This window comes from Uranotaenia lowii, chromosome 3, assembly GCF_029784155.1.
Source record: "Uranotaenia lowii strain MFRU-FL chromosome 3, ASM2978415v1, whole genome shotgun sequence".
Taxonomy (NCBI): domain Eukaryota; kingdom Metazoa; phylum Arthropoda; class Insecta; order Diptera; family Culicidae; genus Uranotaenia; species Uranotaenia lowii.
Window position 1 is genome coordinate 297,584,066 of NC_073693.1, and position 144,179 is coordinate 297,728,244.

The following is a 144,179-nucleotide window of genomic DNA, read 5'->3' on the forward strand; positions in this document are numbered from 1 at the left end:
TGATAAAGAGTAAACACGTAAAAGATGTGTTCCACAAAACGATTCAGTAGCAGTTGATGAAAGCAACATCTATAGCAAGTGACAATAACAGAAAATCAAACCCAACAAACGTCATAGAAGGTTATGTGCAGGAAGCAGTCAAACCCGAGTAAAGTAAACATGGACTTGGATGGAGAAATAAGCCCACCGCTGCTGATCCACAGATAGAATATGGGTCAATTTCTAAATTTGTATTCCATGTTGTCCCAACCGATATCAAGAAGTGGGAGAAAGAAGTGATCAGTCAACCGATTGATATTTTACTGATTGATTGGTGAAGGAATTGACAGGCAAGTCCGAAGTTATTGCTAGATCCAATTGGAGAAAATAAAGGACCCTTTTTTAAACTTCTCAATTCTAGATTTGCGATGCCTCAGATAATTTGACAAATTTGATAGTATTGTATCGCTCTTTCTATTCTATTAAAATTTTAGAATTGATTGGATGTTTCCTCATTTCCTACCACCAATTCATAAATCTGCTGAGCTCATTCATGTAAATATTTTCTTAGTACGAAAATAATGAATGTTGTAATCAATAGAACAACTGAAGAAAGATTAAGTCCATAATAAAAACAAAATAAAAGAAGCCTTCCGAAGGGAACCCTTGCGATGCTATCTCAGACCAAGCCTCCAAACCTGTTCCGATCCCCATTAAAATGGCCATCTATTTTTTCTACCTCCTACTTTTTGTTCATCTCAATCCGGGACCCCATAGACTTTGGTTGACTCTCGGTCGAGGTTAAACCGAACCCAGGTTAGTTTCGGGTGTCTTCGAATTTTCAAAATGGGCCTATAGCAACTAGAAGAGACCTTCTCAAGATGAGGGGTCTTGGCGCATTATCTTTCTTCAGATGAAGCTGGAAGGTAAGAAATTAAATATGATAAACCCACCAAGGCAAGGGCTAAGCGAACGGGAAATGTAAATGGCGTTTATGAAGCCGACTCGTAGCCAGTAGGTACTGACTGACTGACTGACTGGAAAAAGGGGGGTCAAAAGTTACCCGGGTTAGAGTCATTGTGCTCATGATCATGATCATCTCATCATCATCTTCAGGAAGTGAAGCAGAAGGCAAAGGGCAAAGTGCTGAGTGAAAGATTATAAAAAGGAGTTCAAAAATTTAGTTTTGACAAAATTACAAAAATTTAAAAATTAAAAAAAAAAACGACAAAAATCACAAAAATAACAAAAATTACGAAAATTATAAAAATTACAAAAATAACAAAAATGACAATAATTATAAAAATCCAGAAAAATATATAAATTACAAAAATACAAAAATGAAGAAAATGACAAAAATGACAGAAATAAAAAAAAAAATAAAAAAAAAGAATTAAAAAAATGAAAAAATTACAAAAATAACAAAAATGACCAAAATGAAAAAAAAAAAAAAAAAAAATTAAAAGTATGAAAAATGACAAAAATGACAAAATTGTCGAAAATGAAAAAAATGAAAAATGACAAAACTGACAAAAATGACAAAAATGACAAAAATGACAAAAATGACAAAAATGACAAAAATGACAAAAATGACAAAAATGACAAAAATGACCAAAATGACGAAAATTACAAAAATGACAAAAATGACAAAAATGAAAAAAAAAATGACAAAAATGACAAAAATGACAAAAATGACAAAAATGACAAAAATGACAAAAATGACAAAAATGACAAAAACGACAAAAATGACAAAAATGACAAAAATGACAAAAATGACAAAAATGACAAAAATGACAAAAATGACAAAAATGACAAAAATGACAAAAATGACAAAAATGACAAAAATGACAAAAATGACAAAAATGACAAAAATGACAAAAATGACAAAAATGACAAAAATGACAAAAATGACAAAAATGACAAAAATGACAAAAATGACAAAAATGACAAAAATGACAAAAATGACAAAAATGACAAAAATGACAAAAATGACAAAAATGACAAAAATGACAAAAATGACAAAAATGACAAAAATGACAAAAATGACAAAAATGACAAAAATGACAAAAATGACAAAAATGACAAAAATGACAAAAATGACAAAAATGACAAAAATGACAAAAATGACAAAAATTGCAAAAACTACAGAAATTACAAAAATGACTAAAATTACAAAAATTTCAAAAATTTCAAAAATGACAAAAATGACAAAAATGACAAAAATGACAAAAATGACAAAAATGACAAAAATGACAAAAATTAAAAAAATTACAAAAATTACAAAAATTACAAAAATTACAAAAATTACACAATTACAAAAATTACAAAAATTACAAAAATTACAAAAATTACAAAAATTACAAAAATTACAAAAATTACAAAAATTACAAAAATTACAAAAATTACAAAAATTACAAAAATTACAAAAATTACAAAAATTACAAAAATTACAAAAATTACAAAAATTACAAAAATTACAAAAATTACAAAAATTACAAAAATTACAAAAATTACAAAAATTACAAAAATTACAAAAATTACAAAAATTACAAAAATTACAAAAATTACAAAAATTACAAAAATTACAAAAATTACAAAAATTACAAAAATTACAAAAATTACAAAAATTACAAAAATTACAAAAATTACAAAAATTACAAAAATTACAAAAATTACAAAAATTACAAAAATTACAAAAATTACAAAAATTACAAAAATTACAAAAATTACAAAAATTACAAAAATTACAAAAATTACAAAAATTACAAAAATTACAAAAATTACGAAAATTACAAAAATTACAAAAATTACAAAAATTACAAAAATTACAAAAATTACAAAAATTACAAAAATTACAAAAATTACAAAAATTACAAAAATTACAAAAATTACAAAAATTACAAAAATTACAAAAATTACAAAAATTACAAAAATTACAAAAATTACAAAAATTACAAAAATTACAAAAATTACAAAAATTACAAAAATTACAAATATTACAAAAATTACAAATATTACAAAAATTACAAAAATTACAAAAATTACAAAAATTACAAAAATTACAAAAATTACAAAAATTACAAAAATTACAAAAATGACAAAAATGACAAAAATGACCAAAATGACGAAAATTACAAAAATGACAAAAATGACAAAAATGAAAAAAAAATGACAAAAATGACAAAAATGACAAAAATGACAAAAATGACAAAAATGACAAAAATGACAAAAATGACAAAAACGACAAAAATGACAAAAATGACAAAAATGACAAAAATGACAAAAATGACAAAAATGACAAAAATGACAAAAATGACAAAAATGACAAAAATGACAAAAATGACAAAAATGACAAAAATGACAAAAATGACAAAAATGACAAAAATGACAAAAATGACAAAAATGACAAAAATGACAAAAATGACAAAAATGACAAAAATGACAAAAATGACAAAAATGACAAAAATGACAAAAATGACAAAAATGACAAAAATGACAAAAATGACAAAAATGACAAAAATGACAAAAATGACAAAAATGACAAAAATGACAAAAATGACAAAAATGACAAAAATGACAAAAATGACAAAAATGACAAAAATGACAAAAATGACAAAAATGACAAAAATGACAAAAATGACAAAAATGACAAAAATGACAAAAATGACAAAAATGACAAAAATGACAAAAATGACAAAAATGACAAAACTGACAAAAATGACAAAAATGACAAAAATGACAAAAATGACAAAAATGACAAAAATGACAAAAATGACAAAAATGACAAAAATGACAAAAATGACAAAAATGACAAAAATGACAAAACTGACAAAAATGACAAAAATGACAAAAATGACAAAAATTACAAAAACTACAGAAATTACAAAAATGACTAAAATTACAAAAATTTCAAAAATTTCAAAAATGACAAAAATGACAAAAATGACAAAAATGACAAAAATGACAAAAATGACAAAAATGACAAAAATGACAAAAATGACAAAAATGACAAAAATGACAAAAATGACAAAAATTAAAAAAATTACAAAAATTACAAAAATTACAAAAATTACAAAAATTACAAAAATTACACAATTACAAAAATTACAAAAATTACAAAAATTACAAAAATTACAAAAATTACAAAAATTACAAAAATTACAAAAATTACAAAAATTACAAAAATTACAAAAATTACAAAAATTACAAAAATTACAAAAATTACAAAAATTACAAAAATTACAAAAATTACAAAAATTACAAAAATTACAAAAATTACAAAAATTACAAAAATTACAAAAATTACAAAAATTACAAAAATTACAAAAATTACAAAAATTACAAAAATTACAAAAATTACAAAAATTACAAAAATTACAAAAATTACAAAAATTACAAAAATTACAAAAATTACAAAAATTACAAAAATTACAAAAATTACAAAAATTACAAAAATTACAAAAATTACAAAAATTACAAAAATTACAAAAATTACAAAAATTACAAAAATTACAAAAATTACAAAAATTACAAAAATTACAAAAATTACAAAAATTACAAAAATTACAAAAATTACAAAAATTACAAAAATTACAAAAATTACAAAAATTACAAAAATTACAAAAATTACAAAAATTACAAAAATTACAAAAATTACAAAAATTACAAATATTACAAAAATTACAAAAATTACAAAAATTACAAAAATTACAAAAATTACAAAAATTACAAAAATTACAAAAATTACAAAAATTACAAAAATTACAAAAATTACAAAAATTACAAAAATTACAAAAATTACAAAAATTACAAAAATTACAAAAATTACAAAAATAGCAAAAATAACAAAAATTACAAAAATAACAAAAATTACAAACATTACAAAAATTACAAAAATTACAAAAATTACAAAAATTACAAAAATTACAAAAATTACAAAAATTCCAAAAAAATTACAAAAATTACAAAAAATAACAAAAAATTACAAAAAATTACAAAAAATTACAAAAAAATACAAAAAAATTTCAAAAAATTATAAAAAATTACAAAAAATTACAAAAACTACAATAAATTACAAAAAATTACAAAAAATACAAAAAATTACAAAAAATTACAAAAATTACAAATAATTACAAAAAATTAAAAAAAATACAAAAATACAAAAAATAACAAAACATTACAAAAAATTACAAAAATACAAAAAATAAAAAAAAATCAGAAAATTACAAAAATGCCAAAACATGTCAAAAAATTCATCCTAATTCTGTGTTGGTTATTGCGAGTATTGATTTGAATATTCTTTCTGAGGTGATTTATTTGATTTAGAACTATTTAAAGAGACTTTTGGTAATTTTCTAAAAATCTGAACTCTCAACTTGTCATCAATAGAAAAAATAGGATTTTCTTCAAAACAGTTAGTCCGGAAAAAAAATCACAATCACAATTTTATTTTTGATCAACATTTTTAAAGGGTAAACTTTATTGTTTCATAATAATAATAACCTATGCCGACCGATGGATAACGAGCTATTGTCGAAGCTTCTATAAAACATTTCCACAGTTTTCATGCTTGGATTAAATTTTGACTAAACACTTGTTTGAGTTATTTTAAATATCTTTTTTGAAAGGGTTTTGAAATTTTTTTCAAGAAATGTAACATCATTGGGGCAAATAATCCAAACCCTATTTCGACTGCCCGGCAACCATCGGCTCAGAAAATAACTTAAATTACATTGACCTACGTTTTAAATCGTTTTTCACTTACAAAAGATACAGATTAGATTTTCGCTACAACACACGTCTTGCGTCTAAAGGTTTCTGAGTAATTTTGTTCCGAGTTCATTTGCTAATTTCTTCTTTAAGTCCACACTCATTCGCTTAATATTTTCGTTTTTTTTTCGTTTTCGAAAAATAATAATGGACTTAATTTTCTTCTCGATTCGCTTTACTGGCTAGCACTAACTATTTACAGGGGGGGAATACTTTGAGTGTTTTTGCACTTACACTGCTGGAAGTGAAGACAGAAAAAAAACAACAACAGAAGACTTAAGTAGATAGCTGAGGAAACAAAAATGAACAATCGGTGATAAGTAGATTTATTTTGCTTCTAGATTTTTTTTCTCACCATCTTAATCGAATAACAATAAAAGTTCTGCAGTGGCCAAACTTTTTTTTTCTTCTACTAGGTACTTTACAAGGAAGCGCTTAGCTGGGGGGAAAAATCAACATGCGTAAACTAACATACACGAGAGAAAAGAGACAAATAGACTAAATAAAGATCATTAATGTTAAAAATTGCACTTGTGTTTTCTTTCTTTCTTTAATTTTTTTTATCCATACTTTTACTTACTCTTACTGGCTAGTATTGATACAATTATTCATTGATTGTTTTTTTTTACTATTTTATAAAGTTCTTCTGGGTGCTTTGCTTTCATTTTTTTTTAAATTTATCTTCCTAAAGACTAATTTTCACTGATCAATATTCGTACGACGAATTTGGTTCCTCAATTGTTTATTTTTAACCGATTTTTGTCAGAAGAACTGGTTACAGTGATTCAAATTTTAATAAATTTGAACGTTAATCTTCCTATTTTTTTTTTTTTCTCGAAAGACTTACAATCATTTTCAAATTTTGCTTCTAACATCTTATGGCGCACGATAGGTTACAAATGGTGAATTGAGTTTACATTTCTTTTTGGTGATTGTAGAAAGTGTGGTTTACATTTTGTGTTTTGTGGTTGTGGTGGTTATCTCGTGATGATTTGAATGTGCTTAGGAATATTTTACTATTCAGAGTTTTTTTTATCTGTTTTACATTTTCGCATAATGATTGGGATAGTTTTCGATTAATCTAATAACGTCAGTGAAGCGTGATTGTTTGGAAAAATATCATTGTGAATTTTAAATCTGCAAAAAATTAAGAACTGGTCGTTTAAGTAGACCAAAATCGATTTTAGTCTTTAAATTTTTAATGTTTTAGGTTCAGGCTTGAGTTTGGAGTTTTAAGTTTTTACTTCTCAGTAGGACATTTGAATTTCGATTTGTAACTGAACTCCGAAATAGGGTAAACTGCAATAGCTAAGCTTTTTGGAAGCTTAGCTATTGGATCTGAGTCTCATGAGTGCCAAATTTTTCATTCAGCGATATATTTTTTAAAACTTTTAATTTGAATATTGTTGTTTATAAGCAATGATTTTCCTAGAACGTTTTTGAAGAATTTTATTAAGATATCTTAAGGCAATATTTTGAAGATTGAAATCAAGTTTATTGAGTGTTCCAATCTTCTTAAATCAGAATTATGATTTTCCTCTTTATTTAAAGGCATTGAAGTCTAAGTTGTGTCAATCCTGATGTGAGAACAGAGCTAAAGAATTCTGAGCTCTGCGCTTCTAGCTTTGAATGATTGTTCTTCGAGTTCTGATTGTAATATGAAAATTCTATTAATATTTCTGAATTTTGGATTCTGTCCTCAGAGTCTGGGGGTGATCGTTTAGCCTAAAGCTAGCGTGTTTGATTTGTGATCAGACGATCGATGATCGAATCCTGCCGCTTCCAACTAGGTTAAGGAAGTTTAATGAGTCCACGGCAAGGTTGCCGAAATCACAGAAAAATCTGTGGTTTCACAAAATTTTGTGCTAATCAAAATTTCATCACAGAATTTTGGGAATGTTCACAGATTTTTTAAAGTTTAATCGTGTTCCCAAAGTTTTCATTTATCATTTCAATATAAATTTCGTATTTCTAAGTTCTGGTTAGAAAACTGTGATGAGATTAGTAATGATAATTGATTTTGCTCAAGTAGAATTTTTAAAAATTTTGAATCAAACATAACAAAATAACTTCACAAAAAGCCATCACCGAATTTTTGGGTAAAATTTCAAAAATCCAGAATTTTTTTTTCGCCAAATTCAGATTTTTTTACGGCAACCTTGCTTGGAACTACCTTATCGACTAGCTCCTACAATTCTCTAGGTCCCAAAAATTACTTGATAAAGGCAAAATAAACATGCCGAAACGTCAGAGTAAATAAACATCCTTTTATGATTTTTTGTGACTGAAATCGCCGAGAAACTTTTTCCACGTTACTGGATCAGTCGATAGGAAATTTAAAAATTCTGTGAAATTACAGATTTTTTTTGTGATTTCGGAAACCTTGGAGCTAAAAATAGCATCAGCGAATCAGCGAAAGTTAAAAATGTTGAGCTCTTTGAGTTTTAAAATCTGGTTCTTGATTTTTCGTGAACTGTCTTGAGGCTTGAATCTGGAGTTTCGGAATCTGGGTTCCGTGTACTGAGAATTCAATCTAAAGAAGTTTTGAAATGAGTTCTGATTCTGATCACTAAGTTTTTTAGTGCTGTGTCTTGTATTCAAATCTTAAGCTACTGAACTACAAGCTCAGAGCAATCAGTTCTAACTTCTAGTTTCTAAGTTTTGAGTTCTGAGAGTATTTTAAGCTCAGAGCTCTGAGTTCTGAGTTCAGAGTTTAAGTTTAGAGTTTCGAATTCAGTGATTTGTTTTTTGAATATTCAGAATGCTGATTTGTAAGTTTTTAGTTCTTAGTTCAGAGTTAAGAGTTCAGTGTTTAGAACTCTGAGTTTTTAGCTCTAAATTCTATGTTCTTTTTAGAGTTTAGAGCTCTATGTTCTAAGCCCAAGTACTAAGAAGGGTTATTTTGGGATCTCAACACTGAGTGGCCCGTTTTGATTTCAGAGATCTGAATTTTGAGTTCTAAGTTCTGAATTCTGAAGAATTTGATATTTATTTTGAATTTGAGATTTAAGTTCTAAAATCTGGTTCTTGATTTTTTTGTGAACTGTCTTGAGGCTTGAATCTGGAGTTTCGGAATCTGGTTTCCGAGTACTGAGTTCTCAAAGAATTCAATCTAATGAAATTTTGGAATGAGTTCTAATTCTGATCACTAAGTTTTTTAGAACTGTGTCTTGTATTCAAATCTTCAGGTACTGAACTATAAGCTCCGAGCAATCAGTTCTAACTTCTAGTTTCTAAATTTTGAGTTCTGAATATTCTGAGCTCAGAACTCTGAGTTCTGAGTTCAGATTTTAAGTTTAGAGTTTCGAATTCAGTGATTTTTTTTTTAATATTCAGAATCCATTTGTAAGTTTTCAGTTTTTAGTTCAAAATTAAGAGTTCTGAGTTCAGAGTTCATTGTTTAAAACTCTGAGTTCCGAACTCTGAGCTCTGAGCTCTGAGTTCGGGTTATAGGGAAGTTTGGATTAAACTTTGTAGTTTTAAACTATGAGCTCTGAGTTTTAAATTCAAAGCTCAGAGTTCTGATTTTCGAGTCATGAGTTTAGAATTATGAGTTCTTTTTAGAGTTTATAGTTCCAAGCTCTAAGCTCTGAGCTCCAAGTTATAAGATCTCAGTTTTGAGCATTGTTCTTTGAGATCTTAGCACTGAGGGCTACATTTTGATTTCAGAGATCTGAGTTTTGAGTTCTAAGTTCTTAATTCTGAGTATTGAGTTCTGGGTGTGCTGAGTTCTCAGCTCTAAGTTTTCAGTTAAAAATTCACAGTTTTAGTTCTAAGTTCCGAGTTTTTTAAGAATTAAATTCAAAGCTATGGGTTCTGAATTCTAAGTTAGCTTTGAATGTTTAAGCTCCGGATTCTGAATTTCAATTCTTTTTAATTCCTGAGTAGTGTGTTTCGAAATCTGAGTGTGAGCTCTGAGTTCTGAGTATCGAAATCTCAGTTCTGAGCTTTTAACTCTTAGTTCTGAATTTAAAGTGCTTTGTTCTGAATACTTTGTTATGAATTTTGAGTTCAAAGTTATTATTTCATTTTTTTGTTCCGATTATAGTCGTTTTAACAAAGCTTGGGCTTAAACTCACGGACACTGGCTCAGCACGGAACTGACTTACCAACTGAGTTATATCACAAGCACAATCATATCTTACTTTTGGATTCTCTTAGTTCTGATTCTAGAGTTTTAGGAACAGTTCTGAGTTCTGAATGTTGCTCTATTTATGAATTTTTTATTTTTATTTTTATAGTATTCCGTCTCACGACATAGGACGCTTTCTGAGTTCTAGATTCTGAGCTAGAAGCTCTAAGTTCTGAGTTTGCAATTCAAAGCTCAGAGTTCTGAGTTCAGATTTTCGAGTTATGAGCTTAGAATTCTGAGTTCTTTTTAGAGTTAACAGCTCTAAGTTCTAAGATCCAAATTCAAGGCTCTGAGTTCTGAACACTTTCCTTTGAGATCTCATCGCTGAGTGCCAAGTTTTGAATTCAGATATCTGAGTTCTGAGTTTTGAGTTCTAAGTTCTGAATTCTTAGTTTTGAGTTCTGCGTTCTGAGTTCTTAATTCTGAGTTCTCAGTCCTAATTTCTCAGTTATATACTCTCAGTTTTGGTTCTATGTTTTAAGCTTTCTAAGAATTAAATTCCAAGCTATGAGTTCTGAGTTCTAAGCTAATTTTGAGTTTTAAAATTCCGGATTCTGAAATTGGATTTTTTTCCTGAGTTATGAATTCCGAAATCTGAGTTTTAAGCTCTGAGTTCTGAGTTTCGAAATTTAAGTTCTGAGTTTTAAGCTCTATGTTGTGATGTTAGAGTATAGTTCGAGTACTTAGTTATAAATTTTGAGCTCAGGGTTACCATTTCATTTTTTTTTGTTTCGATTATAGTCAACTGACTTGCCAACTGAGTTATATCTCAAGCCCTATTATATCTTAGTTTAAGATTCTCTTAATTCGGATTTTAGAGTTTTATGCTCCTTATTCTGAGTTTTGAGTTCTGAAAGCTGCTTTCTGAGTTCTAAATTCTGAACCCGGTTGATTGAGCTCTGAGTTCTGTGTTTTGATTTCCGAGTTATGAGTCTTTTTAATAAATTTTTGGCTCGAACTCACGGACATCGGATCAGGAGGCAACAAACTTGTCAACTGAGTTATATCACAAGCCCAATTATATCTTAAATAGTTTTGGATTCTCTTAGTTCTGATTATACAGTTTAATGTTCCTAATTCTGAGCTCTGAGTTCCGAGTTTTGAAAGCTGCTTTACGAGTTCTAAATTCTGAGCTCGGAAGATTGTGCTCTGAGTTCTGAGTTTTCAATTCAAAGCTCAGTGTTTATTAATTCTGATTTTCGAGTATGAGCTTAGAATTCTGAGTTCTTTTTAAGAGTTCAGAGCTCTAAGTTCAAAGCTCTGAGTTCTGAATATATCTTTAAGTTCTAGTTCTGAATATAGTTTTAAGTTCTAAGTTCTGAGCTATGAGTTTTGAGTTCTGCGTTCAAAGTTCTTAGTTCTGAGTTCTCAGTTATAAACTCTCAGTTTTGGATCTAAGTTCTGAGCTTTTTTTTTGGATTGAATCCCGAGCTTTGAGTTCTGAATTCTAAGTAAGATTTATGTTTTAAAGTTCCGGATTCTGTGTTAAGCTCTGAGTTCTGAGCTTCAAAATCTAAGATCTGAGTTTGAACTCTAAGTTCTGAATTCAAAGTACTGAGTCAGAATAACTTATAATAAATTTTGAGTTCAAGGTTATTATTTTTTTGGTTTTGATCATTGTCGTTGTAATAAATCTTGGGCAGGAGGCAAGTGATTTGCGAACTGAGTTATATCACAAACATTATTATGGGCCCTATTACATAAAACGAGTCGAGCAACTCGACTCGACTCCAGTCACTGACGAGTCGAGCTAAATGTCGTATTATGGTAGTCGAGTGAAACTGATCGAATTAATTTCGACTGCTCGAATGGCGACAAACTGCTCGAATGGCGACTGTCATTTTTCAAACCGTATTTGAAATATTTCCTTATGTCAAACATCAGCAGGGGTGTCAGGTGTCCCGATTTTTCAGGATTTGTCCTGATTTTCGAGAGGCCTGATTTTTCAGAAACGCTTGAATTGTCCTTATTTTTAAAAAAGCCCTCTAAAATGTCCTAATTTGTCCTGATTTTTCAAAAGATAGCTAAATTATAACTTAATTCATTATGAAATGGTGAGAAAATCAAACATTTTTATTTTTAGAATTTCCGGTCTCTCGAAAATCAGGACAAATCCTGATAAATCAGGACACCTGGCGCCTCTGATGCAGGACCATACCAAAACAAACTTGGCTCGCTTAATCGTGACAGCTGAGTCACGAACTTTCAAGCAGTCGACTCAATCGAGCTACTCGACTGAAGTTTGACTCGATTCGACTACTATAATGCCAAAATGGATCACTCGAGTAAAATGACTCGTGACTCGCCTTATGTAATAGGGCCCTCTTAGTTTTGGATTCTCTTAGTTCTGATTTTAGAGTTATATGTTTGTAATGCTGATTTTGGAGTTTTGACTTCTGGATGCGGCTTTCTAAGTTAAAAACTATGAGCTCGGAAGATTGAGCTCTGAGTTCTGAGTTTTGGATTCAAAGCTAAGAGTTTTGAGTTCTGATTTTCGAGTTATGAGCTTAAAATTTTGAGCTCTTTTTAGAGTTTACAACTCTAAGTTCAAAGTTCTAAGCTTTGAGTTCTGAAAATTTTTCTTAGAGATCTCAACACTGAGTGCCCATTTTTGATTTCAGAGATCTCAGTTCTGAGTTTTGAGTTTTGCGACTAAGTTTTTAGGTTCTGAGTTCTCAATCCTAAGTTCTAAGTTATAAATTCACAGTTTTGGTTTAAAGTTATGAGTTTTTTCAGAATTTAATTGCTAGCTATGAATTCTGAATTCTTAGTAAGCTTTGAGTCTGAAAGTTCCGGAATTTGAATTTCGATTGTTTTCAACTCCTGAGTTTTGAGTTTCGAAATCTGTACGGTGAGCTTTTTTAAGTCACAAGCCCTATTATATTTTAACTTCGGATTTTTAAGCATTAAGTTCTTAATTCTGATTTCAGAGTTTAAGGATTTGAAAACTTCTTTCTGTGTTCTAAATTCTGAGCTTGGAGCATTAAGCTCTGAGTTCTGAGTTAATAATTCAAAGCTCAAAGTTCTGAGTACTGATTTTCGTGTTATGCTCTAAGAATTCTGAGCTCTTTTAGAGTTTAGTGCTCTAAGTTCTAAGCTCTAAGTTCTAAGCTCCAAGATCTAAGCTCTGAGTTCTGAGTATTGTTATTCGAGATGTGAGTATTTCCATCTAACCCGAACTCACAGCTGAGAACTCAGAGTTCTAAACACTGAAATCTGAACTCAGAATTCGTAATCCTGAACTAAGAACATAAAACTGACAACTCAGAGCTCAAATCTCTGAGTGCCCAGTTTTGATTTCAGAGATCTGAGTTCCATGTTTTGAGTTTTAAGTTCTGAATTTCGAGTTTTGAGTTCTGTGATCCAAGTTTTTATTTCTGAGTTTTGGGTCCTGCATTTCAAGCTCTGAGGGCTGAAGTATGAGTTCTGAGTCCCGAACTATAAATTCTGAGTCAAGACCCCGTAAACATTAATCGGCAGAGATGTAACTCAAATCGTCAGAGGGATCGTTACGATCTCGCTAGCGGTTTTCCATCATCTAATTGACAGAGAGGAACACACCATACGCGTGAGTGCGACGGAATAATCTCAGACACGCCCTAGGGCAACACACGAATACAATTCGAATCGCTTATCCTTAGAAATGCTGAAAATCCGTAGATTTCGAACATCGATCCGTGGATCCGTAGAAGTGCTCAAAATCCGTAGATCTACGAAGAAATTTTGCTCGGCTACTGGGGACTGCAAAGTTTTGTATTCTCTGAGTTCTTAACTCTGAGTTTTGAGATCTTAGTTCTGAGTTCTAAGAGCTCTGAGAGCTCAACTCAGAAGTCATAATTTTAAATTATAACTTGTGAAATTCATAAGATCGGCGTGTTAACTGTTGAATTCCTAATTTTGATCACATGATTCTGAGTTTTAAAATCTGATTTCATCAGAAATCATTTTAAGTTTTGGGTTATAGATTTTGTGTTTTAAATTCTGATTTCGTTATTCTGTTGTTTATCCTAAAGAAACCCTTTGGTCAAAGCTCACACTTCTAGTTTATGAACTCACAGCTCGAAATTTTAAAATTAAGGGTTTTTGAGTTCCAAATTTTGTGTTTTGAGTTTTGGGAACTTTGTTTAAAGTCTTGCTTAATTTCAATGAATAACTTTAAAGTTTGATTTTTTATTCTACAATAGTTGATCAAGTTATTGGCCTTTGCATCAAAAGTTGGATTACAAAATTAAACTAAAAGTTATCGCGCTCATTTCGCAGTTCGTAGTTATAAAAAGCGTATTTTATGTTAGCGCATTGTCGGAATATCTGAGTTCTGATTTTGAGTTATGAATTTTGAGCAATGAGTTCGTAGGTGCGTGTTTTGATTTTAAGGCATTAAGTTCAAAGTTTTATATTGAGTATTGTGAAGTTCCAAGTATTATCAGTTGTTCCAATTCTAAAGGAGGCATGGAAAATAACGAGTTATAAGAAAATCTAAGCACTGCTGAATTAAATCAAGTTTTTAGACCTAAATTCTCAATTTCTGATTCTTGATTTATTGGTGGATTGCTCGATGTTAAACTCTCACTTAATCCATAAAGTATTTAGGAGCAGTACCATTTTTATTTAAAAAAAAAAACGGTACTTCAAAAATCCAATAAAAAAATCAAACTCAGTGACGAAATTTCGATTCACCTGAACACATATCAAGTGTTCAACGTGTTTAGTTTCCAAACGGAAATTTTTTCTATAAACCGATCATTCTTTTCCACGCGATAAGAAACGTTTTTTATAAGATTTTTCACTCCGGATTGAAGTTAAAAGTTTAACACATGAGCTATTTTCAATCCTTGAGGTAAAGGTTGGAAACGTCAGAGTTGTTTGCCAAATCATCTGTGAAAAAGGTAAAGGTTAGTCAATAAAGAGCTAGTTTGGTGATTACAAGTAATTTCAAAACCCAAGTTTTGTAATTTAAAAAAAAGGAGAGTGCATTTAGTTTGGATTGAGAAGACGCCTTTTTGAAAGCTGAATTTCTATCTAAGCATTTTTGGAAAATGTTCAGCAAGGCAATCTTTTAACACGGTCCTTCGAGCCGGATAATAGTAATATTTACTAGCTTAAATAACAAAAAAATCAAATTTCTACCCAAAATTGGTTGAGAACGTTAATTCCTCACAATTATATCTTTCCAATCAATCACAAACTTCATTTTTTGAAAAAAAAAAAAATGTATGTCATTGTTTCTCTTTTGGGGCAGCATTCTGGTTTTACGGTTGCATCCGGGTTTGTCTACACAATAAATTATTTCTCTCTTACAAACTAAGCACTGTTTTCGGTTTTCAGGTTTACTATTATTCGGATGATCCACCAGGCAGCTATCCGCAAATAAATTACTCTTGTTTTTGTTTTTCAATATAAATTTTCCACTATGTACAGAGGAGGTTAACAATAGATGTTCACCGGACGGACTCCTGCTCATACCTTCCTGAGGTACGCATTTTGTCACACAAACGGAACAAATCGAAACTTTTTACTATCGGTTAGACAGTCTCCGGCAATGTTCAGGATCTGTTGCTGTTGCTGCTGCTGCTGGGAGTTGTTATTGTTGTTATTGGTGGCGGCCATGACAGCTGCCGCCAGCGATTGATGGTGGTGTTGTTGTTGGAGGTTGGTATGGTTACTGTTATTGTTATTGTTTGAGTTTGACAGTTGGGCGCAGTAGGTGGCTGAGGATCGCTTCCGGCCGGATGCGGACGTCGAGACCACCACTGCTGCTAATGGTCAATCCCGCCCAATCCGTTTGTGTATCTGCTGATGCTTGAGCAGGTGAGCCTTCTGGCGGAAGGCCTTGGCGCAGACTTCGCATCGGAAGGGCTTTTCGCCGGTGTGCGTCCGCAGGTGAACCTTGATGTTGCTCTTGTTGAGGAACCCCCGGTTGCAGATGTTACACCGATGGACGGGTTTGTCCTTGCCGAGGAGGCCGCTGAGTTCGCTGGCCGCCGCCTGGAAGCTGAGGGCGGCTTGGGTTTGTGCGGCTACGGCAGCTGCTGCGGAGAGTTGTTGCTGCTGCTGGACCGATATGACGGCCGATTGTTGCAGCGCAGAAGACTGGTTCTGGTGGTTCTGTAGATGGCCGTGACCATTGGTTTTGTGGGTCGGTTTGCCGTGGGACCTTCGTTTATTTTTTGGTGTCGTAGGGCTCGTGGTAGTGGTATGGGGGAAGTTTCCGATGAGATCCGGGCTGCAGAGGCCGTCCGGTTTGAGGCCCATAGTCAGGGCAAAGTGAGAGTTTTGATGATTTTGCAGGTACCTTCCGTTGAGGATCAGGTTATCGGTAGTCGATACTACCGAACCTGGAGGACTAGTTGAAGTCGAGATTAGCTCGCCGCAGTAGGACGTCGAGGTGGGCGTTTCCAGTTTGATGGGTGGACCATTCTGAAGCCGGTTCTGTAGCAGCGGCATGTAGCCGTGGGTCAGTAGACTCTGCAGCGTCGATCCGGACGTGTGGACTGGAGAATGAGGTAGGATCAGTTCACTGAGGGCGTCCTGCTGGGACACTATCAGTTTACTTTCGGGGGTAGTACAGGTCCCTTCTATCCAGGCGTCCAAATCCATCCACGAGTCCCGCGTATCGTCGCCATCGTTCTTCTCTACCTTATTGTTCGGGACCGTAGTGTCCGCTATTGCTGATCCTATGATCGCCGCAATGTCTTCGATCGAACTCATGTCGTACTCAGACAGCTCTTTGGAATCTACAAATATCCGCGCTCCGGACACCGAGTCCGGGCCACTTATCACGCAGCTATCGGCACTGGCAGAGTAGATTTTCCCATCAATCGAGCTGTCCGAGAAGAGCTTCACATCCTGCAGGCAGCTATCGGCCCCATTCCCATCCGGATTGAGCACCGAATCTGGCAAGCAGGTTGACGACGACACTATGTTATTGTCCCCATTACTTCCCTGACTCGTCCCATTCTGAAACGACCCATTTTGCGTGTAGTTATTGTTCTCCTCTGGTAACCTCTGGGCAATGGCCGTGTAATGATACCCCGATATCCCATTGATCGACAGATGCCCGGTATTGAACGAGGTAAACGACGGCAATGGCTTAACATCCTCGTCGCTACTGTTACTACTGTTGATCGAACTCGAATTTAACAGCAAGTTCTCCAGCACATCCATCGAACTCTTCTGCGTCTCGGAATCGCTCGGCAGCGACTCCAGGTCCGCCTCCAGCAGCAACTTGTGCCCATCGAGCAGGTACTGATCCTGAACACCCCCGGACTGATTCCAGCACGGACTCATCAGCAAACTCTCGACCTCCGAATCATTTTGCGAACCCATTTTGCAGTTCACCATCAGGGGTTTTCAGATCGTCTCACCTGCTCCAAGATTGTAACGCGATGGCGTCGTCCCGATCGTCGTCGTACTCCTCGTCGTCACGTCAATCAACTTAAGTCTGGAGCTGAAGGTTCCGGTAGCGCATGGTTCTGCGACCTGTTTCGGGTGAGAGAAAAAAACAAGAGCATAAATTAATTCATTGTTGTTGATGGTGTGCCAGAGCTAGTGGGAAACATAAAATAACAACAAAAAATCCGGCGAAATTAGGTTAGATCGAGTGCAGTCGGAAAGTGGGGGATTCGGTCCGTGCCATGCATCGTTGATTAACTAGTTTAGCTGGTTAGTGGTTAGCAAGTGGCGAAATGATGAGAGAGAGAAAGCAAGAAAGGAGGGTCGTCGACAAGATCCCTATCACTCGATCACAAAACACACCCGGGTTTAGGCCGGGTTTGATTGAGTCCCCTTCCCATGTTTTGGTCGAGGGGAAGGCTACCTATGCTAATCAGTGACAAGAATGGTTAATTAGTTATTTAAAATATGCCATAAATTTCTTGACCGTGTAGGCCTCAAAACAGATCGGGTTGAGCATTTTGAGATTTTTCATTTTATGGGATCGGATGAGGCCTACTTTAACACTTGATCGTTGAATTGGTGGATCGATTCTTAAAATTGTCAGAATTGTCAAAATTTTCAAAATTGTCAAAACTGTCAACATTGTCAAAATTGTCGAAATTGTCAGAATTATCAAAATTTAATATTATAAAAATTGCCAAAATTTTTAAAATTGTTGAAATTGTCAAAATTGCTAAAATTATCAAAATTGTCAAAATTGTCAAAATTGTCAGAATTTCAAAACATTTAAAAATTTAAAAAATTGTTAAAAAATGGTCAAAATGGTCAAAATTGTCAAAACTGTCAAAATTGTCTAAATTGTCAAAACTGTCAAAATTGTCAATTCAGAAATAACAACTTCAAAATTATCATAATTATCATAATAATGAAGCAACAAAAGAGAACAGTACAGATGGTTAATGACATTCAAATTTGAATCGGTGCTTAACCAATTGTCATAGCTCATTTGCAAATCAAACAACCTAAGTAGGATGTGTCATATGGGCGCACCACTACAAAGTTTTGTGACACATATTTTTTCTGTTCGTGTTGAGTGGCCTACTATGATGAACCTGGAACAGAGGGGCCCCGATTCTGACTGAATCAATATTCATATTAAAAATAAACAGGTGCCGGGCCGAGGAGGATTGACAAGACCTGAATCAGGTTCGTTTAACTTTGAGTCCATCAAAGTTGTTGAGCAGAGTAGGCCGCGTGAATGGTCACACCACAACACCATCATCGGCGTATTATGGCCGTCCGTTCAACGTCGTCAGTCTGGATCGCATCAACGTCCAGCCAGACCTAAAGCCAGACAGACAGACGGACTGAGTTCGACGCTTCAATCAAAGACTGGTTTGAGCAAATGTTTACCCCGGCCATTAGAATTCCCTAAATATTTTTCAATTGTGTGCCATTTCGGTGTTGCCGTTTTTTCGGTGAAACGTCATCGCGCTGCCGGATTGCCGCCTGCTTCGTTGACGAAATTTTGATGGACTCGAATGGTGTCAGTCAGTGGCTATTTTGACACTAACATCATCAACTCCATCAGCCATTTACCACTATTTAGTGGAGTACGGGACATGCGTCGAAAGATTGCTATCATCGGCGAGGAATAACGGATTATTTGGGTTTTTGGAATTGTTTAGCATTCGTGGCAGGTTACGATAGTAGATAACTTAGGGGAACAAAATTATATTCCTGATTTAAATCATTTAGTCATTTGAGATCCACAATTTTAGAAATTTAAGTCAATCTGTACCTAGTATCTCGACAATGATCATAATCCCGCCTAGATGATATTGTTTTTTCCTTACTTGGCTGATTATATTTCACTTGGCATTTTAACATCCTTTAAAACCCTTTTAAATTTAAAAACAGAAATCGATTGATAACACTACCATTCTCATACGGTCATTAAAAGTCGATCAGGGTTTAAAAACGTCAAATAACAGTTTTTATGCAGTTGTTAAAATTATGGATGGTTTAAGAGAATAATCCCTTTTTTTGTACGATAATCCAAAAATTTTACATCCAAAAAAAACTTTGATTATCTCACTACTCACTACATTTCGGTACATAATTTTTCAAATTTATCCTGCAAATTATGCATTTTCACGCCTTTTCTCGAAAGTAGTAGCAGTCTATATGGATGACACCCTTTCCTGAACTTTAAACTTATAATTCAACATCAAAGAATGATTGGTTGTTCCTTTAAAACCCCAGAACCTCAAAACATTGATCGACTATTTAAAAAAAAAAAAACAGTAATTAGTTTTTTCCGATCTACGATTATGAACTTGATACCTTAAATTCATTCTCCGTACCTTAAAACCCCGATGTACAATTTTGCATGACGATCCGAGACATGGTAACGTAAATTTCGAAAAAAACAGTGAACTGCTAATATGGACCACACCTTTTGCCAAACCTTCACACATAAATCCAAGGCATTAACTATAATTTGCAAATTTTTGCAAATTTTCAAAACAATATTTGTGTTCTACGGGGGTGGCATCCTTCTAACAGGGTCCTCCGAAAATCTGCAAACATTTTTCATTATTCCTTCCCATAACGTAATTCCGTGCCTCATTTCCGCTCTCTAGATATTCTTCTTCTAATTCTACTCGCCAATGCTATTTTAAGCACGACTCGGAACTACCTTATCGACTAGCTCCTATAATGGTCCAGTTACAAAAACTAAATATATGACCAAAATTTTCGTTTATACCCGGTAGAGTTTTAAATTCTATTTTTGTTTCATTTTCGTGTGTTACGTTTTTGTTGCGTGAGTTCATTTTAACGTTCGTAGACTTTAAAAATTTCCAGGATTCGATCCTCGATCGTCTGTCCAAGCAATCAAAAGTTCGGATATCACTTAAGGAACGAACTCATATTTCACATAGAGCAGTACAAAAGTTCTGTGGAACTCATTTACTGTTCAAAATGCTATTTTGAAGTCCGTAGAACTTCATTCTCTGTCGAGTTAAGCTATCGTTTCTACATTTTGGTAGCTGGTAAGCTGATATGAAGATTTTCATTTTTTCAACATCAAGTAGCTATCAAAGGGTTGCATGTCTTTTTGTACAGCTCAATAGTTCGTTAAAAAATCTCTGTTATACTCTTCTGTACACTTGAAATCTACCAAGCAAGCCTCTCTAATAAAATAAATTAAATTAAATTAATGTACACTTGAAAGTTTAAAATTAGTTTCAACGGGCGTTCAAATGCAATTTCACAATATAAATAGGAACTTTGAAGTATATTTAAAATCCTTATTCTACTTGTTTCGATCTTCAACGCATATTTGCATAAACAAACACATCGTTACTTGAGAAACGAAAATGTGAAGTACACATTTAGTTTTGGAAGAACTTTTTAACGACTTGAAAGTGGGAATAAAATAAAAAATTAAGAACCGGAAAGTTGTTTTGAAGAAAATCATTAATTTTTTAAGAAAATCAAGTAAAATTGTTGCCTACTCATGAGATGTTCATATAGAGCAGCAAGTATGTAGCTCGATTATTACGTGGTGAGCTCGGGTTCGAGGCTTGGAAAGAACATGTTATTTGAATGTAAATGAGTAACAAATATGGTTGGTAAACTTGAATCGAATTAGCGGACTTGAGAAGGCATAGAAAGAGCGAAAAAGTATTTTTCGATTTTTTGTACTGCTTCTAAAAGTGTTAATGAAGCTGGTTAGAAGTTGTTTCGCTAATTGTGCGATCTTTCTGTCAACTGATAATGTCATGTAGCTACTTAAAAATGGAGCTGAAAAAAAGTTGTATTACAATACACGATTGAGCTGGTTGAACCTGATAGAAGGATGTTAACCGAACTTTTGGTTGCTTGAGTGATTACAAACCAAACAAATTTACAAATTTTTCTCCTAACAGTTTTGCTTGAACCATTCATACATAAATAGTATAAAAAATTGCTAGGTTTGGGTTGTTTTACAATAATAATTGGGTGTTTATTTTAAATCTTAAATATCGAAATTAAGTTCTAAAAATGCATTTTTTTATAAAGATTTTAATAATAAATAATGAATTTTAGGGATTTATTTAACAGAAAAACTGTTTGCAGCTACTTAAATTAGCATATAATATCCTAACTCTTTTCAATCACAAAAAAATTGTAAATAAAAGTAAGAGATTATGTTTGTGGTTAAAATCAGTTTCATTATCTACTCTTGTTAACTTGATTTAAATTAGACATTTTAGTTTAAAACAATGTTTTTGAATAACTGAGCAGTTTTAATTTTTTATGATTTATTTAGTCTGGATAGCCTACATCAGCTAAGACGGCGTATGACTTTAATTTGCAATATAAAAACCAATAAAATATGTTTACAGCTTATTTTTTGCTTCAAGGTAAAGTACAAATTCTTTGACCAATAAACATTCATCATAAATAATTGATTTTATATTTAGAGTCCTGTGATTATTTTTTGAATCCGCTCGAGACCGTTTGACACCGTGTGTGCAATGGAATTTTTTATCTTATTCCGGAACAATCATTTATTGTAAGATTGCTCGGAAAAAATATCGATATTACAATGGAAACCGCAAAGTTTAGGCAAAATGTATTGATAATCGATTTTCATGAAAATCGAACAACATAAAATTATCTTAGAGTAAAGTACTATGAGCTTAAATTTAACTTCGAGCTGAATCAGATTTCTTTTATTTGAATTTGAAAATCTAAATTCGGAATCTAACAACGATTCTTTAATCTAAGTTTCAGATAATGATTACTTTTTATTATGAATTAAAAAGAGAAATTTGTATCAAAACCCTCATCCAGAAATCTCCTATTTGTATACCAAATTTTTGGCTTTTAATGTGATTTTTTTTCAGTTATTTATTTGAAATTAAATTTGTAAATCTAAATAAAAATTACGAATGATGAAACTGTTTTATATTTTTCAATTTTTGATCATCACACAGCAGGAATCTTGTAAAATTACGCAAATGTCCTGTAACAAAAAGGAGCAGGACATTTACCGTAATTTTTCAAGTCGAAAACATGATTACGTGACATTTAATTTTTTGTGTACAACTTTTTTACAGGATATTTGCTGTAATAATAAATGAATCTTCATTAACTTTCAAGGAAAACAATTTAAAATTACAGGTTTTGTTAATTACAGGTGATTTATACTAAAGTTTGCAGTTTTCAGTGACACGTAATAGTCAAAAAATTTTCTGTGCATTATTAAACTTTCTTAAAATCCAACTCTGCCAAATAATTGAAAGTTGAAATGTTGCTATACCTTGTTGTTATTTTATTTTTTTTCACATTCCGACATCATGAGATTCGAATGTGAAAAATGCATATAGTTGAGGTTTAAAATACAAAATCTTGGATTCGAGCCAGGTTTTTTTTTCAATGGAACTACAAAATTTTTCTAACCTAAGTTTTACGGGACATTTTTCTGCCCAAATCAGGGCCGTGCAACATCGGGTTAATTTCCCCCATATCCGCCAATATCAAAATTATCGAATAACAATGATGAAGCAAAGCACTTGAAAATCTGTTCTTTATCTCAAAACACATCAGTCAACTGAATCAAAGTAATCGAAAGATTCCCTTTAGTTCAACTACGGTATAAGAAAAGTTCAGATACCGGAATTTCGATAGCAACTTACTATCTTCTTCAATGAGCGTTTTCGATTGATGAATGTGTATCGTTTCTCTCTCTTAGTGCCATTGTCTGTTTTTTGGGTCTACCTACCCTTTTTTCGGTGTTTTCTGGTAGTGCTTCATTATTTTCATTAAGTGTGACCTGGTCTGGTGTCTCCGTTTAAGAGATGTTTTTGATTGAAAAACCATATTTTAAGTTTAAAAAAATCAATTTGAATTGATCCAAAAATATATATTTGGATTAATTAAAATTTTCCTTTAATTTTGCAAATAAAGTGAACAAAACTGGATTACATCTGGGCAATCTGGCAAGCTTAGTCTTCATTGAAACTCGATGTTCTGTTCTAAACTTCTATCAACAAGTGGGACATTTTTCGAAAAACTGTGGTAGGATTGTGGACCAGAAATAAGATTTCGAGGTTTTGGCTTTAGTTTTGAGTCGGGGTTATTACATTTGAATCATTTCACTGCCCCTATTCGCATATGAGACCCATGTGTAAAAAAACGCAAATCGAGAAATGCGCTTGTATAGTTTGAAACTTGTTATCATGAAAACAATCGTACGCATCATTTGATCGTAAAACCCATCTATAGTTCGGATAGAAAACACTTGAAAGATTACTTTTGTTTAATTTAGCGCTAATAATACTTAGTATTTACGGAAAAATTACAACAAAATACTCATGTGACTCATATACGCATATTCTTAACCCTCGAGCAGAGATTATTCGCAAATGAATCTCTTGTGCTTAAGTTATCAGTGCTGGTGGAAGTGCCAAGTAGTCTTCTCACATATTTTATCATTTGTTTACCATTCTTTTTTATGATAAAAGTAAGTTTTCGAAAGATCCTGATTCAAGATGTGTTTTCCAGCGTTTTCCAAAAACTTTGTTTTCATTCTTGTGAAGTTAATGTAAGTTTAACAGTCTTTAATTTAATTTATGTTTATGTGTTACCACCTACCAATCAAACAATGTTTCGTCAAAATTATGTCATCAATCATGACCGAAGACTCATCTATTAAGCATTGTCCATCGTTTATTTTTTGAGCAAAAAACCATTTTGAGAGAGTTATCCTGTTACTTATTAATGTTTTTGTGATTAAGAAACAGATTTCTTCGTAATTATTTTGCTATTATACGTTCAATTTGTATGTAAATAATGTTTGATGCTGTAAATTAGTGATTAACTCAGTTTTCTATCTGCAGTTTCCTTCAATAATATGCTCTAGCGGTAAATTTTGATCATGGGTCTCATATGAAAATATTTTCAACATGGGTCATTTTTTTTTCTAAATTTCTAGAACAAACCTCGAACACAAACTTGTTTTATAGGTAATTTGGAAGCGTTTTCCAACGATGAAAATGCACATGGGGATCATATTCGAATAGGGCAGTTCAATAGTTCATCAAAAATTAATTAGATTTATAATTTTGAGTTTACAAAAGAACATTTCGCTTGGCAGTTTAGGATCCTTATTGGGGGAGGGAGGGGAGTATAACATCAATCCTCCCCTCCTTGTTCCTATGGCCATGATGCAGCGTATAGTAAAACACATTTTATTAAAAAAAATTCTCAACAGCCTCCTAGATAATGTAACAATCAATAAAAAATTTCTCAGAAGCTTTCATCACTGCAGAAACATACTAATTTTTTTTTAAGTTTTAAAATATTGAAGTTTATAACATGTATTGGGGATAACAATTCAATAAACCTTTGAAATTTTTCCGATTGTACGGTATAGCGCATTGAATATGTATGCGAAAATAGGAACAAGACATATCTTAAAACTATTGACAAAGCAATAAATACTTCGACAAAAAATATTGTTTTTATAATGCACTCGGGGTTTTTTTTACTATCCGACGGGTTTGCGCCGAGGTTTATCAGATAATCCCCAAAAATGAAAATTTGATTTATTTTTAAAACTTCAATACACGTGTATTTTTTCAGATGTCTATTTTTTTTTATTTCTCGAGTTAGATTCAGTTAGATTTTTTTTGAAAATAAATACAAACCATATTTCAAAGCTACATAACTCTGTTATTTTTCAACAAAAAAAGGCAAATTAAAACGCATTGAAATTTTATCATCTTTTCATAAAAATATGTTAAAATATTTTTGTCGAAATATTCGGTGATGCAGACGGTATTTTTAGACACCATTTAAAGCTTTTTTTACAATTTTTCGTGTTGAAAATCATTACCTTATTTTTTTTCATATTTTATTTAAAAAGCTGAAAAAAATTCAATGCGTTTGAGATTGCTTTTTTATGATTTCCATTACAAAATAACAGAGTTATGAAGCTTTGAAATATAGTTTTGTTTCATTTACAAAAAAGATCTAACCGAATCTAACTCGAAAATACAAAATTTTAGAAATCTGAAAAAAACATGTGTATTTAAGTCTAAAAAATAACCCAAATTTTCTATTTTGAGGAAGATCTGAAGACCCCCGGCGTAAATTGTTAAATAATAAAAAAACCGCATTAAAAATCACTTTTTTCCTTGCATAAATTAAACTGCATACTTAATTATCTGTCAACTTAGAAAAGTTTAAAATAAGTTGTTGATTAAAAGAATATATTTTTTTCCTTCTATGAGATAGATTCTAAATTTCCCATTTTTTATGTTGATATTTGTTTTTCATGACCGTGGAAATGTCACTTAACATTTGTAATATTTTTCAACTCTGTTAAACAGTGGCTAAAAAATGCACAACGAACTACAACGATACATTAAGTTTATAAAAGGTAAACCTAAAGATCTGTAACGTAACGGAGCTCATTGGAGCTCATCGACCTGTCTAGTCCCAGGCGATTAAGGATGCGATTTCTGATGTGCAGAGTCTTTCTCAAATCATCCATAGAAGGACAAAGTTGCGAAGTTCTTGAAGTACTTCGTGGCAGAGCCGCAATTCTGATTAAAGAGACCTGAGAAACGTATGCGAATGCCCTACGACCAGACTCACCAATTCGGGCAAAAATGTGCTAAAGCACAGTCCGTCTACGCGAAATCTATAGAGTGAAGCCGCGGATGTTCTTGGTGAGATAGCAAAAGTACGCGCCCCATACAAGAAACTGTGAGTCCGGGTCGAACACCTATATAGAGGAGATCAAACCCGAAGAAGAACTGTGAGAGGCATTCATTGAGTAGTGTAAGTTCTTCTTGGATCAAACGAAAATAACCATTCGTTTGTAGAGGATCAATCTTCTATCGTCCATACGGTTATAGCAAATTTGCAACCCCCAAGAGCTCCAAGGGTTACGAGAGTGACCTTCAAAAGCGTGGCCAAATCTAGTGAAAAACGATAAGTAGAAAATCTTGGTTAAAGAGCAAGAGGTTATGGCAGATGCGTACGGATGAGCATGCTAACCTGGAAGAAAGTCTTGAGAAATCACCGGAGTAATGTTAATTGAATTTATTGTTTGTCAATGCCAAAAGACATGCCTCCATTAAACACCTAATAACTTTTTTGTGTAATAAGATACGAAGTAACGGTCTTAGACAAAGTTGTTCAGCGGAAAATTTCCCTGAGAGAATTTATAAATTGGCACAAAATCCATAAGCAGGATCGGTTCCACAGAAGAAATGATGATGATTTTTCAGTACAAAATATTAATTTTTCCCATACAAACCTAAAAGTTTAAATTTACTCATGTAAACGTTAGTTAAAAATTCTGCAAAAAATCATGGATGAGTTTTAAACCAAAACAAAGCTTTTTAGACCCCAGGGTTTGAGAAATTTGAAAATGACCCCAAATCGACTCAGTCTAATGGTCAGTTAAACTTCATTAAGGTGCTTATTCTCATTGGGCACACTTGTCTGCCCTAGGGCATCCCATAATTTGACACTCCTTTATAATCAACCAGTACAAGATATATAAATTCTTTCAGCGTCTTCTGACATACGCTCAATCATCCTTTAAAACTGCAAGCCTCTCATCTCAAGATGCTTAAAATTACAAAAAAGGAGAAATTTATCGTAGGTCTTGGAGTCCAGCAATGAATTATCTTCTTTCATCCACACCGCATCCAGCAATGTCCAGCCAGAAGATGATCGTTGTCCAACCGAAGACGACAATGGTGCGGCGCTCGATGAAGTCGATTATCTCATGCTTTCTCTTTCACTCAGGCCGCCGGGAGCGGCGTGAATCCTCTTGATTCCCGAAGTAATCCTACCACAATACATCTCCCATCGTCCACCCTGGCTGCCTGGCTGGCTGGAATCCGGGCGGGAAGTTCGGATTGAAAGCGAATTTTTCCCTCCCCATTGCGTCGTCGTCATCGTCGTCATTTTGCTTTTTTTAACGAGTTTTTTTTTCTGCTCCTGTCATCCCATCAAATCGCCAGAGGAGAACTTCCCGCACACACTCCAAATGCAATTGGTACGGCGAATTGTGGATTTTTTTTCTTGCTTCGCAACATCAAAGCGGGCTGTGCAGGCGAAAAGCCGTAACAAAGCGGATGGTGGAAAATAGGTCAATCGCATTTCAGCCAGCGTTACCACATATACAGATTTTTCTGTAAACATACAGATTTTTTTGAAATTTTGAAACCAAGAATCTGTATATACAGATTACAGATAATTGGAAATTTATACAGATTTTATACAGATTTTCGGCAAATGAAAAAATTTCTATGATATTTTGATTATGCTTTGAGTTAATCGAGAATAACGTCCTGAATGTGATCCAACGTTCTAGCCATCAACTGTAATGCTCACAAATGAGGAAAATCTTCAATATTATAGTTGGGAGCAGCAACAATGCAAGGGTTTGAAAACAGTTTTCAAACCTGCGTTCGAAATTCATATACAAAGATCAGATATTGCATTACACGAAATGTAACTTTTAATGGTACTAGTTAAATATCATTGACTTACTTCAGCTGCTGTGGATATTTTTCTTGCAGTATACAGCGATTACAACTAAATACAGAAACTGACCAGAAACAATTGACACAACTTTCAAATCCCATCTGTTTGTTAAACCCCGGTTGGACAAAGATTGTTACATTTGACGAAACATATTCACATTGAAATTTGCGTGACCTCATTTTTTACACGTAGCGGATTGGATTTCGAGCAATGATTCGAAATCGCAATTATTTGTACAAAGTAAAACCAAAAAGCGGATCGCATGCAGCAAAATCACAGGATTAACACTGATTTGACAGGTCGCAGTTCGCAATAATGAAGAGGGCAACTAAATTGGCGCGCCACGCATTATAAAAAAGGTCGCCGTAGTGCAGTGTTAGTATACGGAATCAAAATTTTGGATACAGATTATAATACAGATTTTTGAGATTTTATACAGATTAAAAAGATTTTTTGCCTCGAAAATACAGATATAAATGTGGCAACGCTGATTTCAGCCCGTTTAGCGGCGAAACGACGCGAACGAACGATCCTCATCGTGGTCGTGTCATGTTGTTGTTATTGTTGGAAGCGAAAAGAAAGTAGGCGGAAAATTCGCGGAAGGGGAGCTCGGGAAAAAAACCAGCATGGCCTACTGACGACGACGACGACGACGACGACGAAAACGACGAGCTTGTTGCGGTTGCGGTTTATTTCACACACATATTCGTGGAGAGAGTCATCAAAAGGGGCGACGAAGCGAGCAGGAGGAGCAAATCTAATGTGATGTTTTCTGCTGCTGCGATTTGCTGCTCAAATGCGGAATTGTTTCACTCCTTTTCCGTTCCCATTCTTCGGGTTTCTTCGTGTGTTTTTTTTTTGGACGGCTACCATCGTCAAATCCACTCGGAAGAATTGCGACGTCGACGATAGCAAGAGTGTGTCGGATTTGCACGATTGTTATTTTTTCCATTTTTTCTCAATACCAATAGCAAACAGGCATTCATGTAACATGTAACCATGGCTCTTTTTTTCTCTTACATCCAGAATGTAAGACTGGTTGACTGCTTGCCTCGGCAAAGATTGTAATTATCTGTCGGGATCTTCCCTCCGTGTATTTTTCCTTTCTTTTGCCCTCTACCCCAGCTTTTTTATATGAGAAACAAAGAAGATTGGGAGATAATTTTCCAAGATTTTTTCTGCCGTCTTCTCCATCTGCTTCGAATGTTCCTCGGTGGATGCTCAACTCCCCTTTCGTCACAATTCCCCCGTTCCTTTAGTGGGAAATTACTTTCATGACGGTGGCGTCGGTGGCTTGAAGCAGTTACTTTGGCTTTCCCTCTCTGTTATAATGATAATCTGTTCTAGACTTCCACATCCTGCCGAGCTGAGGTCCATCAAATGAAAGCAAAAGGAAAAGTTCGACCTCATTTGTCGGAATGATCATTGAAATTGGTGAATCATAACTAAAAAATTTTCGTGGACTTAAGAATATTAAAAAAAAAAAAGTTTTGAAGTAGCCTAAGGTTATCTTTTAAGACCATTGAAGTTTAACGGATTTTAAAACATTTGATCATAATAATTTAAGGCATAAAATTTCTTATTTTATATTGTTAACTTCATATTTGAGATTTGAGATTTCAAATTTCATGTTAAAGATTTCAAATTTCAGATTTCAGATTTCAGATTTCAGATTTCAGATTTCAGATTTCAGATTTCAGATTTCAGATTTCAGATTTCAGATTTCAGATTTCAGATTTCAGATTTCAGATTTCAGATTTCAGATTTCAGATTTCAGATTTCAGATTTCAGATTTCAGATTTCAGATTTCAGATTTCAGATTTCAGATTTCAGATTTCAGATTTCAGATTTCAGATTTCAGATTTCAGATTTCAGATTTCAGATTTCAGATTTCAGATTTCAGATTTCAGATTTCAGATTTCAGATTTCAGATTTCAGATTTCAGATTTCAGATTTCAGATTTCAGATTTCAGATTTCAGATTTCAGATTTCAGATTTCAGATTTCAGATTTCAGATTTCAGATTTCAGATTTCAGATTTCAGATTTCAGATTTCAGATTTCAGATTTCAGATTTCAGATTTCAGATTTCAGATTTCAGATTTCAGATTTCAGATTTCAGATTTCAGATTTCAGATTTCAGATTTCAGATTTCAGATTTCAGATTTCAGATTTCAGATTTCAGATTTCAGATTTCAGATTTCAGATTTCAGATTTCAGATTTCAGATTTCAGATTTCAGATTTCAGATTTCAGATTTCAGATTTCAGATTTCAGATTTCAGATTTCAGATTTCAGATTTCAGATTTCAGATTTCAGATTTCAGATTTCAGATTTCAGATTTCAGATTTCAGATTTCAGATTTCAGATTTCAGATTTCAGATTTCAGATTTCAGATTTCAGATTTCAGATTTCAGATTTCAGATTTCAGATTTCAGATTTCAGATTTCAGATTTCAGATTTCAGATTTTAGATTTCAGATTTCAGATTTCAGATTTCAGATTTCAGATTTCAGATTTCAGATTTCAGATTTCAGATTTCAGATTTCAGATTTCAGATTTCAGATTTCAGATTTCAGATTTCAGATTTCAGATTTCAGATTTCAGATTTCAGATTTCAGATTTCAGATTTCAGATTTCAGATTTCAGATTTCAGATTTCAGATTTCAGATTTCAGATTTCAGGTTTCGGATTTCAGATTTCAGATTTTGGGGCTAAGATTTCAGATTTTGGGGCTAAGATTTCAGATTTTACAATTCATATTATTTTCTCCTTACTTTGTCCTTGTTTACGGGATTTTCGATGGGATGAAACGGATCAGAATTTGTTAGCCTTTAAAATACTCAAAAGTTATTTTTATTTCTCAAGTATTTTGAAAGCGTTAAGCAATAAGTTCAACAGTCTTCAACAAAGTTTTCTCTTGAGATTTAATTTTTATTTAAAAAACATTAGAAACTTCCTTCAGTGTTGCCAGAATCAGTTTATATTATTATTTTTAAAACTTGTTAAAATATTGTGGAGTGTTATTTTGGAGCTTTGTTTCTAGAATATCAAGACTAAAAAGTTGAATTCAAAGTCTTCTGGTGATAATGATGGTTTATGTATATAATAATGCGGGACTAAGTGTAGATCCTTAAGGAAGCATTAAAATTAAAAAAGTTTGGGAGTTGATCCCAAAGGAAATCGGAAAGCTTCATACATCGTACTGTTCAAATAAATGTACCCAAACTTATCTCAGATTTTAAAAACAATAAGCGACAAAAAAAAAACTAAAACAAAAATAGATAAATAATAAAAAATACATTTCCTTCGGGGCAATCTTTTTGCCAATAAATTATTCCGAAAAAGCAAATTTATTCCCACATCGTGCCCCCTTCGGCGATCATCATCAGCCAACGACCGCCGATCGCCGAACGAGCAAAAAAAAAAGTACGAAAATCCACGACCGAATCGCTCCATCCAAGTAGGCAGCGAACTGAATCGGGCTGCACGAACGAAGCTCGAAACCGAAACGAGTCGACGGCAGGCAACGAACGGACAACGGCAATTCCTGTCCGACGAAAACGGCAAACAACAGTAGAAAAAAAAATACCCAACAAAGTACCGTTATCCACGAGACCTGCTAACACACTTCCGCGAGCAGAGTGTCCGCACGAAGCGTGAGTTGAGGAAAGTGTCGGAAGATCGGCTCCCCACATTTCGGATGAAGAGGAAAACTCAAAAGGGGAGCTCACAACAACATTCCGGCAATCGGATTCTGGGTTGAGTTGAGTAAGAGAGAAAGTGACAGTCTCGCACTGTCTCTTTCACTCCAAGGCGGCTTAGCGCTCTCGCTCTCGAAGGGAGCACCTGCAGCCCCGAGTTTTTTTAGTGGTGGACACACCGTGCCGGGCGTATCTCAAGATCAAGTTTGCGGGACCGCTTCAACAACCAACCAGCCACGAGTAGTGGAGGCTTGTATTTTTGTTCGCTCTCTGCCATTCCACGGATCTTCGTATGAAGAGCTTCGAGAGAACTTCGGAAAACGCTCTTTGCTTCACGCTCACGAGCTCTCTTATTGGGGGGAGCGCTCGTTCGACCTCGATCGTGTGATTCCATCGCCGTCGTCGTGTTGTTTTCCGAGGGTTCCGTTTTGTGCGCTTTCTTCGCGTTTACTTTCGATGGCGTGGCTGACTGGCTGGCTGGCGGAATGCCGCTGCTAGTAAACAAGCAGAGCCACAGCATAAAATTATGGATTTTCTCCGCTTCAGCATAAACTAGTAGAGGCAGGCAAAGTCACGGTCGGGAGCGGGAGAAATTCCTGGCCCCCAGTCGGTCGATCGTTTCCGAAGCGAAGCGCGACGACAACGAGTCTTGTTTCGTTTCTAGGTCAACATGGTTGTTTTGCGTTGTTGTTGTTGCTTTTCCTCCTTTTGATGGTAATGCGGTGCGGCTTGCTGCGATCGAGTTCAACAGCATTATTGTTTTCACTCGATATGCGGGACAGCTTCCTCGTTCGTCCGTCCGTCCGTAGTCGTCTGCAACTAAGTAGGCTGCTTTGGAAGATGTTGTTGTACGGCTGGAAACAAAACAACAACAACTATGGTGACCTTTTAATTTTCTCTTGTTACCGATGTCTACATAGGCTATTGAAGCCGATGTAAAGAGGGTCCCTCTAATATTTAGCCCGAAACTAGCTGGTACGAACTCGGTATACAAGTTTCGGCCGCGCCTTCTGATTTGTGCAAAAGAAGAGGTTTGAGAGGTTCTCTCTCACAAAACCGGCGGCCATTAACTGGGAACATGAACCCGGTGACATTTGGCCGTTGAACTTCCTTCGTTCAATGGAATGAATCGGTATTCAAGTTCAAGATCCTAAAAGTTTAGTGAGATCATTTTTGGGGTCGAAATTTCGGTTGAAATGAGCTTGTAATCCTACAAATCATGAGAAAAAGCGTTCGTTTTCTGATTTTATTTTCCGCTCATTGAAGTCACTGTTTTGAAGCTAAAGTGACTTCAACGCCCTTCACAAGAGAATTAGACGACGAACCTTCTATGTACAGAAAAAAAAATTTGTATTGATTTCGATGTATTTTCGAATAATATTTATTTCGGATAATTTTTTTGTGTAGAAAAGTCAGTCAAGATACTGGACAAGTAATGAAGAATCGAAATAACCTTAAACATTAAATTTACGAAATTGAAAATCTCGTAGTTTTTAAGTTGGTTTTTAAATTGTTTTAATTTTCTATTGATGTGTTTACAAAACTAATCTCATTGCTTTCTATACTATCGAGATAATATGTTTTACTCAATGGCTAATTTGAACAATCTTGTTTGAGATTTGGTGTACAATATGTAGGACGATTAGTTTTGATTTTTAAAGCGAGGTATGGTATGGCCAGGATAAACAAAAAAACCTTCTATTGAAAACTGAACACAGAAAGTAAGAATTTTTTTCCACTTAAACACAGGATTTTTTTCGGTAACCTTACCAACAACAAGTTCGGAAGCGCACCCTGAAAATATATTGCAGGCATATTGCAGATCTTTTGGTCTCATTAGAGAGGTTGTGAAAAAAAATTATAGGTTTTTTGCAAAATAAAATAATAAATTTATTTGCATTTACTATTAATACTTAATTTCTTGAGGGCAAGTTACACGAATTTTTTAAAATGAAAGTCACGCCTTGTTTATCGAAACACTTATGAAAGTGCATAAAGCTAATACAATACATAACAATAATACAATATTCACACAATACATATTCAAGTTGTGTTCTAAAGTTTTAGATCAGTCTTCTAAAGAAAACATTCATATTTTCTGAATTCGGAATAATCTGATAGATTTGATATAATTTTGAATAAAGGTTATAAATTTTTACTATGCATTTTAAGATAACTTTTTAAATATTTTTCAATCAGTAAATAAAGCTTCCTATACATTCGTAAAGTACGACAAACCTATAAGCTTTCGAATAACCTTAAAAAAATGTGCAATAAATATAGTGTTCGATGACAGATTCACGAAATATAGTTGCATATTTTAAGGGGACTAATCTCGCACGTTTGACTGACACACCGTACTGCATTGTAAACGCAAACTTGTTTCCCAAAAGTGTTTATAAACGTCTATTTGAAAGAAGTCTCACAAGCAAGTGAAACGTAAATTGTTGCATAATGTTGAACATCATCAAGAAAATTAAACCAAATTCGACTTTTGAGAGTTTATGTATTTATTTTTTTGCTTAGAAGAAAATTTGTATAGCGTTTCGTGGCCCTCCGCCTGATTTAAAATATGAAAATAAGGAAAATTCAGATACAATCTGTCGAATTTTTTTAAGCTTTCAAAACATAGTAATGATTTAAAACCAAACTATCTCAAACATGTATAGTTTTCAGATAGTCATTCACAAAAGAATGGAGATGAAGACAAATTAACTTATGGTATTTTTTTATTACACATTTATTTTTTATGTGCGAGAATTTTTTATATACTCAAATATTTACAGTTTTAGAGCCGTGCAGCATTTCAATTACATTTTTCAAATAGTTTTCGTATTTATTTTTAACTATCTCTTAAATTACCTAACCTTCGTCTATTTTTGATGAACTGGCAGTGGTTACTAATTTTGCGACTTTTTTCTTAAATTTCAGATGTCATTTATAAATAAGATTTCCAGATTGCCCGGTTTTTCTCAACTCAATTTGAGGAAAGTTTGCCTGGTCCAGTTGCCTCCGGATACCTCGATAAAAACCAGATTTTTCTGAGATTTGGAGGAATTTTTCGAAAAAAATTGACAAACAAACTCAAACAAAATGTTAGTAATTTTTTCTGCTGATGTGCTTCGATAAGAAAATAGTAATATTTAAAGTGTTTGTGTATACAGAGTGTAGCAAAAACTTGAGTTTTTTTTTAAATAATAACTTATGAATTTTCACTGGACTTGCCCGGGTATTGCCTGGTTTAGAGTTGAAATAATTGAAAATAATTGCATAAATTTCCCGACCTGGATAAGGGTAGAAAAAAATCATGGATTATTCATAACCGTTTGCATATGTATGTTTCTTCATATTTCAAGACTAAATTTAAAAATAATTTGAAAAATAACTTTGAAAATGATTAGGAATTCGTGTCAACGGATCATTACCGGTGGTTTATGATTTCAGTTGAATGATTAATGGCATTTCGGTTAAGTATTAAATACAAAAAGGTAGAATCTCAAATGTAAGTTAAATTTTTTTAGACGGATAGATTGAATTAGGAAGCATGAAAGGTGTTGAAAATGAGCCAAGAACATGTTATGGGGAATAAATGGTCTTGCACGGACATAAGTTTTCTCATATCACGTTCTTCTTCTTCTTTCCTCCGTATATAATTTTAATTATATTCATTTGTAATTCTTTCTATTAGTATTTAATACTTCATTGGAATGCAATTAACCATTCAATTAAAATGAATAGAAATTTCAATAATATGTCTTGATTAAAGAACTTCGAATATCGAGGTAAATGGCTAGAAAGAAATGACTTTTTTTAACCTTGTATAATGAAACGACTTTTTTTTATTGAATTCTATAAGAATATGAATCTGCTCCGTCGTCTTTTGCCAACTTGGATAGACGTATCTTCAATTTTCATCCAAACTACTGTAGGGTTTCGAAATATCAATGATTTTTTAAAACTAGAAAGAAAAACAGTTTACCTATTTGAAAAAATTGTGTTTTAAATAAGATTGCTGTTTGTCAAAATGTGTTGGTATACTAGCAACACTTTTTACTAGCGAGAATTCTGTGTCATTCGCTGGTTTGTTATTCTTTTTTTCAGTTCAGTAGGCGATTTTAATATAGTACACAAACATTGTTTACGTTATACATTTTACAATCGTGTACATTTGACTAAGGCGACCATCCGCATGCTTCAAGCACGAAGGCTCCTAGGAAACGCGCGATGCGTTGTTATGATTTTTAACGTCGCGACGAATGCGACGTGTCACTAGAAGGCAAAGCTTCTGTGATTATAAGCGCTCAAATGTTGGTGAAAATTTGAGTGAAAATATTTTTAATGCACAAATCTAGCGTTAATGTAATATCCCTCTACTCTTAATCCTGAATCATGCATCGGTAAAGATTTTTCTAAATCGAAGATTGCTTGGTTTTATCCGGGTTTGCCCGGATATTTAATACCGAATTTGGGAAAAGTCCGATCCGGCCCATTTACACGGATTTTATTGAAAAAAGGCCGGATTTACCCCGGATTTATTTACTTTATTTTCCAAATCAAACAGGGAAAAAAACAAATTGTGTTGTTAAATTTTTATTCATGTGTCCAAGACAAAATTTCATGAGCAAGTTTTATAAAAATAATCATGAAAGATTTTTTGGAAGCCTAAAATATGATTCAAATTTGCTGTTAAGTTTTGATGAAACATTATTTCTTCATGTTTTTTTTCGTGATTTTTGTTGAGTAATTCTTAGGTTTTGACCAAATTTGTTCGGATATTGCCCGTATTTTTGGTTGTCGATTTTAAAATCATATGCTCGGATTTTTTCAGGTTTCTAGATTAAAAAGCCCAGATTTTTTCGGCCCGGATGTGTACTGAAAAAAATCTGTCAACCTAAGGGCAAATGTACCCGACCTTGGTACCTAAGGCATTATTACCCCTTTTTAACCTCATATTCCAAATTAAAAACACCATAGAAGACCTTTTGAAGAATTTTGTTGGGGGAAATAAAAATCCTTAAAGCAGCCGTTTGTTGATAGCAGCTCAAAACTAAAAAATATAAACTTTATTCAGTATAATTTTTAAAGAAAGGAAAATGTTAATCTTACATTTGGTTTACTACCCACGATCTACAAATTTGTTTTGCTCAACTGGCGCTTCTGAGTTGCACAAAGTGCGATTTTCACCAGTTCCTACTAAATTTAGTTCTAAGTTACAATAATGAATACATCGAAAATCCGTTTAGTAACTTACGTGAGGAATAACTAGGCATATGGTTGTTCGGAATAGGTTTAGATAACAGTTTCTACGCTGATTTTATTATGCATGCAGAAAAAATCCAAAATATGGGCGCTAATAACCATAGCAGCTTTGCCTACTAGCGACACGTCGCATGCGTCGCGACGTTGAAAATTATAACGGCGCATCGCGAGTTTCCTAGGAGACTTGAAGCATGCGACTGATGGCCTAAAGAAAATGTACAGTAAATAACATAAACAATGTTCGAACACTACATTGAAATCGCCTACTGGACTGAAAAAAGAAAATCCCGCTAGTAAAAAAAACGTCGCTAGTCCTACTGTCGCTTTTCGGTTTGGTGCTATACACATAATATCTAGCGCATCAATCGATTTTGCTAGATTTCGATCACTATACCAGCGTAGAGTAATGATGATTATAAACTTTGTATTTAAATCCTATGTATAAATGACTATAAAGCGAAATAATCTCAGTAATACGAGTGGCAAGAACTGATATCACTCCTCGTTTCCAAATTGTTTTTCGTCACTTCCGTTGGTAATCTCGATTCTGGTTATTTGACAGTTCTCTTCAACTGGTCCTTCTCGAAGTGATTTCGTTAGGCGTTACTTCTGCGAGTGCTCCCAACAAATTTACTTACTTGCTAAGAATTCAACAGAAATATATTTTCTCTATGGAATTTTCATAATAGGTGAAAAATGCCAGTGAATTTCTCACTGCGGTGTTCCTATAGCCAAATAAAACAACCAACAAAAATTTAGTGTCAAAGTAAATGTAAAATTTCGTCATGAGAGTTAGAGCAGCATAAGGTTTCCTAAATCTTATGAAATTTAAACGAAAGACCATAATGAGGTACCCAACATATTTTTGTATAAAAATAACAACCAATAGCAAAATAAGGCACCAAACTGGTTAACTTTATTTTCATAAAAAGATCGTCTTCCCAAATGTTTACTAATAAACAAATAATCGAGATGTAAATTTTTCTGCATTTCCTAAATCTCAGTACATATTGGAAATGGTATATTTTCTATTCGATGAATTAGTTCTTTAAAACACTTTTTATGTAGATTTCAATCAATCGGATATAATCAACAAAAATATTATTTCTTGCATATCTTAAGTCATCCTTCATATTTTGCCTTCTTAGCAAAATTAGGTAAAATTTAGCCCGAATAAAGGTTACCATCAACATCATGCAACACTTTTTTCAACTTCAACGGCTTCTAAAAATAGAATAATAAAAGTAATACAAAGTTTGTATATGATATCATTAAGCTAATCCTTGATAAAGTTCATAATATCATCGAAAAATACAAAAATTTATCTATGGCTCTATATTTTAAATTTTCTACGAGAATCAAAATTTTTTTTTTCAATTTTGGTTTCACTGAAAGCATTTTGATACCTCGTTTAGCATGCCATTTTTAATAAATTTTGAAAGCACAATGATGCCAACTTGTATTCTCATTCGATACCAAAAAATGTCATCCGTGTGCTTTCAAAATTCATCTTAGAATGGTGGTAAAGCGGGTATCATGGCATGATTATGGTATTTACATATGACAATAGGGACCAAAATTTTGGCATTGCACCCCCTTCATTTAGGCAAAATGATACCAAATTTTACTTTCAAGGCATGATAGCGAAATTTGTTATAATTTTGCCATAAAAATCTGCTCGAGTTACTAATCAAAGTTAAAAGAAACTACTTTTTTTCAATGCTTATATCTACCTAAATTGAATTTTTGCATTTTTCCAACATTTTTTATCAAACTTCCGATACCTAAAAAAAACAATAAAAATACAATGAATCAATTTCCAAATGTTTAAAATATTTTTGTAAATGAATAAATTGATTTTCGGCGATTTCAGTCACGAAAAAATCATAAAACGTTTAAACGTTTTAAATGTTTAAAACAGCACTTAAGCTTAGTTCTTTTAGAAATGGGACACTTTCTTTTGCTAACAGCTCGTTTACTAGTAATTGGACATTTAAAATTTTGACAGCATTTTGTTGCTTGTGAAAATTACTAATCGACCTATTTTTTTCAAAATTTTAAATTTATGCGTTTTTGAGATATTCACGATGCAAGAGAAAAAGAAAAGAAATCATGCACAGTTTCCTTCAAAAACAATAATTATCAAATTGATAGCTGACAAAATCGTTGATTTTTCAAAGAATTAGTGTGTGTGAGTGGTGGAAAAGTATGTAAACACTGTCAAAAATGTCCACCAAGTTCAAATCAAGCATTGAAGTGAAGCACATGATCGGCAACTACTGTTAAGAGTCATCAGGGAAGACAAGTCCCAGACCAGAATTTTTAATTTTTAATAAGCGAAAAGCTAAGTATTGATCGGTGAAATTTGCAACAATTTTTTCTTTGATAAGCTGACAGTGTTGCCTAATTATAAGGCATTCAAACCTAACCTCAAACGAAATTTTTTTGCTAGTTCTAGAGTTTGTAAGCTGTTAAGCTGGTTCTGAGGCAATGGGACTGGTGATTTCTGATGGACGACAAAGCTTGTGAAAAACCCAATACCAAACAAATTCCAGAATTTGAATCCCATAACATGTCTGCTCGCGGTAAGGTCCCTAGCATATTAAAGTATGTATTTGCTAGTTGTTTTGTTTTAAATATAATGATTTGCCAAGATTCTGCTCATATAAAAAAACAACAATTATCAAAACGAAAACATTGTTTTTTACTGTTTTTAAAAGCCTAAAAAGAGTAATCTTGTATGTACCCTTCGCAACCTACGATCTATACTAACCTATTATACTTTAAGTTCAATCTTATGATGGTTTTACTTCGTTATTGCAAGAGATTTCCAGCAAAAATTCTATTAAAAACGCTCAAAAAGTGGCTCAAAAATAATCAAATTTGTTAGTTTCAAAACAGCTGTATCCACTAAATTGCCCTCAGTTTCTTTTAAAAGAGAAGTATTGGCTCGAAAAGTAGCAGAATTTGAAGGAGGTGGATGTGGCCACCTAAAATACAGATTAGACGAAGTATAAGTTTGAAAAACTGGTCAATATCATGACTGAAAAAAGTGTGCGCTGGCCGATAGGAGGTACCAAGAATAAAGTAAAATTTATTCTTCCGATAAAACAATAAATTTTTTTATTTAAATTTTTTTCATGAATTATCATAAGATTACCTTCATTTTTTCCATAGAAGTATTTCGATCAAACGAATGGTTTTTGAGATACACGCATTTGTAACTGTCCCATTTCTAAAAGAACTAAGCTTTATTCTATGCAAGCGTCGAAAAGCAAACATTTGGATGAGCACTCGCTGTATAATAAAGCTTAGTTCTTTTAGAAATGGGACACTTTCATTTGCTAATAGCTCGTTAACTAGTTATTGGATATTGAAAATTTTGACAGCATTTTGTTGCCTGTAAAAAGTACTATTCGCCCTATTTTTTTCAAAATTTAAAATTTACGTGTTTTTGAGATATGTACGATGCAAGAGAAAAAGAAAAAAATAATTTTGCACAGTTTCCTTGAAAATACGTCATTATCAAATTGATAGCTGACAACACCGTTGATTATTCAAAGAATTACTGAGTTTTTGTGGTGGATAAGTATGCAAACACTATCAATAATGTCCACAAAGTTAAAATCAAGCATTGGAGAGAAGCACATGATCGGCAACAACGGTTAAGGATCATCAAGGAAGTCAAGTCTCATATCAGCATTTTTAATTTTCAATAAACGAAAAACTAAGGGTAGATCGCTGAAATGTCCAAAACAATTTTCTCCGATAAGCTGAAAGTGTTGCCTAGTGATGACTCATTGAAATCCAACCTCAAACAACCATTTTTTGATAGTTCCAAAACTCTTAAGCTGAAAAACAGGTACCGAAGAAAAAACGTTCAAAAATGTGGTCAAAAATAATAAAATTTGATCATTTCGAAACCACTCTATCCACTAAAATGCTTCCAGTTTCCAGTTTCCAGAGAAGTATTGGACCAAAAAGTATCAGAAATTGAAGAAGGAGGGTGAAGCTACCTAAAATATAGATTTTACGAAGTATAAGTTGGAGAAACTGATCAATACCATGACTGAAAAAAGTGTGCGCCGGCCAATGGGATATACCAAGAGTAAAGTAGAAATTTCTTTAACAAAAAACGGTAAATATTTTTTTTCAAATTTTTTCATGAAAGATAATAACATTGCCTTCTTTTTCTTCATAGAAAGTATTTCGTTCAAACGAATGGTTTTTTAGATACAGGCATTCGTAACTGTCCCATTTCTAAAAGAACTAAGCTTTATAATGCATGCAAATTTAAATAAAACGATATAGCAGCCCTTTTCATTATTGTAATTTTTTTTTTTTTAATTTAAGACTCGACTGAAGAATGCTTAGTAAAATTTTATGGAATCTGTTAATAAAGTTTTTAATTCTTTTTACGACCTTATGCTTTGAGACATTTTCATAAACTTTCTCAAAACCACAGAATTCTGTTCGACAATTTTGCATACTCTCATTAAAGGACTTAATCTTTCCTTTTTTTTGTAATTTAAGCTTTTATCATCATTAGAACAATCTTGAATCACATTTTGGAACATGTACAAAGTCAAATATAAGGACTTTATTTTTTTAATAAAGCTCAAATCCTGAATTCTGAGATTTTCTATATTACAACTCATTACTTCTAAGTCAGTCGAATATAGATTGCTCATAGCTCACCGAAAGCAGATGTTGTATTTCAATTTTTTTGCAATTTTTTTCTATTTCCTTTAGAAGATCTCTGCTATTTTCTCATACACCCATCACCGTTAAAATTTGTTTGTGTCCACTCCTTTTTTGTCACCATTGAACATGACACCGCATACCTGTTGATGGGCTCTCAACACTCAAGTGCGCTGCTTCTCATGATCTGCCACTTCGAGTATAATTCCTGTGGGAGTTTGCCAAAATTGGCGAATAGAGGAATTGTTGAATATACAAAAAAAACGCCATGACTTGTAATTAATCATTTGCCTAGGAGTCATAATTCCCACTAAAAGTCAGTAGACGGAACCATACTTGGAGGATTAACGGGATTTTTCAGTTGAACCCAACTTTGGACGAACAAGTGCGGTTTCGTCATTTTTATTTTTTTGTCTAACTTCAATCAGATGAAATGAGATAATCCAATTTGCTCATTTACTCTCATGACAATCTATTATCGGATTAAAAAAAGTCACAAATTGGTTGATGTTTTTGTTGGGAGTTCTGTTCATTATTGATTGAATTTGATAATTTTTATTTCTAATACATTTTTTCAGTGTCCTTATTAATATTTTTAGAACAGTTTTTACAAATTGGAAAAAAATATCAAAAACTCCAAAATGAGCAAACGCTTAACATTTTTTTTAAGTCTTTTAACTCATAAGCTCGGAACCTATTGGAATTAGATCTAGCCAGGCAGAAACAAAATCCCAAACCGCAGAGGATTTGGGACGACAAAATGACCATTTGAAATTTGCAATTTCCTCCCATTTCGAAAAGGCGTGATTCCAATTCGACCGCACAAAACTTTCCCGTGCATCCGCTTCCGGTGTCCCAAAACCGCACGCGCAGTCCAGAAGTCAAGAAGATAGATATGGATTTGAATGAACAAAATCCCTATCATTTCTTTATTCACAAGCGCTCAGGTGGGGTCTGGAAAATTGTGACCATGTGATTGTCGTCGTGAGCCGCGAGTCAGGTGCCCGTCAAGTTGTTTGCCTCTAATGTGGTTCATTAAGCCTAATGGCCCTCGCAGATGGTCATCCCGCAAGACAGAAGACGCAAGTCAATTTTATTTTTATGGGATTTTTTTCTTTTTTGTCTCCACCTCGATGCTGTAAGCAATGCTCAACGTTAAATCGTTAAATAAAAACAGGTAAAACTAAATCTGCGGGTTTAGATTTTTTTTGGTCCTCGGTGTGGTTCAAGTCTAGAAACTCTAAGAAGCTCCAAGCCATAGTGATGGATAGCTCTTCGCATTAATGGGGGGCTCGCGAAATGAGCCATCGTACATATGTAGATGCGTGATGTCGGGAGCGAAATGTAGGTCACGATGTTTTTTCTGGGAAGATTTGTTTAATAATTTTATTTTGAGAATTTGAAATGCTTTCGGGAATAGAAGCTTTCTTTAGAAAAAAAAACTTCTAGAATTAGCTTTTTCTTAGTTTAGGTAATGAATTAATTGTTATTAAACGTATTTTCAATTTATTCCGATTTTGTAAATTGCTTGATCAATTCTAGGATAATACAAATCATAAGTAATCCCATCCACCCGGAGTCAATGAGGAGTCAAATGCATCACAAAATTTCATAATGAAATTAAATTTAATTATGTTTTCGTTATTGGTTCCAAGATTGAGGTTACATTCATTTCGAATTCTATGATCGCAGGCGTGGCTCAGTAGAACGTGGTCGCCATCGCCAATGCACAGTGGTCCAGAACGGAAGTTTGTCGTGAAAAAATTAATTACGAAGATATTATAAGAGATAGACAAAAGGTGTCTTCAGCAAAAATGCTCATCAAACCATGCACTTTAATAATCTTTGATCAAATATTACGAGGGGTCATTTTTGCATGACTTACTCATAAAAACTTTTTCCAGTGAACAGATAGAGCCAAACTGTCTTGCAGCCAACGGTTTTTGAGGCAACTTAATCCAAGACACCACATACATATGACGTTTCTTAAGCGAGTTATGATTTTTTGAATATTAAATGTTAGAGTGTGTCGAAAAAAAAACAGTATTCTAGGCTCTATCTTTTGTGAATGAATTCATACAATAAAATTGTCTTCTATTCATTTTTTTTACACATATAAAGCGACCCACCTTTTCTATGCATTTGTATGAAAGAAAAATTTGCACATCTCTCAAAGCGCAAACTTGTATCTGGAGGCGTTCGTTAGTTATAGGGGATTTTTCTAGCAAAACATGTATTTTTTAAACTGTTATATCTCGGATTGGTTCAAACCAAAAAAATATTTTCTGTCGGCAATATTTAGTTCAAATCTTAAATATTTGATTGTGAAACTATGGGAGATAGGTTATTTTTTAAACTCGGGGGAAAAAAAAAATCAAAATTTGTCAGATTCAAAACAAATTCACACATTTAAAGATCCTGTGAAAAAGAACAACCGCATTTCTCGTACAAAAGTTTTCATGGTTTTGCTATTGTCTGAGGTCGAACAACTGCACTCACATCGGTCACAAAATTATTGCGACCCATTCAACAGGGTAAACTTTTTTACCATTGGGTAAAAATGAACCAAATTTTGCCCACTTTTCCATTGATGTGTATTGTTTACATGCTGTCAAACTCGAAGTCGTGTTTTTCGATTCAACGAAAATGGAGGTGAACCAACGCGAGTCGAGAGAACAAATTTTTTCCAAACACCAGAAATTTCCTGACTTGTCGCACAGGCAGTTGGAAAAAATGTTGAACATTCAACATTCAACCGTGTCTAGAGTGTCGAAGCGGTTTAAGGAGTGGTTGACGTTAGACCACGGCAAAGGAGCTGGAAGAAACCCGGAACCGGAGAACAAAACGACGGAGGGAAAGGTGAAACGGATGATAAAAGCAAATCCCAACGTCTCAAGCCGTGATTTGGTTAAATAGATCGGCATGTCGCAGAGCTACGTCCAGAATGCAAAGAAGAGAGCTGGACTATATACATACAAGGTGTTACCGTTATGAGCGGCAACAATCGACGGCTAAAACTCAGGCACGGGAGCTCTACGAGAAGATACTGACAAAATATGGCTGCTGTGTGATGGATGACGAAACGTTTATAAAAGCCGATTTTTAAGCATTTTCCGGGGTTGGAGTTTTTCACCGGCAAGAGCAAGTTCGATGTGGATGACAAATTTGAGAAGAAGAAAATATCGAATTTCACCTCCAAATATCTCGTTTGGCAGGCCATCTGCCCTTGCGGACTGAGGAGTGAGCTTTTCGTGACAAAAGGCACAGTAAATGGCGAGATCTACAAATCTGAGTGCTTCGACTCGAGCCGGCCACAGGAAATTTACTAGAACGTATTGAACTAGTTTTTTAAATGTACAGAAACCACAATAAACAACCTTTAAAATGAATCTAAAACCGTCAAAATCGTGCAACTTTTGTGACAAGAGGAACGACAAAAAACTACGGATCAACCAAAATGCGACATAATTTTTAACGGAAATATTGCGAACGGCATGGGAAGGTTAAAAAAGAAAAAGAAAACTCTCATAGTACAACGCAACTACCGTACCCCGTGGGTATGTTTTTTTAAAATTTCTATCCCAACAGAGACTCTCTAAGGCAAAACAAAAATCCTATCAATCCTAGCCAACTAACAAGTTCTAACAGTTTAACTCGAAAGATTTAGGCTTTCGTCCAAATTCTGTTCTCGTTGGATCGTCTGCAAGAGAGACACTCATACTCCGCGAGCCGAGCTTATCCAAGTCTCTAGCAAACGAAGTAACTCGCATCTCCGAGCAACAAAAATCTTGCAATATTTTTGTCGGTATTCAACCATGATCATACCAAACCAATTTAGCGGCCGACGGCGATTGAGCTCGCTCTTGGATTGTAATACATCGGGAATGGTATAATTTCCTTTCCATCCCTGTTCCCAAGTTGACGCGATATACTCTAACATGTCCAAATCCTTTGACGAGATCAACATAAACGCTCTACTGTCGGTATTGTGCAAGAATGGAATAACCGGTTCCTGTCTGCAATGCATTCGTTCGTACCTTATCGAAAGAACGCAAAACGTCAAACGTGAGATCCAGTACTTTCTCGGCCAACAGTGGTGTGCCACAGGGGAGTTACATGGGAACCCTTCTTTTTATTACTGTTATGAACGAATTTCCTGAAGTGCTGACAAATGTGTTCGTGCTGGTTTATGCCGATGATTTGAAAATGTTTTCGCCTATTCGTCACCCAAAGGATTGTGTAACTCTGAAAAATGACTTACACAGGTTCAAAGAGTATCGCAGTAGATTCGTTGTAGCAAAGGCAAAATCTATGTCTGTCACGAGCAAGAGGATCCTTATACGACTATTTTAATCTACACTGGATTAGTTGGGTTGGGCGTTAAACCTCCCAATGAGGGCCATCAAAAGCAAGCGAGGTATTCTACTCTACACTTCAAATTCTTTGTCAAATTTTGATGATGGAGTAAGGTTATTCGATAGTAACAATCTTGACTCAGAACTGATGTCAGAATTTAGAAAACTCATCCCAGGTTCAGAATCTGCTACAGTTTTTCAAAATTTTCTCACTTTTTGGTAGGGGAGAGTGGGGTAACGTGGGCCACTCTGAATATTTCAGATGTGTGTTGAGATAAAAATCTCAATTCAACTGTCATCGTCGTCTCATTGCGTAAGCATATATTCCTATATGTTGTAGGCTTATGTACGAATCTTATGCTTCTTTTATATACCAAGCTTAAAAAAATTTACTTACATAATAAAACAAGCACCCGCTAATTGCATCGATGGAGACCCTAAAGTTCATAACAAAAATATGCTCATAAGCGTATGATCTTAGTTTCGTCATGTTTTTTCACGTGGAAAAGGAATTTTGGATGAATCATCATTAAGTCACACAAACGTAACCAATTTGCAAACTATAGCTTGTGAGGAATCATGGCCAAATTTTGTGGGGTATCTTGGGCCACCTATATTTTGGTGTTTTTATACACATTCAGAACCTCAAAATACGTTCATCCTATCAGTAAAGTTTTCTTATGCCAAATGAAGAGTTATGAAAAATATTTTTTTTCCATTTTTTTTTTCAATGAGATAGAGACGAACATAAATCCTATGTAAGGAATATTGCCGAAACGTTTGCGAACCAGGTTTTTGAAACTATTCGATCATACACAACTCTCTTTTTTATTTCCTCATCTGAAATTACTTTATAATAATTAATTATAATTTTAGTTTTGGGTCGACTCATAAACTTTGCACGTTATTTAGTCAATTTGGATTTGGTGGCCCACGATTTCCCACCATTTTTCAAAATCCAAAAAAATACTTTTTTTTAAACAGTCAGAATTCCGGGAAATTAATGTATTTTCAAAATAAAAAAAAATGCTTAATGATGCCTTTAAAATGTACAAAACCTTTCCATTTATTTTTTTCTTTTTATCTTTTATAATAAAGAAGTTATGAAGTATAGAAAATGTGGCCCATGATACCCCACTCACCTTTATCTTTTGCTCAAACCTATTTTTTTTTCTTGTAGAAAATGGTAAAGGTTTGAATAAATATTTGAGTGCGTTTTACACTAATCTTTATTTTCAATTTCAGACCCGAATCACCACCCAAGGTTAAAAGGTTTTTAATAAATACTATTATAATTATAATTTTTTTAGGATGGTACGTTTATTTTTCATCTAAATAGGTGGTCCTACAGTAATTAAAAACCCAAAAAATTAACTTAAAATTACTTTTGAATGATAAATTACATCAAGTTTTAAACAAAAAATGACACGCATATAAAATAAGAAAACCGAAAACGTCTAGGTTCCAAATAGGCGATTTTCGCAAAAACATTTCATTTTGAAATAACATCAGATCTCAACATTTTTTTTTCGCATTTTCAAGTCAGTTTTTGGCATTAAAAAATGTTCTTATTCCCAAATTTTTTTTTGAAAAAATTAACTTTGATTGCTTCAAGGTAATAAAGTCCGAATGACCTTTTTTTTGTACATGTCAGTTTCAACGGTCATTGAAATGTACATGGTTTTTTGTGAACACAATATTCCTATAACACCGATTGTGTGTGTCAAATTGCGTTTATTTTTAAATTTGTAAGCAAATAAAATGTTATGAGTTTTGAATAGAAAAATGCAATATTTTGTTCATATGTAGAAAGTCACGAAAAACGCAATAGTAAAAAAAGGTAAGCGTTTAAAACAGATTTTTTTAATGCAAAGCATTTATTTAGAAACACTTTCGAAGCAAATTGTAGGTAGGGCTTTTGCTTTGAACAATAGAGCTATCCAATTATCAGAAACTTGTACTTTATCTTATGGGGATTTATTTTTATTATCTGAGGGGTTTGCGCCGGGGGTTTTCAGATCTTCCTCAAAATGCAAAATTTTATTAATTTTTACGACTTAAAACAAACGTATTTTTAAAAATTCTTACATTTTTATTTTTCGAGTTGAATTCGGTTAGATTTTTTTTCAAAAAATAAAACCATCTTTCAAAAAAACTCTATTTTATTTCAACGGAAATCATAAAATAGCACATCAAAACGAATTAAAATTTTATCAGTTTTTCAAATAAAATATTTGAAAAAAATGTGAAATGACTTTTAACAAGAAAAGTTGTAAATAAAATTTAAATGGTGTATAAAAATATCGTCTGCATCACTGAATATTCTGCAAAAATACGATTGTACAGCTTAATTAATGATGCAACTTTCATTTGAAGACACCAAAGTGAACTCCTTTAAGAGTTATGAATGGAAATTAAATGTTCCAGACAAAGAATAAAAATCCTGGAATTAGATGACATTAAAAATGTAAAAATATTCATGTTTAGAGAATCGCTTAATGAAATTTGCATCTCAACTATGAGTGCGATTTTTTGGGAAAGTTTTAGTTAGTATTTCAAATCTTAGATTCGAATTGGAATAAAAATCCTATAGCGAAACACAGTTTTGCCGATTGATCCTATTCAGCCAACTACAGTTACCTTTTATTTTTTTAACCTTAAAAACGGTATAGAGAGTATAAACCAATGCAAATTTCAATAATAATCGAAAAACTAACATTAATTTTGGATTATCCATACTAATATTCATGCTTATAAAGTGAGCATTTCAGATTGCCTGGCTTTATAAATTTAATTCCCAGCAAAACCCGAAAAAACTTTTGACAAATCTAAGAGAAAGTTCTAAATTAGGCTCAATTTTTCTGTGATATTTTTTGTTTTATCCAATTCACAAAATTTTATATGGGAGTCTGAAAAGAGATATGAACGCGGCTGACGTATTTCGATAAAATAATGAAAATTTAAGGTGGTTTTAGTCACTTTCTTATAGATTTTATTTAATCATCACCGAATTCTACTTAAATTTTTTTGTATTTTAAGTCGAAAAATTCTAGATAAAATGCCCACATATTGCCAGTTGTTTTTAAAATTATGCTCATTTGTTTAGCAAAAATAATGCGGAAAAAAATTTTCAATGCTTACTCTAGGGGGCCCCTTAACTTATATTAGAGAAAAACTATTGAAGATATTATTTCAAAGGAACCCCAAGCCAAAGGGGGCCAAAGCTGTTATATTTTACATTTTGATTTCGATTTTCTAGTTTCTATTTTCTTCCCAACTTTTCTAGTACTTGGTAGGATTAAAGTAATATTAATTTTTTTACTCGGGGCCCCCCTTAGCGAGGCAATTTCCCCCCCACCCCCTTAATACGGCCTTGATGGTTACTCTCATCTGTCCCACAATTTTTTGCCCATTACAGTCCCTGGAGTGTCAATTTGACTATAATCAATATATCTCCCATGTTTCCCTACCGATTTTTACAAAATTTATAGTTTTGAAAGTTCAAGTGTGTTTTCCAGACATTATTCACCTACAACACTTCAGTTTTCCGTTATTCAAAGTCTAAGAAAAAAAACCGAAAAAACATGCTTTCAAAACAAGATCGAAGATCATCTATGGAATGCTTAAAATAAATTTCACTTAGTTTCCAACAAAGCTGAATTTAGAAGCTATATGTCTCACATAAGGATCGTCTGAACTATTTTTAACAAAATCAAAATAGTTTAGACGATGGCCAGTCGATTTGTCCACTGAGGAGGAGCGAATGCCAAAGTAGCTCGAAACGTATGGACAACTGGTAAGTCTGTTTTATTATTATTAAAACTCACCGAAAAACGTCGATAATTTCGAAGATTGAATTGTTTAAGTCACATTAGATAAATTTGGAACAAAGAATTGAAAAATTGCATAATTTGGCACATTTTAGCATTTATAGATAGTTAAAACACGATACATAGAATTTTTGATGAATTTTCAAAGGTATCGGTTTTTCGAACCTTTAGTCAATTTGCTATTTCTTAGATTTTCTAAGACTAACATTCAACTTTGCTTTGGATTTTGGGAGTATTAACGCAAGATTACCCAATAAGTTTATATTCACCAGGAAGCCAATTTCATAAACCGTTTCTAGTGATGAAATTACAAAAGCGCTGTAATACTTTACAAGAATATGATACATAAATATATGATATAAAACTAAAAGTAAATTTAGAGAATTTACGCGGACGCTTGCGTTTTTATCTGTTTTCGCTCATCCGTCGGTTGAGAAACAAGAGAGATATATCGGTTAGCGAGGAGTGTCAAATTGACACTCAAGATCTGACTAAAGAGCTGTTTTTCTTAGGCTTTCAGGGTGCGTCGATAAAAAAGTAACGATGCAAAATTAAAGATTTCACGAATTCATTGAGGGCCTCCGAAGAAATTGTTTCATTTGGATGCACCCGAATAAAGTTACCAGACGCCAAACTTCCAATAGCGTCATATTGACAGTCAAAACCGGATCTAGGTCATTACTCAAATATTTTATTTGAAAAACTGATAACATTTTAATGTGTTTTGAAGTGCTATTTCATGATTTTCGTTGAAAAATAACACAGTTATGCTGCCTGGAAATATGGTTTTATTTTATTCACAAAAAAATCTAACCGAATTTACTCGAAAAACAAAATACATGTTTTTCAGTCGAAAAAATTAACAAAATTTTAAATTTTGGGGGAAAATCTTTTAAGTCCCCCGGTGCAAATTGTCATATGCTAGGAAAATCCCCATAGGCATTAACATTAAAGCATAACTGCCAATTACCTTTATTAATTTGAGTTTGAACAGCTTAAAACCGAGAAATCTTCGATTTTTTACGATCGATTTTCAAAACAAACATGTCAATCGAAAAGGTACATAGGGTGAGTGCTGCTACTTTGGTCCCAGAGCCTACTGTAGTATTAAAATGCCGAAAATCGGAAATAACTCATTTCGTTTGCATAGATTCAAGACACACCAATGCAAACAATGATTTCTTATTCTTCCTTTATCGTATCATACCGCTATTTGCCATATAAAGTAATTATTATAAAATTTTCATCGTTTTTTTACATCATTTTCAAAAAAGTAGATTCCCTTTAGTGGAAAAACAGACAGCTCAATTAGTGGGAAGCATTTTGAGAGATCAGAGAGATTAAGAATAAACCACATTATTTAACAGGCCATACCTAAGTTTAAAGGGAAACTACCTTTGCTGTGTTGAATATGAACAATACTACCTATCTTTACTGAAATAATAGAACATCATTGGAAAACCCGGATAAAAGGTAATGGGACCAAAACAGGACACTTTCTACCACGGTGTTCCATTTTAAGACCTGACTTTATTTTTTTCAATACAAAACAATCATTAAGGTGCAAATTTTCATAAGGGCATAGTTAAGAACCTATGTCAAGCATTTCGAACATTTTTTGTCAGCTTTAGGTAAATTAACCACAGTGAACACAAAAAACCTTCTTACTATTATGTTGCTGATAAATATGCTAATGAGGTAAAATCTTAGGATTCCGATAACAAAAATTAAGGGGTTTATTAGAATCGTTAAAAATCACTAGTATTAGTCATTAGATTTTGGATGTTTTTTTTTGAGAAATCTATCTTTTTACCGACATTTTAGATCTAAATAGCTCCAATAAAGGGTACAAGTCTAGTATCTAAACAGGAACAGTAGGTTCAAAATAGGAAATTTTGATCATCCATATCTCTGTAACCCTATCAAAAACGGCAAAACCAAGGATGAAAATTCTAGTTGAAACTTGAAGATAAGACCATAAACTACGATTGGGTTTCCAAAAAACCACAAAACACCCGTCCATGTATGAGAAAAACATGGGTTAGTATCAACCACCGCTTAAAGCGTCCAAAGTAGGGCAACTAACCCTATGTTTGTCAAAAATTCAAAGTTTATTACTCTAAAAGTCGCTATATTTGCGTTGCTCATACAACTCATACAACTCTTAGTTGGATTTCGGGTTAAAATACAAGAACTTAACTATAAGATTTATTTCAAAACACTGGTACACTACAAATCCTAAATACCAGTCGGCATCGAATTTCTTTAATGTTGATATGCAATTTGCCTTCCTTCTAGATTGGCTTATTATAACAATTAAAGCGTCGTGTCGTGATTATACGATTTCGTTATGAGGGTGAATGTCACACGGCGGCGACAGCGAGTAGAAAGACGTCAAAATCAGCCATCAACGTCTGTGAATCGGTTCTAATCAACTGGGGTATTGGTGCGTTACTTGTAAGCCACAGTCGAGACGTCAATCATAACCTAGTGTAGTGCCGACTCTCATTGCATCGACCGACCAGAAGAAGTTCGGTGGAAGTTGGGAAATTTTTTCACCTTATTATTAGGTACTGTAGTGAGTTTAATTTCTGTCTCTCGTGTGCCAACTCAAGTGGCTGGTTCCGATTTGCCGAGGGATTCGACGATGGGTGTTACCGGTAGATTAGTAACTAAGTAAGTAAGTCAGGTGTATATTTATATATTTTTAACATTGGGGAGTTCCTACTAAGTAAGGTAGTTGGTCGCTCTTCGGTCCGAGAGAGTTGATGGATGGAACCGGGGAGCTGGTGATGGTGGATTTGCCAAACAGAGCATGAAGTCGTGCGGCGAGCTTTCGAAATGTTTCGCGCAGTAAGTAATTTTTGCACCAAACTATCTGTGTGCTATCTCTGAATGTGCAGGGAGAGAGAGAGAAGATAAAAATCCGCTGAGGAAAGATTTCCTTTTTCCCTGGTTCAACTCGGTAGTTTGCAAGTGTGACACATCGATCGACATCGTCGTCGTGATCGATTGGTTTGTTGCCGATGAATGTGAGTATTAGTGTTTTTCAAATTCTTCATACGCGAGGTGGTCAAATGGAACGCAACGTGCTAATTATAATGATTAGTTGGTCTACAATCTAAGCAAGTTTCCAATAGGACATTCGCACTAAGAGACTCCCAAGAGTTCCTAAGCATTTATAAATCTAAGCTCAATTTTTTATAGCAACGATATTATGACCAGTATGACCGATTGCAAACATTTTTACATAAACATTAGGGCATAATTCTCTCGATTGTTTGGATAACGAATTAAAAATTTGAACTGAAAGTGTGTGACATTTTCGAATGCTGAGAACAAAATTTGATAATTGTTTTTACTCGAATCTTTCTTGAAGAAAAACAGTTAAATTTGAATAATTATAATTATGAAATGATGTCTGCAGGAGTTAATAATCTTAAAAGTGTTTTCCGCCCATAGAAAATTATATTTAGGTATGCTCTAATAAGGACAAAGGTTTTAACCCTAATCCGCTCTTGAGTGTCAATATGACACTATTGTTTAAGGCTTATTACTTTTTTCAGGCGCATCAAAACAAAACAAAACAATTTCTTTGTTTATGGCTCCTGATGATTTCATGAAATCTTTCATTTTGCATCATTAGTTTTTTTATGGACGCTCCCTAAAAGCCCAGAAAAAAAATAATCAGACCTTGAGTGTAAATTTGACACTCCTGAAGTTATATTCACTCACACTCACCTCACATTTCAACTATGTAAGTAAGGGATAGGAATGATGTTTGAGTTTTGTACCTTAAACTTAAACTAAAGTAAGAACATTTTCAAATAATCGCACTCAATATTGAAAGCCGATCATCTCGGGATAGGGTGGATTAAATTTCAAAATTTGAGTTACAGTAGAATCCTTCTTTACTTCTCAAAACACAATAAAAAAATTTTGTACAAAAATTTAAGAATGTACTTTTAATAAATAAAATGGACACTTAAGTTATCGTTCACCCTTTAGGATGGTGTATCGGCCAAAAGTTTGTGATCATTCTTTTAAAATCATGCAAATTTATCTCATTCATATCTTTCTTATCTAACATCGTGTTGCAGATCTGAAGGGTTCATTTGGAAGCTTAGGAATGGTTGTTTTTTCATAAATTCAATCAAAATTATATTTTAGAGTGATAACCATAAATTTTTTTTTAGAAAGTTCACACTTATGGTTCTGATTTTTCAATGATAATCACTATAAAATTTAATTTTAGGAAGAATTAAAAAAAAAACAAAAATTTCTAAGCTTCCAAATGAAGCCTTCAGAGCTGCAATACGATGTTAGTACGATGTTAGATACGATTTTAAAAGAATGATCCCAAAATTTTGAAATTTGGTCCACCCTATCCCGAGATGATCGGCTTTGAATATTGAGTGCGATTTTTTGAAAATGTTCTTACTTTAGGTACTTTAGGTACAAAATTCAAACATTATTCCTGTGCAAAATACCTCCAAAATAGCTATTGTATATTATCTTTCAAATGAGATCAGAAGATTTGCAATATGTCCTAAGACGGCTGAGATATGAACGATCAAAATTTGCATGTTTTTTAGTGGGTGATCCCAAACTTTTAACCGGCAGTGTATATGATGGACCTTCGAAAAAAATTTTCATTTTTTTCAAATTTTCGGCGATTAAAAATTTAGAAGATAGTCATAAAACGTAGTTTTCGTTTTATATCTTGTAAAAACTGATTTAGAGATGGAAAAGTTGTTTGAAATATACGGCTACAGAATTCATGTTATTTCTAACATTTTACAGTCATTAGATTTTGAATACGTAAATAGTTAAATCTACTACAATTTTTCAAAGTTGGCTTAGATGTTTGATGACAAATTTTGTTTATGATACTTTTGCCTTAACAATGCACGAATAAAAAAATATAAAAATATTCTTGGTACTTATTTGATAATTCATTTTTAAACTTTTTACATTAAAAGTTTTTCATATTATATAATTACATCTAAAAATATGTCCTAAAATCTTTAAAATGGATAGCTATATTTGTATACTGAAGCAATAAGTAACTTAAAAGCGCAGCAACTTTCATCGATGGTTGTAGGCTAAGATTGTATACTGAAGCAATAAGTAACTTAAAAGCGCAGCAACTTTCATCGATGGTTGTAGGCTCAAGAATTTAGTTGATAAAAGCTTTTGATTTGAGAAAGAGAAAGTTTTTTTTCAGAAGCCTTAAGCTTTTTAAAAAAAAACTTATTCTATGCTCATATAAAATAGCTAAATATACCAAACTCAACAACAAAATGTTTGAACAAATTCAAACATTTCAGTTATCTATAAAAATATATTAATATTAAAAAAAAGTGAGAGCTGAAACTTTCGCGGTTCAAACTTGATTCAAGTTTAAGATTTTAGTTTCAAGTTTGACTTTTGCAAAAAAAACTGCAATATTTCTGAAGTTCAGCAATACATGAAGGAAATATGGCATGCCCTGCAGATTTTTTTACGTGAAATTTCATGTTTCTTTATCAGCAATGTCAAAACAATCAATTTTATAAAAAGAATCAATTTTAATGTAAAAATCATGTATTTCCATTTAACAACACTTGCAAAATAATTTAAATTCTCCTCAATCTTTGTGATTTTCAGCTGAGTTGTGTCTACAAACTGACTTGGGTTAAAAATTTGAAATTTTTAAATTGAATTAACAATCAAAATTATAAATCTGCTATCTCTTGCGATTTGTACTCCTCATCGAAAAAATCACCTTGATTTTTTTATCTTGATTGCATAACTAAATTGCGAGCCAATCTGAATCTCAATTTCGAATACTGATTCTTAATCTAAATTTTGAACCTGAATTCAAGTTGAAATTAAGGATCTATTTTCGAACTTCAATATGGTTTCTAAATCTAAATTTCAGTTCAGAATTTAAAAAATGAACCCAGAAGTGAAATTTTTTTTCAAAATCGACTCAATTATGATCAAGCATTCCAAATTGTCTGGATTTATCAAAACTTGCCCGGTTTTGCAATGAAATTTTCAGGACTAGTCCAGTCCAGTCCGTCCCGAATGCCCGGATATTCGAGAAAACTGCTCGGATTTTTCCCAGTTTTATTAAAAATATTTGGTAAATTGAACATCAGTTTTGATTTATACGTCCAAAATTTTTTTAATCAAACTTTTTTTTTATCAAAATGAACCAAGGTTGTTTTTCGGATGCCTTGAACAACTTGTACGCTGCTAATGTACTTCGATAAATTAATAATATTTCATTTATTTTCAAAAATTTCCTTAATTTGTTTTAGATTATTTTCTCAGATTTGCCCGGATATTATTCGGTTTTTGGAACATAAATTGATATAAGGAAGGTAATTGTTTTAGCAAAGATAAAAAGGAAATTCCCGGAATTTTCCGGCCTAGCTACGTGCGAAAATAATTCTGGGAAACTCAAATTTTGAAGGTTTTGAATTCAATCTGAACAGTTTATTTCAATTATTTATTTTTAATCCAACTTGTGAAATTGAATTAAATTAGAAATATGATGAATCTGATATTCAGAATCATCATATTTTTAATTTCATTTAAAAAAATAAAAAACAAATAAAGATGATCCTGAGTTTTTTATTCATAATCGCTATTTTGAAGCTTTGTTTGATCTTTGCAAAAGCAATAAGTTTAAAATTTTAAATCTGAATAGGAAACAAAAATTCAGGGTGGTTTCTTATATCATTTTAATTTTTTTTTATTATTATTTGCAAACAATCATTCAAATATTTAAAATGCATACGAATTAAATTTTGTATGAATTGCAAATTTGAATCAGGATTCCAATACAATTTTTTATTTATAATTTCAATGATGAATCGAACTGAAAATCAAGAATCCAAATACAAAATACAGTATCCAAAATATGAAGACAGAAGTACAATGTGGATAGTTTGGAATCAGAACCTCTGATTGGAGGTAAACCTCATTGAAATATCAATATCCATAATCAGAAATGAATTTCTATCAACAAGTGATTTTTTAAGTGTAGCAGAATTTTGAATTTAGGACTACATAGCAAAAAAAAATAGAATCTTTATTACACTGAAATTTAAAACCTTTATTATAACATGACGTAGAACGTGATTTATTAATTAACAAATTAAAAAAAAAAGAAACATTAACAGCGCTGAATTCTTATAACACAAATATTACTTGACACGGAACATGGTTTTTTTTATGTAAATTTACATAACATATACAGACCCCTTTCGTTTTTGGCAACAAGCCCGAAAATTTTCTGTTGGCAAAATCGAATGTTGCCAAAATCGAACGGTTTTTTTTGGAACTTTTTTATTTTTGATTTTCATTTCAAATTAGTCAAAATTGATGTAAAACCTTATATTACCTCAATTTTTTTTAATTTAGCTGAATAATATTAGTTTTAAGCAGTAAAACATAGAAAAATTCATGTTCTTACTGTTTAAAACTATTATAATTAAGCCAAACTGAAAAATTTCACGCTAATATTACTTTTAACATTTATTTTGATTAATTTGAAATGAAAATAAAAAATAAAAAAGTGACAAAAAACCGTCTTTTTTGGATGTTGCCAAAAACGAACGGTTTTTGCTCGAATGTTTTCAAAACTGAATGTTACCAAAATCGAACGGGGTCTGTAATGTAAATAAAAAGAGGTATCACATACGACGAAGTTTTCAGTGCGAATTGAATATTACACGTCTTCAATATTTTACATGTCTTTCAAATTTTACACGTCTGTTGAAGTTTATAGACGTGTAATATTCTCTCACTCTAAAAATTCCATCAAATGTGATGCTTCTTTTTTGTTACATCATATGTGATGTAATTTTACCATTTTTCTGGTCAATCATAGTTCACAACAACACTAAATTAGAAATATCTTAAAATTACACACTTTGGAATGTTATAAGGACATTGAATTTGAATTAAATCAATATAACAATACACTGAACGTGATAATGTTATTAAAAATTATGAACTGTCAAGAACAGGACCAGACAACAGAAAACAAAGTGTCAAGTCAAGCCGTGCACCAAAGTATTTTGTGTAAGCAGTTTTCCCTCAAATAAGGTTCCCGTAGATCTTCTTATTCAGTGGTTTTCTAATTTACATCATTTTTATTCTACACGTTAACAAATTTAAATTGCGTGTAATATTCAAGTAGCACTGAAAATTCCGTCATATATGATTTTTTTTTTTTTTTTGTTTTATTTGAGACACTTTCGTCATATATGATGTTTTTTGTTATTTACATCACATGTGATGTGATTTTACAGTTTTTTTTTTTCGTAGTGTGTATTACAGCATGCTCTGTTGCTGAGTAAGGAAGAGACTCAATTGAAGGACAACTACGAATTGACGTAGTGGTGAGCTAACGGTGAAATACGAAAGATACAGAAGTTTGATTCTCGGTCGGGATCAGGAATTCCAGGTGGTTCATATAAAAATCAGGGCAATTCGGAAATAAATCTGTTTATGTCTGCCCCAAAGCGAGGACCACAAATTTGGCACCCAACTAGTGCTTAGGGATGCGTGTGAACGTGGGGGTTATTTTTAGTTGTTCGGATTCATATTTGGTTGTTTTCGAGTTAAGAAACGCACAACAAACGCACTTTTCTGCTACGTAACTCCCGATATTACTGAAAAATTTAGTTCAAAAATACTTGATTTATACTAAGATATAAGCGAGATTTCCATTGAAAACTAGAACTAATAGATTATATTTGCTACGTTTATATTGATTTCTACATTCAATTGAAAAAGTTTGTAAAATCTGATAAAAAATCAGTGCAAAATCTGTGTCTGAGCAACACAACGAAAAATGTAATATCTTATATTATATAGAATTGAAAATTGAAATAGTGGAGGGCCTAGGGGAATGTGTGAAGGTAAAATTTCATTTGTATTTTGAAGCTCAAACTATTAAGCAATCATAATTATTTTGCTCCTAAATGTAGGCAGCATCATAGTTCTTTTTTCGATTATAAATATTTTTCAAATTAAACGTTATAAATCAAGGTTAAATTCATAAACTAGAATAAGTAAATATTATGAAGGTGTTTTGTATCCTTGATGACCAAGAAAACTTGTTTAAACCGTCAGAATAGAGACTGATCAATTTCACCCTAAAGGATCAAATCCTGAACAGAGATGATGACGATTTTTAAATCAAATTTGAAGTAGTCTAATAAATTTCTGCATCCATGTTTAACGTTCTTTGGAGTCCAGATCTGGTTTTAAAAATATAAAACATTCCACATTCCGCTTAACAGAAAAAAATTATCGAAATATATAGAAAAAAGTGATCAATCTTACCCCGGATTACGGTACCTTAAATTCCTCTACTTTGGTTGTGGTGTGGTTTTTATAGAAAAAAAATATAATTATTTTTTTTAAATAAAAAAAAAAAATAGAAAAAAAAGAAAAGCAACTCGAAAAGAGGGAAAATAGTTTTAACGTTTTACATATGTTTTACATATCGAAGTCTTCTTTCTATTAAAATAATCTAGAAACATTGCAAATTGTTAAATTTTCAAAAAACATTTTCAAATGGCTTAAGTTATTGACTTTGCATAGAGCCTTAAAATTTTCAGATCAATTGTTATAAAGATCAAACGTCGTTTAAATTTTATTCGTAATGAAAATTTTGCAAAACCATTAGAGGACATAAAACCCTTATCAAAGCCATTTGGGAAATTAAGTAAAATTCTGAAAAACCCCTGAAGCCAATTCCTGCTTTGAAATATGGAGATAAACTTCTTTTAACTAACGCAGAAAAAGTTAAAAAATTAGCCCAACAATTTGAGTCTGCTCATGATTTTAATTTAAACGTTGTAAGTCCGATTGATGCTCAAATTTCTAATTTCTAAGCAAAATGTGTTTAAAAGTTCTTTTGAGACAAATATTGATGAACTTAAATTGGTTTAAAAAATAACATGGAAAGATGGAATTTTCTATATTCTTATTAAAAAGTTGCCTGAAAGCACTTTAAATTTTTTTTTAGTAAAAATCTTCAATAAATGTTTTCACTTGGTTTACTTTCCCAATAAATTGAAAAATGCCAAAGTAACTCCAATTTATAAAGTTACGGTCTTCGACAGAGTTGTTAAGCAGAAAATTGCCTGTAGAGAATTTATAAATTGGCACAAAAACAATAATTCAGCTTTTTAAACAAAATTTAAATTACTCACATATTCAGTGTACTACGTTTTACTATCACGCCCGAACAAGTTACTTTGATCTGATTGAGGTGCGTGTTTGCTGTAACTGCGCGAAAACCTCGCTGAGCTAGTTATGATACTTTTACTTATGTATATTTAAAAGGTGGATAAATTTGTATCCAACAAGACGCCTGAGTTTAGTCAGAGTCGTAGTTACTGCAAACAATTCTGTTCACCTAAGAGGTGATATGAATAAGAAAATAGCAATTGCTTCGGTAGCTTTTACTTAGCTCGAACTGTAGAATGGCAAAGTTTGAAAGCATTTCCTCAACTAGATATGGAAAAGCAGAGTAAAACATTTACTTTCAACCAGCTCCGGCTTAGAAATATGCATACCATTCGGGGTATTTGACTCACAAAACTGCTCGAAAATAGCAAAAGCAATTACTAGAGCTTTATTCATATCAGCCCTTGTCACTAAGTCGTACTAATTGTAACCTACCGTAATATTAACTTAAGGCACTTGTTTTAATATACTGTTCAATCAATGTTTTTTTGATAAAATTCTAATGCGTACTTTCGCGAAACTATTGCCTGCTTGGACAATGAAATAACCCGGTGCACGAACAGAAACGTCATTTCTTTAGAGGCCCTTTCGTGAAGAGTAGTTAAAAACAGGAGATCGGTTTCACAGAAAAAAGCAAAAATTATGTTGATTTTAAGTACAAAATATTCAATTTACCTATACAAACCTTAAAGTTCGAATTTACTCATATAAACGTTACTTAAAAATTCTTTAAAACGTTACTTAAGAATCATGGATGAGTTGTGAACCAAAACGAAGCTTTTTAGACCTCACGGTTTGAGAAATTCAAAAATTACCCCAAATCGACTCAGTAATGTAATGTGTACATGTGCAAATTGTTTTGATGATCTGTCAAATGTTTTGAGATACAGTCTATAAATATCTAAGTTCAATGGCCGGTTAGGGTCATAAAACAGCTGGGAACAGCGATTGAATTTATTAAAACACGTGTTTCCAAACATATTTAAAAAGTTTCAAGAAAATTGTATGGCTGGAAGTACTTTCGGCCATTAGCAGCCTAATTTTCAATATTAATTATAAACAATAATCGGTTATTATCAATAAATATTTGTGATTTTTTGTAGGCTACATTATTAAGATACGTAAATTTTGATTAAGAAATATGTTTCAGAACCCTATGTCAATTTATTTCTCTTCATTAATTTTACGCATGTTGTTTTCTTTCCAATTATTACCCTATCATAATTCTAATAACATGAAATATTCTAACTAATATGTAGATTCTATTTAAGATTATCTTCTAATATATAAAGATGAGTTGGACTATATATGTTTGTTTGTTTGTATGCACCTTATACAAATCGACACCGCTTAACCGATAAGCCTGAAATTTGGTACAGAGATGTATTTAGACCAGGGTAAGGTTTTAGTGAAAGTTCTGAGCCCCTCCCGCCTAAGAAAAGGGACCCTCCCATACAACTTTCGTTTTTATTTCCACAAATCAAAAGTCATGGCACCCATTTGGCAGCCGATTTTCGTTTCCTTTCTTTAGCGGGTTGTTTTCACCATCACCATGGGCCGGGCGTAAGAAATGACTATCCAGAGTTCACGTGTACTGGAAAGCAAATCAAAGCTTGCTGAGCGTTAAAGATTTGAAAGGGGAAATTTTGGCAGGTGTTTTTTGTACCTTCTACTGCTGAAAGCACGTGGTACCGGTAGATACGAGAATTTTGGATGCAATAATGAGCTAACATTTCGGATTGAAAAATACAACTAACCTGTAAAGTATGTATTGACTTGAATTGTAGTGGTTTTCAAAGTACTCCCTACCACTGCTGCAGGGCTTTGGAGTCTATAAAAATATACAGTGTGTGAAGTATGGATGCAGTGATTTATCTTCATTATGAATTTGGATTGAGTGCTGAAAACATATTAAGTAATTTTCTTAAAATCAAGCTTTTTAAAACCAACTATTTTCGTATTTTTAGAATTCCTCATAGAGAAAGATAATATAATTAAATTCAGAGTTATATGTTGAGAGCTGTGATGTCAACGTTTGAAAGCCGTCTCAAAAATTTAATGTGCATTATCTGGAAAAACCAAATCCAACGCAAGAAATTTTATTTGAAATTAAGTATGAGGTTTTAAGTGTTATACAATTTAATTTTATCGGTCAATCTATGACTTTTGTAAAAATGTTGATCATCAATGTGTTTAATACTGAGAATTCAATCAAATTATTTCTAAGAATTTTTACTTTATCACTCTTCACAATAATTAATGAGATTTTTTTCCAAGAATGTAAAAATTAAAAAAAATCTTTTGTTATAACATCATAAAATGGGCGATTTGGGTTCCGAGATAATTTCTTTTAGATCACTTCAAAAAACTAATAGTGGAACTTGGAACATTTAAGAAAAACTAATCATAAAACAGTGTGGAAAAAACAACATGCAAAATGAGTCTTCAACAAGTTTAAAAAACCAAAAACAAACACATACAGGATCTCAATGAAACTTAATGGTTCCTCGAAGAGATTCCTTTTACAGCGTACATCTTTCGAGTATATGATGGCTAGCATCTCACAAATGCTTAAACCACTAAACCAAAAAAGTTTACTGTGTATGCCGTGACTGGGATTCGAACTCATGGCCGTTGGCTTGGAAGACTTGAAGGCCACGAGCTGCGGCAAGTTTCGGAAGCCTTCTTATAATTTTTTGGACAAATTAAACTTGAATATAGTATACGGGGGAGCATTTGGCATATAGCGTCCGAAGAGATCATCTCCAAAAGAGATTTTATTAGATGGGGGTGGGAAAGATAAAAATATAGTTTAATCATTTGAAGAAGAAAAATAAGAAGGCCAAAGCTATTCAAGCTTCCTTCAAGAAAGGGTGGGTATAAAATGTTTTTCGTGATGAAATACAAAAGCATTCATGGTAAATTCTTTTTAATTTCTATGAATACGAACCTCATAACTATAAGTATTTCAAAAATATGAAAAAAGGAGACACAGTAAATATTCTCATTCAAAACTTGAAAAACACTATCAAAACTTTCAAAGCTTACATACATGGCACAACATGGGTAAAATTTTCTCATAATAAATATATAAAATATATCGAATACAAAGCTACCAAAATTTCGTAAAGTCAAACGACTCATTTTGATTTATATTTTATGCAAACCCGAGCAAGGCCGGGTAAATCAGCTATTGTATGTATAAATCCACCTTGGGTTTGCGGCAGCGCCGCAGTTATGGCCAAGAAAATAACCCACGCGACCATCTTGGCTACCACGCAACACAGTCATAACCCCTCTATGAGACTTTTAAGGGGATGGAATCGCAAGCAGAAGCGCTTACGGTATCCAGGGTTAAAGGGGAAAAAGTCTCGAGATGCTATAACCGTGTTGTTGACTAACCAAGATAGCATGCAAACTATAATCCCGCCGCCAAGGCTTCCGAAAAAAGAGTGCGTCCTTCTTTTACAAAAAGTAATCAAATACGATCATTTTCTCAACCATGCCAAATTCCCTTGACATAAATTAAGAAACGCCAAGTATTCGAAACAAGTAACAAGCACATACTGCTACCCGTTCCTTTTGCAAAACAAAGATACCCTGATGCCCCTAACCCATTTTTCGCTTATAAAATGTGCATTTATGTAATATAATATAATAAAATATAATACAATATAATATAATATGTAGATTCTATTTAAGATTATGACTGTTTACTTCTTCTCTTCCAAGTATCTAGCTAGAATCTCAGTTTAAAATGCCTTCTCTAGTTTTTTTAAATCTCATCTCCCACGAACAGTGAGCTGTTAATCCCATTTCTGCAATTGAAAAGCCCCCAGCAGAACATGATATGGGAAGGTAGCAATTGCATTGCAGCCTTTTATTGCTTTTTTCTTTCTCTCTCTCAAGATTCATTCATCGGTAGCGCAACGCAACATTAAACGTGGCCCAGAAAAACGATACCTATATACAAGTAAAGAAGAGGGAGGAAATCATTCCGAAATCAGTGCACTACCGGTAAAAGCCCTAGTAGGTAGCTAGAGCTCTGTTGCACTTCATTTCTAACGATTGCCCACCAGTCAAATGACGATCATCGGAAAGGAAAGGAGCAACACTAACTAATTGCCTCCCCCACCCACCTTATTTTCCTCTCACCGAATGTTCGCTCAAACCTCGCCATAATTAAATTATCAATCTCATTAATCACATTTACGACTGCCTCCCCTACGTTTCGAGAAGAGGATAGAGCTCTCTCTCAAATCAAGATCGCATAGACCCGCGATGAAAGGTCGTAAAAAGAGTTGCGACCCCGAAAACCGACTGAGGAGGTTAACTGGAAATCGGTGTGCGCCTTTCTTGCCTTTCCTCGACAAAATTTCTCGCGGCCAAGGTTGGTCTCACTGAAAGCCCGGGTTAACGAATTAATGAGATACCCAGTGACTTACCCAGAGCTGGGGAAGATTTTCTCTAAGGTGTATGGGGAGAGGAGAAAAAATAAGAAAAATAGTACCACTAATAACATCCCGCAATCGTTCGAGTGTGCAATACTACACGGAACATCCAGCAGCTGGAGACTTGAACGATGGTTCGGAAAAGTAGGCGACGAGCGCGTGCGAGTTCCGAAAAATGGGGATGTTGATGGTGGCCAAGTAAGTAGACGATGCGGTGCAAAGTAGGCCTAATGTTTGGGAGAAAGCTTTAAACTGATAAATATCGATTTACTTGGCGGGTGACGAATTTAGGTAGTTCCGAAAGGTGTAATTGGCGTTTACAATATAGAAGCTTGTCCTCAAGAACTATGCAGTACGTATAAAATAAACTCTTTTTCATAAAAATAAGAAAATTAATATTGACATGGATATTGCTCGAGGAGGACCTGCGTACACTCGGAGCCATCTTTGGCGGCGTACAGGAGAACGGAATGTGGAGACAAAGGATGAACCACGAGCTCGCGCGACTCTACGGCGAACCCAGTATCCAGAAGGTGGTGAAGGCTGGCCGGATACGCTGGGCGGGACATGTTGCGAGAATGCCGGATGACTGTCCTGCAAAACAGGTGTTCGCCACGAATCCGGTAGGAACAAGAAGAGCGGGGGCGCAACGAGCGAGGTGGTTAGACCAAGTAGAGCGTGATCTGGCGAACGTGGGGTGCCCGAGAAATTGGAGAACGGTTGCCATGGACCGGGTGAATTTTATGAATTATGTTCGTCAAGTTATGTCGTAAGACGGAATACTATGTAAATAAAATAAAATAATAAGAAAATTAATACAGTTCTCTCGTTTTGGCGTATTTCGGTTAAGTTCTTTCTTTACTCAAATATAAAAAAAGTTGAGAATCTATCGTAGAATAACTTTAATCTTATAGTCCATAATTTAAATTTATGCAGCCAACATCGTTCGTTCCTTTTTAAAGTTGATATTTTTTTTGGTTTTGGTTTTGGTTTATGGTCTTAACAACATCCTTGTCTCATCTTTGACTTGATTTGTCAAACTTTTAAAGGTATGCAATTGGGAAGTTTAAAACTAGGGGTTTGTTTCGAAATTCATACCTTGGGAGCTGAAATCATTTGGAGATATAGTGCCTTTTTAACCCCTGATTCCCTTATATTTTGTAAACAATTCAGAAAAACACTGATTTGGTCAAGAAAATTTTGAACAAAAATAGACCTATCGTGAGTAATTTTTTCCGAGGAATCAAATGAGCTGCTTAGGCCTCAGCACGCATCGGAAAATGGAGTTATGGCTGATTTAAACATCAATTCCGCAACATTTTTCAATTCATTGAGAAAAAAGCATGTACGGACTTTAAATCTTGGAACCAAATAAGAGTGTGATTTTTTTCGAGGAATCGAATAAAGACTGTTTGAGCCAAGGCCGGAGCTATGGCCGTTTTACCCTCAACTTCCCTACATTTTGAATATAGTCCAGAAAAGGCATGAACGGATTTGAAAATTTCGAAGCAAATGAAACCTATCTTATGTTTTTTCCCCCTAGGAATGGAATGAAGGCTCACGCATCGAAAAATGGGGTTTTGGCTGTTTTTACCCTTCAATTCTTCCACATTTTTCAATAAATTGAGAAAAAAGCATGTTCAAACTTAAAAATTTTGAACCAAATGAGGCTTATCTTGAGAGATTTTCTCCGAGGAATCGAATGAAGGCTGTTTGAGCCACCGCACGCATCGGCAAATGGAGTTATGGTAGTTTTACCTTCAGTTTCTCATCATTTACAATATTTGATATCTCGCAAAAAATCGCACAAGATAGGTCTCATTTGGTTCAAAATTTTCAAGCCTAAACGTACTGTTTTCATAATTTTTTGAAAAATATATTCAAGTATTGAAGCAAACTCAAATTTTTCGTTCTATAATTTGAAGATTTAAACTTTATGCGTGTTTTATAGTATTTTTTAAGAGCGAGGAATATAGGTTTTGGATCTTACAGCTATCTGTTTATTTACCATTATTTTGCACGTTTCATCGACAAAACTTTTCGTCATTACATTTTTATTTTCAAATACTAGGAATTTTTATCTCGAGCATCCACTTTGCATGCTGAATTGCGTTTTTTTGTGCTAACAGAAATATTAGCAATTTACGAAGGGACCTCTTTAAACCACAGAAATGAACATTTTTCGAAGAAGAATCACTGCAGAAGAATGAAACACAAAACCAAGATAATTTTTTTTCTTGATAAAATCAGTAATATATTTAAAAAAGTGATTTTGAATAAAAAAAAAATTTGAAATATTTTGAGCTAAGATAGAGCATACATGGGCAAATGCCATTTAGTCTAAATAGGCTAGTTTTCTTTTCGGCTTTTTTCGATGATCAAAGCCAGACTCTTATGGGTTGTTCCTCATGCACTTACAAGTATTTCTGCCAAATTTTACATCTTTTAAACTAATCTCTGTACTGCGGAATGAGTTTTTGTTAAAATAGTCCATTTTTCTTGAAAATCTTCTTATGAGAGTCCAAGCAAGGCCCTGTTGATATTCAACGATAATTTTGTGATGTATGGAGGTTTACATTATCAGCATTTTTATGGATCTGTTTTGGATTATCGTTCATAAAAAACCGAAAAATTTAAGATAGCCCTGTTTATAACCATTCATTTGATGTTTAAAAAGTAACTATCGCAAAAATAGAAGAAAAGTAAATTAAATCGATCACCCTGCATCTTAAAATGATCATTTTATATTAACAGTGGCTTGCTAGAACTCTTATAAGAAAGTTTTCAAGAAAAATTGACTTTTTTTAAAAACAAAAACTCATTGCGCAGAACAAAGATTAGTTTAAAAGATCTCGAATTTGGCAGAAATACTTGAAAATGCATGAGGAACAACCCATAGGAGTCCGGCTTTGATCTACGAAAAAAAAACCGAAAAGTGAACTAATCTAATGGGCATAGGCTCAAACCCAGTGAATTCCATGTTCCAATGAAAAAGAAACTGTTGTATACAGTTATTTTCAATGTCCAACATTTTAAGTGGCTAACATATAAGGTCATGGAAGCAAATATTTGACAAATAAATTGGATTTTTAATAAGAAGGATTGAAAATCTTCAAAATTTGAGATTTATGAGTCATCAATTTTAAGGGTTAAGATATTAAAATTCAGCGTAAAAGTTCCAAACCAACTTTTTGTCACGTATTTTAAACAACTGCTCATTGAAACAAATACTTAATCGAATTTCAACTGTTAAAGATTTTTGTCCATCAGCTCTATGGGATCACCGCACTGTGCTCCCCCTTCAATATTCATGAAAATCCCGGAGGGGGAAATAAAAATCTGCGAAAGTTTGAACAATTGAAAGAACGAATGCACTCGAGATTATTTAAAAATTTGTATCTTTAATTACTTGATTTTTCAATTTTGTTGACAAAAAAATCAATATAAGCTCTTAAATTCATTTCATCTCAGAAAATGTGAATTTTGTGGCCTTGTGTAATTTATCAAAACTTTTGTGATTGTGGAGTTGAGCTTTCAGACAAACGTGAAAAAAAGAATAAAATAGAGGATGAAATTGGTTTCTTGAAGAATATATCATACCCTCATAAAATTTGTAGGGGCCCGGACATTTGGCCCAAGGCCGATAGGCCAAAAGATGCTAGGCTGAAAGTCGATATGCCGAATAGATTAAAAGGCTGACGGATGTTCGGCCGAATAGGACATTAGGCCGAAGGTTTTTTGGCCGAATGGATGTTAGGCCGAATGGTCACTAGGCCGAATGATCGTAAGGCCGAATGGATGCTAGAAGGTCGTTAGGTTGAATGGCCACTAGGACAAATGGATATTAGGCTGAATGGTCGTTGTGCCGAATTTATGCAAGGACTATAAGACATATTAACACTTTTTTGCATGTTAGGCTAAATGGTCGTTAGACCGAATAGTCATCATGCTGAATGGTCATCTGGCCGAATGGGTGCAAGACCAGATTCAACCATTCGGCTTTGCGACCATTCGGCCTATCGTCCATTTGTCCTAATGACCATTCGGCCGAACATCCTTTCGGCATTGCGTTCTTTCGGATTAACAGCCATCGGCTGGATAGCCGTCCGCCGAATAACCCATTCATCTTAGTGGCATATTCGACCAGATAACCCGTTAGGCCTAACGTCCATGACCTTTGACCAAATGGTTTTCGGCCTCATGACTTTCGGTCGAATAAATTTGTAACAATATAAAAGTTTTTGCATTTGTTTAGATACACTTCAATAAAAACCAATTTTAGAAACGTTAGGGTTTTTGTGTGTCAAGCTTTGAGTTTCAATACAAAAGTTTTATTAAATTTCAAATTGTAATTGAAGATTTCAAATTAGTTTCAATTCGTGAACAATATAGAGTGTCGTAGAATTGATTGTCTCAGGCCTAGAGTGATAAAGAATTTAATACCGGAGGTGAACCAATTTTCTGACATGGAAGTGGGGGGGGGGGGGGGGGGGGAGATTGTTGATCCCCTAACCCCTCTCCGTTCGCAAGGCATTGTTCACCACATTTCATACTTATAAACATGGCATGTTACTATTTGAAGTGATGTTGAACGACAGTTGCATGATATGAAATTCGGTAATTTTTTTACACTTCAATAAATTATTCTCCAAATTCAAACTACATAAATAAATTACATTTATACTTGCTTTCACGCAATACATAAAGGAACATTTTAGTCCTGAAAAGAGAAATAAATAATGTGGAGATTGTTTGATGTTTGGATCCCAATATTTTTTCCTATTCGTGTCCCGATTCACCCTCTTTTTCGGTATGCATTTTAGCCAAGTGACAACTAGTAGTTTAGACGATCGCTAGGTTAAGTAAGTTTAATTAGTCCTGTTAAATACAATGTATTATGAGGCTGAGTAAAAAGCCAAAAGAAGCTCGAAACGTTTGGATGAACTCTAATTTTGCCGCAGCCGTGGCGTAGAGGATAGCCTTCAAATCTTCTAAGCCAGCGGGCATGAGATCAAACCCCGGTCACTTCATACATAGTACACAACTCAGCGCAGCGATTAGCCAACTAAGGCAATTTTGCCAAATGCTTTAAAACTCCGATTATCTGGAACATTGGTAAACTTTGAAAGAAAGGCCTCTCATTTCAAAATGTACAACGATATATTTTTGACCAACTCAGGTTTCTGTAGATTCTCAATGTTCATTTTCTAGTTCCGAGCTATAAAACTCAGAATTTTATGTAATATCAACCAATTCGTTCTTCATTAGAAAAGATAATTCAAATATTTGTTTAGAGATTCATCGAAAATATTCCAAAAACCATTTCACGGTATATTACGTTTTGTGAACTAGATTGTAGAGTTCACTTGTATAATTTAAATTTACTGAGTTACTGATTATTTAGTCTATATTTCATTAGCTTTTTTATTCATATGGAACAGGAACTTAAGGAACATAAAAATTAGTAGGGGAGAGTGAGGTGTAGTGGGCCACTTTTTTTTGCTCAATAACTTCTCAATTATATGACATAAAATGATAAAGATAAATGATACGGTTTCCTACGTTATAACGTGTCATTTGGCAACAATATTTATTATTATTATTGGATTTATATTCATAGTTTGTATGGATTTTTTTCAATAAGTTATGAAACAAACAAAAAAAACTCCAAATTTGCATTATTAAATAATAATATATCAAGAGATGAAAGGTCTGAATCCATACTTACCTTTCAGAATAATTTCAGCAAAAATCACTTAAGATTGGCACCTGCTGGCATTCTCAACAATCATCAATATTTTGACATATATCTAGCATAATAATAAGCCGACAGTCAAAACCTGGCTCACCGAACCGTGAATTCTCTGAAGCGTGATTTCGATCCGGCTTCCAAAAATATCCAGAAATAATAATCATTTTCATAGCTACTTCTAGTACCTATTTTTCTTTTTCCATTTGGTTCCCCTCTTTCCCAGATGAAGCCAACTCAAATAGGCACCCGTCAAAAGTAGCTCATTAGCCCCAAGTTATTCCCCGCGTTCCCCCTCTTCAACTTATTTACGTTATTATTTTTGGCTGATGAAGATGATGAGCCATTCTAGGCGTTTGATAAACCATTCTTAACCAACTATGATTTCGACTGTCCATTTTTTTGTCTTGACTTTTTCATTCATTCCTTTCTCTGGAAGTTGCTTGAAGATTGCAAACTCCTCGCTCAAGTTGATCCAACTAACAGTAAGAGACCAGATAATCAGCTCATTTATGACGTGTACTTGGTGGTGGTGGTGGTGAATTTTTTTCCTTCAATTTTTATTTGGGTGTCTCTCGGCCGGTGGTCAGGTTCAGTTGTTCAGCGAAACCGAATGGCCGCCCGGGGGAGATAACTGTTAATTTACGACGTGGCGTTGCTGACAACATTTGGATGACCCATCGCAGCATATTTACTTGGCAGAAGCAGCACACCTTAATCCCAGGTTCCGATTCAATCCCCCTTCCTGGGGGGTTCAATTCGGTAGAGTCGGTGCCTAGTTAGTATGCTATTTTCTGTTTTTCAACCGTCTAATAATCGTTGGGTGATTTAAGCCCTTTCGCACTAATAGCGATCCGAAAGAAATGATACCGGGAGTTACCGTTTCCTCGAAAAAAAAAAACGCGGTCATTAATAGTGACTGATCATGATAGGTATTTATGAATTTTGGTTCACCCATATTTGAAAATAATATTCTCGCACGAAGTCGAATTTTGGACGTTTTGGACAGATTTTGAACGGATAGGAGACATTAGTAAGCAGCATACAAGAAGTTAATGTTTGTTTTTAAATTAAACTATTGAAATTATGGTTAAAATATTGCTTACTTTAGTTACTTAAAAACGAACACACACATATAGGATCTCAGTTAAACTTCAAGTTTCTTTGAAGAGATCTACATAAATTCTACTTAAGACTAAAGCGTACATCTTTTAACGATACAATGGCTAGCATCTTACTAATGCAAACACCATCAACCCACAGAAAAAGTACTATGTATGCCGTGACTAGACTCGATCTCATGACCTCTGGCTTAGAAGACTTGAACGCTATCCTCTAGGCCACGGTCGACGGCTACTTAAAGCGATTGAGATGGCTAGTAAAGGTAGGTAAAGTTTAGATATTGAAGATACTTGATTCAAATCGAATTTTTTATTTTGAAGATACATCCAAAAATAATATTTGAATTTGCACTTCAGCAATGTAAAACTCAATAAAGATAGGAGGATAGCCTTCAAGTCTTCTAAGTCAGCGAGCATGAGATCGAATCCCAGTCATGGCATACACAGTACACTTTCTGGGGTTGGTGGTTTTAGCATTTATAAGATGCTAGCCATCATATCCTCGAATGATATACGTTTAGAGTTAAGGATAAAGAATTTCTTTGAGGAAACATCAAGTTTAATTGAATTTCAAATTTAGCTAGGAAAAATAACAGTACCAAAAATGCACAATAAGTAAGAGATTTTCATTTCAAACCATTTTCCGATTTGAGTCCATCACACAAATTTGAAAAAATTATTAATTTATTCAAATACAAATAGAAACAAAGTTTCGAATCGATGCTTTTGCCGGTAAATTATTAATTATTTAAATGATGTTTTTTATTCTGAATTTTACTAAATAAATTTTTAGAAATCTTTTTAACAAATTTGAAATTCAGATTACCAAAGCACCAGAAAACGAATAAGAACTAAGCTTTCGAATAAAAAAGAATTTAATGCTTTGGACAAAAGAATAAGTGCACAGAAATATTATACATAAATCCAAATTCTTAAATAAATTTTAAATTATATAATCAATTACCAATCAGTAAAAATTGTTAAGTAAAATGCTAATAGTTGATAATTTTAAGAAGTTTTACATTTTGCAGTCTTGTTTTAAGCAAAAAATGACGTATTGATTTACGCTTTCAACATTTCGATCCTCGTTAGATCTTCTTCAGGGACTGATGAATTTAACTGAAAAATTGTTTACTTAGTTGTTTCTGCTTATTTCAATTTATGTTTTTATCAAAAAAAAAAAAATGCCGTTTTCTTATTAGAGTCGACTCGGCTGGTCGTGTATAGCTGTCTTTTGATCTATTTTCAGAATGATTTAAGTTAATTGGTATTTTAGTTCTGCGGTTCATCTTCGGTTCGGTATTATCTTGATTAACATCTCTTTTCATCATTTTCAATGGAGGGATTGATTAAAAAATTCCGCTGTCATAAATTGAATATAAAAGAATATTAAGTAACGATTTAAATGTGAATTCTCGATAAGGAAAATAATAAAAATCCATTTTTAACTTCAGATAATTTATTCAAATCACTATTGAAGATGATATTCAATTTTATTCGAAGTGATCTATGTCAGAAATAAATATTTTTTATTCGTTTTCTCCAAGTTATCAAAATAAATGGCAAACAATGCTCATTTTTGAAGTTCACAATACTAACTTTTTATATTTTTAATTACACATGTTCAATTAATAATTAAAGGCTCGATTGATCACAAAAAAACTGAGAAAGATTAAAATAGGAAATTCCAAGTTTTGTTATAAATATTAAAAATGTTCAAGGCTGATTTATTAATTTTAATAGAAAGATTAATGGCATTTTGGTGAAGCATACAAGAATATTATATGAAAGTAATGAAAATTCTAGACGGATAGATTAGATTAGGAATCTAATCTACCCCCTAATAATTTTCATTACCTTCATTCGATATTCTTCCTATTAGAATGTATGCTTCATCGAAATGTAATTTATCATTCAATAAAAAAATATTAAAAATACAAAACAAAAACTAGTTGAGTCTTGATTGTGCCTGTGAAAAATTGGGTCCTTGAAAGAATAAAAGATACTTTAATATTTTTCTTATTGAAAATTTAGATGAAGATTTTTTTTTAAAAAAGAAAAAAAAATAGAATTGAAGAACAAGGACATACTTATTTAAAAAAATCAAAAATTCATATAGAATGACTTTAAAACTTGGTGGATGCTTTTCAAACGTTAACACAAAATATATAGATAAAAATGGATACCGTCAACTGGGACAACATGCAACAATTTTCAACTTCAATGGCTTCTAAAAAACTTATGTTCACAGCTAATCGTATCCTTTATGCATCAAAAGTTTTAAGGATGCTGGGGCATCAAATTGGCGTAGTTAAAAAAAATATTGGTTTCTTCAGTTATTTTTAATTTTCCAAAAACATGCGATTTTCACACTCTTTAGAAAATGGGGTAACTTGCAACAAACTTGGTTTTTAATGAAAAATCTTATGAACACGTACGAAAATTCATAGTTTTTAATATATTTGCGATGCCTTAAAGACCATTACGCATGACAATACCAATTTCAGTAGTTTTTGGGTTTGTAAAAATAAATTTTCACATTTTTTCTGAAAATAAGGATGCTGCATACATTTAGGGGTTAAATAATACTACGAAAAATTCTACAAGCTGAACTCATAAAAATAAATGTTTGGATGAATGAAATTTAAATGTTTACAAACGCGTGATGCAAAACATTCATATTCCAGCACATGGAAACGAGATTTACAAGGTATTTCTTTGATTTGCATTTTGTTGCATTTAACCCCAAGCACCTAACTGAATTTTAAAAATATTCATTTAAAAAAATTGGGTGATTGTTCGAAGAATATTTTTATACCAACAATGTTGGTATAACATGGGAAAACCTGTAAATAGTTTGTAGGTAATTTTATCAAGCCGATCCGTCATACTGGGTAAAGTTTTTTTCGGCATCAAAAAATGTTAAAATTTGTACATTTATTGCTCGATTTTTCAAATTTTACATAAAAATAAAAAACTTAAGACATTTAGCTTAAGATGCGAGAAATTATGTCATCATCATTTTGTTATCATTAAAAGATAACTTTATTACAATACATTAAATTAAAAATTGATTCAATGTAGTGTTACATAAATGTTGCATCGTACCCCGCTGTTGCATGATGCCCCGTTTGACGGTATAAAAAGGATATGTTTTTTAATATTTGAGAAGAAATAAATAAATATATACATACATATTTTAAATTTAAATAAAAAATTATGTTGATACTCAGGAGAAAAGTTTTGTCTATGATTCTGTTGATATAGCATTCATAAGTTCATAAGATATTCTAATGTCAGAGATATAATGAATTTAAAAAGAAAAATGCTACAATTTTTAGAACTTTGAAAAAATATCGAGTTTTTTGACATTACTAAAGAAAGTTTAAAAAAAGTTTTATATTCATTAAACAAATATTGAGGATGCCCAATCGAATTCACTTTTACTATAAAAAAAACATCAAAAATTCAATTTGATTTAAAACTTTTTTAAAAATTTGTCCAAATTCACATATTTTACAAAATAGTGAAAAGTAAACAAGACTTCTATAACTTTCTTCGCAGTAATCAAAATTACTTGCAGGTCTCTTGAAAGTTTGTCATTGATTCAAAATCTGATAAAAATATAATAGAACAATAGAAATCAGGGCACCCAAATCAATCAAAATAAGCTCATAAATTCTTTACACCTCTGAAGAATATGAGTTTTGTTGCCTTGTGAAATTTATCAAAATCCATCTGTCACAAAATAAAATAAGGCTGAGTTAAATTTAAAAAAAAATTTCAATTCACCAAAAAAATTGTAATTAACAATTTTTCTGTTGATTATCGTTGGTAGTAATAGCCTTCTCATGGTTACCAGCTTGTTGATGTGTTAATTTAGTATTTAATGAATAAATTTTGAAGTTAATAATGGATTAAAATTATTGACTTATTGAGATACATTTCTTAAATAAAACGCAGAAAAAAAGTGTCGTAAAATGACATGTCTTAACACTAAATTCCGCAAGAGAGGAGCCAATTTTTCGACATGTTTGTTAACACTTTTTTTCACCTTTTGGGATCAAGTTATTTCCCGTTGGTAGATTCATTGCTCTAACTAAACATTTTACATGGAAAAAATCTGCATGAGGAAGGGGTTAAACCCTTAATTATGCCGATTTCAGTTTTTGTTTTTCTTCCTTTGTCCTTTTTTTTTTTTTTAAATTGCATTCCTGTGGTGAGTAAAGGTTTCTCCCTAAATTGCTAATATCTCTGCTAGCGCAAACAAAAAAAAACGCAATTCAGCTTGCAGAGTGGATGCTTTGGTTAAATTTGACACGCCCTACTGTAAGGTCCAAAAATAATATTTCTCGATGTTCAAATCTTCTAATTGTAGAACGAAGAATTTGAATTTGCTACTTTTATCCTCAGCTGATTTTATCCTCAATTTCCCTACATTTTTCAATTTTTTCAGAAAAAGGCATGTTCGGACATGAAAATTTTAAACCAAATGGGACGTTTCTTATGTGATTTTTTTTTCCGTGGAATTTAACGAAGCATATTTGAGCCACCGCACTTACTGGAAATAGGAGCTAAGGCTGTTTTACCCTCAATTTCCCCAACATTTTTCCATGAATTAAAAAAATTGATGGTAAAATAACTCCAGTTTCCAATCCGTGCGGTGGCTCAAATAGGCTTTGCTGGATTCCTTGGGAAAATCACATAAGATGGGTCCCATTTTGTTTAAAATTTTCAATTCCGAACATACCCCTTTCTGAAATAATCGAAAAATGTAGGGGAATTGAAGGTAAAAACAACCATAGCTTCATTTTCCAAAGCGTGCGGTGGCTAAAACAGCATTTATTCGATTTCTTGAAAAAATTGAATGATATAAGCCCCATTTGGTTCGAAATTTTCAAGTTCAAACATATTTTTCTGAACTTTTTTTAATGTTTGGAAATTCAGAGTAAAACAGCTAAAACTCCTGGAAACTAAAGTTTCCAATCTGTGTGGTGGCCCAAACAGGCTTGGTTGGATTCCTTGGAAAAACTACACAAGATACGTCCCATTTGGTTCAAAATGTTCAAGTCCAAACATGTTTTTTTTCAGAAATAATTGAAAAATGTAGGGGAATCAAAGGTAAACACAGCCATAACTCCATTTTCCGAAGCGTGAGGTTTCTCAAACAACCTTCATTCGATTCCTTGAAGAAAAAAAAAAACACACACAAGATATGTCTCATTTTGTTCAAAAATTTCAATTCCGAACATGTTTTTTCACTCATTCATTCATAAATAATTGAAAAATTAGGCAAATTGAGGGAAAAAACAGCCATTACTCCATTTTCCGAAGCGTGCGGCTTCATTGGATTCCTCAGAAAAATGCGCACTAGATAAATCTATTTTAGAAAGTCAAAATTAGTTTTTTTTCTTCTGGAATTATTTTCAAAATGCAGGGGAATTATTAACTATTACTTCGTTCGTAAGCTCGTGCGGCATCTGAAACTACGTTTAATCGATTCTCCGGACATTTTCACATAAGGAAAGTATTTTTTCATTGATTTCGTTTCGTGTAGGCGAGAAGTTATTAAATTTCTTCGCGGTCTATACAGTTTTCTCCCTATTTTGCATTGTTTGCTAAGTTTTTGTAATGTTTTACTATTTTGTGAAAGAAGTTTCGTATTGCTTAAATGAAGTTTCGTAAATCTATTTTCCAAAGTTATTTAAAAAAGAAATTGGGAAAACAAAATTTTTCATTCAAAAATCACTAGCGATGTACTGGAAGTTCAGATAAATATATTTTTGGATGCTCAATATCCCTTGATTTTGAATTACATTTCATGTAAACCAACCACAAACCTCACATGTAGCTTATAGAGAACCTGCATTAAATCTTAATTGGTTGTTTTTCATGGGTATAGCAATTACTGATAAAGTAAAATAAATTCTAATTCAAATAACACATCTGAACATTTTAAAGCATTTGAGTCTTATGAAAGTAATTTCTCAATTAAAAATGTGAAAAAAATTGCAGTTTTTATTCATTTCAATACAGTTTTCCGAATCTGTACAAAACATTGTACATTTGAAGCTGGAAGATATTTGTGATTGATTGACTAACGTTGATATTTAAAAATATTTTTCAATTCAGTTTATTATACTGTATTTATTTTATTTTTTTAATTCTATTTTTATATTTTTTTCATTTTTTTTTCTTATTTTTATTTACATTTTTTAAAATTTTTATATATATTTTTTTTAATTTTTCTTTTTTATTTTTTTTCTTTCTTTCATTTTCTTTAATTTTTTTCATTTAATTTTTTTAAATTTTTTTAAAATTTGTTTTTTTTTTAATTTTTTTTTAATTTTTTTTTTTAATTTTTAATATTTTTTTCATTTTTCTATTTTGTTTAAATATTTTTTCTTCATTTTTTTTATATTTCATATAATTTTAATCGTTTGTAATGAAAGATTTGAAGTAGAAATGACCGTTTAGCTTTATTCAATCACATTTTTTTGTCAAATTATGACACTTGTTCACTAATAACTTCTGGTTGCCTTACAAGATTTTTTTTACGAATATTAAAGTTGAAATCTAGATTGAGTCAAACAAAACTTCAAAGCAAAACTTAGTTATGGTTAAAATAATTTCATTTGAAAAATCTTAAAATAAATTTTTAGTTTTCCTCAAAACGGATACTTTTAAGAGTATAAGCATTATGAAATTTAAAAAAAATTTGGCAATAACTTTATAAATGTATCAGAGAGGCCAAACATCATAATGAGATGATCAAAACAATAAAATAAAACGAAAACAACTTCTGTTATACATTAAGACGATTTAAAAATGTGAATGAAAGACATAAAAAAAACTATTTTGAAGTAGGAATAAACGAGTCTAAAAACACGAATAATCAAGTAACGGATTATCGACTATTACCAGTACATCCATTGTGTTGTGAAAGTTTAACAAAAGTCGATGAATCATGTCAAATCTATTACCAACTATTCCCCCGGTACATATTTATCATTATTTACCAAAAAAAATCACAATGTTTCAGCGGTTATTTTTCAAACATAACTTTTAATCATAATCATTTGTTACATCATGTATTTAGAACGTTAGCTTCGGAATCAAACAGAAAATAAATTCAACAAGTTTTATGTAGTGGAGTACCAACAGTTTGTTTTTAAAGAAAATTTGAAAAGTGGGTGTGTAAAAAATCGTAAAATGGCATGCGAAACCAACACAGCTTCAATGGGATTGTATTTTGATGAATATTTATATGAAGAAAAGCTGTAAACGACTGTTCATTTGCTTTTGTTTGAATTTCGGATGAAGGTGTTTACGAAATTTAGTTTCAGATTGCTACCTGCAGAACTTTCAAACGTCAGTAATTTTTTTTTCTCATCGATGCAGAAAAATGAACGAAGGAGGAACTCGATACATCTGTGGTAAGAAACGAGCTCCAAAATATATTATCTTCTATTGAACAAAAAAGAGGTCCATATGATATTTTTCATTTTATTGATCAACAACATTCGCTAACAAAAACGAAATGTGATAAAATCTGGAAATTTCTTTGAACAATTTCAAAACGAGTGTCGGATATCTAACTATAATGCAACTTGTTAGATATGTATTTGCTCGACAAAAATTCTCACTTCACTTTTCCACTATCCTGATTTGTTGCAATTATTTGTTAAAGGATAGCGAATTTCAATAACAAGTGCCAAGGCTAGTACCGTAAAATGGGGTAAAATTGATCACTTTATTTCAATATTTCTCGATTATTTTTACTGTTGAGGAGAATGTGGCATGTTTCATATTTTGAAAACCTATACTCTTATAATAGTAAAACATGGTTGCAGAAACTTATTAGACTACTTTAAATTTGATTAAAAAATCGATTTCGTCTGTTTTTAGGATTTTAAGCTTTACCCGATGTTACCCGATCAATCTCTATTTTGACGGTTTAAACGAGTTTTCTTGATCGTAAAGGATACAAAACACGTTCATAATATTTACAAATGCTAGTAATTGATAAGCTAAGGCAGTTTGTGTGTTAAGGCCGAACAACAAATAAAATCGAAAGATGGACTATGATGCTCCATAAATTAAGGGGCTAAATTTTTAAACATTACTTATAATATTTGAACTACAAAAAAAAAAAAGAAATATTGTCTTCATTCAATTCCCCAGGCCCTCGCACTATTCCTCTTTAATTTTTTTCTTCTTCAAACTTTACCATTTTATGGGGTTTTTAGCCTTTTGTCCTAGGCTGGCTTATTCTAGGAAAATGTCAATATTTTTTAATATAAAAAATTACAACAACAAAATCAACACTAAAACTATAAATTTACTAAGGAAAAAAGTTGAGCTGTCACATAAATCAACCTGCTACTTCCAAATGCTTTCATTTCGTCAGAAAGAGTGTTTGTTTGCGAGCCTTTGAAAAATATATACTTCAAGATTTTGAAATAACATTTTTACTTATATTTGAAATTTTCAAAAACAAACCAAGTTTTTCCCAATTTGAAAATCCTCCCTAAAATTGATATATCATGTCAGCTCTTAGAATTGAAAATTTAAAATTAATCTCAATGCTGGTCAGAACCATTCTTAAATTGTGACATTTGAATTCAAATTTTTAACTCCTCTCAACTAGCCAATAGGGCTCTAATTAAGTCACCATTAGGCAGCAGGTTGCACAATCAGCGCAGCGCGAAAGGTCAGCGGACCGCATTGATCGTGACAAACATTCTTCCAAACACGTTTCCTTTACAGCTTTGCAGCTTGATTCCGATTCCAATTCCAAAAAGCATTCCACTTTTTACGACCACATCCGATCAGGGCCGCCAGATGGGACATAAATTATCAAAAATTCAAAAAGCCACCACGTGTGATGCTGTTATTGTCGGTTGATCAGAATGCACTCAGATGGACAACATAAGTGGAGATCAATGATCTGATCCGTTCGGAAATCTTTTAAGGGTGAGTGAGTAGATGCACGACCGCCAAAAAGCAAGCACCCCAATCCGAATGTATCTTCCGTAAAGGACATCGAACCAATTAATTCTGGGCCGTTTGGGCAATCTTTTCGGGCGCTCGTTATGCGTATCATATTTTTGGCTAACGGCGGCGTTCCGCCTATCCGTGTTCAATGTCAATGTTTTATCTTGTGCAGCACTCGGGTTGCATCAGATGTTGGATTCAGTTGGTCGGAACACGTGTTGAAAAATGTATAACTCGGTGTAAGTTTAAAGTCAACTTAGCTAAGATTTACGGAGAATGGAAGAAAAATAATCGTTTTGAAGAGCATCTGCAATTTGGAGCAGAAAAAGAAACGGAATCATATGAATCTAATCGAGCTAACAAAATCAATTTTTTTTATAATGTATGCGTTCAAATAAGTTTTTGGACAGGTTTTGAGAGCTATTCACTAGTCGATGCACAGCAGCAAGAATCTTGAAAACTTTTTGCGAAGTTTTGTATGAAAATATAAAACATTATGAAATACATTCAAATAATATAACTTTTGTTAAATTTGTAACTAATTTTTCAGCTATGATTTTTACACTCTCATTTAAACTGATTGGCATAGTCAGTTTTATCAACTCAAGAAAGCCTTGCTGCGCTTACTGATATGGAAATGTCCCATAAGAAATGAGACAAAGAACTGAAAATGACACAACTTTTAGAACCCTTTAAATCTATTCGTCGCAGATGACCGCAGCTGAATTCTTCAGAATTTGATGATACATGAAGAGAAACAGGCTATATGCGTCTATTAGTGGAATACTGATTTAACCAAATATTACATCGAATTTGTGTGAAAAAACTTTATTCAAATAAGCACACATCTGTTTTTTAAACATTGGAGAAATTTTTATGTTAAAATTTCCTTCAGCTTTCAAGAAAACGATTTTATTTTAAATGTTGTCAACAATGTCGAGCCACAAACCATGCGATCTAAATGCGCCTTTTTATGTTTTGGGCAACATTTCGGTTTTTCTGGCAATATTTTACTGCTAGAAACTGATTGCTTTAATATGACAAAGCTGAAGTTTTATAAAAATCTATGCCTTTTATACTTTTATTGAATAAAACAGAGGAGAGAGAGCTTATATTCGAAGATTTAATGATAAAAATCAGATATTTATTCTATTTAACCTGTTATTCCACCTGCATTTTACGGCATTTGACGAACATGATGGGGGCATATAAAAACACTCTCCTATTCCATTTTCTTATCATTCTGAAACGTTCATAAAAGCTTAATTTTTTTTTTTACTTTTTAAGTTCATTTGAATAAGAAACAAAAACCATTCATACCTCGTATGAATTTTTTAATTTGTTTTTAAGTTTGTAATTTCATGAATTTGGCTCAGGTTCAAATTGAATATTGATTAGATATGTATGTTGTCTTGTCAGCCATTTCGTCAAATAGGCCGTAGGCGCATTTAGGAACACTTTCCCCTAATTGAACAAAAATATTTCAGCCTCGACATATGTGGACAAAAACATGTTGAAAAAATCGCTGCTGTTAACTTTGAACTTTAGATTTTTTCAATTTTTTTTTCTTTTTTTCATTCTTTATCTTCTCACTCTAAGCACAAAAGTCTCTCAACAGAATTTTTTTTTAAGTTCAATTGACAACAATTAATAACAATTAATTAAAAAAATAATAAAAATAATAAAAAATAATAATAACAATTTCTATTATAGGTGTTTCTAAGCAAGGTTATTTTTAACTTAATTTTTTCCGGAAAAAATATATTTTTTTTTCATTTTTGTTCATTAACAAGCTGATCCTGGTTTGAATTTTTAATTTTTTTTAAAATAAAATTTCAACATAATTCAGAAGCAACCGCTTTTAAATGAGAGCTGTAGCTGAAATTTCAAATGAAACTTTAATTCTAAATTTGTTTCAAGATCTAAAGTTTTTACTCTGTTTTATAAGCTCTATGAGTTTTTTTTAATTATGCCAAAATGTATGATTTACTGGTATGGATTGCGTACTTTCTCCTTCTTGCTTCCTTTCGCAGGAAGCGCTCACGCATTATGTACCATAAAATATTTTTAGTATCTACGCTGCCGGCCAAAAGTTTGGAAACACCCCTTCAAAACATGAAAATTTTGATCAGCTACATCTCAGCCATCTTATGACATATTGCAATTCTTTTGATCTCATTCTTAAGATCGTGAGAAAAACCTTCTTTTTATGTTTTTGGCAAACAATATTTATTAATTTTATATTACCTAAACTTAGCTTAAAGTTGGAACATTTTCCAAAAACTGTACTGAAAAATCCAAACCCAATCATCTCAGGGTGAGGGGGACCGAGTTTCCACATTCGAATTGCATTCGAATCCTTTTTTCATACATATCAAAACTCATTTGAAATCGTGAAATAAAAATGCCTGTTTAAGCAGACCGATCCCAAACTTTTGGACAATATCTTAACTAGCTATTTTATTTATTTTAAGTCCTTGGCAAATTTTTCGCACAGAATGAAATAAATGTGTTTTTTTTCTATATGTATGAAAAAAGGATTCGAATGCAATTCGAATTTTGAAATTTGGTCCACCCTACCCTGATCGGGTTAGAATTGTAAGTGCAGTTTCTGGAAAATGACTCAACTTTGAGCTAGGGTTAGGTAACATAAACTTAACAAATACTTTTAGGTTTTGATAACTAACTTTTGAATTAGATTTAAGGAATTGCAATACGTCATAAGATGGCTGAGATATGGCCGATAAAAATTTTCATGTTTTTGAAGAGGTAATTCCAAAATTTTGGTCGGCAGTTGTAATAACGTCACATGCTGCATTTGCCTTAATTAGTTTGATAAAATTGCGTGTTTTGCCAAACAAATTACGTATACAGTTCTTCTACCATTTCACAGACACGAATGCCGAAAAAAAAAGGCGGCGTTTAAGCCAATATCAACTAGTTGAAAACGCAGGTTTCAGTGGTGGAATAGAGTTATCTTAATTCTTTTTTTTTTGCCAGGAATTTACCACTTCGTGGCATTCTTCTCTAGTTATCTTTATTCATGTTTCGTCTGTGAGGTCATTAGGATACAACAATATTAATTAGCGATAGCTAATTGTCACTTTCCACTTCTCGTCATCCTAACCGGGAAAGTACTCATTTCTCAATGAGTACTTTGATATTCTTACCCAGAATACCAGGCAGCACTGTTGTGCTACCACGAACCCAATTTGTGTTTTCTCGCTTAACCGTGTGATGATGTAAACATTTGTACTGTCATTATCATCACCATCCTATTGTTCTCTGCCATCATCAAGTGCGAATTGGACATAACAGGATAATAAAACCAAAACAAACTGTTCTGGTTCTTCGATGGCGGTTGCTGCCGATCCACAAACGGGAGAAAAACGTAAGTTTCAACACAACTTTTATGGGAGCCCCCTGTATGGCTGCCCCCTCACAGCTGGAAGAAGGTAGGGGTTTCTAATATCAAACTTCAAACCCATTTTTTTCGAAATCAAAGAACTCTCTCTTATTAAATTTAATAAGGCGAAAAGGTCCCATACCATGTTTGATTCCATTTGCTTGTTCAGTTCTCAAGTTAGACCGACACAACTGTTTTGGAGCCCTCTCAAAGAATCAATAATCATGGAACTATTTCTCGTACCCAAACACTTAATCATGTTAAATATACTGGAAGGATTGAGGGATACCATACATTTAAAGAAACAGTTTTCGTACCCATATGCCCTCCCATGCACAATTTGGTTCCATTTGCTTGATCACCCAAGCAACCAAAAGTCGTGTAAAAGTTACTCAGGAGCTTCTATCACCTTTTAAAAGGTTAAAATATCGAAAACGGAACTTCCAAGCGCTGTTAATGTAACTTCTTTCAAGAAGATCGAAAACGTTCACTAAACACTTTCTAACGCACCGTTCTAGATACTTCAAGGTGTATAAATGAACCTATTTGGGAATTCTAAGCAACACATAAAAAATGTCTGCTAATTTTTTGTCATGGTATTTGCTTTGTTTATATCACTTTTTCGAATATTTCCTATCAATGTTAAGTAATTCGTATAAATTTTCGATAATGATTTTTTTTTGTTATTATCTATTAAGTGTACTGAAAGTCCTTTAAACGAAATAAAGTATACAATCTATTGATCAATTCATTCAATCATCTCATATGACAAAAACTATTGCTAGATTTATCGAGAGGCTGGTAAGTATCACTGCGACCTAGAGAGCAGCGGTTCAATTCCTTAGGCGTATGAAGCTTTTGTATTAAAAACCATATACCTAATAAAAATCAATGAGATAGACCATGATAGATCGGCACTCTAGCAATCTGCCAACCGGATTTTTTTGGCGCGTAGAAGCTTTTTGATATTCTCTTAGAAGCTGAACTGCATTCTCATCAGCCACTTAAACGAACTTCTAAGTAGCTTCAAGTACTTAAATTTTGGACTGATTAGCATTATCTTCAGAACGAAACGAGAGTTGGTTAAACATCTATGAAACCTTTTTATGGGAATTCTGGTTGCTTGGGCGGTTTGCAAACATTTATTTTCGTTTGGGTGACCCTCTTCCCCCTCCCTTCCAGTGAGAGGGCGAGGTATAGGAATTTTCTCCGACATCAAATGCACCCAGCAAATCGGTTTGAAACAGGGATGAACAATGCGCGGCTCGCGAAGCTTTTTAAAATTTCCTTTTTTTTCGATTTTTCCTCTCGATAGATTGTCATAAATTACTAGTCCATACTTAACAAAAAAAAATTACATACCAGTAACTTGCCTCACAGTCATTCAGATGGATTACTATTTTCTGGTATTTCTTGTAAAAGTGATTTATTGTTAAAAGACGAAACACAATATTGGAGTTTATTTTTTATTCGAATGACATTGGTTCCCTGTTATTCAACTATCACTTTTAAATATGGAATGAAAAACACTAAAGCCAGCCGGGAGAACCAATAAAAAATCGGAAGGCTACAGATTATCAATTGCTCAAGTACCGGCAATAACATAAAACCATTAACAAGGGGGTACTATTTTTGTTCTTGAATATTGAGACATATCTCATAATCAAAAGCAAACTGTAGTTGTACTGAAGAAGTTTGGGACGATTTTTTCCAGAAATTTCATAGAGAAATGCCAAACATGGAGAAATCATGCCAAACTTGTTCTTTCACTTTAAAATAAGCAATCCACATTAGTAAGATTAGCTTAAGAAATTCAATTCCAGTGGTATCTGAATTTATTAAGAAAATCTCTGAAATCTGTAAAATTTATCAAGAATCAGGAAGGCTAACTCTAATTTTTGACAAAATTTGTTTGAAAATCTGCTATGAATGCTTGAAAACAAGTTATGATTTTTTCGGAGAAATCTTTCCAAAATCTCAATGCAATGATCTTATACGGAACTTTCAATTATTTAACAGTTTTTACACCGTTTGTCAGAAAAAAATCGGCGCTCCGTTAAAAATTCAATTGTGGAAAAATTTCTCGAAAATACGCACAAAAATGAAAATAAAGTAAATAAATTTCAATAATTTCCAATGCTGAAGAGGCAGTGATTTTTCTCAAAACTAAAAATATATTTTTCACGCTTTTCTTCATTACAGTTGTATAGCTTCAGATTTTAAAATATAAATCATAAAGAAAACAGCCATCTCTTTGATCAAAAAAGAACTTGTCTCCATTTAACGGCTCAAACTTCAAAATCAATTGGCATGAAAATTAAAATTTCGATTTTCCGATTTACTTTGGTCCTCCCTTAGGTGGTTTTCCAGGGTCAAAATATTGAAACTTTGAGCGCTTTGAGGCACCTCTGAATCTAGTTCGATTGAGCTGAAATTTTGCACAGGTCAATTTTTTTTGGGGCCAATCTACAAATTTTAGGGGAGTGTGGGGAATCATGGGTCATTTTTTTCTTTTTATAAAAGATAATTAGAAAAAAAAAAATGGTAAAGTTTTCTAGATTTTTATGGTATCATGACATGAGGCATTTTTTTTTAATTTTTTAAATATATTGACTTTCCCGAGTTCTGACTGTTTTTAAAAATTTATTTTTTCGGATTTTGAAAAAATTGTATGGAATTGTGAGCCTCCAAATCCAAATTGACTTGATAACGTGCAAAGTTTATAAGTTGACCGAAAACTGAAATTTCATAATTCATTTAGTTTAAGGTTGCCAGAATTTTTTCAGCACTTGTCCGTGCCGGATAAATCCGGGCAATTTTACAAAAAAAAACTGGAAAAATCCGGACATTTGATTTCGAAATTGATGACCAAAAATCCGGGCAATATCCGGGCAAATTTTGTCAAAATTTAGAAATTACTCATGAAAAATCAAGAAAAAAATTGAAAATAATTATTTTTCAACAAAATTTTTCGAAAGATTTAAAAAAACCTACCATGATTATTTTTATAAAACTTGCTCAAAAAATTCCGTTTTGGAGGCATATATAAAAAATTTTTGCAACACAACTTGGTTTTTTTTTCGTTTTATTTGCCAAATAAAGTGAAAAAAATCAGGGCAAAACCCGAGAAATTTGCAATGAAATCCGGGCAACCGGGCCGGGCCGGACTGTTCCAAAATTTTGCATCAAATATCCGGGCAAACCCGGATAAAACCGGGCAACCTGGCAACCTTAATTTAGTTATATTAAGCAATTTCAGGTGAGAAAATAAAAATGAGGGTTGTGTATGATCGAATAGTTTCAAAAATCTGGCTCGCGAACGTTTCTACAAATTCCTAATAAAGGATTTATGTTCGTCTTTATCGCATTGGGGAAAATGGACAAACTATTTTTCATAACTCTTTATTTGGCATTAGATATTTTTACAGATAGGAAAAACGTATTTTAGGATCACACATTCAGATCCGCTGTATAAAAACATAAAAATATCGGTGACCCAAGCAAGGTTGCCGAAATCATTGAAAAATCTATAGTTTCACAGAATTTTGAGCCAATTTTCAACACAGAATCTGTGTCACAGAACACAAAATTATAGGAATATTCACAGGTTTCAAAGAATTTTGATTTTTTTGACGTGTTTTTCAAAATTAAATTTTTTACGTCTATAAAAATTCTGGATAATTTCTTCTGGATTCAAAAAATACGAAAAAATTGGTAATGTAGATTGTTATTTTTAAGTAGAATATAAAAAAGACGCAATTTAAAATAACTTTTGAATGAAATTAACGGAAAAAGCATCACAAAAAACCATCACAAAATTTTTGGGTAAAATCACACAAAGTCAGAATTTTTTTCGTCAAAACACATTTTTTTTCGGCAACCTTTGGCCCAAGATACCCCACAAAAGGTGACCCACGATTCCTCACAAGCTATGATTTACAAATTGGTTGCGTTTGTGTGACTTATTGATGTTTCATCAAAAATTCTTTTTCCAAGTAAAAGAACATGACAAAACTAAGATCATAAGCGTATGAGCATAATTTTGTTATGAACTTTAGTTCCCTATTGATGCAATTTGCGGGTGCTTGTTTAATTATGTAAGTAAATTTTTTTAAGCCAGTTAAATAAAAGAAGCATATGATGCGTACATAAGTCAACAACATGTAGAGAAATATGCTTACGCAAAGCGACGACGATGAAAGTTGGATTGAGATTTTTATCTCAACGCACATCTGAGATATTCAGAGTGGTTTATGTTATCGGTTTGCGAAATTCGACTTGACCTATTTGGCTGCCATTCAATAAACATATATTCATGTCTTCAATTCAGGGGTAAGTGTATTGCATATTGCAGTTCTAAATTAATAGTTGGCCTAAACATAAACCATAAACGAATTATGTTTCAGAACAGTTCGGTTTCAAATGGCATGGAATTATTATTTATCATTTAAACCCACTATTTTAATGCTCTTAAGATATGATCAAAAGCCCATATCGAAAATCGAACTGTAAAAAAACACCCGAAACTGCACCATTAATTCGGCAGCCCTGGCAATAAACAACTGTAAAAATATTCGACTCCCCTGCTAAAGGGTCATAGTCAAGGCAATCCCGCGACCAACGACCGTTTGTCGCCATAAACCGATCAATGCTACAATGTTAGGGGACTAGGGCACATTCGATCGAATCTGATCTTTTTCCGAAAACGCACCGGTCCATAGATAACAAATTGGTCCCATGAAAATGCCAAAAATAGCCTCATCAAAATGCATCGCCCAATTCATTATCACTCGAATGGTTCGAAGCGTTCATTTGGTCGATAGGGCCGCTAAACTAGTTCGAGATTTCAACAAACACACAACTTTGGTGCGTTGGCGTTCGAAGCGTCTAATCCGAGTAGTGGCCAGCCCTCAAAGGAACTCAAAACTGGAAGAAGATACCGGCATACGTCACGCAACTCGACTTCCCTCAGCTGTTTCCGAACCTTCGGAATGAATCTTGTTGTTGATCCACACCACCTTCGCTCGCCACACTAGCCATGACCATGAACGATGATCACCATCCACGAAACGCGATGATCATGATCATGGTCAGCAAACTGTGAACGACTAACGGCAGTCTGCGTGCGCGTCTGCTCTGAGGCCACATTTCTTATTCGATTGGGTAGGTAGTTAGGTATTTCGTATTCCGCGTCTGTGGCCATCCAGTTTGGCGCAAGACGTGGTCCCAGACGCGTAGTGGTGGCGTATTGGCGGACGTTGCTAATGGGGGTGGGTGGATCGTCACCTTTTCTTGGCTTCTTCGGCCAAACACCGTTAAGGTGCTGCTGCTAGTGGTGATTATCATCATCATTATGATCGGTATGTGTGTGAAGAAAATGGACTGAATTTGGGCTGGCTGGCTGGCTGGCTGGAAACTGAAGTGAGTCAACCGGAACTTCCTAGTTGCTGCTTAGTTGTGGAAAGAAGTCAGGTGGAAAGGATTGGTGGCCTAACGAGGATCTGATGAGGGACCACCTAAATTACGCTGAATTAGTTAGGCGCTTATTGACAAAGAGATAACTGTAATTATTGCAATATAGAGCTGTTGTCCTCGTTTTCATCATAAGGTACTCAACCAAGTTCCTGTTGATCGATTTCGACATAAATATCCCTGATATCAACAGTGATGCTTGAAACTATCTGGAGCAGATCAGTTTTGGTTATATGAAAATCGTTTTTTTTTTTACAAAATACGTCATGGGTGAAAAAGATGATTTAATGGTCGCATTAAAAGCTTCAGAAAGTTTACGGAGATGCTTTTTTGAATCAGTTTGATTCCGCTTTGACTTTAGAGGTTGCCATCACGATGTTTTATCAACATCTGTTCTATGAAGATTCATGACAGGTCGTGCGAAGGATCCGTCCATGGGAGGAGGGGTTGGTTTGTTCCCAAATTCAAATTTAGCTAGAAATAATAACAAAAATACACTATAACTAAGGAAATGAATTTCATTTTATTCCTCATAATTATCACACAAACTAAAAAAAATTAAAATTTTACTGACAAAATAAATAATAATTTCCAAAACAAATCACAATGAAAGTTTCAAATTAATGATATTTTCGGTAAGTTATTGACATTTTTTCCAAAATGATGTTCCTTATTCTAAACTAGACATTTGCTTCAAAATAATTTCTTAGCAGCTTAGTTTTCAAATTTCAGATAAATATTGTCAAAATACAGATTTAAAAAAAAATCTGAATTCTACAATAAATATCAGATCAGGTTAAAAATGCACCATTAATTGTTAGGAAAATGATATTAACTATTATTATTCGTTTTAATTATTTTTTATTCATCTTAATTCCCATGTCTTTTCTTCATTTTCAAATGAAAGGTTGATTGAAAAATTCCGCTGTTGTGTTTTGAATTTGGAAAAAATATCGCAATTTGATATCTGAATTTTTTATTAGGGAAAATTGACAGGTTCAGGATTTTAAAACACAAAAATTCAGAATTGATTAACCTAAACAAACTTATCAGAATTATTCCTTTTTTTTTTCTTTATTTTAAGAGACTTTCAGAAATATTTTTTCAAATTTTGATTAATTTTTATAAAAAAAAACTGTACTTTAAAATTTTGTAAATTCATTTCAAAATTGGTACAAAATATGAAGATGAAAAAGATAAGTTTTTAATCACTGAAGAAGGATTTTTTTGTCAATAAACACGTCTTACAATTATAAAAACTTATTTATAGAGTTTGATTGATAACTTAGGGAGGGGGGGGGGGGGTAGGGTCTAACGGGTAAAAAAAAACACCATTTTCACGATTTTTGTCTAGAGCTATCGTTCAAATAAATGTATTTAAATTTTTTGCATTATACAAAGCATTGTTAAAAGAACATTTAGAATTTTTTTCGTAGAAAAATATTGAAAAATGAACCGGTGACGGAGCACTTTCGAGGATGTCTTTTAAAAAACAGGATTTGCGGTGGACACTGTATCTCAGCACAGAATCATCTGATGTAAAAAAATCAGAGTAAAATATTTTTAATAGATGTTTTCCTGGACCCCAACGTTTTTATTTAACTTAAAAATTATTTAAGGAAATTTTTGTGGCTGTTTGAAGTAAAAACTACGATTTTTCACGAAAAAATCCGCCATTTTTTATCTGTAAAATCTCCCCAAAGTTAAAAAAACAAAAAAAGAAAAACGTCGGGGTCTGGTATTTTATATGTAGAAAATATGTTCCAAATTTGAAAAGAATCGGATAAGTAGTTTTCAAATGACGATGTCCACGGACTTTAAAAATGTGCTTTCGAGAAGAACGCGTTTGAAGTTTCTGATCTTGCTTCTTTGCAGTATTAGATAGGAGGAGATAAAGGCCTATAACTTCTACAGTTTTGCTTCAATTGACTTGAAAATTTGACACAACATTCTTGAATTGTTTTACAATAAGAAAATAAAAAAATAAAAAAAAAACGATTTTTTGAAAGTGTTAGACCCCCCTTAAGGAAACAGCATTTTGATGATTGATTTGGTAGATTTTAGCGTCCTGAACTCGAATCTTTTGTTAAATTGGAACTATCTCATCAAGTTTTGATAATATGGATTTTTAAAATGTGTCAGTTTTAAGTGAAGTCAATCATCGATAATTGATTAACTATCAAACCTACATTTAAGTTGAAATCTGGTTCTGATTTCGTTTATTATACTTCATTCAATCAAGGAATAATATTTTGATGATGATGATGCATGAAATAAAAAAGTAAAATTCCACTTTTTTTTTTAATTTGGAAAGTTATTATTACAAGTGTTTTGGACATTACTACAGAAAGAAAAAAAAACTTCATTGCATTGACAAATTTGTTGAAACCTACAAAACGATAAGATTAGATTGGTTTAAAACTTCTTTAAAAATTCGTTAAATGAAGAAAAGTAAACAAATAGTAAACTGCTGCAACTTTTTTCGCAATGCTTAAAATTACTTAAAGTTTTGATGAAAGTTGACAATTGATTAAAAATTTTATTTTAAAATGTTTTGTTTTTGTTTTTAAGTTTTGTCAAAACTGTGCAGAACTTTCATAAAAGATTTTAAACTATTTTGAAAAGTTACTTTAATAACAAAAGATGATAGAAAAATTGCAAATTTAGATGCAAAGTTAGTCAAAATTACTTTTTAAATTTATTGCACATCGGAAAAATTTAAACTTTGTGACCTAGCTTCTGACTTTCTTGTGTACACTTACTTTTAAACTCATTTTAGGATCAAGTAATTTTCCGATACTACGGTGAAAAATTTACTTGGAAAAAACCTCCATGGGGGGTGAAAACTCTAACCCGTCCTTCTGTTCGTACGGCCTTGATTCATGAGAAATTCAAGAATAACGTCTTTTGTGTCTCAAATCCCCTACCTTTATGGTCAAATATATGATTTCTTTTTATAAGAAAAATTGCGTTTTAAACAGTAAGTTGAGGATTTGACACTTTTTTTTATTCAAAGGTTATTTTTAAATTTTATAATTTAATTATTTTGTATGAGTTTTCGATTCTGAGATCTCTATTTAAAATCATTCTCAAGTCAGAAAAACTTTATCATCTTCACTTTCAAAAAACCTCTTTTTATGTTTTCTTGTTGTGCGATTTTCAATTTTCAGATGTAGTTTACTAGGTAACTAAAATGTATAGTAATAAAATTTATAATGGAGAAAATACATCAAATACAATTGAAAATATGCAAAATTGATCGGCAGTTTTTACTAAAATTAACTATTTTTGCTCTTATACTCCTTTGGTTTTTGTTGAAAAATTAATAGTGACTTTTTGGTTTGAACTCTAATTTTTAGACGTCTGAGGATGGGTGAAGAAAAGTAACTCGATACGTAAATTCATAAAAGTTGTTTCACTCACCGAAAAAACTCAGTAAGTAAAAACCGTATATCACCCTTATGACATTTTTATAAAATGTTTAAAATTAATATTATTATCATTTGGGTTGAATCATAGATTGATAAAACTTTAAAATAAATATCGACGTTGGCTCAACCGGAAGAAATACAATATGTTTTATTTTACAGTAAGAACTTAAAGTAAAAATACTACTCAGAAAAAAGCCAAAATACCCATGGCGATCTAAATATAATCGAATTTTGTATATATTTTTGCTCACTTTCTTTTTTTATTTAATTTCTTTTTTATATGGGCAATAGACATTTAGTCAGTTATTAATAGTATTTATTTGAATTTGAATTAACAACTTGAATTATTATTGCTATTATCATTATTATTTGCTGCCAGTTCGTCTATTGCCCCAAGGAGCCCACACCAGGCAGCTCAATCGAGCTGTTTGGTGGAGGAGGTGAGCGGAGGGTCCTTGAGCAAATTAAAAAAAAAAGAAGAAAAAAAAGAATTAAACATAAATTGAAATATAAATATAAAGGGTGACGGTCAAGGATAAAGAAAATTTTGTCTTCTACTCTACCCTCAAAATATTACATTCTTTATGAAATTTTGATAATTGATTAAGCAGTGGAGTAAGTTATTCAATCTTGACAGTTGATGCTTAAACCTCAAAAAGTAATCCCAGGATCAAAATTCTCCTACAGTTTTTCAAAATGCTCTTACTTGTTGATTAGAATTAATTTCTGAATGTTAAATTTTATGTAAGATTGAACTAAGATTCTGGTTCCCTAGCATCAAAATAAAAAATTGTATTATTGTTTTCATATTTCGGATTCTGTATCCAGTTTAGGATTCCTGATTATTGGTTCAAATCATTATTGGCAAACAAATTTGAAAACTTTTTAAGTTCAATTTTCTTTCTGCATTTAATTTAAAATTTGATCCATGGATATCGGAACTCATATGTATTTTTAATATCAAGAAAATAGTTTTAAGAGAATGATAAAAAAAGAAACAATCCTGAGTTTTTGTCTCATATTCAGATTCGAAGTTCTTTAATTCAATTCTTATGCAGATTTCAATCATAAAATAGCTTCAAAATTTAGTGAAACTGTGAAATCAGATTGAACCCCAAAACAGAAGATTTTAAAATTATAGATTCATGATTGTGGGCTCTGAAACAAATTTCAATTCTTGGCTCATACTTGAAATTCTGATGCAATATATGATGTTTTTTTAACGACTGTTTCTTGAATTTAAGGTGATTTTTTCGGCTTTCAGTCTGTTCAAATAGCAAAAACAACGTTCCAACGTGTCCATCCACATAGGATCGTCATCAGGGACTGAAATGTTTATTGTGTGTTAACTAAATTTCAAAAAACCTTCGCAAAAATTGCTGATTCTTACCTAAAATGTTTCGTATTTCTGACAAGCAATACGACACATTTTAGGTAAGAATCAGTCAATTTTGCGAAGACTTATTGAAATTTAGTAATCACACAATGAACATTTTAGCCTATGATGACGGTCCTATTTGGATTGAAACGTTGGCACGTTAAATAAATAGTCGTTTTTGCTATTTTAACAAACTGAAAACCGAAAAAAATCACCTTAGATGCAACATATGGAATTCAGAATCAACTTCAACGGTTGAAAAATGATAAAATTATCACCACGACTATTTCGTTGAAGAATTCAAGTTGCAAACTTGCAAGAGATCACAGTCTTAAAATTATGATTGTTGGTATTATTATTTTTTTTAAATTTTCAACCAAAGTCAATTTGTATACACAATTAAGCTGGAAATCACAAAACAACAATAAAATTTGAGCTTATTTCGCATGTTTTGATTGATAAAAAAAACTTTATTTTAATTTTTATTTTTAAAAAATTAATCCACAGGATTTAAATGATGGAACATGTTATCTTCCGTTAAAACTTGCAGGGAATCCCTTTTTTGAACATTTGTTCAACATGATCAAAATTGTATTTTTTTTTTCAAGAGTCAAATTTCAAATTGAAACAATGAATTCGAAGAAAGCCGCAAAATTTCAATCTGAATATTTAACTTTTGGAAATTTAATTTATTTCCATTGGTGGTTAATTCTTATAATTTTCTCAAGAGAGTGTTGATGCATATTGCTTATTGGATTATACAAACAAAGCGTACAATTTTAAGACTTTAGGAAGTATTTCCATTTTTTTTTATTTTATACGATAAACTTAATGTGAAAGAACTCAAAAATTAATGCTGAAATAGAATTAAGAAATATTGTTTATTGATTTTTCTTTAATTCATGTATTGTTTAAGCAAAAATACCATAAAAAATAGGTCACTAAGGCCCCCCACCATGAGGGGGTTCTTCCTGGATCAGAAACTTAAAAAGATTTCGTGTTTGTTACAAATTGTCCTGAAGTCAGGCATGAGAAAGCGATCCACGTTTTGAAACTACGTTTGCTCATGTTAGACCCAACTTGCGATATGCATTTTTAACGCAGTTAAAGCACCGTAAACTTAATTTTCGGCATCGATAAATTTTGATCAATTTTTAACTTACATGAGATTTTTATACATCATTGATTGATTGATTTTCGATTTTAGCCAAGACATCTGGGATATTTAGGGTTCATTTTGTTTTCTCAATGATTAGTTTTTAATAAATAAAATGCCCTAATAAACAAAGCTTTGTTTTAAATAAACAGTTTTAGGCAAAATTTTGAAGGTTCCTAAAATCTTTTAGAATAATTTTTACCGTGTCTTAAAAATAGCTAAGTTGATTTTTTTTAAGTACTCGATCATTCCAGAATTACAGTTTAAATCTTCCAAAAATTCAAATTTTCGAGAGTGAATAAATAATAAAAAACAAAAATCGTGAAGTCGAATTCTGGCAAATTTTTTTTTTCGAAATAATAACACCATATCTTGACGTTTCGTGCATTTCTATGTCATTTGGCATTAGAATAAAAATATCCATTTTCCGATTTTCCTTTGGCCTCCCCTTAGGTGATATTTGAGGGTAAAAAAACCGAAAGTATGAGCGCTTTGAGGCACCCCTAGATCAAGTCCGATTGAGCTGAAAATTTGCACAGGTCAGTTTTTTGGGCAAATCTACAAAATGTACATGATTGGTTTTAAAAATTTGATCATGAAATTTTTCCCATACATTCATTGCCACCCTAATGAATAATTAAGTTTACGAAAAATGAACAAAATGCAAATGTGATAAATCTTTCATAATAGAGTGACGATATTTCAGATAACTAAAATAGGCTTTTGCGATTTCTTTTACAAAATTTTTAATTTTGATGTTGGCATATTGAACAAAAAATTGTTTAAAGGTTAAATTTAACTAAAAAAACGATTTAATTGATAGTTTATAAATGGTCTAATATTTGAAGCCAGTAGAAGAAGTGCATTGGGATTTCCAGAACCGCAGGTTTATGAATAGCACAAGGCAACAAAATTCATTTTTTTCTAAGGTGGAAAGTACTTAGGGGTTGATTTTGACTTATTTGGGAGCAAGGAATCCAAATATGAAATCAGTTTTTTTTCTGTCAGCTCTTGTTTTTAGAGTCAAAGGTTAACAGTTGATAATAGGCCAAAAATCATTTAAATATTGAGTGCACATCTTTGGCAAAACTCTGAAATATTATAAAAGTTTTGATAAAAGGTGTTATAAAAAGATAAACATTTTCGAAGACCGCGTTTTATTAGGACTCCTTTGAAGAAATTTGAATAAGTTTTCTTTTTGTTTATCTATTCCCGTTTGGTAAAATATTGTTGAGTACTGACAACATCCCAAAGACATTTTGAACCAAAAAAGGAAACAAGATATTTTCTTTAGTACAGGACAATGATTGTTTCCCAGTCTTCAGCAATTTTTTTTAAAAAGATTTAAATGTCTAATATCAAAAACGTTCTTTGAGTTTATCACAAATAAATTAGAAAAAATCCACTCTTAATTTTTTAAAGTTGTAGATTTTCATCTTAACTTATCTAAATTAAGAATCCTTGTAAAATTGATGAATATAAATAGATTTTAAATTAGTTTTTTACGTGAATATTTTTCAGTGTATAAGTTATCAAAAATTGACAAATCATCAAAACTAGAGGAAATGGATAAGATGAGACAAATGATTCGAAAACCGAAATTTTCTTAAATATAAAAACATAGGAACCAAAAATGCTGCCCCTTGGTGTAAGGAATGTATTCGGAAAAAAGGCAACATGAAGCTGCCTTGTAATAAATTGTTTAAATGTGCTAATTTTTGTGAAGTTCTGTCAAGTGATTTTTGAGATAGCGTCCATTGAAGAAGTTCATTGACTTTAATTTTTGCGAGTCACGTGCGCTATTTTTAATGTTTACCGTGAACCACCCTATTTTCAAATAAAGGCTTTTTTATTACGTTTTCTATTTCCTAAAGCTTGGTCTTCAGAGTTTCTTAAAACTTTTTATTTAATCAAAGTAACGACAAATTTTGTTAACTGTCCTCTTTCGGCACACAAACAACATAATTGACTTTTAAGATTTTTTTTAATAAACTCGCAATCAAATAACCGTAATCGCAGTTTTTTTAAATGCTAAAGCTGCCAGAATTTTTTAAGACGTATTTGGGCCGGACAAATCCGGGCAATTATATATGAAAACCTAGCAAAATCCGGGCTTTGATTTCAATATTGACGACCATAAATCCGGTCTATTTGCCGGCAAACTTTGTCAAAACCCAGAAATTAGAGAACAAAAAAAAAGGTAAGAAAATGACAATTTTTTTTCATTTTGTTTGGTTTGCCAAATAAAGTGAATAAATCCGGATTTTTTTTTAATGAAATCCGGGCAACCGGACCGGACCGGACTGTTCCCAAATTGTATAACCACTACACGGGCAAACCTGGATAAAACCGAGCAATCTGGCAACCTTAACACAGTATGCATTTTCATGAACTCTAGCCCTTGTCTTGATGATAGGGATTTATTCTGTAGTATCGACCTGACCCTTCTACGAAAACAAACTTTTCAAATGTGATGAACTTTTCTTGTCAAAATATGACTCAATTCTTAGCGATGAGAAATTGTCAATTTTAAAAGAAGTAGGTTCATATAATGAGAAAAGTATTGGACAGCAACACTCCAAATAGTCCCAGTACATCATAAGTACATCTGCTTGCACTAACTAACAAACTAACTAACTAAGTAGCTTCCCAAGAGATCTCAACTGATAGCAACATCCGAATAGGCCGGTTGTAATTGATCCATTCAAGCCGTGAAACCTTCCCCAGTTACGACAAACGATCTTCCCACAAATCGCAAGCCTCATTCCTTCAATGGTCTTCACCGTTCCCCAAAGTTCCCAAAGCCTCCAACCCAACGCAACGGCCGTCTTCAGTTTCTGGCTGACCCCATTTTCGATTGGCCTTTATTTTTTCTTTTCCTACAGTAGTGGGTATCCGAAGCTTCCCAGACGCAACTCGGCTCTATCTGGTTTAGTTTTATTGCTAGCTAGACTTGATCTGGCTTTGGTGAAGTCTACATTACCAGTTCTCAGCTTCCAGACGACGACGACGACGATTCAATTCGAGTTTGGTTGAGGCGGAAGGCTGAGAAGAGATCTTCCCAAAACGTTTTCCAGATTCGTTAACCATCTTCCTCGGGAATTTTCTGAGGGGGTTGGAATTGGTTGTGGCGGCAATGAAGAACTGGTTTGTGTTGGCTGGTGGAAGAAGTAGAAGAAAATAATCCCAAAAGAAGGAAGACTACTACTGGGTGCTGTTTTTTTTTTCTTTGAGTAATGCCACATTTCCCTTTTTTCCGGCCCGTGAGATTTTGAGTGTGGAATCGGATGGAAAATTAGACTGCTGCATCGACTGAAGGCGCTGAGGAACTGAACACTGGAAAGCGGAAAGAGACCGTGAAGCATTTTATTTTTCTGCCATTAGATGCTTTCCGACCGATAACGTCTTAATTACACGACGTTTTGAGTGCGGGCTTTAGTTGAGAGATAAAGTTATTTGTAAACATTTGTTTGAGTTATTTTTAAGTAGCATTTAAAAAAAAAGTTTACTACCTAGAAATTGTAACCAAAATTTCAAATCCTAGTTCAAAGCTTTAGAATAACTCAAAGCAGTGAGTCATAACTCAGAAACCATAGCTTAAAACTATACTTGTAAAAATTCATTCAACTCATGGGATCAAATGCGCCCACTCATAGCTCAGTCGGCGGAGTTCAAGTCTTCCGAACCAATGGTTGTGAGTTCGAGCCCAACAGTAAAATCTCGAGCACAGAGGCGTCGGAAAGGTTTTGCACAGCTTACACGCCAAATGAGTCGTTAATAAAAGTCACCAATGACATAAACATGTTTGTTTGTTTTGTTTATTTTTATAGAAACTTTAAATTTTTTAGTTCATTCGCGTCTTTTGAATAAGAAAGATAATTACATTACAAGAATTGGTAATACTAATGTACATCAAATTTGACTCAGTAAGTCTGTTGCTCTTAAAAACTCTAGTAATTTTTCTACGGTTTCCTTGTCGTTGGCCAGGATGTGACTAAAAATATGTTTAAACAAACATTCGAACAGCATGATGAAGGTACATAAATGAAAGCTTATATTTCATTGAAATATGTATGGGAGAGTGGGGAATCATGGGCCACTTTTTTTCGTTGTTCCATAACTTCTTTAATATAAAAGATAAAATGAAAATAAAAAGTGGTATGGTTTTCAACATTTTCAAAGTATCATAAGGTATTTTTTTTAAATTTTAAATTAATTACCTACTTTCCCCAAATTCTGACTGTTTAATAAAAAAAGCAATATTTTTTGAATTTTGAAAAATGGTGGGGAATCGTGGGCCACCAAATCAAAATTGATAAATTACATGCAAAGTCTATGAGTTGACCCAAAACTGTGATTTCCTAATTCATTTCGTTATTTTAAAGCAATTTCAGATGATGAAATAAAAAAGAGAGCTGTGTATGATCGCATAGATTCCAAAACCTGGCTCGCGAACGTTTTGGCAAAATTCCTCGTATAGGATGGACAAAAAAATTTTCATAACTCTTTACAAAGCTTTACAGATAGGAAAAACGTATTTAAAGTTCTGAATGTGTTTAAAAACATAAAAATATAGGTGATTCAAGATGTGTGGACCACGATTTCCCACAAGCAATGATTTGCAAATAGGTTGCGTTTGTGTGACTTATTGATGTTTCATCAAAAATTCCTCTTCCACGTGAAAGATCATGACAAAACTAAGATCATAAGCGTATGAGCATATTTTTGTTTTGCACTTTAGGTTCCCCATCGATGAAATTAGAGGGTGTTTTTGTAACTATGTAAGTAAATTTTTCTAACTTTTTTTAGCTTGATAAATAAAAGAAGCATATGATGCGTATTTCAGTCAACAACATATAGGAATATATGCTTACGCAAAGCGACGACGATGACAGCTGGTTTGAGATTTTTATCTCAACACACATCTGCGATATTAAAAGTGGCCCACGTTTCCACATGGCCCACGATACCCCACTCTCCCCTACTTATAGGGGAAATAAAAGATTTCAATTTGATATCATAACTGTATGTTGTTTAACGGTCATGTGTTATCGAACCTTTTAGAAATTGATTAGAGTTTTATTTGAAATTAATTTTAAAGGAGAACTAATCTCGGATGAACACAACAATTTTAAAAATTTACAAAATCGTATCATCAATTTCTTTGATTGTCATCAGTTAGTTCTGTGGGCTACTGATTATCATCTTATAACAAAATTTTGGATTGGAAAATACAAACAATATTCAAAACTAATAATTAGATATTTGTATTCGGGATAAAGGAAACTATAACCAATAGCTTTTGAGAGCTGAAAATTGGTAGTGGAAAATAAGGATGTAGCTTAAGTTTCTGATTTTTTACTTTTTTCGAATTGTGCTGAAAGTCTAAGACGTAAGCCTCAAATCATTTATAAAGTTTTTTTTTCAAAACTTTCGAGTAGTAACGTGCTGTAGTGTTTTAGTTTTCACATTCCTAAAACTTCAAAATTTATACAGCTTTGGAGATGCATAAGAGAGAATGGGGATACTTGATCCCTTTTTCTTGTTTCCATCATATCTTTTAGGAAAAATTTAGCAACTCGTCGCCTTTTGCATTTTCTGACAGCGTGTTATTTGAAGTATCTATGCTCCAAATATTAGAAACATACTTGATCTCGTTGATGTATTGGGAGCATTCTTGTGGAACATAAAAAATAGTCCTGATGTTTTTAAACTTAAGGGATACTTGATCCTTTATCAAAGGAGATATTTTATTCAGAGGGCCCTAACCCTTTAAAAAAATTAAACAAAATCGAAAGATGAAAGGTCCAATGACTGTTTTGTTCGATATAAATTCTTATTTCACAATTTATAAGTACCAAAAACAGAGTATTCCAAAATTGTATCTCCAACCATAAAGTTATTGCATACTTAAAGGCGCTGTATTCTAATTTTTAGACAAAATCACAAATTTGAGTCCGTTTCACGAAGCTTCTATCGAAAAAATATTAGTTTTTATATAGAAACTAGCTGACCCGGTAAACTTCGTTTTACCTTCTTAAGTATAAATCGTAATAAATGTTTAATTTCATCTACACGTCCTTAACTGCACCGTGCTCGCGAATAGATTCTTATGGAAATCGTAACAAATAAAGTTGAATTTGTATTGGGACCACCTTCCATAAAAAGTGAGATTCTCAAAACTATTATACAAACCATCTCTGACCCAAAAAACCCTCGGATACCAAATTTCACTTCATTCCGACCGACCATTCATATGTGATGTTGTTACAAAGAAAACGCCTCCATTTTTATATATAAGATTAATAATTCCGTATTTAGCAATGATCACGATCTATTCAGCAGAAATATATACCTTTTAAAACTTTAGGGATCAATTGAACCCACAATGAACATTTAAGAAAACATTTTTCTGGACAAAAGTTGAGAGTTTACCGCTGCTGTGAAAATATGGTTTTGTAAAGTTCATAATATACTCTAATGATTGACATATTTAAATGAATATTTTTGTTTCCATTTTTTCCCTGCAACTTTTGTAACATAAGTTATACCAGCTCGATCGACTGACGAATTATTTGAAAAAAAACTTACTGTCTTTAAAGTCAGTTTTCTCTCTGTAAAAAAACCGGAACAAATTTGAAATCCTTCCATTGTCACTTAGAGTTGAAACATCACAAGGGGGAGATTAATAAAAATAATCAAAATTTTCTCTAAATTGGAATAAGTTGAACAAAAGCTTACATGCAGCAAACTTGCAAATTTGGAAAATCGAGTTATTTTAGATAATACGTTTGAAAAATCGCGAATACAAAAAGTGACACAATCCCCATCTACTACAGTTTGACTTTAACTACTTTTTGAATTGTTGATCAATTTTTCATAAATTTTAAATAAAATGCCTCAAACTTTATTTATTTCCCTATTGAGGATTTTCGCATTTGGTGCATTTGATTTCAAAATTGGCGACCAAAAATTCGGGCAAATTTGGTCAAAATCCAGAAATTACTGAACAAAAATCAAGAAAAAAACTTGAATTAAAAAAATTCCATCAAAATTTACTTGCAGGTTCCAAAAACTATTTCAGGCTTCCAAAAACGTGTCATGATTATTTTATGAAACTTGAAAAAAAAACTTCGTTTTGGACAATTAAACATAAAAAAAACAAAATTTATTTTTTCCAGTTTGATTTTAGATTGAAAATAAACTCGGAAAAAATCCGGGCTTTTACCAAATTATTTATTTAATTTCCGGGCAAATCCGGATAAAACCGAGCAATCTAGCAGCCTTAATTGAACTCTATGGTTATTTAAGTAAAAAATTGTATACTCAAATTTGCTACTGCAATCTAGACGGTATAAAATTTTTAAGGGCAAAAAAACAATCCTCGTAACAATAAATGTCAAAAAAATAAATAAGTTGAATACTGATATTGAAAAGTTTGTAAAACAAAATGTCACCTGTCTTTCACTGGATTTAAAACTAATTTGATACTCAGAAAACCTTTCCATGAGCCTGGAAACTTCTAAGGAGGAGTTGAACATTAAATGAATAACAAAGCTATTATGATGACATGGACAACATATTCTTTTGGGTTTTGACCGACTACCGCAAAAGAATCCTCGTATTGAATTGCAATTATGGTTCATTCAATTGAACTTTTCTAATTGCCTGATTTTTTTTTTCGTAGTATTCCGTCTCACGACATAACTTGATGAACATAATTCCTTAAATTGCATTATTATATACATAATAATAAAATGAAACAAAAATGAGTCTATGATAATGATATGCTTCAATATTTCAGTTTGAATTTGTAGTTTTTTGTATTTTTTCACTCATACGCTAAATGAGTATATTTGTTTACAAAAGTTACTTAAAATCGTGAACTTTGTTATCTGACATATGTTTCTGATGTAAAAATATGCACTGAATACGAAAATGCAATTCGAAAAAATGCAAGTTGAACAGTTTTTGAATTTATGCTTCGAATATGAAATTTAAAAAAAAAGAAAAAAAAAGTAGTTGTGCTACGATCCAATATCTCAAATTGCCTATCATCAAATTTAAATCTTTCTTTGCATATTTAAGGTGAACAAATTTGCTATAGATCAACTGAAACTCATTTCTGCGTTCAATTAACTGTATTGATGATATTCGTGCATTTTCGATCAAAAGTACCGTTAAAACGCATTTTTAGGGACATTTTGTATTTATCGACGGTTCAAGACTCGATGATATCATTTGAAAATTCTTATTATCTATGGACCTAAAATTTCCAATTAAAATAAAAAAAGATTTCAAGTGGTTGTTAATCAAAATCGGTTAGAAATCGAGTCTAAAGTCTATAGGTACCAATGAACAAAAAATCCCAGAAAAATTGCGTTTTTTACAGTTTTTCGATCATAAATTCACAAATATTACCAATACAGTTAAAAATATGCAAAAGCGAAGCTGAAACGATCGAAAGTAAAGCTATTCACTCTCAATATGCAAAAAAAAATCAATTTAAATTTTATGTTGACAAATCCGAAATATTTGAATATAAGAACAACTACTTTTTTCTGTTTCTAAAATTCCATTTCTAATTCTATCCATTTACACTCAAAATTATAAAAGAATGAAATGAAATGAATGATTGAGTAAGGTTATTCAAGATATAAATAATTTTTATTCAGAACTGGTGCCAAAACCTCGAAAACTAATTCCAGGTTCAAAATACTGCTACAATCTTTCAAAAAATTTCAACCGCTGATAGAAAATCTGATCGGAATATTAAATTTTCAATGAGATACTTTAACTTGTTACGAAAGTTTTGGTTCCATATTATCAAAATTTAAAAAAAACGTAAAAATGTAAAATGTAAATGTAAAAAAAAACAAGATGACTAGCAGATTGTCGACTTATAATTTTGATTGTCCAGTAATTTAATTTAATTCCAATCAATTTAGTAATTCTAAATTTTAATTAAGAGCCAATTTTATTATACAATCTTGCTGAAAATTACAAAGTGCTTTTGCAAGTTTTGTTTAATGAAACAAACTGGTTTTATTTTTCAAAAATTATCCCAAAAAATTATTTAAGAAATCGATTTTTTATGAAAATTAATAGTTGAAAAAGAATCATTCACGTTGAAAAGTCTTCAGCAAATGCCATATTTCTTGGTGTATTGAGTAACATTTTATGATTGCAATCTATTCAAGCGCCAATTTTCAAACTTGAATCTTAAATTGGATTGAGTTTGCAAAAATCAAATTTGAATCGTAAAATTTTAATCTCTTTACCTTTAGAAAATTTGATTTACAAATGATGAGAAAAAATCTTTAAATTTTTTCAAGAGTTTGGTAGATTTATGTAACTTGATAGACGCATAGAATCAGTTTTTTTCCAAATTTTATTTTATTAGAGCAAAAAATATGTTTTTTTGTAAGTTTTTAATTCTAAAAATAATATTTTCTGTCCAAATCATATAACCCAATTCTCCCAGATTCTTCAGTAAATTCAAAGATTTTACCCATCTATAAAGTAAAAGTTTCCTATTCTGTAGCTGAAAGTTTCGATAAACAAATGAAACTTAGAATTTTTAAAAATTTAGTACTTTTTTTTTTAAATTTACATTTTAATATTAAAAACTATTAATGTAAAAGAACTTTAAAATGAAAAGTTAAACATGTGGTTCAAAAAAAATGTTTTTTCAGATAATGCATTATTAGAGCAAAAATATCATAGAAATAAATCAGTCACCAAATTCTTCCATGAAGGGGTTATTCCTACGGTCGTGTTGTAGGTACAAATTATGATTTTTTTTTCAATCATCAATACGTTTAAAGATTTTCATTAAAAGAAACCGTAAAGATTTGTAAATATGGTATTTTTGTTAAAATAAAGCTATGAATTTTCCAAAAAAAAAGAAAAACTAGTGATTTTGTAGGTAGACATGTTAGTGACATGTAATTTAGTATTGTTAAAGTTTGTGTAAATAAAATAATTGGAAAACGAATTGCAAATTTCATCCCGCCCTTTTTAACCTTGTGTAAATTATTATTACACCTTTTTGGTACATTATTGACAGATTACACGAGTTTTATCGTCAACTTATGATATTATTTTAATTCTTTTTCCAAAATAAAAAAAATGCAGAAAAAAACTTTTTAAACTTCTTCAGTTAAGAAAAAAAAAACAATAATGTTTTATTTTTTCATATTTTTAGTAAGTCGGTTTTTAGAAATTCGATAGATAGCAATTCTTAGAGAAAAATCTTTTTTTTATTTTTAAATTGCGACCCAGAGATGGGTCTTGACTCAAACATTCAGTCAGCGAAACTTTTTTTGTAGAGAAATGAATCCAACTTAGATTAAATTTCAGGGACTAGATAAGAGAAAATCGATGTTGAAAAACATGCGAAAAAAAATTCGCCTTGTCTCCCGGTGAGACTTGAACCCACATCTTGCGCCTCTCCGGGGCCCATGTATTAACATTCTACTACAGGAGACCAACCTGGCGTATTGGTCTCCTGTAGTAGAATGTTAATACATGGGCCCCGGAGAGGCGCAAGATGTGGGTTCAAGTCTCACCGGGAGACAAGGCGAATTTTTTTTCGCATGTTTTTCAACATCGATTTTCTCTTATCTAGTCCCTGAAATTTAATCTAAGTTGGATTCATTTCTCTACAAAAAAATCTTTTTTTTATTTAATTTGTTTTTGATTCGATTTATAGATAAAAAAACAATTAAGTAAACATCCTTCAAAAACAATTGTTTCAAATGCAGTAAATAATGAAACTGAGTTATTTTAGATAATAAATTTGAAAAATCACGAATACAAAAGTGATACTATCCCCTTTTTCTACAGTTTCAATTTCGTTCTTTGAACTGTTTAATTATTTTTTTTTAAAATAATAATAATAATAATATTTATTAGAGACCTTTTAACCTTTAGAATTATTTATATTTTTTTTAAATAATTTATCAAATTTTTCAATAACATACGTTGAACCTTATTTATTTCCCTCTTCGGAATTTTCTGAAAAACCGAAGGCCCCTCCTTGGTTGGGGGTTGGCTTGACAAAAGAAGGATAAGATATGTAGTAGTTCCAGACTAACTTTAATAAAAAAAATGTTTTATGTGACCTTAATCCAAAAGCGTACATCAATGAATCTTGTAATTAATGATGAGAATGGGCTGTTAGTTAAAAAGTAAAAATGAATTAAATTTATTGAAACTGACAATTCTCAAAGATGAATTTATTCCAGTAAATGAAGTGTTCAAATCAATCTGAAAATGATTAACCTAAGGTTCAGGGCTATTTTGTCTAAAAACATGGCAAAATTCGGACATTCTATTTAAAAATTATTGACTAACAATCCGGGAAAAATCCCCCGAAATTTGGCTAAAATCCAGGAATTACTCAACAAAATCGAGAACTTTTTTTTCAAAATTCATCAGCAGATTTCAAATCGTAGTTTAGACTTCCGAAAATCCTTTCATTATTAGTTTTAGCGCCATGACCGTGGTCTAGAGGAGAGCGTTCAAGTCTTCAAGCCAGCGGTAATGAGATCGAATCTCGGACATGGCAAATGTGCGTTGGTGGTTTTAGCGTTTTTAAGATGCTAGCCATTATATCCTTGAAAGATGTACACCTTAGGGTTGAGTAAATGAGATCTTTTCAAAGAAACATGAAGTTTCACTGAGATCCTCTATGTGTTTTCATTTTGCCTTATACTTAAGGCATGAAATAATAAACTAATATTTTAAAAGTACATAAGAAGCTTAAAAATATGGAGCTTTAAGATATTTTGTTTGTTTTTTTTGAAGGTAAGCATTATTACGTACGTTGAATAAAGGGACCTTAAACGATTATTGTTATTCAAGCAAAATAAATCACAGAAACTGGCAAAGCTTCCATTATTTTGTATATTGTAGGGCTCATGGCCGCATGAGCGTCCAAACCATCCCCCAGGAGGGTCCACAAATTTCAAGCAAAGTGTTCTTCTCTACAATCAAAATAATAAATCCTTTATCGATTTTTTATGAACAAATAAAAAAAATCAAGAGTAACAATCTCGACACAAAATCAAGGCTAAAACCTCGAAATCTTACCCCAGGTTCACAATTCTACTCCATTTAATAAAAAATTCTCACTTGTTGATAGATATTTAAAAATTGTATTTGGAAAACGCTTACAAAAGTTTTTCGGGACCGAATGTCAAAAGGGTCCTTAATAAAAAAAAAAATTTTCACAATAGAACTTAGTGCACGAATTTCGGGTGCAGCCCTTAGTTCCGAATATCGAATTTTATTCGAGTAATAAGATTAGACTCACTAAGGTTGCCAGATTGCCTGGATTTTGCCCGAATGATTTCACTTCGGAATGAAGGGAATTGTTTTCTCATGTGATCATCATCATTTCCGTAGTCTATTTTTATTCTCATCATTTCAACTTACGGTAGCTGGACTCAAATTTGAACATTTTAAGCACGGCAAGATTTGCATTGCCTTCTCATTGCCCTGGGAGGCGCAAGATGTGGGTTCAAGTCCTACCGGGAGACAAGGCGATTTTTTCGCATATTTTTCATCATTAATTTTTATCTTGTCTAGTCCCTGAAATTTCAACTTACACAGTTGGATGCATTTCTCTACAAAAAAAAGTTTCGCTGACTGATTGTTTGAGTTAAGACCTATCTCTGGGTCGCAGTTTAAATATTAAAAATAGTTGCCTGTGATCGGATTCTCACATCTGTATCCAGTTTTTTATTGTTGAAAAATCTTATTTTTTATTAAATTTTTTACTACAGGGCTTAAATAATTCACTAAATTATTAATCACAATTTTTATTGATTAAATAGCTTATAATTAATCTTCTGGTTCAGGAAAATTCAACTGCAAAAATATTTTATTGGCTTGTTTCTACACATTATTTATATTAAAATACTTAAGAACAAAGATTTAAACTGAAATCTCAATCTTCATCTCTCCGATGAAGTACTTCCTCCTACGGCCTTGTTGTTGGTATAAAATATGATTAAGTTTTCAATCATACATTTTTTCCAACACATTTAAAGATCTTTATTTAGAGCAACTGGGAAAATATGTAAAAATGATGTAAATTTTATCTAAGAAGAGGAATTATCCTTCAGAATATTAGAATGAAGTTATAATAAAAATAATACTGTTCAATACATGCTTTATATTCAACACATATCCTAGCTAAACATTTCGTTCGAATGATACTTATCAAAAGCAAAAAAAAAGGATAATACAAAAACGAAGTCCAACTTTTTTTTCTATTGAAAGTTTTCCAGAGATTCATGCCAAGTGTGAAAAAGAAGAACGATAATTTCGATCAATTTGTTTTGATGAAATGAGCTACAAAAATTTTTTTTTGTACTTCATTTACTTCAGAAAATGACAATAAATCCTTCTGGGTACCCTTATAAATTTTTCACTTTAAAAATATGTTTTAACTACTTGTCAATGTAACTTTTATTCATCGACGTTTATCGGCGGATTTGGAAATCAAAAACGTTTTTTTCCAGTTGTCCAGACGTTTTGAGTTACTTTGGCTTTTGCTCCTCTTTATTGGACACTAAAATTATATTTTAAAAAATGAATTTTTATCTAATTTACAATATTTTAGAAACTTAAAATCTACTGGCCTCCGTCCTTACTAATTTGATTTGGGACATTTAAATATGTGTCTGCTCAGCTCATTTAGATATACCTACCTACTTGTTTGATCAACATCAACATAATTTTGTCTGCGTTGTGTTTTATGCAAACATTACTGGTGCCTTCAAAAGACCTCAACGCATGGGAAAACAACGAACCTTCGTACTGCATCGTCAATCCCAAGCATGCACTCATGTTACTTTGAATAATATAACTAGTCATCGAAAATTGGAAAATTTGAACGAAATTCTCAACTCACGTTTGGTATTTCAATTGTGTTGGTTTATGGGCAAGTCAAAGTATTATTTTTAGTAGATTGAATTTGTATTTCGTTTTAAAGCTCTTACCGAAATATACATACATATCGGAAATTTCATGAATTTTTCAGTGTTCAGTTTATTGAAGAAAAAAAATACAATAACAACAACAACAACAACAACAACAACAACAACAACAACAACTATTAAAATTATTGAGATATTTCCAGGTGCAAACGGATTACAAAGATAACTTTGCTTGAAACATGCAGTGTAGAAAATAACTTTCGGCGAAGAAATTTACTTTCATGTTGAAAATATAAATTTGTTCTGATTTTTTTTGTGGGATGTTTGTTTTCAAATTTCGTTTAAACAAGCTCGTTTGTTTTGAAAATGAAATAATCTCAGGTCCAATATATCAAAATTATCCTAAGCCGGAATAAGCAATGCATTTTAAAAATCGTAAAGATGAAACCTATTTTATTTTAAATATTGTCAAGTTTATGCTAAAGACAACTGTACCAGATTGTATTGGAAATTTGATCTGATCTATGGGCTAATACGCAATGCAACTTTCATATTTAAACACTTCTTTTGAAGAAAAAGAAAAAAAAAATCAAATTTCAATCTAAACATCGTGTTAAGTTGCTCTGATGATGTTGTTGTTTACAGGTATTAGTTCACTTTGTTGTGCATTCGAAAGACCTCAATGCGTGAAAAGTGACGAACCTGCCTACTTCTTCGTGAGTCACATTCATACTATAACAGTAGGTCATAGGAAACATCAAACATCAGGTTATGATCGGAATACTATGATTAATCCGTCTTCCAACTTCCAGCATGCCGTGAGTTCCACAAAAAGCTTGCGAAATGCAACCGACTCATGCCATTATAAACCTTATGAAGAAATGACTCATGCACCAGCAAGACCACAACCACCAAACTACAACCGAAACCGGGTATTCCCAAGCCTACATTTTTTATGTAGCTCAAACACGAATTGACCTCACAAAATCGAACCTGCACCAAGCGGATATTGCAATCAAATTATAACTGACCCATCACCTCGAAATCGAAACAGGCTTAAATTCCAACCGGAAGAAACGGAATATGAAAATTAATACTTGCATAACCAACTGGTGAAAAAAGGACGACTGCAGTAAGTAGCAGGTTGCAAATTCTCCGTCTGCTCCTCCTCCTAGAAGTCGCGTTCAGCGAAGTTCACCGAACTCGCGCGTAGAGTCTTCTCCGTTGATGTCTCAAAGAAGGAAACAGGTGGTGACAACGAAAAATGTTGCTACCGACAGTCAACAACGTCGACGGTTTCAGGTCAATGGACACTCACACAATACTTTTCTGTTTTTTTTTTATTCAATCAATCAAGTTATTTCTCTCGCTTGCTTCGATGAAGACAATTTTTGGGACGCACCGGTTTGCGTTTGTTTTGGCCGCCAACCGGGAAAAAGGAAACAAAAATTTTGGAATTTTAATCCCCGAAAAATATTTGGGAAACGGGAAAATCAGGGGTTGAATTGGTTAGTAGATGTCTGATTTTGGAAATTTTAAGGAAAAGTTGTTAGTAACAGATGATACTACAGCAAAGCAGTCAAAGACTCATACTCACAGAAACCAGTAGAAGAGAAAAGTTCGTTTTTAAGATTACCTTGAAGGATCTCACTTCCGGTGGATCCCCCTGCGCGTTCAGAAAAAGAAAGTTTTTTGTCAAATATTTTTCGGGGTAGTCCAAATGAGTTGTAGAAACGAAAGCCTCTTAGTGTAAAATTTAGAAATCAATGACGATTATTTTCGATTCCTTTTTTTCCCCAAAAGATAGTGTTGCAGATATTGGGAATTCACACTCTCATTCGGAAGTAGTTTGCATTTGCGTCACCAAAGACGCACACATACACTTTTCACTTTCGATAACTCACGACATTTGACACTTGTCAAACTCAATCTGTAGTCGATCTAGATCACTATTGTCAAACTCGGTGATGGAAAAATTGGGAAGCTCTTCCGGTAAATTTCCACCAGCAGAGGGTACAATCTCCGTGGGATTTGGATTTGCTCTCATTAGCTCCAGTTGTTACCTCAATACATTTTTAATTTTCCCTCATTCTCTTTTCACCTGAGCATATCGTTTTCTCGTTCGCGACGCGTATCACGGTCGCCACAATGTGTATAGGCTTTACGCCACCGGACGGGGAAAAAATGGGAAGCTCTGCTGCTGCTGCGGTTCCTCTAATCAGATCACTGGTCTCAGTCGGTGTACGATATGTTTTCTTCTTTCTCTCGCCGTCACACTATGCTGTGCCACCTCAATCTCTTCGGCTGCCCCGCTTTGTTGACTCTTTCACCGTAGTAGCTAGCGCATTCGCTGCTTCTGTTGCCGTGTTCGCAAATCTAATTAACACATATCATCCAGCAAGCACCGAGCCTGCTTTGACACAATTAAATGCAAATCGCAGCAACAATGGCGTGTAGTCTAATATTCAGGTCAACCGCATTCATAAATGCGCGTACCGCGGCTCACTCACTTCGGTTCCCTTTTGTTTATTTATGCTCCCGTGATTCAATTTGCTTCACACTCCCGTGCCATATTCTGGAACACCTCTTTTCATTCCCTTCCTTCAATGTGTCACACACCTTTAGGGTTTAAGTAATTTCAAAATTCTTCGCACGCAACTGCCAACTAGCACTCAACAAACCCCATCAAAGTAGGCTTGCACGACTTAGCTAGGGCTCCTCTTAGAGGGAAACTTTCTTCGGTGCGGTGCTTCTCTCACAATTTCTCTTCGCAGCCGATCGATCTAGCACCGTGCTCTCATGAATGAAAAAATCACTAACCTAATCCGTGGTGTGCCCACTTGATGACGTCGACTCGAGACGTTTGCTTAGAGAGATTCCAACTCCAACAGGCACTACTCTTCCAAAAGTAGGTCAAACCACTAGAGCGAGTTAGTTTCAAGTTTTGCCTTCAGCAACTTGACACCAATTCAACGATTCCCGGATTAGTACAGCAAACTCTTAACGACTCTCGATAGAAATCCGATGGATGAAACATTGACTTTTTTTCAGTACTCGATCACTTCTTTCAAACGTTGACCCCGAACTTGAACTTTTCAAATCTCTTCAATCCTCGTTACGGTCATTCAACTCTCCTTTTCCAATGGATCAATTGATCCTTTAGGTTGAATCAACTATTTTTCACTAAACTAAACTTCCGTCGTAATTTTTTCTGACAGCATGCGTGCGTGTATTCCACAAAAAGATTCAAAAGTGGGCCACTGGGTATATCTGGGTTATCTCCCCTGGTTCACATTTTTTTGCACTTGATCCACAATCATCCGCTGATCATCAATAACATTCACTATCCATGTGCGCACTGAGAGGTCCTCCCAGTTATCCCGAAATCAAGGAACCTCAACACGGGATCACACACTCGATCGGACGGATCCCAAACGTGTACGAACGAACGCAAACGCAGACGCAGACGAACGGACGTGGACGCGCAAACGCGTGTAGTGACGATTGAAAACAAACTGGCTGCCAGACCCACTAAACTATGATCATGAACCTCCTGCTCCTCGCCTAGGCTATTTTCTTGCACCAGTCCACGCCAACCACCCAGTCAGTCAGCAGCTTACCACTCTCTTTCGAACGACCCATCGATCGAGCGCTCTCTCTCGCAATTTCTCTGCTGCTCAAGAAGGCCAACCAAAATCCAACCAAGCAGCAGAAGAAACGAAACAAACCACCGATAGGGGGTCTTCTTGCGTTGCTGCTGCCGGCGCAGCAGCAGGGTTGCCAATCCCTGCTAGACCGGTCACGTTGATTTGATGAAAATTGTTGTTAAGGGTTTGTATCAGGAAAATATGCTTTCATAAAAAGCCATGTTTAGAGAATGAATTTGCACTGAACTGCAGAATGAAATCTAAAGGGTGATACTGTCGAAATTTTGTCAAGGGGAAACGCGTGTAAATCGTTTAAATCGTTTATTTAAAAAATCAAATTAAATTCCTTTTTCAAGTTTAATTAGTCTAAAATTCAGGAGAAATATTCAGTTAGGCTTCCGCTTTTCCAAATCCGAATTGCCGGGCCTTACGCTTAACCCCTGCTATCAGATTTTGTACAGCCACCTTGTTCACCTTCTTCGCCGCAGAAAGCCTGTTTGCCTTGAACTGCTGCTCGTCCTTAGCAGTTTTCTTGGTCTTCTTTAGGTTCCGCTTGACAATAGCCCAGTATTTCTCAATTGGGCGGAGCTCTGGTGTGTTGGGAGGGTTCTTGTCCTTGGGAACCACCTGCACGTTGTTGGCGGCGTACCACTCCATGGCCTATTCATCGTAATGGCAAGACGCCAAATCCGGCCAAAACAATACGAAACAACCGTGTTTCTACAGGAAAATCAGCAGACGTTTATTCAAACACTCTTTCACGTAAATTTCTTGGTTGACAGTCCAGGAAGCTATGAAAATGCTGCTTTTCAAGCCACAGGTACAGATGGCTTGCCAAACCAGATATTTCTTCGCAAACTTTTACAGTTTCATGTGCTTGAAAATATCTGCTATTTTTCCCCTTCCTTTTGCCGTATAAAACTCTTGTCCCGGAAGCTGCTTGTAGTCGGCTTTGACGTAGGTTTCGTCGTCCATTACCACGCAGTCAAACTTCGTCAGCATCGTCGTGTACAGCCTCCGGGATCGCGCTTTGGCCGTCGTATTTTGTTTATCATCGCGATTTGGAGTCACTACCTTCTTGTAAGTCGATAGTCCGGCTCGTTTTTTGGCTCGATGCACGATTGTAGACGATACACCCAGCTTATTTGCGGCATCTCGGAGAGAGAGGTTAGGGTTTCGCTTGAAACTACCGGCAACTCTCTTTGTCGTCTCAGCGGCTTCCGGTTTTCGATTTCCCCCCGATCCAGACTTCCTGGCTGTCGACAAACGTTCCCCAAACACTTCAATTACATTTGTAACGACTGATTTGGCAACTTTTAGCGATTTTGCCAGCTTCGCGTGCGAGCAGCTCGGATTTTCGCGATGCGCGAGCAAAATTTTGATACGCTGCTCTTCTTTCTTGGACGGCATTTTGACAACTGAAGAGTGAATTCCAAAATCAAAATAGGAGCAACATTCTGCACACACACACACACCTTCAAAATGAGAGGTGTTAAGGTTTTTTAATTGCAAAATTGAAAGAAACACGTCAAGTTGATATTGACCAAATTTTGACCGTATCACCCTTTATCGACAGAATCTGACATAAAATGTTTTACTCGTCCGGGAGAATTTGTCGACAATGTTAGCGTACTGACACTAAAGATACAATGTTTTGGCTGCAGTTTCAGCGTCTTTCATTGAACAATTTCTGAAATTGCTATCCAGACAGACAGATTTCCACAACGAAAACCAAGGTTTTTTGAACACGAGGTTCTCCGACTTTCACAGTAAGTAGGCAAGGAGTGAGCGGGGCTCTCAATGAGTTTGTTTACAAACATAAGATCATTTGTTCGGCTTTTCTGTAGTTTGTTGGTAAACAAACTCCATGAGTTCCGCAGTTGCATATAGCCTAAATGGCTGAATCGGGAATTTGATATTCGGTAACACCTCCTATATATACACACCTTGACGAGAACGATATCCCACTGGTTGCTATCAGAGAGCAACTGGTATAAATTCAACAAAAGTTTCTGGAGTAGATTGACACCGTTCTAGATCAAGACGTTCAGTTTGATTGAAGTGTTGAATGATAAAAAAAATGTGAACAGTGTTTTGATTCCTTATAATGATTCTTCATTCAATTATGGCGATGATACACTTCCAACAACAGCAATTTCTTTGTCAATCGTAGATCCCCTTATCTAAGGTTGCCAGATTGTTTCATTGGAAAACGCTCGGATTTATTTACTTTAGTATATCAAAAAAAAACAAAGATTTTGTTTTTTTTATTGATTTTTGTTGAGTAATCTCTGGGTTTTGACAAAATTTGCCCTGATATTGCCCGAATTTTTGGTCATCAATTTTGAAATCAAGTGCCCGGGTTTTCCCAGGTTTTTTTTTTATATAAAACTGCCCGGACTTGTCCGGCCGAAAAAAATCTGGAAACTTTACCTTAATTGAAATCGTAGAAGACGATGAGATTATTCTGGGTGCGAGAATTGCGTGGAAATTTTATAGAGAACACGTTTAATTCCAAGAATTCTGTGCTTGAATCAGGGAAACGAGTCGAACCGATCTGATAATGATAACTGGTTTATCACTTGTGTAACACTTAGCGATAAATTTTAAAAACTGATGACTTCTCATCCCTTTCCAATGCCGATCAGGATAACTCGTTCGAACTTTGCTCTAGTGGGCATCAGATTTCTTGATGTGCGCCCCATGCAATTGTTGGTATTTTTGCTGGTGCGTCAATTTTTGATGGTGCGACCCGACCCGTGCTCGGGTCGGCCCGGCACCTTGTGCATCAAGCAATTGTTGGTGTCCTCCTTGGGTGCCAGCAAATTGTTGTTGCTTATCCTTTACGTTACAAGAGACGATAAATTTGAATCGGAAAGCACAACTTATCGGGAGCAAAATTGAAGTTGATAAGCACTAGGTATAGTGTTCTTGAGGATGAAAATCTCTCTCACGGGTGTTTTGATCGGCAAATTCTATCGGAGGATAACGATTTTTGGATTCCCTGGCTTGAATAAGGAATTTTGTAGAATTACTGCAATAAAATTTTCTTCATAATGAGGGCAAAACTATTGGTATCTTATTTGTTTTCAATGTTACTAGCATCATGGAAAAAGAAATGAACGGATATTCGAGTCAATATTCACGGATAACCGAATCATGGATAATCGAGACACCGGATAATCCAGTCTGCGTTGAATCGAGGCTGACTTGTATAAGTTATTACAAACCGATGTCCGATACAAGCGCTCTAGAAATTCAAATGCTGTAAGGGGGCATCCATAAATTACGTAACGCTCCTAGGGAGGGGAGGGAGTAAGCTCTAGCGTTACAAATTGTGACATAGGGGAGGGGGGAGGTATCCTCATCGTTACGTAACGATTTTTTTCCTAAAAAATTTCAGTTTAATCACAGCTTTTTTGATATCATGCAAATTTTGCTATTTAAATGATAAGCAAACTAAAATTACCTTAAAATTTGTAAGCATTAACAAGATTGAAACTGGTGTGTAACCATTCCTATTTGAAGATTCCAAGATAGTCTAAACGCGTATTGGATATCCGTGAAATAACCGTTGGAAAACCGAATATTAGGTACATTTACCCCCAAAAACTCAATCCAATTTTAAGACGAAAATTTTGCCATTTTTTCTAAATTGATTTTGATTATTCCGATCAGCTATTTTGATTATTCTGACGAATATTACTAACTGGAGTATATTTTGCATTACAAGTTATACTGCTTGAACAAAATAAAGTAAACAAGGTAGATTACCAGTTAACAAGCACGGAGCAACTCATAATAAGACAATTATTTTTTTTATCAGAGAATTATCATCAATGAGTACTAAGACGAAAAAGTCGTACAGAATAAGGAAATAAATGTTAAATTTAAATATCCAAAGGATAAAATGTCCCTCCCACTTCTAAAGAAGCGTATGGGGTGGAGGAAGGACCCAAATGGGCCTAAGGGACCATCACAAAAAAAAAAAAAAGAAGCGATTTGGATGAATAATAATTCCGTTTTAAAGAACGTTAGAAAAATTATATTATATTTTACCTTCGAAAATCATGAGAAGATGGGGGGGGGGGGGGTAATTGTCAGCGTTACGTAATTTTCATAGGGGGGTATGTCGAAGCGTTACGATTTGTGACATATGGGGGGAGGGGGTCAAAAAAGTGCATTTTTTGCGTTACGTAATTTATGGATGCCGCCTAAGCAAAGGTGCTGAAGAATAAAATCTACATTTTATTTGCCAAAAATCATCTAACATTGCGCATCTGATCAACTATTTATTTATTTTATTTAACAAAAAAAATAACAAATACATAACAAACATGAGATTTGTTTTAGAACTTCAATGGCGTTGCCGTTTAAGGGAACATCCATAAATGACGTAGCTTTTTTTGTAAGTTTTTATAAAAGTAGCATTTCGTCACAAAGTCATATACCCCCCCTAGATAATAACGTAGCTTTAATAAACCCCCCCTCCCATTTTAAAAAATCGGTTTTTAATTTTTACTTTTATTATCAGCATTTTTCAAGAATAATACAAAAAATAACAAAAAAAGGGAAAGAAGTTATAAATGGAAGTTTAAAAAAGCATATCAATCAGTCAAAAAAAATCAAGCTACCTTTCAACAAACGGGATAGCTAGTAAGGGAACATCCATAAATGACGTAGCATTTGGGGGGGAGGGATGGGGTTTGACTTTGTGTGACGATGTGTGACGAGAGGGGGGGTAGGGGTTCAAGTAGAGCTACGTAGCTTTATTTAAATATCGAAAAAAAAATCAGTTTTAGGGTTCACATTTAGACAGCTAGATGAGGACTATCGATCCTGAACTTGAAAGGAAGAATTTCGGTCATGCAGGACAAACGCTCGCTTCCGTGTGGAGTGAAGTTCGGTTCGATGACTATCCCGTTCATGCCGAATATATTGAGCCGGATCACGTGGAGATGGCGGATTTGATCGAAAAAGCTGCTGGTTGGTTTGCAGCTCACGTCAGAAGCAGTCAGTGTTTACAACTCGTGAAATGCACAAACCAAAAATGCTGCAAATCTTTTCGTAGCAGCCTTCTAACTGTTTTACCGAACCGGTTCCTGCCACCAAAACTGCCACTTTACAAAAATATTTTGGGTTGAAGGTCCCCAATCTATCTGCTGCTGGGAATAAGAACTTTGCTCCATTGTTTGTCATTTCCTCTGTGGATTGGAGCAATATTATGCCTAATTCAATCCAGTCTGAACATGTAGCTTTTGACTCCTACTGCCCGACTGTTTTCAAACGTATCAAGGAGCGTACATGCAAGAAATGCAATTTATATTTTGCTTCAAATGTTCTCCAAAAGGAACATTGCTAAATCCACAAGGCCCCAGCCTCGAATAGAAATATTCGTCCAAAGCGGATTGTAGGCAAAAGAGTACACGAAGTGCTGGTCATCACTCCGGAGGACGATAGAGAGTGGGTGGAGGAAACTGACATCGCGGATGCAATTATTTCAGCCGAACAGACGATGGAGGAAAGCTGCCCAACGATTTCATTGGAATCCAGAATGGAGATAATTTAAACCGACGCAACTGATTGAATACTTACTAGCTATCCTGTTTGTTGATTTTAGAGGTAAAAGTAAAAATTAAAAACAGATTTTTAAAAATGGGGGGGGGGGGTATTAAAGCTACGTTATTATCTAGGGGGGGTCTATGACTTTGTGACGAAATGCTACGAGGGGGGAGGGGGGGGTATAAAAACTCAAAATTAAAAGCCACGTCATTTATGGATGTTCCCTAAGTATTCAATCAGTTGCGTCGGTCCAAATTATCTCCATTCTGGATTTCAATGAAATCGTTGGGCAGCTTTCCTCCATCGTCTGTTCGGCTGAAATAATTGCATCCGCGATGTCAGCTGCCTCCACCCACTCTCTATCGTCCTCCGGAGTTATGACCAGCACTTCGTGTTCTTTTTTGCCTACAATTCGCTTTGGTAGAATCTTTCTATCCGAGGCTGGGGCCTTGTGGATTTTGCTATGCTCCTTTTGGAGAACATTTGAAGCAAAATATAAATTGCATTTCTTGCATGTACGCTCCTTGATACGCTTGAAAACAATCGGGCAGTAGAGGTAAAAGCTACATGTTCAGACTGGATTGAATTAGGCACAATTTTGCTCAATTTTGATTTTTTTTTCGATATTTAATTAAAGCTACGTAGATTTACTTGAACCTCAAATTTTCACAGTATTCGATTGGAATAGACTCAAATGAGATATTCTAGTAGAAAACTTATTCGTTATGCAGATTTTTTTCCGTCAAAATCACAAAAAATAGGTTAAAATTATATATTTTTAAAATTGCAATAACTTGCTTGCGAGCAATTTGGCATTTTTCGTAGACAAGTCGAAACCATGCCTCTATATCTTGCTTCTGTAAAAAGTTTGATTTTGGCTCTGCTTGCGGAGATAAATAGAACTAATTCAAATCCATCTATAGATAGCGCAAATATAGTAGAGTAACTTTGTCGGAGACACCGATGAGCTACAACGAAACATCTGGCTTGTAATCAATTTTGACCGCAAAAGTGTGGTTCCTTGCCCACTGTGGGTTGTAATTTAAATTGTAAGATGATCACATTGTTCAACAACTTGATTGATAATCGTACAGTTTATAGGATTCTTGCCTCGGAGGTTGCTTTTGGCTTGTGCTGTTGACGCTGAGTCGTGGGACTTTTGGGGACTTACTGTAACTTTTGTGTTGTGTTAGTTAGTATAAGTTAGTATTCTTATAAGTGATATGTTTACCTAAAGCATGGATCACGCAAAATCTGGACGCATTAAAAAAGGGTCTATCTCAAAGCTCTGTGAACGAAATAAAAATGTTTTTTAATCAAAATGTAGGGTTTTTATTGCACTTCAAAGGAAAAATGAGAAAAAAATTATTTCGATGTTGTTTTGATGAAATTTCGAACTTTTCGTCGAGAACCACTCTTCATAGTTTGGACACCCTATTCACTGACCTCAGCGGCCATTAACTTCCCTCAGCGGCCATTTTGTTACACAATCTCTTCATCTCTGTTGCATCCCGAGTCGTCCTACCATTTTTTTTCATATTCTGTCTCACAATAGCCCAAAATTTTTCGATGTCCTTTTCGACAAAATCCACCCGTTCGCCCAATACCACTGTAGTACCTCCCAGCTGCAGTGGCAGCTTGCCAAATCTGGTCAAAACTTTACTGATCCTTTGTGAGATTTAATGTACGGAAAAAAATGTTTTTCAGGTACTCCTCCTTGTACATTTCGGAGTCCATGGTCATGTTTTTCACAAAAAAACCGGGGTTTTTCGTCCGCAGCTGCAAATATCTTGCCAGAACAAACACATTTCTGCAAATTTATCGGCAAAAACGAATTTGAACTTGATGGGGACATCACCCCAACCAATGGCTTTGTAAAATTTGTGGGTAGGAAGCCGCCCAGAATCAGATTTCGCGATTTTTGAACCAGACCACGTCGGGTTTTTGACGTGGGTGTCCAAAATTAATTTTCATCTCGCAGCTTCTATCACGTGTAACTTTTTTGAAACAAAACGAATCGTTATGAAATTTTTAGCACTGATATAGGAAACATTCCAAAATTAGGTACTGTCAAAATAATAAACAGTGCGTCCAGATTTTGGATCCAAGCTTTAATTAATGATCCCCAACTGACCGTTCGCTATGCCTTTCTGTAGGAAAGCCAAAAAGCTGGCGAACAGTACCAGTGAATACAAACTCAACAAATTTGAATCGATTGAGCCAATAAGCTCAAGCTTCTCTGAAGGCATGAGCTAACGATCTCTAGAGCCAAAAACAAATTAAGGTTTCTTCCAAAACAGAGCATTGGAATACGAAGCTCCGGGGACAAAAACAATAGGAGCTTCCTCGAAGACTTTGTAAGCGGAGCTACGGGATAACTGAGCAGAGAAGGTCGCTCAAAAGAGCTTGATCCTCAATCCCTGCTCAAAACTATAAGTTTTTCAATAATATAAAAACGATAAACATAATAAATAATCTCAATCAAAACTTGAAAAAGGGACAAATTTCTTAACACGTTCGGCGCCACGCTCATTTTGGTAGTTTTAGGCTAGTAAGCGGAATCCAAAGAGATTCTCGGAGCGAGAAAGTAAATATGGAGAACTCCAAGATTTGCAACCTGTGGTTAAACTGAGCGGCAAACTTGAGTAAGAGGGCGTCACCCGTTTTTTATGTGACGGGGCCTCCCAGGAAATACACCCTTCACCCGAATATGTTAAAATGATGAATCAAAGCTTCCAAAATTTCGAAAAGTCAAAGATTCATTTCAATTTACTGTCGCTAAATCCCCAAACCGGAGTGTTCGTCAACATCTTCAACGGCGACATCACTGACGACATTCCATGTTGACCTGACATCTATCTGAGTTCGATGCTCCTCGATGGGCGTTTGGACCCCACCAGGCAGTGTTAATCCAACACCGGTATCGGCTGGCAGTTTTGTTCAGGATCAAGTGCAGTAGCATGGACCAGCTAGCGACAGCCAGGAACGGAGATGACCAGTGGAGGGTGGAGAGCTCCAGTATCGGAGGGCCCCAGATGCGAAGATTCTATACCTACCTACCGAAGGGCCCAGCGCCGATTGTCCAGCGCATAGGGCTGAGACAAAAGATCTCCACTGCTGGAGACCCGGAGCCAGCGACTTCACTTTTGCCAGCCAAGGTTTTCGTCAACTGTGCGAAATTCTTGGCTAGACTACGCCGCGCCGCCACGAGCTTCTGGGCCTGCCTCTCCTTCAATGCCAATCGGGATTCCAATCAAGCGCATCTCTGCAAATCTCGTTTGCATCTCTTCACAGCGTGTGCCCAATCCATCTCCACTTACGTTCCCGAATCTCGATTACTAGCGCCTTATGATGCCACCGGCGATGTTTGAGATCCAGTCCATCAAGCGTGGATAACATTCCGCAGTCAGCAATTCCCAAAAGTCAGTCACCATCATCGCACATGTGCACCAAGTTTCGCACCCGTACAACAATACGGATTTGACGTTTGAGAAGACTCGTAGAGAGATCTGGCGTGAGCGCCAGATGTTTCGGAGACTCTTAAACGCAAATCGGGCTTTTCTGATCCGGGTTTTGATGTATTTCTTTGTACTACCATCAGGCGTTGGCTGCCAAGATACTGGAGGCACTCCACTTTCTCAACCTGTTGCCCAGCTACCATGAAATTGTAACGATTATCTGTGTTGATTTCCATCGACTTGGTCCTTAAAACATTGACTTTGAGACCTGCTGCCTTGGAGCTTTCGGTGAGGTCGTCGAGTTTGCTCTGCATGTCTTGTTGTCTTTGGGCTAGCAGAACAATTTCTTCTGCCAGGTCAAGGTCGATCAGCTGCTCTATTGTCGAAGGATTCCACGGCAATTCTCGGTTTGGTCTACAGTCAATCGATCCAGTCAAGATCTCATCCATTGAAAACGATGAGAAAGAGTAGCGGTGATAAGATACATCCTTGTCTCCTCCGATGAGAAGAAATAGTTTCTCTAGGACTCCTCGTCGTCTAGGAGCAGCCCAGATGTTTTCGTGGTTCAGTCGGTCGATTGTTTTTTCGAAATCAGCAAACCCAAGCAGAAGAGAGTCCTGTAATTCGTTGATTTGTTCCAGTATTATTTGTAGCGTTGTGATGTGGTCTGGAGAGTCTATGACACGATATTATTGCATCTTGCATGTATCATATGATCACATATCGCTTGGACATAGCACGGTCGGATTATGTTGCATGATCGAATTATGTTCCATGGTCCAATTTTGTCAGATTGTTCTGCGTGGTCCGATTACGTCGCATGGTCAGATAATGTTGCATGGTCCGAATATATTATATGGTTGAACATAAGTTACATAGTTGGTTAATTTCAAAAGAGTGCAAATGCCATATAAGCAATAGGTACATTCATTGACAAGAGAAAATCTTCGAAATTCTACGTTTACTTTTCGGCCGTAGCTAAATAACAATCTTCTCAAAAAATTTTCAATGCTTAAAAAAATAATACTTTACAAAATTTTCATAAATCGTGAGCGTATTCTCCTAAAAACAAATATTGCTTTTTGTATTCAATGAATTTTAAGGAAATTTTGAGCTCGTTACTTTATTTTTGTACTCAATGAATAAGAAAGAAATTAATCAATATCTTGAATATTCCTTGTCCATTGAACCTGAATCGAGTGGAATAGCTCGCAGTTCTGCAAAAACCATCTTGATTTTTTTTCGTGCGTCCACAGAAATCCACACAAACTTTCGATAGAAAACATGTAAGTCTAGCCACACTGGCCGGCAACCTTCTTCGAAGGCCTCCACTAGCCGATCGCTATTGGAATACAAACGACCCTCTTTCTTGTTGGTACCGATTCGCTCTCTGTTTTCGGTTGCCGATCGTAGAGAGACCAAAAGCCACCCGAACGTGGCCGAACAGCTTCAAGTGCTCATTACGGAGAAATGGCAAAGCGGAGAGAGAAAAAATTTCTTTCCGTCTTCCTATACTCCGGCAATGCCAACAGCAAAAACTTCACGTTTCGACTCTACAGGTGTGTTCCCCGTCCGTCGATCTGAGTAGGCCACCACCGCGGAGATCTGTGTGTAGAATTTTATTTTGACCAACCGTCCGTTTGTCTGTCTGTCTGTCTGTTTACTGGTGCGCGCAATCAGCCTAGGTAGGGCACGTGTTACGCATAATGTACGAACTCATTTTTTATTTGAAGATCGCCAATAACGGTTGTTTTGTAGAGTTAATGTATCTTTAAAAGAAGTTTATTTGTTAGTTTTTTTTTATTATTAATAACCAAATTTTGTTACTAAACGAAATTTCAAACATCTTATTTTTATTTATTCAAAGAAATGTAAAAATGTTAGGGTCTTTTTACTCTGGAAAATCTTGAGAGTGGATGCTTCGATCTTCCCGTGTTCATGTCCAAAAAACGCGATTCAAACCCAACCTTGCCCAGCTACTCGCTCGGCTACAGGAATACCAACACCAGCTCAGCCCGAAAAGAGGTCAACTATTCACTGTTGCATCTATTCCGTCCGCATGGTGTGCCGTGGTGTCCCGACAAGGCGGCACACGGCCAAGCAGCCGTCAAGAGACCCCGAACCGAATCACGTTTCAAGCGCAAAGCCATAAAAAACGACTTGGATACGGGGCTACTCGGCTCGGTCTCCATCATCATCAGAAGTCTCCGCGCTCTTCCCGTTTTTGTAGTAGGAAGGTAAGTCCTAAGTCGGGCTCGAAGAAGTTGAGCTGGGTCTGTACAGAGACCGAAACCAAAAGAAATGCTGCGGGACCCAAAGAGCACAACCCGGTTTCGAGGGAACCGGTCCAGCAGAAGCAGTAGCCTCAACCCCATCCCATCCCAGAGGTCCCCCCAATTCATTGCTTTACGCGCGGCCGAGTTGAGGCGCAAAAAAGCTAGTCACGCATGCTGGCCCAAAACCGAGAGCACGATACACGTCGAAACAGGAGAGAGCTAGCCCAACAAAAAAGAGAGACCTCTCTTCTCGAGTGCCGGTGTATGATCGTGTCGGCAGCGTTGCCAACCTTCCAGATTTTTCTGGATTCTTCCAGACTTTTTGGACTTGTGCCAGAATTGTTTTCAGGTTTCCAAACTTCCAGACTTTTGTCATTTCCTCCAGACATTTCCAGACTTTTGAGTTTCGGCATGAAAATTCAAAATTTTCGTTGCAAAATGGTAGGAAATGATTTGGATTAGTAATTGAAGGGTGAGGAATTCCACGAATATGATATAAAAACAAGAGTAACGAATAAAACGTAGTACCGCCGATTAATCTCAGACATTAATAGTGTATAGAATGTATGATTGTTATGAAGTAATAGGTGTTATTCCCTAAACTGCAATATTGCGATCTGGCGACCAAAAAAAAAAAAAAAAGGTCATCACTTATAAAGTTCGCCATCCAGACTTTTCCAGAAATTTTTTTTTAAATCTTCCAGACCTTTCTGAAAAACAGTTGGCATCCCTGCGTGTCGGTTTGTCGATCGAGAATCACACCGGCGAATCGCGGCGATCGTGGAGAAAGAAGAAAGCACAAATTGGGCCGCGGCCGAGCCGTTTTGCGGCACACGCGGTGGCGTTCCCGTTTGGGGTTTTCGCACCACACCGCGTGTTGGCTCCAACAAGCTCCGCCGTTCATTTTTTTTTTGCGTGTGCCGATCGGCTGGAGACTTGGTTGAAGCACACAAAAAACCATCATCAGACAATACGCATTGAAATGAGCATTAGTTGTTGTTGGGTGTTTTTTTTGCATACACCAGAAGAACCGCTGATGAGGGTGATGTTGATGGAAGATCTCCAGCTCGATCGACCCGATGGGTGGCTAGCAGGCAGACGTTTTTTTTGGCCGTCCCCGCATGCAATTTGCCCTATGTCTTCGTTTTCTGTATATATAAATAATTTGGCTCGCGATCGCAATGTTGATTGTTTTTTTTCTCTCTGCTGTTGATGGCGTCTTGGCTTGCAGACTTAAGACTTTTGTTATTGTTGCGTCGAATTGGTCGTTGGATTGAATATCGCAGCTAAGGTGAAGTTCATGTTGCACTATAAAGTCGAGACATGATTGAGCCATTCCTTGTGGACTGGGTTACTTTTTAAAGCTTAATGGGGTATTATAAGAAAATTGATTTGGCTTAAAAATAAAAAAGAATTTTTCCTCTATTCTATTAACCGTAATCCGCTCTTGAGTGTGAATGAGACAATATTTGAAGTTTGGCGGCTTGTATCTTTATTCTGGCGCGTCCAAATAAACAAAAAAAAAATGCGGGGCTCTAAATGAATTCAAGAAATTTTTCATTATTACTCTTTTTGTGGACGCACCCTGAAATTCCAGACAAAAAAACTCCCTAATGAGAGACCTTGAGTGTCAATTGGAAACTTATCACTTTAAATCATTTTAGCCGATTTTTACAAAATTTATAGTTTAGAAACCTCGTGATGTAACTCAAACATTTTTGTCAAGTTGACTGACAAAAATGTTTGAGTTACTTTTTAAAAAAATTCTGCTGTAACTGGAATAGCTTTGGTTGATTGATTGAATAGTACAGTTTTTACACTACTTTTTTTTACATTTTTTGTGATCATTATCTTCAAAAATTTAATTAAAATATATTCTTGTGCGCAGCGTATAGCTCTTTACTTCAGATTTTTTGGACACAAATCGGTTGATAATAAGAAAGAAAGATATAGCGATTTTAAGTGAAAAGTGTCAAATTGACACTCCAGGAATTCTTTTCTCAATAATTTATGGGACGAGAATTGGAAGGGCAAAATTTATGTATATTTTACAAAATTTGAAAAATCGTTATTAAACACAAAATTGAAAAAAAAATTAAAGAGGAATTTGAGTTTTTTTTTGGTTTAGCAAAGAATCTGAATAAACTTCTATCAAAACTCGGGAAGTTTTAAACAATATCTGGACATCCCGGTCAGATTTGACTTATCTGGATTCTTTACTGGATTTATGGCCTGAATATATCCATAAAATCTGGAATGAACTATAATCAAAGGTAAAGCGATACAGTTCAGAATTCTCCTGTACGTTCTACAGTGAAAGATACACAGATAAACCTTAGATGTCTCGTTGAAACGATAACTTTTTAATGATTGTGTATCTTTTACAACATTACTTTTGGATATTTTATAAATTATCCAATATTATTTCAAAAATATACAAGTCTGTAATAGATATTCGGTGAGCCGAATATTCGGCACATCTCTAAAAAAACCGTGTAAAAATGCCGTGTTAAAAAAAACCGCGTAAAAAACCTTAATGTTTAATTAAAAATTAAATTTTACATTTCTGAGTACTTGTGCTCAGGGTAACAAAAAGCTTAAAGTAAAAGTCGGTATGTCTCAGATTTGATCCTCAATATGTTTAAATTCAATGATTTAATACTTGAATTGGTCACCCTATCATTCTCTTCATTGTTCACTTTTATTATTTCAATATGAGCTCTCAATCTATCTGAATTCATCTCAATCAAAAGTTTTGAATACGACTTCAACAAAATAAGTTATCTTTGATTCATCCCACTCTCAAAAGGGTCTTGAAAAATGACACAAGGCCATTTTCAAGGTGTTAAGAATTTAAGAACTTATTATGATTCATTTGAGAGTTCTTACCCCAAATATGCAGTAAGTATTTTTTATCAGCCTTTCGAAAGTAGGTAGAAACCATTTGATTAATTTCTGTGTTTTAATGCATCCCTAAACATTTAAAATAAAGGTTTAAAACCCATTTTCAAGGACGCAAGTACTTTCAATATCTGCGAAAAAACGTCTAGAGAAATCTTCTGTTACATTCCCTTATTCTGTGAAATACGGGAATTTTAACTATATTTGAAAAAAAGTTTATAACGAAATTGAATATAAATATTTCAAAGCAAACATCAAATCGTTTTGCAGAATTTATCAAAATTGTTAAATGAAATAAAATTCTTTTTTCCAAACTTTCTTCAGTATTGACAGTAATGCTTGTGATGATATGTTTCCTAATGAAAATAAAACTGTGGAATTAAACTTTTTTACATAATTTATTATTATCTTCATCAAAATATTATTCTTCAATGAAATGAAATATAATAAACAAATTCAGAGGCACGTTTTTTTTTATTTCATGTAGATCACAAATCAATTACAGTTCAACAGTTATCGGTGATTGATTTCACTCAAACTAACCTTATTTTAAAACCTATAAACGTCGTCTACCCAAAATCTGGCAATAGATAATAGTCCAGGTCGCCAAAATCTACCTAATTTTTAAAACATAGGGTCAAAAATGATGTTTCCTCCGAATTTTATTAAATAATCCTTTTTAGGCATACCGAATTTCGAAGTCAAACTTTTTTTTGTAATATTTTCAATAAGTAAGTCTGTGTTTTTCAATCGTGATTTTTTGTGTTTTGAAAAATAATCTAAATTTTCGATTAGAAAAACATAGTTTCTACATTTTATCCTTTCCATGAACCAATATTCTAATAGACGGAGACAATATAGAGGACGAATGACCAAGTTGGTTAAAATCCTCTATAAATAAACAAAATAGAATAGAATAGGAGACAATATATACAGAGCATGAAAAATTAAATTAGAAAACCTGCGGGCAAAAATTAAAATGTTTCACTTATTTTCAGTATACTAAATCATCTGTCTTGAATCGATTATAATTTGGTGTTATTTTATTTATGAAAAGTTCGAAAAATGATTCGAAGTAGCAGATGTAGTGCTTAATTTTTTTAATTCGCATATGCTTCGAGCTCTCAATATTTAAAAAAGTAGGAATTCCTTATTTTATCTATATATGTATTTCTTATTCATCGTTCAAGAATTCACCCATTACCCAACCAATACATTGTCAGTCAAAGCTTTAAATTATGAATTGAACATGTTGTTATATCAACTTTTCAATTGAAAATGAAGAAAAGAAATTTAAATTAAGATGTTCGACAATCATCAATTATTATCATTTTGAAGAACTATTTGAGGCCCTTGGCGCCAAAGGGGTATAAGTGCATCAAAGCTGATTTCGAGAAAAAAGCACTCTGAGTTCGTTATGTTCCAATAAATTCCATAGATATTTTTTATGAAAATTTTCAATGAGTTTGATCTTCTAAAATAAAAACAAATCATTTGACATCATTTTTGAGAAAAAACGATGCTATTTGACGTCAACTGAGATGACTAAAGATTTTTTATTTTTGCACTTATACCCCTTTGCCACCAAAAAATTTCCAGTTTCAGGTGATTTTGTCTTGTTGATATGATTCAGAAAACATAGGGGTGTTATTAGGTGAAAGTCGCTTAATTTATTAATATATTGTTTTTTTACTGTTATGATTAGAAATGTACCGTGGTACAGTTAATTGAGAGATTTCATGTCTAAAATCAACCTTTACTGACTGACATGAGTTGGAGTAATTCTCTCCAAACAACAATTTTTCATCAAGATAATTATAAGAATAATTCGTGAATGGTATTTATCTATGAATTTTCAATCATTGCATGTTTCCTGCGCCTTTTTATGATAGATTGGACATTAGACTGCCTCAAATTAGTATGGGAAATTCAAAACCTGTCAAATGTTATGCACTGCAGGCTAAAGTTGATCCTAGGCCTAGTACAAGATCTTATGTCAAATTTGGGCCAGATTGGATCACGGGAAGGGGTCGCTCAACGAGCCTGAAGTTTGCATGGAATTTTGAGACATTTTGTTCGGGAGAAACATGAAAAACCAGTTTTTCATCAATAAATTTTGTTTCCGTCGGCCGATTTCTTTTGAAAACAGTTTTTCCTAAAGCCTAAATTATGAAAAATATTTCATCCGAAGACTGCATGTCGAAAAGAGTTGAGATAAAAAAGTTATTAGGCTTCAAAAATGTGCTAACTTTTTTAAGGATGGTATTCATCACTGTTAATGAGTCGGGGCGGTCGAACATATTGACGCTTCATTAACAGCGATGAATACCACCGTAAAAAAAGTTAGCCCAGTTTTGAAGCCTTATAACTTTTTTATCTTAACTCTTATCAAAATGCAGTCTTCGGATGAAATTTTTTCAATGATTTAGGCTTTAATAAAAACCATTTTTGAAAAAAATCGGCCGACGGGAACAAAATTTATTGATGAAAAACTGGTTTTCATGTTTCTCCCGAACAAAATGTCTCAAAATCCCATACAAACTTCAGGCTCGTTGAGAGACCCCTTCCCGTGATCTGATCTGGCCCAAATTTGGCATGAGATCTTGTACTAGGACTAGGAATTTTAGCTTGCAGCGCTGATTAACTGTTGATGGTAAATTTTCAAACATGATTTACTTTTCAAATGCAAATTAAAATCCACTTTTTTTTATTTTTCGTCCCGATGAAAAGTACACTTCTTACTGGAAATGACATTTGGGTTGGTGACAAAGGGTTGTAAAGTAAATTTCTTGGTGGCAAAGGGGTACAAGTGCTACACTTATACCCCTTTGGCTCCAAACAAAATGTAAGGTTCAGTTAGCGGGATTTTTTCAACGAGATCAAAACATAAGTGAAATAATGATTCAAATAGCATATGATGTTTGACAGTCAAGGATTCGTTCTAGATCACGGTGTGCCAAAATACGTTATTAAAAATAAAAAATGACCACCAAAACGGCACTCGACATTCGAAAGATATAGTATTCAGGCATCTATCCTGAAAATTGGGAAATGTTTCATCGGACTTTTTTGAAATTAGAGCGATTTTAAATTTTAAGTCAATTTGCATTAGATTTCCAATGGGGTTTTTCAACCTTATGTTCTATGACCATGGATTTTTCTGACTACACATATTTTATGACAATCACCAAGTTCAATGACTTTATAGAAAATTTTATGCCCGACAACTTTGTGGAAGACCGGAAAAAGATTTGAGTTGATCCTGCAAAGTTATTGGCAATGTTCTAAAACTTTATTAGACTGATTGAAATTTTCCCATGTTTCTTAAGTTTTTTTTCAATTCCGCTTCACTAAAAAGCGAATTTCTTTCCAGGCGTAGTTTGAATCGTTTTTGGGTCTTCGATAAAGTTGTTTGGGATAGAATTTTCAGCACAAATGTGTATGAAATAGTAAATCTATGGTAATAGTCATCATACGAGCTCACAGCTCTTTGAAACCAACTGCTCCTGTATCTGCCCAGAATGTGTTCGAAATAAAAGTTGACAACAACTTAAGCGTGAGGAAAACCCTTAGTATTACACAAAACTTCCGTAAAATGGGTATAAATTTTGAGCCTAATATTAAAGAAAAGTTAGGCTCATATAACCGGCAATTAAAGGATTTTTTTCGAAATCAAGAAGTTGGGTGATATGGGAGGAAACGAAAGCGTCAAAGAAGCACCTGTAGTATACTGCGTCGATGTAAAAGAAATTATTCAAAAGATTCGAGACTCGCGAAAAAGAAGAAGATCGCTTTGTAGTGAAGCGGAATTGAAAAAAAACTTAAGAAACATGGGAAAATTTCAATCAGTCTAATAAAGTTTTAGAAAATTGCCAATAACTTTGCAGGATCAACTCAAATCTTTTTCCAGTCTTCCACAAAGTTGTCGGGCATAAAATTTTCTATAAAGTCATTGAACTGTGTGTAGTCAGAAAAATCCATGGTCATAGAACATAAGGTTGAAAAACCCCATTGGAAATCTAATGCAAATTGACTTAAAATTTAAAATCGCTCTAATTTCAAAAAAGCCCGATGAAACATTTCCAAATTTTCAGGATAGATGCCTGAATACTATATCTTTCGAATGTCGAGTGCCGTTTTGGTGGTCATTTTTTATTTTTAATAACGTATTTTGGCACACCGTGAGATGGTTACTTCGATTTTTTACATTTTGTCACTCATAACTTTGTTATCATTGTTTACTTCTAACCTTATCTAAAATTTATTTTTCCATTCGGATTTATTTTTTTTAAATCTGGTATTATATTCTCATGTCGGAAGCTTTTAAATCTTGTTTTTATTCGAAATTTTGATTCGCCCTCCATTTCTGGTGGTTGTGAAAAATGGTAATCTGTTTGTAAACTAGACTGCTTAAAATTTATTTTCAAGCTTATTTATAGTTCAGAGTAAGGATCATCATCTTGAATAATTTATCAATGACCCACCGGAAATCGAATACATTTGAACCATTGCACAATGGGGGAAAAAGTGTATAAACCACGAAGAAATTCAGTATCCTTCCTCCTACACAAAACAAATCATTGAAAAAAATACCTTCCTTTGGGGAAAATACCCGGAGGATCGATTGGACGTAGTTTCAGCGTCGCACGATCTTACGAGGGGAGTTTTAGTGCCTTTTTAACCCCTAATTCCCCTAATATTGTACAAAATAGGATAGGCTATCTTGTCACTTGTGTGATTTTTTCTGCGCAGTCTTGTGCAGGCTGTTCGAGTGACTGAACGCTTCGGAAAATAGAGTTTATTTGTGTATTTGTTTATTTATTTAATTCATCGGACCGAAAGTCTAATTGAATGAGATGGGAAAAGCACTACGCAAAAAAAACCACCTAAGAAGATTACATGAACGATATAACAGTTATCAGGAGGCAAAAACTAGCACTAATGGATTAACAAAATAGAAGCTAACTTAAAAACGGTGTACAAAACAAAAATTAACTTAGCATTGTAGCTCGTAAGCGTTTCACAAATGTATCACTGGATAAATTAAAATCAAATTCACTAAATACATCATTGAACACTGCACACATGGTACTAATAGGCTCGTTTTGACCATGGACCGTTCGATGAAAACCAAGCCGAAGAAATTATCGCGTTCTCAGTTGTCTAGGCACCACGTTGATATCAATTCTTTCAAGGATGTTTGGTGCATCGATAGCACCGAGCAGCAACTTTCCAACGAATTATGGCTGTTGTCCCAACATTTTTCAATAAATCCAGAAAATTGAAGGTAAAACAGCCATAACTCCAGTTTCCAATCCGTGCGGTGGCTTAAATAGGCTTCATTGGATTTCTCGAAAAAAAATCACACCAGGTAGGTCTAGTTTTGTTCAAAAATTTAAAGTCTTTATTATTTTTTTTTCTGGATTGTTTATAAAATATCGGGGAGTTAGGGGTTAAAAAGACATTAAAACTCCGTTCGAAAGCTCGTGCGGTTTCTGAAACTACGTCCAATCGATTCTCCGGACATTTTCACAAAAGGTAAGTATTTTTTTCATAGATTTGTTTTTGTGGTAACTCCATCCGTCCGTCTCCCTCAAACTCGCGGAAATATATTTTTTTTAATATTCACTTCGCTCACCACAGGACTAAAACTGTAACCGACCGTTCTTCGCGAATATCGTAGACAGAATGTCCTTTTCAACCTACACGCTTATTTTCTACACTTCACAATCAGTTAAAAGACAACCGAAAAACTTACACAGTAAAATATCTTTTTTTTTAATTTATTTTATTTCTTTTGTTTCCAATCTATTAATTATATTTCGCCAATCAAATAAAAGTAACTTCAACGAACAAACTACATTTATTTACTATTTTCCGATAACTCCCACTGTTCTCTACCACAGTTTTGTGTAGAAGGAAAGATATTGAATTTCTTTGCGGTTTATACATTTTTCCATTGTGCATTGGTTCTGTTTGATTTTGAATCGTATTTGTAAGTAAAACTTTAGCGCATGTGTGATGGTCATTCATGAGTAAGAAACAGATTTTGTCTTCTCATTGATAGCTCTTTCACAAAATTTGGCTCAATTTGAAAAACGAAAAACCAAATGAAAGAGTAAATTTTTCGTCACGCTTTTCTGGAATCTCTGATTCACAGGAGGAATCAACGAGCCTTATACGATCCCAAACATTTAGGGAGCGCCCTTTACTGACAACCCTTTGCTTACAAAATTTGCATACACAAGACAGCATAAAAACGATAAAGCAACAGGTTGCACCGCCATCGAAATAATGTATCTTCTCCCCTTTCTTTTAATTTAAAAAAATTTTTATTTTCCCCTTTCTTCCGATTGCAAATAATGAAAACATTTCGCGACACTCCCTGAAAGAGATAATGCACTTTACAGCCCATCATAAACATTGCGGTTCCATCACATTGCAATTGACAGGAGATGTTTTACTGTTGTTGTTATTGTTGATGTTGGGAGAAATGGCATGCGCACACATCACAGACATCGGAACAAATCGGAAGAGAGCAACCTGCATCCCAACCACCATCCCATTTCTCCAAAGGAAGTGGTTTCCCCGTCCGATGTTGGTATATGCTCAGGCAGGAGGAGAAGAACCGGAGGAAAAAACTTTCTCTTTATGATTTAATTGTACTCATGAGTGCAATGTCGTGATGCGCAGCCCAGAAGCAGAAAAAAAGCATGTCAAAGCATTTTGCGACAGACAACATTGTCGCACTTGTCGCTTGGATAAACGCTCGATACTAAGAACAGTAAGACTCGCATTTTTTTCATTGACTTCTGAAGTGTTACTGTTCTTGAGACTTATGTTTCGAAATTAACAGGTTAATTTTCAATCTTCTGGAGAAAGCGTGAATCAAAATTATTATACTACAGACATGGGTTTGGTCTTGTTTGTATTAATTTGTATAACACTGTAAACTACAGGTTGTAACATTAATGGTGATCATTGCCAATGCCAAAAGTACTATGTTTCGCATTATTGTTAATGATACTTTTTAGTATTTTTAATAGTTTCCAATAAAAGTTTTATTGTCCACAAACGATGTGACTCAAAATTATTATGATAGGTAGAAACATTTTGGACACAGTTGAAAAAAATCGAATTTCTCTATCGAGACTTACTTGAAGCAATACTCGCAGAATTTGATTTCTCCTCCTCTTCTCCAGTACACCAGGATGACATTGTGTTGCTCATCAAGAAAGTCGGCCAAAATAAATACTTGTTTCAATGTTTAAGGTTGGCTTCTTTGCATGAATCTTTTCACTACTTTCGAGTAGCAAACTATCATGAAAATTCGATACATTATCTTCACAGTAGGTTTACTAGAGGAATTCATTTCGAATATTCCAGCTAAGAATGTTAAAATAACCATCTTTACACTGAGATAGATATATCAAATTGACAATTTAAAAAATATGTCACCGAGATTTCAACAATAAAGAGTGATACGGTCAAAATTTGGTCAAGGGAAAACGCGTGTAAATCGGTGAAATCGTTTATTTGAAAAATCAAATTAAATTTCTTTTTCAAGTTTAATTAGTAAAACATTCAGGAAAAATATTCAGTTAGGCTTCCGCTTTTCCAAATCCGAATTGCCGGGCCTTACGCTTAACCCCTGCTATCAGATTTTGTACAGCCACCTTGTCCACCATCTTCGCCACAGAAAGCCAGTTTGCCTTGAACTGCTGCTCGTCCTTAGCAGTTTTTTGGTCTTCTTTAGGTTCCGCTCGACAATGGCCCAGTATTTTTCAATTGGGCGGAGCTTTGGCGTGTTGGGAGGGTTCATGTCCTTGGGAACCACCTGCACGTTGTTGGCGGCGTACCACTCCATGGCCTTTTTACCGTAATGGCAAGATGCCAAATCCGGCCAAAACAGTACGGAACAACCGTATTTCTTCAGGAAAGGCATCAGAAGTTTATTCAAACACTCTTTCACGTAAATTTCTTGGTTGACAGTCCCGGAAGCTATGAGAATGCTGCTTTTCAAGCCACAGGATGGCTTGCCAAACCAGATATTTCTTCGCGAACTTTGACAGTTTCATGTGCTTGAAAATATCTGCTACCTTTCCCTTTTCTTTTGCCGTATAAAACCGGAAGCTGCTTGTAGTCGGCTTTGACGTAGGTTTTGTCGTCCATTACCACGCAGCCAAACTTCGTCAGCATCGTCGTGTACAGCATCCGGGATCGCGCTTTGGCCGTCGTATTTTGTTTATCATCGCGATTTGGAGTCACTACCTTCTTGTAAGTCGATAGTCCGGCTCGTTTTTTGTTTAATTCGATGCACGGTTGTAGACGATACACCCAGCTTATTTGCGGCATCTCGGAGAGAGAGGTTAGGGTTTCGCTTGAAACTACCGGCAACTCTCTTTGTCGTCTCAGCGGCTTCCGGTTTTCGATTTTCCCCCATTCCAGACTTCCTGGCTGTCGACAAACGTTCCCCAAACATTTTAATTACATTTGTAGCGGTTGATTTGGCAGTTTTGCGTGCGAGTAGCTCTTTTTTCTTGGACGGCATTTTGACAACTGAAGAGTTAATTCCAAAATCAAAATAGGAGGAACATTCTACACACACCTTCAAAATGAGGGGTGTTCAGGTTTTTTAAATGAAAAATTGAAAGAAATACGTCTAGTTGATATTGACTTAATTTTGACTGTATCACCGTTTATACACATGTCAAACCCATGCTGTGTCCTTTAATTTAAATCGTGATTGACAAATATACCTACATATCATAAGTTCTCGCTATGTTTTGTAATTTTGAATTTATCATTCAGATTTAAAATTCAGAACCCAGAAAAAATCAATGGCAAACATAACATCCCGAGCAGACTTTTACTGCAAGACTTTCATGCACTGGTACAATAGACTGAGTCAATTTGGGGTCATTTTTTAATTTCTCAAACCCTGGGGTTTAAAAATCTTTGTCTTGATCCAAAACTCATCCATGATTTTTTGCAGAATTTTTAAGTTACGTTTACATGAGTAAATTTGAACTTTTAGGTTTGTATGGGAAAATTGAATATTTTGTACTGAAAAATCAACTTCATTTTGGTTTCTTATGTGGAACCGGACCAGCTGAAAGTTTTTGTGCCAATTTATAAAATTCCTAAAGAAAATTTTTTGCTAAACAACTTTGTGGAAGACCGTAACTTCGTATCTTATCAGGCAAAAAAGTTAATAGCTGTTTAACAGAGATGTGTCTTTTCGCATTGATAAACAATAAATTCAATTGACATCACTGATGAAGATAAGTAGGCATGCAATACTTCGCTAGACACTCTGCAGGGATGTCAATTGAATTTATTGTTTATCAATGCGACAAAGACATACTTCAGTTAAACAGCTTATAACTTTTTTGCCTAGTAAGAAACGAAGTTACGATCTTCCACAAAGTTGTTCAGGAGAAAATTTCCTTTAGGAATTTATAAATTTGCATAAAAACTGTCAGCTGGTCCGGTTCCACAGAAGAAACCAAAATGAAGTTGATTTTTCAGTACAAAATATTCAATTTTACCATACAAACCTAAAAGTTCAAATTTACTCATGTAAACGTTACTTAAAAATTCTGCAAAAAATCATGGATGAGTTTTGGATCAAGACAAAGCTTTTCAAACCCCAGGGTTTGAGAAATTCAAAAATGACCCCAAATCGACTCAGTCTACAGGTACAATGCCAAAATTTTCATCTTAATCCCCATATACAGATACCAAACTCATGCCAATAGTAGTTTTCAATAAAAGATCAATGATTCCTCGTTTAGCTACCGTTTCAAAAAGTTTTAAGAGGGCACAATAGTGCCACATTTTGGTTTCGGATGATTCCAAAATATGGTATCATTTTGCTATCAAAATTTCTTTGGGAAGGCAAACGAGGTATCATTAAGTTTTTATTGACTCGGTTATATCAAATGAGACCACATTTTTGGCATTGTATCATTTTAACCTGGGCAAATAGCAAATTAGCAGTTGTTAAGCAAATTAAAAAAACGAAGTAGAATTGATTCTTATTGTTTTTTTTTTACCGAAATGGAAATAACAGATGAAAATTAATGATGAAGCCCTGTTTTGATATTACCGAAAAATCAAACAGCAAAAACTACTAAATAGTATGTTTTTTTCTTCTCTTTTCTCTCTTCTCTCTCCTGTCTGTCTGTCTGTCTGTCTGTCTGTCTGTCTGTCTGTCTGTCTGTCTGTCTGTCTGTCTGTCTGTCTGTCTGTCTGTCTGTCTGTCTGTCTGTCTGTCTGTCTGTCTGTCTGTCTGTCTGTCTGTCTGTCTGTCTGTCTGTCTGTCTGTCTGTCTGTCTGTCTGTCTGTCTGTCTGTCTGTCTGTCTGTCTGTCTGTCTGTCTGTCTGTCTGTCTGTCTGTCTGTCTGTCTGTCTGTCTGTCTGTCTGTCTGTCTGTCTGTCTGTCTGTCTGTCTGTCTGTCTGTCTGTCTGTCTGTCTGTCTGTCTGTCTGTCTGTCTGTCTGTCTGTCTGTCTGTCTGTCTGTCTGTCTGTCTGTCTGTCTGTCTGTCTGTCTGTCTGTCTGTCTGTCTGTCTGTCTGTCTGTCTGTCTGTCTGTCTGTCTGTCTGTCTGTCTGTCTGTCTGTCTGTCTGTCTGTCTGTCTGTCTGTCTGTCTGTCTGTCTGTCTGTCTGTCTGTCTGTCTGTCTGTCTGTCTGTCTGTCTGTCTGTCTGTCTGTCTGTCTGTCTGTCTGTCTGTCTGTCTGTCTGTCTGTCTGTCTGTCTGTCTGTCTGTCTGTCTGTCTGTCTGTCTGTCTGTCTGTCTGTCTGTCTGTCTGTCTGTCTGTCTGTCTGTCTGTCTGTCTGTCTGTCTGTCTGTCTGTCTGTCTGTCTGTCTGTCTGTCTGTCTGTCTGTCTGTCTGTCTGTCTGTCTGTCTGTCTGTCTGTCTGTCTGTCTGTCTGTCTGTCTGTCTGTCTGTCTGTCTGTCTGTCTGTCTGTCTGTCTGTCTGTCTGTCTGTCTGTCTGTCTGTCTGTCTGTCTGTCTGTCTGTCTGTCTGTCTGTCTGTCTGTCTGTCTGTCTGTCTGTCTGTCTGTCTGTCTGTCTGTCTGTCTGTCTGTCTGTCTGTCTGTCTGTCTGTCTGTCTGTCTGTCTGTCTGTCTGTCTGTCTGTCTGTCTGTCTGTCTGTCTGTCTGTCTGTCTGTCTGTCTGTCTGTCTGTCTGTCTGTCTGTCTGTCTGTCTGTCTGTCTGTCTGTCTGTCTGTCTGTCTGTCTGTCTGTCTGTCTGTCTGTCTGTCTGTCTGTCTGTCTGTCTGTCTGTCTGTCTGTCTGTCTGTCTGTCTGTCTGTCTGTCTGTCTGTCTGTCTGTCTGTCTGTCTGTCTGTCTGTCTGTCTGTCTGTCTGTCTGTCTGTCTGTCTGTCTGTCTGTCTGTCTGTCTGTCTGTCTGTCTGTCTGTCTGTCTGTCTGTCTGTCTGTCTGTCTGTCTGTCTGTCTGTCTGTCTGTCTGTCTGTCTGTCTGTCTGTCTGTCTGTCTGTCTGTCTGTCTGTCTGTCTGTCTGTCTGTCTGTCTGTCTGTCTGTCTGTCTGTCTGTCTGTCTGTCTGTCTGTCTGTCTGTCTGTCTGTCTGTCTGTCTGTCTGTCTGTCTGTCTGTCTGTCTGTCTGTCTGTCTGTCTGTCTGTCTGTCTGTCTGTCTGTCTGTCTGTCTGTCTGTCTGTCTGTCTGTCTGTCTGTCTGTCTGTCTGTCTGTCTGTCTGTCTGTCTGTCTGTCTGTCTGTCTGTCTGTCTGTCTGTCTGTCTGTCTGTCTGTCTGTCTGTCTGTCTGTCTGTCTGTCTGTCTGTCTGTCTGTCTGTCTGTCTGTCTGTCTGTCTGTCTGTCTGTCTGTCTGTCTGTCTGTCTGTCTGTCTGTCTGTCTGTCTGTCTGTCTGTCTGTCTGTCTGTCTGTCTGTCTGTCTGTCTGTCTGTCTGTCTGTCTGTCTGTCTGTCTGTCTGTCTGTCTGTCTGTCTGTCTGTCTGTCTGTCTGTCTGTCTGTCTGTCTGTCTGTCTGTCTGTCTGTCTGTCTGTCTGTCTGTCTGTCTGTCTGTCTGTCTGTCTGTCTGTCTGTCTGTCTGTCTGTCTGTCTGTCTGTCTGTCTGTCTGTCTGTCTGTCTGTCTGTCTGTCTGTCTGTCTGTCTGTCTGTCTGTCTGTCTGTTTTTAAATCGAAATATCAGGTGGTGGATAAATCACTAGATTTTTATTTCATGATTGATTCTCAATTATTATTAAAAAATGAGAAATTATATGATTCAGATTTTTCTTCCCACTAGCATTTAAAGATAAGGATTTTCTTATTTCTTTGAATTATTAAATTCGAGGTTGGAGCAAAGAGCTTCGTAATATCTAAGTAGAAAGTAGTTAAATATAATTAACATTAAATTAAATCTGATGAATCTGCATTTTTTTTTTGAAATTTTGTTAAACTATCAGTTTACATGAGATTCTTGTAAAAAAAACGAAATTGAAGCAATATCTTCTTGTAAATAAATATTTTTTTAGTTGGGAAAAGATTCCCATTGCCTTAACGCTTTCAGAAATTCTCATCGAGACTGCAAAACTTTGCCCCACTTTTGGGATCGCGTTCTGACGCATTTGCCCCGGAGGCTAGAACGAACACCGCCGACAAATTGGACGCCGCCTTTTTTGGAAGAGGGCTTAAGACACTTCTGCTCCATTTGAAGAGATCCATCTCATTCAAGCTGGAGAAAAAAAAAACAAAAACAAACCAACCGACCCTAAAGGTCTCTAAATTATAGTCATGTGTACAAACAACAATCTTCATCCCCAAGAGCAGAGTGGGGCAGAGTAGAGCAGATTCTCTCGCGCCTTCGTCATGTTTCACAACCTGTCATAATTATGTTGATTAGAGAGTTTTTTTTCAACCTTTCTTCGGGATGGATCTATCTGATCATCATCAACACATGAAACGAAGATGCCGAATGTGGACCACCATCATCAGCACCTTTCTTCGGGAAGTTTTTTTTTTTTTGGTAATCCAGATCACTAACTATAAAGGTAGGGATGACATCGCCTGACTTTTAATTTTCCCCTTGTAGAGATATGTAGGTATTCATTCTTGGGATGTTGGGCCTTCAGGCTCCGGACAAGAGGGGCTACTGGCCACTCCTATCTTATCGTGTTCGTTTTATTATCTCTATAAGTATTTTTTTTCCTCTGAACAAATTTTCTCAGCGAATTAGAGCTGATTTGGATTTGGAACGGAAGCTGCATGCGCCACAGATCCCCAGAGGAAAAAGGTCATCTTCTTGTGACGGCCACGCGATTCGTGTTTTGATTTTTGAGAGATTAAGGCTTTATCTTGCGTTTTTAGATCACCCATTTCTTCCCAATAATTATTTTGTATGGAATTTCACCCTAGACATGTTTTGTTAAAATATCAAAATAGTTAATTCGAAGCTCTATTTTTGAGCTGTAATTTTCAAAGCCAATAGTTATTTTGTATCACGCCAATTCCATGTACCCGAAGCAATCAACTTGAATCGGCTTAATTGTTGGCTCTATTTCTCACTCGTCTCTGAGCCCCCACAATTTGAGCTAACCCGCTTCGTTCTTCTTCCTAAACATGGGGATCTTGGTTTTGTGTGAGCGCCAATTTCGCCAATCGGTAACAGCTGTAAAGTGGGATCAATTGGCCACCCAACTTTCTGGGTGGGTTTCCTTCAATACGGGGCAGCATTATTTTTCAAAGTCACCCCGATTGGGGGTCGGTAATTATTTAAGCCAATTGAACGTGTCCGTCTTTTTACTCTCGTCCAAATGGCCAAGTGAACTATCTATCTTTGAGAAGGAGGTGGTGGGTGAGAGCCTTGGCCCCGCGAAATGATCCGATTCGATCAACGGCGAGCAGATCCGCGATCCATCTGGTGGTTGGTTGATGGACGGATGGACGGACATTGATACGTGTGGCCGCGCAGTCAATCTGGGGCTAGGTCACCGGGGTAATCTCTTTGGCATTCATTCGAGTTAACCAGCTGAGAGCCTTGACATCGGATGCCAAATGCACTTCTATGTCTATGTTTGCAGGAAAATAAAACATAATTAATTGAAATTTTAAGACTAATTTCAAGCAGATTTCAGATTTTTTTTTGGCGAGGGTCAGAATTCTTCAATTGAAATATCCCTGATAGTGAAACAATATCAGTTATTCATTCCACGTGATTAAGTTATATGCCTTAGACTAACAGGTTTGAACTCAAACCATATACCATAGACAGGAAATTTACAGCAAAAATAATCTTAAGAATGTATCTATTGAGGAAATTGGAAAACAACGTCCAAGTGCTTTTCTAGAACTTACTTACTTACTGACTAACTTATCTACTAACTATCTTACTTACTTACTTACTTACTTACTTACTTACTTACTTACTTACTTACTTACTTACTTACTTACTTACTTACTTACTTACTTACTTACTTACTTACTAACTTACTTACTTACTTACTTTCTTACTTACTTACTTACTTACTTACTTACTTACTTACTTTCTTACTTTTTTACTTACTTACTTACTTACTTACTTACTTACTTACTTACTTACTTACTTACTTACTTACTTACTTACTTACTTACTTACTTACTTACTTACTTACTTACTTACTTACTTACTTACTTACTTACTTACTTACTTACTTACTTACTTCGCCATTACTCCGTTAAGGGGGAATGCCTTTACGCGATAGCAGGAATCATGAACTCCTAGCTAAAACTTCCACATTCCATAACATTCCATATGTTACAAACCCCTCCCTCGATGTAAAATATCACACAAATCGATCATTTTCCACGTGATTTATATCAAATTTAGAACACATGTAGTTTTTTCACAGCAGTTTCACGCTGTGAAAAAAAAGACCCCTTTACCTTTAACCGTCGAGAGGTCTCTTTATACCATGCGGGAAAATGCTGTGAAAAAACTGCGTTTGTACCAAATTTAATTTATGTAAATCACTTGCAAAATGATCGATTTGTGTGATATTTTAGGCTGATTCAATATGGGACCCCTCCCCTCCACATTCTGAGGTGGGAGGGGTTTGTAGCTTACCAGTAACAATTTTTGGCCCAAAATCCTTTTATGCCAACTTTCACAACAATCGAACCAAAAGATGAAACGAAAACACTCTTGCACATGAGAAAACACGCCGGCTAGTTTCCAACGTATAATGGCTTCTATCCCAGAGGTTCCATTTGAAAAGATGTGAAAAAAATTGAATTAAAATATTCAATTTTGAAATAAGCATGGAAAAGCTTGGATTAGCAATCCATTTTCAATGCACAAAACTCATTCTTTCACTTTTGAAAATGACCAATAGCGGCGCCGCGCCGGCTTCGTGCTAGTAGTCGAAGAGGGGAAAAGGGAAGGAATGTTAGTAGGATACTTTTTAGGTTCAACTAGACCCCTCCCGTTCCTGCATTCTTACAAATAATTTTAAACTATTCATCAGTAGAGATGAGTTAAAATCACCAGCTATGGAAACCACGCCGCGAATTCACATTCAAGTATTCAAGGAAGAAGTTGTGTCAGTTAGGGATTGGTAGAGATCAGGATCCATTTTGCAAATGGTGTGATCAAAAGTTTTTTCTACACTTCCTATGCCCCTAGATTTCTCCTAAGAAAACTCATGATCCTTTAATTTACAACTTAAAAGGAATATTTACCTTTCTGTTATACCTACGCAACTTTATAATTTATAGTACGAGTTTCACTCAGCTCAACTACCAATCAAATATTCATAATGTTCACGAACAGTTTTATTGAATTTAAAACCTATTAAAAACTCTACGGAAAACAATTATAAAAACTTTAAAATAAAATACTAAAAAGAACATCACTTTTATTTGAAAAGTTCATCATCCGTTAAAGCTAAAGTCGTTCTTTAAATTATTTATTTTGTTTCTAATTTGCGCCTCACATGCTAACTAAATGCTGTTTAGCTTTTACGGATGCATAAAAATAGTAAAAAAAACTGTTAATATTTCAACGGAACGTTTGGAAGTTCTGATGTATAATTTCTTTTATAATCGTTTATATTATGCATTTTTTATGGTTTTTTATTTAATAATATAGAGGCGGCTGAATTTAAACATAGCAAGTTAATAATACTATACAATGAAATATAAAAACGGTAAAATGAATTTGATGCCAATTTTTCAAACAACGTATTTAAAAAATATATTTTCAGCGCAAATACTATGTAGACTCTTGAAAAATCTTCCAAATACATTTTCATTAAGAACAGCTTGGATACTTGATCGGAAATTTGTACTATGATCGACAGATCCCAAAATACAAGAAACACACTTTATCCTATAAACTACCTCACTAAACAAGATATTTCAATTTGGCTCCAGCACCGGCCTCAGCTATTAGACCACTTTTAATTTGATTTAAAAATCGTTTTCGTCTCTGTTCAGAATTTGATGCTTTGGGGTGACATTGATCAGTCTCTATTCTGACGGTTTTAACGAGTTTTCTTGATAATAAAGGATACAAAACACGTTAATAATAATTAAAAATGCTAGTTTATCAATTTAACCATGATTTTTAACGTTTTATTTTAAATATATTCATAAACAAAAGAACTATGATGCTGCCTACATTTAGGGGCATGAATAATTATAATTGCTAAATAGTTTGAGCTTCAAAATACAAATGAAATTTTACCTTCACACATTCCCCTAGGCCCTCCCACTATTTCCATTTTCATTTTTTCTTTAAAGTTAACGATTTGATAGGGTCCTTCCTATCCATTTGTCCAATACGGGCTTACTCTTGAAAAATGTCCTTATTTTTTAAATATAAAAAAATTATCATTAAATGATCATAAAAATAGCACTCTAACTATACAAAGAAGAAAAGTTGTTCTTTCATATTCAATAATCCGTTTTCTTCAAATTGGTTTTTGGTACCATCAGGAGAACGTGTTTGTTTGCGAGCCTTTGAAGATAGATATTTGAAGATTTTGAAATAAGATTTTTTACTTTACTTAGTTTTTCACTTAACTAATCTCTTTGCTCTCCTAGTAACTCCGTTCAATAAAATCTCTTCATAAGTGTTCAAATGTGAATCGCAAACGCATCGCTTACGGTCCCATTGCTTTTGGCCATTTGTTAATATTTACCGATTTGAAATCATAGAAGAATATGATCTAAATTACATCAGTTATATCTGTTACGTCAAGCGCAAAATTAATGTTTTCTCCTTATAATGGACTAGTATTCAGTTCCTTCTATCTTTGGATTGGT

The 144,179-nt window shown here is 33.9% G+C and overlaps 1 protein-coding gene across 3 annotated transcripts; it reads right to left on the reverse strand.

Moving 5' to 3' along the window:
- Window positions 1-5,468: 5,468 nt before the first annotated feature.
- LOC129755827 (ichor) lies at window positions 5,469-112,550 on the reverse strand. 3 transcript variants are annotated; one of them, XM_055752508.1, is made up of 4 exons: window positions 111,874-112,550; window positions 110,690-110,719; window positions 110,151-110,426; window positions 5,469-17,359 (listed from the first exon to the last, which is right to left on the reverse strand). In XM_055752508.1, the coding sequence occupies exon 4, from the start codon at window positions 17,219-17,221 to the stop codon at window positions 15,644-15,646; it is 1,578 nt and encodes a 525-aa protein (XP_055608483.1). In that variant the 5' UTR covers window positions 17,222-17,359; window positions 110,151-110,426; window positions 110,690-110,719; window positions 111,874-112,550; the 3' UTR covers window positions 5,469-15,643. The 3 variants fall into 3 exon arrangements, with proteins under 3 accessions (XP_055608483.1, XP_055608482.1, XP_055608481.1); XM_055752507.1 differs by having other exon boundaries at window positions 110,690-112,550; XM_055752506.1 differs by having other exon boundaries at window positions 110,651-112,550.
- Between the last annotated feature and the right edge of the window lie 31,629 nt (window positions 112,551-144,179).

Bases quoted from the DNA above. Each gene is read 5' to 3' on its own strand.
- LOC129755827 (XM_055752508.1), bottom strand. From the start codon at position 17,221: ATGGTGAACTGCAAAATGGGTTCGCAAAATGATTCGGAGGTCGAGAGT.